Here is a 121,896-nt window from a genome sequence, read left to right on the forward strand (position 1 = left end):
TGATCAATAACTAGGTTTTAGTTTCCTTATTATCTTATCCAGATGTTGTAAATTGATAGATTTAGGTTTGTTGTGAATTAATGCGGCCCGTAGTCCTGTATTTAATTTAATAACTCTAGCTTCTTTATAAAATAGTAGGCAGTAGCTTAGTAGCTGTAGTAGGCAGCTTAATTGATGCAGCTTCATGACTGGTTTCAATTCTTTTTCAGTTGTAATTTTGAGCAATGGCACAACGAGACTCACAAGACAGAGACATCGGTATGGGGGATTCTAATGATGCTCAAACTCAAACTCAAGCAAGCTCAAAGAAAAAAAGAAAGACCATGGAAGAGAGGTCGGAAGTATGGGATCATTTCACCAAATTCACGGATGCGAAAGGGTGTTTAAGAGCTAGGTGCAACCATTCTGAAAATCCTAGTACAAATGGCACTAGTGCACTTTCAAAGCATCTTAAATCTTGTAAGAAACTCCCTCTTAGTGGTGAATCGAAACAAACACAATTGTCTTTGCATTCGGTAGGAGGAAACGAGTGCATTCTTAAAAAGTGGCATTTTGATCAAAAAACATCGAGACATAAGTTAGCCGCCATGATCATTATAGATGAACTTCCATTTAGATTTGTTGAGGGTGAGGGGTTTAAGGACTTTATGAACACCACTCAACCTCTTTTTAAGATGCCATCTCGTTTATAGTTGCACGAGATTGTTACCAAATCTATTTGGATAAAAAGAAAAAGTTGACCACATATTTTAAGTTGTCGGGTCAAAGAGTTTGTATTACCACAGATACTTGGACTTCAATTCAAAAGATTAATTATATGTGCATCACGGCTCACTGCATTGATCAAAATTGGATGTTGCACAAGAAAATAATTAACTTTTGGCCAATAGAGAGTCATAAAGGTGAGCTTTTAGTTAGGGATCTTGATATGTATTTTGACAGAATGGGGTTCGGTTCGGTTCTGGACCTAGTTGGAAGAAGTCTAGTGCGGTCATCTGGGCTTATCCTCGATGGACTAGCGGATAGCCAATTGGAGCACGGTGGACTGAATTAGTTTTATTTGTACAAACTTAATGGTAGGCCTGTAAATGGATCGGATATCCGGTCCGATCCGATCCGATCCGTGGTTAAATAAATGGATATGGATCCTTATTAAAAAAAAATCCGATCTGCTAATAATCCGGTTCGATAATAATCCACTTAACACCTCCTCAATCACATGATCTTTATTTAGGACATATTTATTGATTTTAATCCTTATTAATATAGTAGATAATAATTTGCTTCTCCAAAAGTATTAAACAACTTATTTATTATTTTTATATTTACTTGATACATTATATGTTGAAGGTTTTATATGAACAACCAACAAAGTTTTTCAGTTGTATTTTTATTAATAACATAAAACTGTAGACTTTACTTTACTTATTTATTAGTTTTTTTTGTGCTTGTTACGTTAAAATTCATTAATTAATATAGCTAGAGAATATCACTTTTTTCAGTGGAGGTTAAAACATTGTCCACGGTGGAAAAATATATTTCATAATTTTTAGTAGATCGGACCTCCGATTCCGATTATCCACGATCCGAATGGACCGGATATGGATTGACTTGTAAATATCTGAATCCTGATCTGATCTGATCTGAATCCGAAAAAATTAAATGGATTACGATATGGATTTAGTTAGATCCGATCCAAATTCGATCCATTTACAGGCCTACTTAATGGGCAAATAGTTGTATTGCAAGTCTCACACAAATCAAGAATCGGACCAAATCGGTTGAGTCACCTATTTAGGATTAATTGAAAATCGGGGATTAATCCGATTGAAAATTGGATGTATTTTAATATTAAAATATTATTTAATATTAGTTATTTATTAACAAATATATATTTATTATATCACAAGTTCTTTAATTGGATCATAAATAAAGTAGTATAATATTTTAATTTTAATAAATTATCCTATATACTTCGATTGAGTAAAACTTATAAAGATTAATCGGATTTCAAAAATCGAATCGGTCGGTCACATTGTTGGGATTAATCGGGGATTTTTAGAACACAAAATTTGTATGGTTAGTTTTTGTATTTTAAATATATATAGCAAATTTTTAATTAAAAAAAAGCTATTCTAAGAAACTTTTTGAATATGAAATTTTTGATTTCACATAATTATTTCATTCAGTTAATTATCAAATATTAATTTTAAATAATTTATATAATCAAAAATTTAATCCAGAACTCAAATGTTTTCCCAAATCTCTTGCTTCTAAAATTTTTGTCTATATATTAAACTTCAGAATGAACTTCTAATTTTTGTTAAGCCCGATCCAGCATTCTACCTACAGTTAAAACAAAGAACAAATTTTAAAGGGATGTATTTAATTGATATTTTAAAAAAAAATTCATTCATTATATCCGAGAATATTCAATTGGTATTGTTTAATTGATAATTCAAAGAACAAAAAATTTAAACAACAAAAAATGTATATAAAATAAAACTTAATAACTACAAAACCATAATCTATACTATAATATAATAAGCCAACATAGGTTTAATTTGTAGTCGTACAAAATTTTGGTTTGGTCATCTAAATACAAGTCGGTCACATGTAGACTTCTCTTACTCTTACAATATTAAAGAGTTTTATACCGTTCAAATTACAAACACTTGTGATGTAATACAAGATTAAAAAAACTCTACCATTATTCTTTTAAATATAATTTATATATTATTTATATACTATATTATAATTATAATAAACCGATATTGATATAATTCGCAGTCGTCCAAAAAATGTAATTAGTTGGTAAATATAATCTGGTTAAAATCTAATTCATTAATACTAAAATACTAATAAGATGATGTTAAAATTTAAATTATAATTAATAAATTACGAATTCTACACCCGCCCGTGCTTCGCACGGGTTAAAGGCTAGTATATATTAAAGATGCAAATCTTGTTTGTAGTTCACACCCATAATTTGCTTGTCCAAAAATTGATATAACAGATGACTGAAATGAAAATTAATATCAAAGCATTATAAAAATAAAAACAATGGAATTCATAAGTATTAAAAAAATTGTTTCACCATAGTCTAGGTAAACATGATAAATCAATGGAACTCCGCAGCCTCTGCAGCAAACACATGAGAATTTTTGGAAACATACGCACTCAAAACAACCTTGCCCATGGTGACCATCCTGAATGCTTCCCCGCCAATTAACTGGCCATTCACCCTGCTCAGTGCAGCGTTAAAAAAGCTTTGAGTTGTTTGTGCCAAAGGAGAGAATACGTATGTACCTGAAAAATTATCCACGGAAAGATACTCCTTATATTCTTTGTGTGGAGTTTGAGACAATACGTTCGCAAAAACCGCCAGTGAAACGACGCCGAATCCAGCAGTAACAGTGATACATACTTGATTTGATTTGGCAAAGTTAGCTACCCAATTGATTATATCAACTCCAGCCGGCACTTCGAGAGTAACAGGCTTGATAGCCATATTTTCTCGTTTGGGCTCTTGTTTGGGTCTATTTTTGGACCCACGAGGACGTCCACGAGGCTTGGATGGACCTTTCTTGGACGAGCCTTGAGACAAGTCTCGGAGAAGAGAGGAAGAATTTCCAGAGGTATTCATGGGAGAGGGTCTAGTTATAGGGAAGAAAGGTGGGTGGAGAAAGAGGTGTGCTAAAAGTGCTCGCAAAAAAGTCCTTTTATAATTGATGAGTACATAAAATGGTGGTATCCTGATGAATAGAGAGATATTACAATTCAATAAAAATTAAATAAGATTCTTTGGATATGAGTGTGATCTTATTTATTTCTCTTTTCTTTATTACGAAAATCTGTATCCTTGAATATATCAGTATTTAATAGATGGGTCCAGGTCCACAACATATGTATGCTGTGGAGCTGTTAAAAAACATACAGGTTTCTGGCCGTTGGATGCATATCCAGCGGCCAGGATTAAAACAAAGTTTTAATATGTCCAGCGCTAAAAAAGCTGTATGTGGGAAAAATTAGTTTTTCCCGTCCAGCGCTAAAAAACCCCTGGACATATTAAGATTTTGTTTTAATCCTGGCCGTAGGATATGCATCCAACGGCCAGGAAGCTGTATGTTTTTTAACAGCTCCACATCATATATATGTTGTGGACCTGGACCCTTGATAGATTTGGAATGTGAGAATTGATTGATGATGTTTTGTGTAAGTTAAAAAATTTAGGGTGTATTTGATTTAGATGGTAAAAGAATTTTTTTTTGAGGATATTTAATTGGAATTATTTGAAATTTATTATAATCTCATATTATTCAATTAGGATTTTAAATATGTTATAAAATCTGGTGGTATTCCTGAATTTTAAATTATGCTTAAAAATCCGATTATATTCAATTGAGATTGTTTATAATCTATTAAAATCGGATGGTATTTAAATGTTGATGGATATTGGATTTTGTGTGATTTCTTAGTGTATGTTAAGTTTTCTGAAATACTACCAAAATTCATGAGATTTTGAAGCATTCGATTGGGATTTTAATGGAATGTTTTTACTTTATGGATCGAATTTGATTTTCATTTTGTGTGGATTCTTGATAAAATGTCGCGGAGTTGATATAGTTTTTTTATGATTGAAGCACAATTCGAAATCTCAATGATTTTGATGAGGTTCCAAAAAACTTAAAATAGCCCGAACAATCCCACAAAATTCATCATTTTATCAAGTCCAAAAAAATCCATCACGATTTGAATATCATCATATTTTAATGGATTTTAAACAATCCTAACTGAATATTACCATATTTTGTATTATAATTTAAAATCTCAATTGAATATTCAAGATTCTGATATATTTTTTAAAATCTGAATCGAATACCTTCGCAATTCATAAATAAAAATAAAAAATACTTTAAAATCTCACTTAAATAGACCTTTAGTATCGAAGATTCTCTTTTTCTCAAGTATCGGTATATTTGTTATGATAGTTAAAAAAGTGAGGATTTTCTCCACAGTTGAAAATCAAGATGGGGCCTATTTTGTAGGTAAGCCCCGGCATATCATTGGGTTTTTTCGTAACCGCCTAACCTTCTGAAAATTTTTACAAAAATATTGTTGTCAACTTTCAATATTTTTAAAAAGACATTTTCTTTTATAAATAATTTATAAAAATGCAACTTGCAACTTCCGCAACCTCATTTGCACACACATTTTGCAACCGTTGCAAATAGTTGCAAATGAGAAATTCATTTGAAATTTATGCAACAGATACGACTTGCAACTTCTGTAACCTCGTTTGTAACACCATTTTGCAACAGTTGCGAATGAGAAATTTCATTGCAATTTATGCAACCTCATTTGTAACTGTTGTTGTAAAAGTTGGAAGCCGTATTTTTATAAATAATTGGTAAAAAGTTATAATTTATAAAAATTCAACTTGACAATTTTTTTATAAATAATTTATAGAAAGTTGATATTTTTATGAATATTCCCATTCCGTTTAGCATTCTACAGTCTACACCATCCGGTTCACATGGTGAATCGTCATTTTCAAAAACAAACGAAAAGCATATCAACACAATTTATTAACATTTTATTTATTTTAAATCATCTATTTGGTCTTAAAGCTTTTACGGGGATATTATATTATAATGATTTGGAGTTTATGCAATTATTTGTATTTTACTTTAGTTGTCTTAAAAATTATTTGTTTATTTTAGTTTAGATTGATGGGTTTATTTAATTATTTTTAAAATGTTAGATTCAGAATTAAGAAGTATTATGTGATGATTTGGGTTTCTTTTCAAGTAAAATATATTATAATTAAAAAGACTTATTATTTATATATTTTTAAAAAAAATAAAGAGGAGAGTAATTCAAAAATGACAAAAAATATGTGACTAAATCAAAATTTTACTCCCTCCGTCCCACAATACATGTCTCTTTTGAAAAAAATTCGCATATTAAGTACTCTCTCTGTTTTGTTTTACAGGTCATTTTAGAAAATGTTGTTTGTTCATAAATATAGATCGTTCTCATTTTTTAAGAATAATTAGGTTGTCTAATGATTTTTTTTACCCTTATTTAATATTATGAGTCAAGAGAAGAATGAGGGAGGAGAGATATTAAATGGGGGCAGAGATGGAAAAGAAAGGGATAATTAAAGCTTTTTTATGTAATAATGAACTTTTTTAATCTGTGTGAAAAAATCTTAAACAACCTATAAAACAAAACAGAGGCAGTAGTCATTAATTAGATATTATTTTCTCACTTGTACCCCTTACAAATGCATGAATGTAGACTTTTATTCAACCCTCATTAGTTGTTATAATACAACTTTCAAGAAGGGTAATTTTGGAATATTGCCCATATTAATGCATTGGAAACTAAAAGTGTACAAATATTATGAGATAAAAATTTCTTCCAAAAGAGACATGTGTGAGACGGGGGGAATAGTATTATATGCATGTTTGGCAGATACTCCCTCTGCTTGTGATTAGTTGAAGTTTAAGGTTAATGCACAGTTATTAAGAAATCAAGTTCTTGCTCCTCATATGCATTTATGATTATACTTAATTTCATTTTTCTCCTTGGTTGAATGGTGTAAAATGAAGAAAGAAAAAAAACCAAAGATGGTACTCCCTCCGTCCCATTTTAACTGCTTTTGATTTTTTTACACGTATTTTAAGATGTTAAAAAATCATATCTAAACATAGTTATTCTTTATAAAATTTATATCAAATTAAAGTTTGGAATCTAAACTTTTATTTGATATAAGAATTGAACTTTTTTATTGAGTGTAGCTATTGTTTTTTTACGCCTCAATATACGTGTTAAAAAGTAAAACATCAGTTAAAATGGGACAGAGGGAGTATTTTAAGTCAACACAATCATTTATATCACTTTATAACGTGAGAACGTCAATTATATGATCACAATATTCAAATTCTAAAATGACAACTACTCCTTCTATTTTGAAATATAAGTCGTTTGACTTTTTTGCACTTATTTATAAGTCCTTTGACCGCATGTTAAAAATCATTATTTTTGAAATTTTATTTTTTTGAATAAAAATATATGATTGATATTATTATTCCAAAAACGAAAATTTCAAAAATAATGATTTTAAGCATGCGGTCAAAAGACTTAAAATTACGTGCAAAAAAGTCAAACGACCTATATTTCAAAACAGAGGGAATATATATTTTTGATTTATTTTTTTTTACTGAAACAGTTTTTGATTTAGTTTTGTTACCTACAAATTACAATGTCAAAGTGTACACGTATTACTCTAGTTGTTTGGAAAATTAATTATTTGCTGTGTCCCTCTGGACGTTGCATTAATCAAAACAAAATTAATTATAACCTCGGATTGTGCCCATACCCTTCAATTCATAATGTTCCACCATTACTTCTTAATCAAGGTCTTCTTAGTACAGCAACATCAAAAGAGAAGATCGGAACCATCATTGATTAACATTAATGATTCAGCAAACGGAAGTAGAGGCAATTGAAATTGGCTTCATCGAGCATGTGTTGCGATTCAGAGTTTCTGGAAATTTCGGTGGCTCGTTAATTCCATGACATATATGCACACACACAAAAACGACAGGACAACATACAATTGATTGCAGTTCACTTTTGTTTCCACCCCACTAGATATTTTGATTTCTCTTTTCTTTATTCATTTTTCAATTTTATACATAATCTAGTTCAGAAATTATTAAAAACAAAAGTGATATGTAAATGCATTTTTGAAAATCAAGATTTAAATTTAATTTCACTTTTATAAATTTAAAATAATTTTGAAATAATTTATAAGTCAAGGTATTTAAAAAATAATAATTTTAATAATTATTATAAAAATAAATTATATTATATTAATATAAACATCATTAAATTTTTTTTCAAATTATGTAACATTTGAAAAATTAGATATACAAACAATCATATAATTTGTCATTTCGTTTCCGGATCGAAACCAAGCAAATAATATAATTCAGCATATTCATTTTCTTTATTTTATTTTTCTTTTCAGAATTTCATGCCGTTTACGTGGATGTGACTAAACGGCCTCTAAGAGTAATGCTACGTAATTTTCCCAAATAAGCTGAGAGAATTTTAATCAAGTATTTTATGTGCGAATCCTATTATTATTAACATGGGTGGAACCAATAATAATTTGGAACAAAAATTTGGGAACAATTTTCAAGACCTAATCAACAATCAAGCTTAAAAAAACAGAGAGAGAACGATCAACAAGACCCAATCAAAAGGATTTCAGAGAAACAACCTTTAAAAGAAATTTAACTGGTGTAATTTATTTATTCAAATAATTCCAATCATGGATCTGCATCATATGGTCATCAAGAAATTACAAACTTGAACAATAGTTTCAGAAATATACTATGTGTCTGGTATAAATGTAATTAAAATGCACCATGCTATGTGAAATGGCACTCACACTCTAGGCTTAATCATGGCCCTCAGAGGATTCTTCATCACAACAATGAACTCCAGCTTTTCACTGAAATCTATCTTGCTATTCTCCGGATATGCACTCCATTCGAATTCTTGAACAAGCCTTGCTATCATCAAATTTAGGTGAATTGTTGCCATGCTTGCTCCTGGACAGATTCTTCTCCCCACGCTGAACGGCATCATTTTCACCCCGGTCACGCCAGTGATATCCGCGTCCTCGCCACCAGTAAGAAATCGGTCCGGGTTGAATTTTTCGGGATCGGACCAGATTTTTGGATCATTCCCGATTGGTGGAGTGAAAAATTCCACAGTAGTTCCCAAGGGAATGTCGTAGCCTGCTAGCTTTGAGGGCTCAGTAACAGCATGACTAAAACAAAATATGTAGGAGGGTGTTTCCTTAGCAATTCCTTTGTCACGGCATTTAAATAGGGCATTTTTTCTATATCCTTTTCGTCGATTTTCTTGTTCTTGCCCACGGTCTTCACAATTTCATCGTACAGCTTTGATTGAACATTTGGATTGTCGATAAATCGAGCTATGGCCCACTCCAAAGCGGTGGCTGTAGTGTCGGTCCCGCCATTCAGAAATTCCGAGCAGAGCGTTACGATTTCAGTGTCAATTAGACCCACTTTTCAACCTTCAATTTCCAAGTCGAAAAGGGTGTCTAAATATGAAAAAGATATAAGTGAATCGTCATACGCTAATATTCGTCGTCTGACTAAAGGAATCACAGTTTCCAATTGTTCCTTTCGAACTTCAATTGTTTTTTTCTTTTGTTTCGAGAAAAATATTCCCAAAACGGGTAAAAAATCATCGACTCTCGGCTCAAGTGTATTTAACACTTTTTTCATCATATGATCAACCCGTTCGTTCGTTTCCTCATCCAAATCGTTACCAAAACACGTAGCCAAAAGTATGCAAAAAAATGCAAACCGCACATTTTTCAGCACCCAAACGACGCCATTATTCGCATCCGCTTCCGACTTCAAACGATTAATAAGCCTGTCCATCGCGATCTGTTCGCAAAAATCTACACGCAAGCGCACGTGATCACAAGTAATATATTAAGTTCGTTCCCACAGAGACTGGTGAATTAAGAATACGCACCTATGCAACAATGTATGATCAATTATCACTGCCAAGACAATTAACAAGGATTGGTTTCTTTTATACTAATAATTAAAATTACTAATCAGATTCAGAATAGGAAAACACATGGGATTCTAACTTCATTATCGAATTCATCTAGAATTGAAATTACTGATTATCATGTGACTGTTGATCCTAATCAGACAACACGAAAGTAATACATGCCAACTCTCGTTGCACACATATCGTACCAATCAAAATCCACAATTAAGATAGAAATCTCATGGACACCCACAAAGCTCAGACCCTATATCTCTATAGCGGTAGTGTAAGCAGAGAGGTTTAATAACAAGTCGTCTATCGTGATTACACAGGGTGATAAAAATAGTTCAAGTCTATCACAAATGATGTTTCATTCACATAATCCTATGTTTACATGGCATAGTTCTAAATTCAATCATCCACTCTCGCTTCAGAAAGAATTAACAAACAACTTAGAAGTTAGCTACGCTCCTAAGAAGAATAAGCACGGCTCATGCAAAGAAATCAACGTATGTCACAAAATCGAGTAATTAATATTCGTTACTAGACTACATCGATAAATCCATTAGAATCCCATGAAAGCGGTTAGTTCATAATCGAACTAATCGACATCATGGGTTCTAATGAAAGCATGATAAAGAAAAGACAAGAATTAAATAGAATAAAAATGCTTGAATTAATAATAATGATCACACGTTACAGATTTGATGTTCACGATCTTGCTCGAAACTGTCACTTCCTCGCAAAGAACGATCCAATACAAACTGATATTGTGCTTCGAATAGAAACTAAAACTATGATTACGATATTGTTCTCTACTACAAACTACTTGGAGGCTAGGGTTTTACACATGAGAATTTAAAATAAATTGACCAAGTCAACCGGGCCTCGACCGCTGCTAAAATCCGTCAGAAAAGCTGTAAAAATCGGCCCGGAACACTTCTGCTGGGCGCGGCCGCGCTAAACTAGCGCAGGCGCGCTAGTTGGCTTTAATGTAGCGCGGGCGCGCTAAGAACTAGCGCGGGGGCGCTACTTTCTGACTTTGGACTAGCGCGGGCGCGCTAAGAGTTAGCGCGGGGGCGCTACTTTCTGCCACTGGCAGCCTGTTTCTTCGTTTTCAGCTCGTTCTCGCGTGCATGCCCTTCCTCGCTCTAGTACCACTTCCGTAGGTGATCACGGTTGCATTTAGCATATGCAACAAGCCCTTTAAACCCCTAGATAGCTCTAGTGGACGAGTGTGTTCTCGTGAGGGTTTGTAGAAGATGTACCCACAAAATCCCAAGTCGTGAGGAATCCACAATTCTCTATTCTTGCAAATAATGCACCAAAAACAACCTAAAATGATAGAAAATCACTTCATCACCTCAACTCGTGACCTGCACAGAAAAACACTAAAAACACATCAAAAGACACTAAACACTTAAGTACAACCAACCAATTTAAGTGGAAATGAAGGCCTATAAGTGCGTATAAATACCACTTATCACACCCCCAAACTTAAACTGATGCTTGTCCTCAAGCGTCAACGACACTATACAATAATACAATGCAATGCATGAATGCAACTACGTGATGAATGAGTGAACTATGAAGTAATTGCCTTGCCAATCATAATACCTCAGATTGTGCTAATGTTCTCGAATTTCATCTCTCTCGCTACTAAGTCAATTACTCTTCTATTTACAAGTGTGGAGTGCCCGTGTGTGCAAGCATGCTCTTTTATTGAGACAAGACAAAAACTACTACTCCCACAGAATCCCAATCAAGAATCATAAAAGTTTAAAACTAACACCCCGTCACTCAAGTCCAACTAAAGCCAAGGTCCCAAAGAATGTCCACACCCTTCTATTTTATTCACTATATTTTTTTTTTCTTTTTGTCTCTTTTTATTGGTGATTAATTGCTCGGTCTAAGGTCAGAGCGCTTCGCAGTGTAAATGCGTTACGAACACCACAAGACTTCACACACCAATTATTCACTTTATTCTAGTGGTTTATTTAACTGTGCAATGGTTGAGATCCCTAAAGATTTATGCACTAGTACCCATGTAGCGAGCGTTGGGTCAACAATCCCAAACCACGAAGGGCTTTAGGTTGTTAGGCACAAAGTCCCCTCAGACTTAATTACTCGAGTACTAATGAGCTCAACCTAGTTAATTCTACCACTTATTTTTTTTTAGTGAATTTATTTACTACTATTTTTTCTTTTTTTTTTTCTTTTTCTTTTTTTTTTTAGAAAGGCATATCTACTCCTCAGTTCCCCCAAACTTAAGATTTACAGACTTAAGCTGAAGGATGCTCAATTCAATCCTAGAATTCATGGAATTTCGTCTAAATCCTATCTCAAGAACATATGTGAATTACAATTTCCAACACAAGCAATTTCCAAGTACTAACCTAGCATTGCAATTGAAACTACTAATCAAGAACTACGCACATAACTCATCATAGGCAATTAACTTGGCTTAACTTCATAATTCATGCAAATGCTCGTGATACTAACTACGACAATTACCACTAAACATGTAAAATAAAAAAAATGAGAAAAATAAAAAAAAAATGTGAGAAATAATCAAAGCAAAATAAAATAAACGTGAACTACATGAACTAACTAACACATGCAATAATAAACAAAATTACAATAACATGCTCTTCCTTAGATTACCACCCCCAAACTTAAAATTTTCAATGTCCCCATTGAAAGCGGTAAAAAGGCTAGAGCGAACACGTACCTAATCGGAGTCCTCCCCCTCCTCTGCCGGAGGTGAATCCGGTGGAGGATATTGCTTAGGTTTAAGAAATGGGGTATCCACTTTCTCAAACAAAATCTCGCCACCACAAATAAAATCAAGAGCATCAAATATTGTCTTTGTCCTGTAGAAAGTCTCCAAACAAACGTTAGTAAACTTAATTGTCACTTCAAGAAGTAACCATTGATCGACATTTATACTTTCAGAGAACTTTGTGATAAAACAACGAAAAAATTCACATCCATTAAAGGACCGAACTCCTTCGACTTTCACACAAGGTGGAGGCTCGGGTGGTGGTTTTTCAGAACTCTTCACTTTCACAGGAGTCATAAGAACTTCTTGGCCTTTCATGTCACTGAATAAAGAGATGAAATTGCTATCCTCTTTTTCCAAGAGTTGAAGTGTAAGAGCCTTTTGGACTGGATAACCCACCAGATTTTGTGTAAGATCATCTTGGACAATCATCATGTCAGCTTTAAAACATGTACTCTCAAGTATAGGGGTAGAGGTTGGATTGAAAGCCAAATTTTCAATATCAGAACATGGAGCAACCTTGATTGAGCTAATCCCCTTCAGGAAATGTAATTCAAGCACACCTGGTGTAGGAGAAACTACGATCAACTCGATATTGCTTTTTTCACGCACCTCATCATCGCCCACACGGTCCACAACAACAACTTCATCGATTTTGCCGTCAGCGACACGATCTTCCTCTTTATTAATAGGCACATCATCATCCCAGGTCGAAAAACTATCACAATCTCCATCATTTGCAAGAATGGTAGCATTTATGTCATCTTCAACTTGGGTGGCTATAAGTGGAGAAGAATCGGGTTGTTCGACAGTAAAAGAACTAGCTAACCGCTCAAGTCGAGCCTCCATCATCAGTTGTGTAGCCTTGAGTTCCTTAAGCGTCTTGTTTATGTTTACCAACATATCATATACCTCATTTGTTTGATCAGAAAGCACTTCTACAGTGGGTTGAGGAACCTGTAGATCTTGTACTTGAGGATATTGATACTGTTGAGATTGTGGTTGCTCATATTGAGGCTGATAATACTGTTGCTCAAACTGATCATATTGTTGCATTGGAGGTTCTTCATAACATTGTTGCTGAAATTTTTGTTCTTGAAATTGATGTTGACCATGATATGGGAAATCACCAAAATTGTTGTCCATGTAAGAGAAATCTGGTTGATCCATCCATTCTTGATCATAAGAATTAGAATACTGATTGTACTCATATCCTTCTTGATAATTATATCCATGTCCCGACTGAGTATTCTGAGAGTTGAAGTGGTTATAAGAGCATTCATAACTATAGTGACCCTGAACACCACAAACTTGACAGAAGCTGTATGTTGTAGGGGCAACTTGTGACATCTCATCGACACTCATCGGATACAAGGTCGGCTCTGTAGCTTTCGACGAATATGCCTCAACTATGGAAGATAGAAGTGCAAAGGTATCGACTTCTTCCATCGTAACCCTGTAACAGCACAAACACAGCCAAGAACGCAGTAAAAGCTACCTCACTTGGAACTGAAGTCCCAAGGAGGCAAAGGAAACATTATAAATAACTAAACAAAAACAATAGATACAACAACAACTAAGAAAAGTGAGAAAAGAATCCGAGTCAGTGAATTTTAATGCACACTGATGACAAGTACGTAAACTAATTAATTAACACCGAGTCCCCGGCAGCGGCGCCAAAAACTTGTTCGCAAAAATCTACACGCAAGCGCACGTGATCACAAGTAATATATTAAGTTCGTTCCCACAGAGACTGGTGAATTAAGAATACGCACCTATGCAACAATGTATGATCAATTATCACTGCCAAGACAATTAACAAGGATTGGTTTCTTTTATACTAATAATTAAAATTACTAATCAGATTCAGAATAGGAAAACACATGGGATTCTAACTTCATTATCGAATTCATCTAGAATTGAAATTACTGATTATCATGTGACTGTTGATCCTAATCAGACAACACGAAAGTAATACATGCCAACTCTCGTTGCACACATATCGTACCAATCAAAATCCACAATTAAGATAGAAATCTCATGGACACCCACAAAGCTCAGACCCTATATCTCTATAGCGGTAGTGTAAGCAGAGAGGTTTAATAACAAGTCGTCTATCGTGATTACACAGGGTGATAAAAATAGTTCAAGTCTATCACAAATTATGTTTCATTCACATAATCCTATGTTTACATGGCATAGTTCTAAATTCAATCATCCACTCTCGCTTCAGAAAGAATTAACAAACAACTTAGAAGTTAGCTACGCTCCTAAGAAGAATAAGCACGGCTCATGCAAAGAAATCAACGTATGTCACAAAATCGAGTAATTAATATTCGTTACTAGACTACATCGATAAATCCATTAGAATCCCATGAAAGCGGTTAGTTCATAATCGAACTAATCGACATCATGGGTTCTAATGAAAGCATGATAAAGAAAAGACAAGAATTAAATAGAATAAAAATGCTTGAATTAATAATAATGATCACACGTTACAGATTTGATGTTCACGATCTTGCTCGAAACTGTCACTTCCTCGCAAAGAACGATCCAATACAAACTGATATTGTGCTTCGAATAGAAACTAAAACTATGATTACGATATTGTTCTCTACTACAAACTACTTGGAGGCTAGGGTTTTACACATGAGAATTTAAAATAAATTGACCAAGTCAACCGGGCCTCGACCGCTGCTAAAATCCGTCAGAAAAGTTGTAAAAATCGGCCCGGAACACTTCTGCTGGGCGCGGCCGCGCTAAACTAGCGCAGGCGCGCTAGTTGGCTTTAATGTAGCGCGGGCGCGCTAAGAACTAGCGCGGGGGCGCTACTTTCTGACTTTGGACTAGCGCGGGCGCGCTAAGAGTTAGCGCGGGGGCGCTACTTTCTGCCACTGGCAGCCTGTTTCTTCGTTTTCAGCTCGTTCTCGCGTGCATGCCCTTCCTCGCTCTAGTACCACTTCCGTTGGTGATCACGGTTGCATTTAGCATATGCAACAAGCCCTTTAAACCCCTAGATAGCTCTAGTGGACGAGTGTGTTCTCGTGAGGGTTTGTAGAAGATGTACCCACAAAATCCCAAGTCGTGAGGAATCCACAATTCTCTATTCTTGCAAATAATGCACCAAAAACAACCTAAAATGATAGAAAATCACTTCATCACCTCAACTCGTGACCTGCACAGAAAAACACTAAAAACACATCAAAAGACACTAAACACTTAAGTACAACCAACCAATTTAAGTGGAAATGAAGGCCTATAAGTGCGTATAAATACCACTTATCACGATCATCCTCAAATTATGAAACTCCTTGATTCGTCTGGATGTAAAGGCTGTTGTTGACCATTATATATCTCTTGGAAGAAGAGATGTTCTACGAACCATCCATAGTTACTGGATTAAAAAACAAAAACAGAAGCGTTCCGCCCTGGTCAAGGTTTTCCAGGTACTATCTTTTTGTGACCCATAAATATGTGTTATTCATCAGGTTTTACAGTATTTGACATGCACTAATTATTCATGATTATGATTGATCATTTCTGATAGTTGTATCAATCAAGAACTCGAGTTTTAAGAAAGGCGGATCATGGCAAGAAAAGATCATTGACTCGAGAAGCTAGAGAAAATGTAATTAGGGGGAAGCGAGCAACTGTCCTTCAAGTTATATACTGTTGCACCAAGAATGTCATCCTTATCTTGTTTAATACATCATTTCAGTCATTCTTATTCAAGAGTACCTAAGGTTGGAAGTGTACATTCCTCTAAGTAGTCACTTAAGTTTTTAAATGAATTCCGGGTTTGAACTACAGGGATTGCAGCTGAAGAGAAGAAAAAAGAATGAAAGGATGCCCTAGAGGCTGATGCTGCACTTACTAAATTAGATGATGTAGCCCTTGGAAAGCCTAAAAGAGCCCAACTGCTGATGGAGGTTGTAGATAAGTGTACTTACAAAGCGACTATGGCTCTTAGAATTTCTGAAGCAATTGGACAGGGAAAATCACTCTTAGAACGACGTCATTTTGCTTTGCTGGCAAAACTCCGACTTACTTTAACTGACCACTTTCATCGCGTTCGGTTTTATGGCTGACGTGTCCGGGTCAAAACTGACCAGGCCAACGGTCAGTTATGTTTTTGTGTAAATTTAATCATTTTTTAAATAAATTATTAGACAAGACGACGGCGTTTTTGTCTGTAAAATTTGACTGGAAATGGCGGTCAAATTTACCCGTTTTTCTAATAGTGTCAATTTGATTGTTTTTTTATTTAAATAATATGAAATATCAAATGATAATATTTTAATTAACATATCCACTTTTTAATTTATAATGAACATAACTTTGGAGACTTTGGCCTAAATGAGCCAAGAACCCCCTAACAAAGTAACATGCTCATCAACAATTTCAACACTCTATCAATGAATGGAGCATAGTGAAGAAGGTGCTTTAAAGTATCAACACAAGAATTGGTCTCCATCCGAAATAGACAATTTATCAAAGAAAAAGGTGCATCAGATGATTTTAAGGAAGATAACACATGCTCTATCTGATAAAGAACAAATCATCTTAAAAAGGATTGCTTGCACAAAAGAAAGCAATAGTGCAAAGTTTGTAAAAAAGTTTGGACCTAGTGAACAAATTTGCGGATTTAGAAAAAGAGTGTATTGAAGAAAATGATTAACATTTTTATGCCTATCATGCAACTAGAACAAAATATGATGATACATGGCTCATTAATAATGGGTGAACAACACAAATGCCAAAAACTTAAACTCTATTTTATAATGTGGATTCTACAATAAATATATCAATCAATTAATATACCAAGGCATAGTTATGACAGAACCTTGTCGAATATAAAGAAAGAGTATCATTGTTATTTAATTTAAGAAAGGTAAACGGTCAAAGGAGATGAAAAAGAAAAAGACCCCATGTTCTAGTTCAAGAGTAAGGATATTTGGAATTGCAAAACCAAAACAAACATTAACTGGTGTTTGTGAAAAAATTTTTGAACCTAGTGAATGAGTGCACTTCAACAAGAATGGTGTTTAAAAACTACAATCATAACTCATAAGAAAATTGATTCAAGTGTCTCTTGATGAAGTATATACGTACCATAATGAAAACTAATGATTTGGAGATGCAAAAAAAGAAAAAGAAAGGGTTAGGTAAAAAATTTTATGTTTCTTTAAATGACAAACAAAGTAAGCAATTAGAAGATATAAGTATAACTATATGCAAGGGAAAGTTGTTCAAACTCTCACTCAGGGCCTGTTTTATGATTTAGTGAGCTTAGAGAGGAGTAGAGGTGGATCATATGACATAAAAAATTTAAAAGCTAAATAAATATTATCATAACTAATATAAAGTATTATGTAGTATTGAATTATTTGGGATATAATTATGAGCTAGCTAATAATAATTATGTTTAACTTTTTTTAAAACTTTTTAAATTTGTATAAAATTGATAATATATTTAGAAACATATGTGTTATCATTTTAACTAATATATATATACAATAATATTTAAATTTAAATTAATATATATGGGCTCCCAAAGTAGATCTTTTACTTTTAAGCAACTGATCATATAAAATTGGTTTTTTAATTTTTCCATGATTAGGCCCAATCTTAAAAACCCTACAAATTTTACTATATATATACTACTTATCCTAATTATTCAATTTGCCCCCACTAGTCATTTCAATTTTTGCCGCCTATCTCATCATTTTAATACTTGCCGCCTACCTCATCATTTTAAAACCCCCAAAAGATACTCACACATTGTGAGAAAAGTAGCTAACAATTAACTGAGTGTTAATTCTAGTAGCACCATTAGACTGAGAGGTACTTTCATCGTTCATTGTGAGAAAGGCAGTTGTCAGTGTTCAGTATACAGTGATGTCTCTCATTGGACTTCCTAATTTGTTTGGGGTGAAATCTCACCAAGAAAATCCTATGGTGAGTGCCATTCCTGTCCCTGCTGCTAGTTAAAGTATCTAGCCTTGCGGACATCGATTATGTCCTGTTCAGGAGACCAGAGTCTTACATCACGTGCAAAGATGATGAGCTCACTAGAGTGTTGGGGAGGAAAAGTGCAATTTATGAAATGGATTGTGAGGATGAGGATGGTTGAACAAATTTAATACAGAAAAAGGATGTGAGGAGCCCATCTCTGCGGATGTTTTTGAGATGATAATTAGTTCATTCGAGAAGAGATTATTCTGTGATCAAGGTAATCGTCTGGATGTAAAGGCTGATGTTGACCATTGCATATATCTTGGAAGCGTTCCGCCCTGGTCAAGGTTTTCCAGGTAATATCTTTTTGTGACCCATAAATATGTGTTATATTCATCAGGTTTTATAGTATTTGACATGCACTAATTATTCATGATTATGATTGATCATTTCTCATAGTTGTATCAATCAAGAACTCAAGTTTTAAGAAAGGCGGATCATGGCAAAAAAAGATCATTGACTCGAAAAGCTAGAGAAGATGTAATTAGGGAAAAGCGAGCAACTGTCCTTCAAGGTATATACTGTTGCATCAAGAATGTCATCCTTATCTTGTTTAATACAAGAGTACCTATGGTTGGAAGTGTACATTCCTCTAAGTAGTCACTTAAGTTTTTTAATGAATTCCAGGTTTGAACTACAAGCATTGCAGCTGAAGAGAAGAAAAAAGAATTAAAGGTTGCCCTAGAGGTTGGTGCTGCACTTACTAGATTAGATGATGTAGCCCTTGGAAAGCGTAAAAGAGCCCAACTGCTGATGAAGGTTGCAGATAAGTGTACTTACAAAGCAACTATGGCTCTTTGAATTTCTGAAGCAATTGGACAGGGAAAATCACTTGTAGATATTGCCAGAAATCTCCTCCGCTGACCAAGCTGTAGTTTAGTTGCTTTAATTTCTGCCCAGGACAGAGAGTTTCTCTTCTTGTTGCAGTATATATATGCAATAATTTGTTAAACAGATTAAATTAGATATTCAATTTCAATTCCACAGAGTTCAAATTATTATGATTAAATATCATATTTTGATACTTAGTACAACTGACTATGTTAGTATTATAATTTTTACAAAACCCTAATATATTTATGGATAATTTAATATAATTAATGATTATGATTTAATAGGAACAATAATATATAAATAGACTATGTATTTGAATAAATTCGTTTGTTTAATATTTAGTGATATTATGTTTATGGCTCAATGACCCTTTTAGCCCTCGAAGTATGGGTGGAAGTTCCGATGCGGCCTCGAAGTTTAAAAACGTACCTTTCGACCCTCAAAGTATCTTTGTCGTACCTTTTAGCCTTTTTTAAAAATACCGGTATAAATCGGGGGATAAACTTGACAATTCATATTCGGGGTAAAGTTTGTGCGTTCCTTTTAACCTCAAAGTATACATCTCGTTCCTTTTAACCCCTAAAAAATACATTAAAATACATTAGATGTTCCCTTTAACCCTCAATGTTTAATTCCCCTTTTAACCCTCACGTGTGAAATGTCAACTTTGTCCACCCTGTTATGTTATATACTAGTATACGCCATAAGGGCTAAAAGGCACGACAAAGACACTTTGAGGATTGAAAGGTACGTTTTTAAACTTCGAGGCCGCATCAGAACTTCCACCCAAACTTCAAGGACTAAAAAGTCGTTAAGCCTATGTTTATTCTTTTCTTACTGATCTATATATGTTAGGTGTCACTAAGTTAGTGAGTACTATAAACACATGATAAACGGTTATTTGTATTAATTACTAAGCAAGGATTACTAACAAATTAAACGACAACAAAAAACAAACTAAACAAGCATTTCACTAGATGGTGATTGTAGATGGATAATAAAAAATAGAAAAAATCTCAAATAGTTACAGTTAAATTGTTAAAATATCTTGTCTTTTTCAATAAGAAAAACAATTTTATTTTGAACGGAAATATAAATACTAAAAAGATTAAATTGCTTCAATTCAAATAATATTATCAAGGAATGAGGACAACGTTAGAGCTTGAATCTAATAACACTGAGGCCATCAAGGAATGGGATGAATGGGTGTGGTACCACGATCCCAACCACGCCAATGTCATCGAGCAGTTGAACCAGAGCAAGAGTGACCCTAACCTAACTTTGGTGGTGAGGGCGATTGTCAGAGCTGAAATAGGCTCTATGCATCGCATCAGGTTGGTGGTCATTCGAAGGCTGTTTAGCAAGGTGAAGGAGCTTTGGATGTTGGACATGGATTAGGCACCAATAAGGGCAACTTTGAAGCCCTTTTGGAAGATGAATATGAAGATTGGCTTTGGGAAGGGGAGGAGCGGGAGGAAAATGGTGGTGAGGAGGTGGTTGAAATTTCTGATGATGACACAAAGGATGCAAGCGAGCTGGTAGCGGGTGCTGGTGGTCCGAGTACCGGGCGTCGTTGAAGGGACAGCAGAATGGCTCCAGGTAGCTATTTCTTCGGGGTTGTTTGGGTTGTATGTTTTGAGGATCATTCACTCCAGTTCATACCTTCGAGTATGTCCTATATTTTTAATTATCTATCTATTAAGCTGTTTCTGGTAGGGACCTTTGGCTTGTAAAGGTCGCTGTAGATTGGATCGTTTATTAAAATAATTCCCTGCTTTCAAAAAGGTCATTCATAGTTTTCAATTTTTCATTGTAATAATAGTTCATATCAGGCTAGTTATCCTATGACTTATATATCTTTTATTGAAAAATTTTGACATTGAAATTTTATTTATGCATCATCATATCCGACCTTATTCAATATATATTGATGATGTCGCAAAGTCACATTTGATTACATAATTCGTCATTAAATATATAATTTAATTTCAAAATAATTAGAAAGAATTTAAATATCACTTATTCAAGTGGTTGGAGAAATGCTCGTGTATTTTGTGTCAAAGGGACAATTTCACTACACCAAAAAAAAAAAAAAATTGTCCAAAAATGATAGAAAATAATTTTCATCCTATAAAATATATTGTGGAAATCATGAAACTTACAAGAGTTTTAAAATCAGTTATCTAGAAAATCAAATCACCCCGAGGGTATTTCTCAAAGAGGTGTTGTGTTAGGCAATTAGCAATATTGTGTGAAAAGCGATCAAATAATAATTTCTAAACCTAGTGTACCCAATTTTTTTATTAAGTATTGTGTGAATCAAGTTGGACAAAGGTTCAAAAAATATTGTTGCAATGAGACAACTGTTGAAAAATTTACGATCTTAACAAGTTTTATTATAAAAACATATAAAATAACTATTAAAATCTTAATTTTTATAGATGACTAATATTAATAGATATTAATATCCGTGCGGTTAAATTATTGAAAAAAAATATTTATAACTTAATGCGGAACTAATCATGTAGATAACAAAAATTCTGCCCAATACATTCTAAATTGTAACATAAAATACCTATACTAATACTTCTGATATAAAAATATCTTCTTATTATAAAGGAATAATTCACACTTGTATATATGCATAATATAAATATGTTTTTAAAATAAATAGTACAAAAATAAAAAATTATAAGAAAACAAGGATTTTCATCTCTTAAACAAGAAAATAAATTATACAACGGCCTTGTTTAGGCCTATTTTAGATAGTACATTATCTTACAACTCTATTATATGAGTAACTGTTTTCACTCGTGTGTGTGAAAATACTATTATGTGTTAGATATCAGAAAGATAAAAATTATATTATAATTATAGGACAAAATTTATGATTTTGACTAGTTTTGTTAAAAACATACAAAATAAGTATGCTGTGAAATTTGGAGTAGGATTAGAGGTAGTAATGTAGGTGAATTATATTGGCGATTTATCAAGTACCCCCTTTCATTGGCTGGGATTATGAAAAACAACAAAAAATTGTATATAAAAAGAAAACTTAATAACGGCAACATGATAATATGTATTAAAGATGCAAATTCTATTCAGACATATAATTGGTTTATCCAAAAATTGACATAACAGATGACTGAAATGAAAGATTATATTAAAGCATTTTAACGAAAATAATGAAATACATAATTATTAAAAGGAAATAATGCAGAAAACTAAACAAGGAACAAGTAAAACATAGCCAATGTAGCATTATGAGTCTAATACATTGAATTGCTACTGTAAATTGTTTGACCTTAACATGATGCAATGGAACCCCGCCACCTCAACAATAAACACGTGAGGATTTTGGAAAACATATGCACTCAAAACAACCTTGCCCAAGGTGATCATCCTGAATGTTGTCCCGCCAAATAATTCGTCGTTCATCCTGTCCAATGTAAGGGTAAAAAAGCTTGGAGTTGCTTGTGCCAAAGGAGAGAATACATAAGTACCTGAAAAATTAATCACGGAAAGATGTTCTTTATATACTCTATCTGGAGCTTGAGACAATACGTTCCTAAGAACTGCCAGTAAAACCTCGCCGAATCCAGCAGTAACAGGAATACATACTTTATTTGATTTGGCAAAGTTAGCCACCCAATTAATTATATCAACTCCAGACGGCACTTCGAGAGTAACTGGCCTCATACCCATATTTTCCCCTTTGGAGTCTTCTTTGGGTCTATTTTTGGACCCACGAGGACGACCACGAGGCTTTGCTGTACCTGCAGCACTATTGCAACTATTATTTCCGATATTGAAGTGTGGATCTTTATGGTTTGGTAATGTTGGCGGAACGATATGTGGAGGGTGTACTTCATCTCCCTCGGACGAACCATGAGACAAGTCTTCGAGCCGAGTTAGAAGAGGCAAACCTGAAGCTGGATACAGCTGAGCACCGACTAGTAAGGTTGAGAGAGCACTTACTTGAGGGCTGTGACAGATTTTACGGTTCCTCATTAAGGGGTAGATGTGTGAACAAAAGAGCCAAGAAGTACATTAAGAGTTTTGCGAAGGAAACACGAGTTGAGGTCTTGCGAAGTGTCGAACTTGTAGGGGATGCTTTAAGAGGAGGTGGTCATTATGATTACCCTCCCTCTGCGAGTGCTTCCACTTCAGACAACTATTCATCGGACTAGGATTTTGGTGGAGATTTTTTCCTTTAGTAGACATTATGTTTAGGACGCAATGCATTTCTTTTGGATGTACTTTTTATTATTATTGAGTAGGAAAAAAAAATTGTATTGTTTTCAGACTAATTATGAATAAAATTGTTATCAATTTATATTTTGGCTTATATATTTTTTTTGCTTTACATTTCGCATTAGGATTGAGTTTTATGTAAATTATGTAGGAATCATGAATCACCAACGAAGAAATAACAATGAAAACGCCAACAACAACGATAATGGAGGTGCAAATGTGATGAATCAACTAGCAGAAACTTTAGCAACATTGGTTAGAAACCAACAAAATAGATCTAGAAGCCTAATAGCTGAGTTTAAGAGATTGAGTCCTCCAATTTTTGAGGGATCCACAAATCATTCAGAGGTGGATAAGTGGTTACAGCAGATGGAGAAGATTTTTGAGTTGTTAGGAAGTAATGATGAGCAGAAGGTTAGTTTGGCAAGTTACCAACTTCAGGGGAGTGCTTATGATTGGTGGCTTATGAAAAAGAGACGAGTGGATGGCAACGAGGAAGAGGCAGCCCAACCTTACACTTGGGAAACTTTCACTGAATCTTTTAAGGATAAATATTTTCCTAGGACAATTAGAGCTAAGTTGGAGAGAGATTTTATTAGATTAGAACAAGGAGAGAAACAAACCGTGTCGGAGTATGAAGCCAAATTTGCTCGTCTAGCTAAGTATGCGCAAGATCTAGTTGTGGACGAAGTTAGTAGGGCACGTAGGTTTGAGGAAGGACTGAGAAGTGAGATTAAGAGGCATGTGGTTGTGTTAAACAAGGCTTTAGTAGTGGAAAGAGGATTGACGGTAGAAGATGAAAAGAAAGATTATGAGCCTAAGAAGAGGGCCGAGCCTACCAGCGGATTTAATGAGAATGGACAAGTAAAGAAGTTCAATAACCGAGGGAATTTTAATCGACGCGATTCAGGAGCTAGGCTTTCTTGTTCGAGATGTGGAAGAAATCACTTAGACAAGGACTGTCGCTGGAACACAAGAGCTTGTTTTAGCTGTGGTGAGACTGGGCATAAGGTTGCAGAGTGTCCAAAACGGATACTTCAAGGGACAAGGACAATAAGAACAAGGGCACTCTAGCCGCGCTTGGACCAAACTATGGACGAGTGTTTAAACTTCCTACCGGGCCAAACACAGATTAAGGTACACAACTACTTCTATGATTATGTGTTTTTTTTATGTAAAAGTTATCAAAATTATTAATTAACTAATTGTTATATTTTTCTATTATTTTTGACACTTGAACATTCTTTGTATGTTTAAATTTGGGGACCAAATTTTTTTAAGGAGGGTAGAATGTGATAGCCTGTATTTTCTTTGTTAAAAAAAAACTTTTCAATGGTGTTTAAAACTTTGATAAAATATATTTCTATGTGATTATATTTTAATACGTGTGTTGTTACTTTATAAGATTTTATAATGTTATCTCTAAGCAAATATTTAGGCCAAAACTTCCGTTAGCAATTGGATAGATGTTAATTCAAAATAGTGATCACGTACCCATAATTGTAGGAACACGTTGAACCAAGTATGTACATAAATACACGTACTTGTTTCACTTATTTTCTTGTACAGCTCTTCTCTTCTACAAGGTACGTCTAGGTTTATGTCCTGCTTATGTGCTATGCTCTGTTCTACACTCTTTGCTGATATTTGATATTATATGTAGCACTTGTTGGCTACTGCATATTATATGTCTTCTATTGTTAAGTGTTTGTATAATATCTTGTTTAAAGTTCAATGCTTTTATCTTTTGTTAATAATTTTACTTTAGTATATAATTGAATCTGATTTTTATTAGATCCCAAAATTGTTTTGGAGTGATTACAATTATGTTTATAGTTAATTTCTGAAAAATATGCTTATATATATATATATATATATATATATATATGCATCAATTTTGGATATGAATATCTTTGATTTTATAATTTAATATGCATGTTAATCATTTGTGAATTATATTAGATTTACGTAATTAATTTGCATTATTTATTAAAACTAGCGTAAAAACCCGTGCAAGGCACGGGCCTTCGACTTAAATCATATTTTAAACAAATTATTTATTTTATTTATAATAATCTTGAATTTTAATTTAATTAGGTTTCTTATTTTCTTATTTTACTTTTTTAACTCATGTATTCTAATTAATTCATAATTCAAAATGCTCAATCGATTAAGAAGTTAAAATATTATTTGTAAAATAATATTTATTTTGAGAGCTATATTGCATTTTATTTCGAATATATATATACGCGAACACGCCTTTGTACTCTGGTGTGCACTCTTCAGACATGGCACAGCACTAACACTCGGCAGCCTCAACCTCTGATATTGGCGCAAGCACATCTGCTGCAGCTTCAGCTTCATTACGGATCAGTTCTGCTGAAATGTCAGATATTGTTCACTGTAGGCTTTCCACATATAGTTTCGTACATTTTTGTGGAAGGCTAGTAATGTTTTGCGCACATAGAGCAACTCTTGCAGGGTGATTATCTCTTGTAGGCATGATAACCAACATGTATCAGAACCAAAAAATACGATCTCAATCGAAAGAGTATCAAATCCTGTCAGATAGTAAGATATTGAAAGAAAGTTGTTGCATAGCTCTCTCTGTTTTGCTGCAATGTATCCATCAAACTTCACATGCTTTTCGCCTATGTTACCCGAACCTGGCTAAAAGTGTGTGGATACGTGTCCAAGTGTCGGAATCGTCAATATTTTGAAACTTTTACGTGTTTCTGGCCTAAAATAAGTGTCGAAGTGTCCATTTCTATGTTCACGTGTCAAGCGCCCGACATGGATACTCGAAGAAAAATGAAGAGTCCTGGTAACTTAACTATGTTTTTGGCCTATAATAGGTGTCGGAGTGTCCATACCCATGTATACGTGTCGAGTGTCCGACATGGGTCATCAGGAAAAAAATGAAGTCGAGGTAACATAACTTTGCGCGACACAGTCTAGCCCAACCACTCATAAAAAACCTGCACTTTTTTGCTGGGAAGGTCCTGATACAATGATAAAGAATGACTGTGCATTATCCCGTTCTTCCAACCACAAACAGATTAAACAAATGATATAAGATCATGAGGAACCAAACCAAACCAACCAAGTTTCACAAAATTAACCAGATGGATTAAACAAAACCAACCAGGCATACATGTATATGAATAATATTATGCATACAAAAAGAGTTAAGTTCACAGGTATCCCCGAGGTGAAGATACACATTACCGAATGATGATCAAGAAGCTATGTCTGTCACAGACTAATTGCAGTAAAATGAACGGTATGATTCTCTATACTGAAGATATAATTCTCTCTCACACAACTTGCAACCTAGAATCCATTAAACATGCCATTTTGGAAAATCAACGTATCTCCAGTCTGATCTACAATCGAACAAAGACACATAGTTTTTTTTTTGCAGAATATACTCAGAGGTCATCATGTAATGATTTTCACTTAGCAGTTTGAAATTCAGACTTGTCACATTTAAAGTTACAATAAGTACGAGTCAATGTCTAGCATGTAACTTGTGGATTAGAGTACATAGAGCAGAAAATTAAATTGGGAAACAGCTATAGTCTTTGTCAATCAAAAAAGTATTTTGATATGATATTGCAGTGTAAGAATAATAAAGCTAGAATCAATGTTGTTCAAGCAAAAATCCCGGAGCATGTTGCGGCAATCACTGCTACAGTTTCATAACAGAAATCGTTCATAATCTAAACTAAACATCTTCAAATGACAATTCCCTGAAAGTATAAAAGTTAAAAACCAACATAAGCAACTATCTGATGATAACAACTCAAAGAAATTTAAGAAAACAGAACACTATCCAAGTCCTTTGAGATTCAAACCTTCATCTCCAGTTCAATATATATGTACAGAGTATTGTTGTTCCAAGCACATACACAAAAAAGAAAAAAAAATCTAAGCAAATTAAAACCTAATAATCTATCAGCAATCAGAACAAACAGGATCAACTATGACTATAAACTCTCAAAATTATATTTAGATGAATGATCAAGCAGAACACAATCCGAGATTTGCAACTTCATCCCAATTTCAAATAACGAAGTATACATAATATGTTGATCCGAGCAAATCAAGCAAAAATATTAGCCAAAACTAATCAAAAGCATATCAAATCATCCGGAATCTAAGCTCCACATCGGGCTGGCAAAAAACATTATTGCATATCATTATCGGAGTATCCGACCAAAACACTGGACATGTGAATATGCGCAAACATGTGCCATGTTTAGTTTAAAATTTTAAGGTTACACCATGCAGTTAATTGAATTGTATATATAAAAATAGTTCCACTATAAATAAGATCATGCGGCTCAACCAAATCAACATACCAAAGAGGGAGACACCCTGAGGATCTTTAAAAGTGACATATGCAACTTGAGAACGCTCGGTGTCACTAATAAGTTAGAAAAGACTTAGAAATTTGAGATTTTTCACATAATTTAGTTCGTTCGAAAAATCAGTCACTGTAGCAAATAAATAACGTTCGTAAATCAACATATTCAATATCACCAAAAATGAAAAGAACTACTTGATGCCGTGCTTGGAAGCACTCAAGGAGGTATTGTTGACGGATACTATTTTACCTGACACACATCCTAAAAGAGAAATGAGCAAAAAAATATATACAGGACATGACAAAATTTAAAAATCAGCAGCCATACCTTCTTATTTATATAAATTATACAAGTGATGTATAGAGCTATTCCAAAATGGGAAAACACATGTCTCGAGTCCAGAGTGCTAAAATTAATAGGTGGCAAAGCCCACAAATTCTTTCGTGGAATCTGGTATCCTGCAAAATGAAATTACTAACCGTGTATACTTTGAAAAACGAAACTTAATTTGTTTTTAAAAAAAATGAGACTTGGCAATTGAAAAGCCAGTCGATCGACAACGGTGAATATTGTAAATAATTGCAAAATATAACCGTTCAGTTGATATCAAGACTTTTCTTGGACTTCCCGCATGTCTTACACAGATAGTTTAATCTTGATAAATTTATGGAAGGCCATCACAGGCTAACGTATTGTTCCTATGGAGAAATTCTGGCTCATGAGACTCTGATACTCTCACCCCTTTTAAGTAGTTTGATGTTAATGCTGTAATGAGTGGGCGATCTTATAAGAATAAAAAAAACACATTTAATTAAGCTGCTTTGGAACATACATAATAGTTAGTTTACAACATAAGGTGTCATGAACCCAGCAAAAACCTACACAAATTTCAGACTATATATTTGCACTTTTATTTTTAATGTGTCTGCATGTATCTATAGTGTCCCATACACAAAGCTTTAGAATAACAATGGTATTGAAGCTGTTTATAATATTTGGTCTCTGAAATCCCAAAAGCTTTGTAATTTACATGAATATCTTTCTCTTATGTTCTGCTATGTATGGGAACTTTGTAACTCTAGTTGGGATATGGAAAAATAATATATGCTTATCACTTTTTCCTGTTATCACAACACGGAAAAGAAGGAAGACGTAAGAAGCAGAAGGAACTTGCCTTAACGATTACGAGAACCCTTATAGATTCTAACTTTAAAATGTTCTTTTTTAACATCTGGCTCAAGCTCCCCATTGTTGCGACCACTAATATAGGAAGCTCCGCCTGTTTTCCACTAAAAAGGTCAACAACATGCTAAAAGTATAAGGAACGCATTAAAGGTATACGTCATCTTGCTTTTATGTCTAACAAGATCATCATCGTCCATATAAGCAAACATATCTACAGTCACAATTAGGGTTGTAAATGAACCGAGCTGTTCGTGAACAAACTCGGCTCGACTCGTTTAAAGCTCGACTCGGTTCGACTCGGTTCGTTATCGAGCTCGAGTTCAAACAAAAAAATTTGATCGTTAAAAAACTCGAGTCGAGTCGAGTTTTACTAGTGTTCGACTCGAGCTCGACTCGTAATCGACTCGAGCTCGATTCGGCTCGTTAAACTCGAACTCGACTCGTTAAACAAAATATATATGATTTTTTAATTTTTAATGTGTAAAAAATATGGATAATGAAATGTAATTTTTTTTCATTTTTGATATTTTCCTAATATCATTAAAATAACTAGATCCTAATATCCTTACGGTTAAATTGTCAATAATTTTTTTGAGAAAAAAATATAACATCAATTCAGGACCATACATATATAGAGTACTAGTTATTTCACTAGTTGATTATTAAAGTTTCACATCAAATATATTTTTTGCTTTGTGATATTTTTGTAAAATCATTATAATAAGAATATCCCAACATCTGGGTGGTTGAATCTTCAAGAAATATTTTAAAAACTTTTTTAATATTAATTATTTTTTTCAAAAAAAAAATCAAATTTTCGCGAATGGCTCGACTCGACTCGAACTCAACTCGAACTCGATTCGACTCGAATTGTTCGCGACCAGCTCGAGCTCGACTCGGTTTTTAACGAACTCGAGTTCGAACAACAAAAAATGATCATTTACCTTATCGATCAAGCTCGACTCGTTTAGCAAAAACTCGAACTCAGACTCGACTCGCAAAAACTCGACTCGACTCGGTTCGTTTACAGTCCTAGTCACAATGATATATTATCATGAAAAAGTATATTACAGTAATTTCGCCTAAAGTGTCCACTTTTATAAAAGTATTGACAGGAGACAAGTGATATCAAATGCTCTATGCAACTCCAGAAAGAAAAATCTATAGGAGGTGATATCAGCCTTTAAGGGATATGTTTCTAGAAATTTCATTCCTAGTTCTGTTTGATCACCTAATGGTGACAGTGATTACTCATCTGCTCATTCCAAAATAAAAAAATTATTACCTTCAACCAGCTCTTGTGCGTTCTTAAAGTTCCTCCGTAAAGAAGAGCCATAACTGTGCAAGGTTTCTCTTCAGTTCCAGGCTTCCCACTTTTTGCAGCAAGAGTACAAGCAACTTTTGTAACCTTACTTGACAGTATAGTTCATCAAAAGATAAGTATTTTGGTCCGAACAGTGGTTATATCTCATTAACATTAATATTCAAAAAAAACAAAAATATATATGTACCCGCATGCCAAGCTTCCTGGTGGGCACAATAATCATTGCTTGCACAGTTGACGGAGTGCCTAAAACTGAGAATATCAATCGTAGATAGGCCAAGGTCTTCCCTGAACCTGTCTAGTGACCCAAATAAAGCAAAACAAAACATTCATAAAAACTTCATCAACAATTCACCACGCTTCAAGAGAGCAGGAATAATAGCAGATCGGAAATTATTTTTCAATCTTTATCAATATTGTCAAGCTGGAAATAATCAATCTATCAGATTTTTTAAGGAAGATGCATAATATATTCCTCATGGTGCTACTGTATATATGTTGCTTCCCAGGCCTATATGAAGTTACATTTTATTGCCGGAAAAAAATTAGGGATACAAGTCCAGTGTGAAACAAATGAGATATAAAGCTATTTTATCTTGATATGTCTTAAGCTGCATCCTAATGACTGCATACTAATCAGAGCATGCTAAAGAAGTTTGAAGATAACAAATACTTAATATAGACAACAACAAAACTTATCATCAAATTTTATAACATAAATTCTGCGACTATCAAATCACATGAATTGAACAATATATTGGCAGAAAACTCTCTCCAAATTATTACAGTGTAAAACAAGGATCTCAGACAAAATAGTGACCTGAGAATGAAGCATACAATCACGGCCAAAAAACAAGATTGACAGAGCCTGCTCCTGGACATTTGTAGGTAGCACATATCCGAACTCTTCTGCCCTGCGGCAATTTATAAATTCATAACCTAGCATACCCACAAGTACAAATATGCGATAAGAAGAACTACATATGTAAATTTTTTTCAATCACGAACCAACTAAATACTACCTAATTAACATCTTCGACAATATAACATTAAACCTAAAGCAAATAATTTTTGTTTAAAAAAAAATTATCCCTAGCACCAGAAGCCTTTCACTCATCCAAATCACAATATATATTCAAAACCATAAATCACAATATCAAATTAGAATCTATCATTATTACTTACAAATTATAACTTAAACTACACCCACAACGAAAGCAAGCGAGAAACAAATTGCTCTACGAGAACAATCCAAAATATAAAGCGATATAAACGTACCGGCGCAGCACGTGTCCAGGCACGTGACCTTGTCGGAGCTTCCGGCTTGTTAATATGCTCAGTTAGAATATCAGCTGATATGAGAGACGCTCGTGTGGAAGAGCGATATTTGTAATTCGACTAAAACCTAGTTGGCCACAATATGCAGGGAGAAACTGTCGGATATCATGATGAAAAACGAAGAGGCGAGGGTATTGCTGAAATTGTTTGTAAACTAAGGATATATATGTAATTTCACAAGCAATTTTCTTGCTCTTTTTGCCCCTAGTCCCCTTTTAATATATAGAAGTAGACTATTATTATTTTTATGTCATACTTGTCAATTATTATAGTAATATTTTTTATTATAAGACTAATGTTTACTTGTATAAACAAAATTGTTTAGTAAATATTTGTGGAGATTTGTATATTATGAGATTGTTTAATATTGTGTGTTTATATTTGATTAGCTGCATATGTAGAAATCATTAGTTTTCTTGAAGTCAGTTTACTAGAGTCTTTGGGATATGGACAGATAGGGTAAATTGTGAATTATTTGTAACTGTTCATAAGTGATGGATGGGCTTGTTGAGTGGGTTTTATGTGGTTATCTGCACAGAGGTTATACTTATACGTGTTCACATCAGAATAAAGTTAACTGTGTATATATTATAAAATTAGTTTATGTATACTTGTACTGGCTTATAAAAATTAGTTTATATCTTCTTTTATTTATTTGTATAATTGTTAAGATTAGTTATATGATTAATGGCTTAATTTAATTACTCTCATTAATAAATTTTGTAATATATGAGGTTATTATATTTTCTAAAGACAAACTATTTTAGGGAGTCTCTTTCTTAAGTCATTTTTTTAGAGTTGCATATTTAATTATGTGCCAAGCTAAATTTATTTTGTATGATTATTTTATATATAAGGAATATGAGACCTTATTATTAATGTCATGTTTAATTTATCTTATAAATATGCAAATTGGGTGCAACATGTAATAATATTATTATATTATTTATCGATATTTTTGTAGTGTCTCTCTTGTTTTAAAATCATTGTCATGATATTTTATTTAATTATTTAAATTAGATATTTATCAAGTTTTGTTTTATTTGTTAGGAAATCATTTGATCATTGAATATTGTGCATCGGTGTTGCAAGTTAAGGTAAGTTAACTTTTCAGTCTTGCTATTGTATTTATTTGAAACTTTGTTTTGTTTAAATATTTGGTTCAATTTAAACATTTTAGATATAAGATTCTCTGACCTATGAAACCGTTAGTATCTTAGTTCTGGAACTAGCCTATGATACCTTACTAGTGGGTGCCTGTTATGATACCTTCGGGGTTGCACACTTTATAATACCTTAGTAAGGGGCGCATTGTTGACAAAGTTATGAACTTATGATACCGAGTCACCGGGTATTTGTGACCTTAGCGAGCTGTGGAATTATCTTATATAATGATTCTGGATTTATGAAACTTATGAAGTTATGTAAAATACTTGATCCATTAGCTTGTGTGATTGGTTATCTTGCTGGGCTCGTATAGCTCACTACTTACAAACTTTTAGGTGCTTAGCTTTTGGATCGGGAGAGAATTGGCTTAGTTTTCTCCGAAAATTTGCACGTGCATGTTTCTAGTATAGAGTTGTGTCACTTTATTCGAAATAATGTCAGACTATGATTTTTTTGATATTAATTGTAATGTCGCTGCATTTGGATTTTATTATGTTAAATGACATTTGAGATTTGAGATTTAGCATTTGAGTATTAATTATTTAACTAAAAAAGTTGGGTCGTTACAGTTGGTATCAGAGCAGGCTCTCGAAAGCTTGATTCGTCAAGTTGCTGGAGGTGGGGACACGAAGGCTGGTAGTATTATCCCGCAATGGACAGAGATCCGGAGGCGGGGACACGAAGCCAGCCGGTATTATCCCACAATGGCTAGAGAGGATCGATCCGGACCTATTTTATTGTTAAGCCCCAGCGAGAAGGAGATAATTTAATGCATCTACTAAAATGATCGAGTCACACAAACATAGAATAGAATAACATGCACTGTCTTTCGTACCCAAGATGAGACAAGCGATGTTGAAATTGACGATGATATATTATAGATCCGCATACAATCTTAATGGATTTTAAATGTACTAAGAAGTTAGAGTATGAAACATGGTTAATAGAATTATCATGGTACGCCTTTTTGTCCTAAACAAGGATAATATTTACTTAAATCTGCATTTTTTTTTATTTTTGACACAGTAAATTACGTAATGCCACGGTATAACATAATATTTTTTCCTAATTAATTAAATTATCAAAATTTTTAAGGGAGCTCGCGTAGCGCGGGCATAATTCCCTGGTCTTTTATAATATGTATAAGTTTGTTGGTATCAGAGAACAAGGGTTGCCAGTGAAAAATTATTCACGGCAAGATACTCCTTATATTGTCTAACTGGAGCTTGAGACAATACGTTGCTAAGAACCGCCAGTGAGACGTGGCCGAATCCAGCAGTAACAGTGATACATACTTGATTTGAGTTGGCAAAGTTAGTAACCCAAGTGATTATATCAACTCCAACCGGCACTTCGAGAGTAACAGGCTTCATACCCATAGTTTCTCTTTTGGACTCTTTGGGTTTATTTTTGGAGCCAGGAGGACGTCCACGAGGCTTGGATGGACCTCTCTCGGATGAACCTTGGGGAACAGACACGGAGGAAGAATTTCCAGAGTTATTCATGGTAAAGGGTCTCGGTACAGGGTGGAGAAAGAGGTGTGCTAAAAGTGCTCGCAAACAAGTCCTTTTATAATCGATGAGTACATAATATGGTGGTATCGTGATGAACAGAGATATTCATGCAACTCAATAAAAATTAAATAAGAATCTTTAGATTTGAGTGTGATCTTAGTTATTTCTCTTTTCTTTATTATGTACATCTATATCCTTGATAATATCAGTATTTAATAGATTTGGAATGTGAGATTGATTGAGGATGTTTTGTGTAAGTTAAAAATCTTAGGAGTATATTTGATTTAGATTTTAAATAACTTTTTACATTCATGAAATTCGAGAATATTTAATTGAAATTGTTTGAAATTCATTATGATCTTATAATATTCGATTAGGATTTTAAATATGTTATAAAATCCGGTGGTATTCCAGGATTTTAAATTCTCTCTTTTTCAAGTATCCAGTAAGATTCTCTCTTTTTCAAATATCAGTATATTTGTTATGATAATTAAAAAAGTGAGATTTTCTCTACATAGTTGAAAATCAAGACGGGGCCTATTTTATTGTTAAGCCCCAGCGAGAAGGAGATAATTTAATGCATCTACTAAAATGATCGAGTCAAACAAACATAGAATAGATTAACATGCATGTCTTTCGTACCCAAGATGAGACAAGCGATTTTGAAATTGACGATGATATATTATGGATCCGCATACAATCTTAATGGATTTTAAATGTACTAAGAAGTTAGAGTATGATACATGGTTAATAGAATTATCATGGTACGCCTTTTTGTCCTAAACAAGGATAATATTTACTTAAATCTGCATTTTTTTTATTTTTGACACAGTAAATTACGTAATGCTACGGTATAACATAATAATTTTTCCTAATTAATTAAATTATCAAATGTTTTAAGGGAGCTCGCGTAGCGCGGGCATAATTCCCTGGTCTTTTATAATATGTATAAGTTTGTTGGTATCAGAGAACAAGGGTAGCCAGTGAAAGGCTTTGTATATGTAGTCCAAAAATATATTAAAGATGCAAATCTTGTTCGGTACATATACTTTGTTTGTCCAAAAATTGATATAAAATATGACTGAAATGAAAAATAATATCAAAGCATTATAAAAAAACAATGGAATTCATAATCATTAGAAAAAATGTTTGACCATAGTCTAGGTCAACATGCTGAATCAATGGGATTCCGCAACCTCATCAACTGTAAACACATGAGGATTTTTGAAAACATATGCACTCAAAACAACCTTGCCCATGGTGACCATCCTGAATGTTGTCCCGCCAATCAGCTCGCCATTCCTCTGGCTCAGTGCAGCGTTGTAAAAGCTTGGAGTTGCCTGTGTCAAAAGAGAGAACAAGTGGGTACCTGAAAAATTATTCACGGCAAGATACTCCTTATCTTGTCTAACTGGAGCTTGAGACAATACGTTACCTAAGAACCGCCAGTGAGACGTGGCCGAATTCAGCAGTAACAGTGATACATACTTGATTTGAGTTGGCAAAGTTAGTAACCCAAGTGATTATATCAACTCCAGCCTGCACTTCGAGAGTAACTGGCTTCATACCCATAGTTTCTCTTTTGGACTCTTTCGGTTTATTTTTGGGGCCAGGAGGACGTCCACGAGGCTTGGATGGACCTCTCTCGGACGAACCTTGGGGAACAGACACGGAAGAAGAATTTCCAGAGTTATTCATGGTAAAGGGTCTCGGTATAGGGTGGAGAAAGAGGTGTGCTAAAAGTGCTCGCAAACAAGTCCTTTTATAATCGATGAGTACATAAAAGGTGGTATCGTGATGAACAGAGATATTCATGCAACTCAATAAAAATTAAATAAGAATATTTAGATTTGAGTGGGATCTTATTTATCTCTCTTTTCTTTATTATGTACATCTATATCCTGGAAAATATCAATATTTAATAGATTTGGAATGTGAGAATTGATTGAGGATGTTTTGTGTAAGTTAAAAATCTTAGGGGTATATTTGATTTAGATGTTAAAGAAATTTTTGGCTTAATGACCTTTTGGCCCACTTCAAGGTGGAAGTTTCGATGCGGCTTCGAAATTTAAAAATGTTCCTTTCGACCCTCAAAATTCTTTATCGTACCTTTTAGCCTTTATGGCGTATACCGGTATATAACGGGGTGGACAAAGTTGACATTTCACACGCGAGGGTTAAAAAGGGCATTAAATATTAAGGGTTAAAAGGAACATCTAATGTATTTTAATGTATTCAACCACGGGAAGCTGAAGCTGTAGGTCTAAAAGAGGCTTTGTCATGGACTAAAGAGCTTGGCCTCAAGAGCTGTGTGTTTGAGACGGACGCAAAGATGTTGGCAGATGCATGTAAAGGAGTTCAAGGACGAGCCTATTTCCATACAATTGTGTTAGATTGTCTTGAGTTATTTAAGCAATTTGATAATGTGCTAGTCGAGTTTGTTTCTAGGTCTGCGAATGAGGTAGCTCATAAGTTAGCCAGAGCCGCTCATTCTTTGTCAGGCATCGAGGAGTGGGTTGGTACTGCTCCAGATTTTGTTTCTCATGTTTTAATTAATCAAAACAAATCAGCCTTAAATGTCACTGGTGGCATTAAATGTGGTTGGTAAACTTACAACGGAAGGAACACCATCCGTCATAAGTTCGTAGACAAAAACGGCTCAGGCTATAGATTCGGACCAATTTTTATTATTTTTATTTAGGAAATCAATTTAAATAAGGTACTTACGACGAAACGTATATGCCGTCGTAGGTTTGGAATATAAAAATGACACTGTATTCGGAATCAGAACATTTAAATTTTTTTCTAATTTAGTGAAAAATAATAAAATAATGAACTTACGACGATTGTGTGTTCCGTCGAAATAATTTAAGTCCGTCGTAAGTTGAGGCGCGAAGGTGTTCCGTCGAAGTTATCTGTCATAAATACCCTGTTTTGTTGTAGTGATATTGCTGATTTATCTTAATGAACGCAAGTACGTTTTACTCAAAAAAAATATTTATTAACATTTATTTATTTTAAATCATCTATTTGGCCCTAAATTTTTTTCGGGGATATTTATTATAATAATTATTTTATGCAATTATTTATATTTTACTTTAGTTGTTTGAAAATTATTTCTTTATTTTAGTTTAGATTGATGGGTTGTAAAATGTTAGATTCAGAGTTAAGAAGAGTTTAGGTGATGATTTGTATTTCTTGTCAAGTAAAATATATTATAATTAAAAAGAGATATTATTTATATATTTTTTAGAATATAAAGAATAGAGTAATTTGAAGATGACAAAAAATGTGTAAATCAAAATTTTAGTATTATACACACATGCATGGCGGATAATATATTTTTTATTTAGTTTTGTTACCTACAAATTACAATGTCAAAGTTTACACGTATCAGTTTTTTGTGAAATTAATTATTTGCTGTGTCCCTCTGGACGTTACATTAATCAAAACAAATTTATTTATAACCTCGTATTGTGCCCATATCCTTCGATTCATAATGTTCCACTACTTCTTATGTCTTCATAGTAAAGCAACATCAAAAGACAAGATCGGGACCATGGTTGATTCATTTAATCATTCAGCAAATGGAAGCAGAGGCTATTAAAATTGGCTCCATCAGTCTCCATCAAGCATGTGTTGCGGTTTAGAGTTGCTGGAAATTTTGGCGGCTCGTTAATTTCATGACATATATGCACGCACACAAAAACGACAGGACCACATATACAATTGATTGCAGTTCAATTTTGTTCTTAACAAATTTTGTCATCTGGTTATAATCATGTTTTAGAACCAGAGGACTCCCATTTATGTTAAGAGTAATGCTAAGATTTTTTCTCAAATAACCCGACACAATTTTAATTACGTGATTTATAAGAATACAGGAGTTCTATTATTGTTAATGTGAGCGGAATATGATTTGAAAAAAAAATTGAGAATAATTTACGAGACCCTAGCATTTTTCTAATACTTTTCAATATTTCGCCATATTTCATTGAGAGAGACAAGAATTAAGCTTAAGAAAAAGAAGAGAGAACAATCAACAACACCCAATTTTAAGGATTTGAGAAAAATAACCTTAAAAACAAATGTAACTGGTGCAATTTATTTATTCAAATTCAAATAATTCCAATCATCATATGGTCATCAAGAAATCACAAACTTGAACAATAGTTTCAGAAATATATATCAACCATAAATGTAATTAAAATGCACCATGCTATGTGAAATGGCACTCACACTCTAGGCTTGATCATGGCTCTCAGAGGATTCTTCATCACAACAGTGAGCACTCCAACTTTTCACTAAAATCTACCTTGCTATTCTCCGAATATGCACTCCATTCAAATTCTTGAACAAGCCTTGCTATCATCATATTTAAGTGAATTATTGCCATGCTTGCTCCGGGACAGATTCTTCTCCCCACGTTGAACCGCATCATTTTCACCCCGGTTAGACCAGTGATATCCGCGTGGAGGACACCAGTAAGAAATCGGTCCGGGTTGAATTTTTCGGGATCGAACCCAGTGGCGGAGCCAGACAAAATATTCAAGGGGGCACTTTTAATTTTTCGATTATTCTCAAAATATGTTACTTAATTAGTTTTACAAATTCGAACATCAACTACTACAAATTGGAACAAACAGACCTGACTAAACATCCTACCCTTCAAATCTTATTTAAAAACCAACCTGCTACCACAACTCATTTAGACATACAAATCCTAGAGAAGCATGACCATGCTGAAATTACTGCTAGAACTGAAATAGACTGAAGCTGAGATGATTTCATGGAGAGATTTAGTAATTTATCCGGGACACAAATGACAAAACATACGAGTATTACTAATATGTGGGGCCCACAAAGGGAAACCTGTGGGGGCACGTGTCCCCCCAGGCCCCAGGGTGGCACCGCCCCTGATCGGACCAGATTTTTGGATCGTTGCCGATAGGTGGAGTGAAAAATTCAACAGTAGTTCTCAAGGGAATGTCGTAGCCTGCTAGCTTTGAGGGCTCAGTAACAGCATGACTTAAAACAAAATATGTAGGAGGGTGTTTCCTTAGTAATTCCTTTGTCACGGAATTTAGTTAGGGCATTTTTTCTATATCTTTTCATCGATTTCCCTGTGCTTTCCCACGGTGTTTACAATTTCGTCGTACATCTTTGATTGAACATTCGGATTCTCGATAAATCGAGCTATGGCCCACTCCAGAGTGGTAGCTGTAGTGTCGGTCCCGCCATTCAGAAATTCCGAGCAGAGCGTTACGATTTCAATGTCATTTAGACCCACTTTTCAACCTTCAATTTCCAAGTCGAAAAGGGTGTCTAAATATGAAAAAGATATAACAGAATCGTCACGCGCTAATCTTCGTCGTTTGACTAAAGGAATTAGAGTTTCCAATTGTTCCTTTCGAACTTCAATTGCTTTTTTCTTTTGTTTCGAGAAAAATATTCTCAAAACGGGTAAAAAATCATCGACTCTCGGCTCAAGTGTATTTAACACTTTTTTCATCATATGATCAACCCGTTCGTTCGTTTCCTCATCCAAATCGTTACCAAAACACATAGCCAAAAGTATGCAAAAAAATGCAAACCGAACATTTTTCAGCACCCAAACGACGCCATTATTCGCATCCGCTTCCGACTTCAAACGATTAATAAGCCTGTCCATCGCGATCATCCTCAAATTATGAAACTCCTTGATTCGTCTTGATGTAAAGGCTGCTGTTGACCATTGTATATCTCTTGTAAGAAGAGATGTTCTACAAGCCATCCATAGTTATTGGATTAAAAAATGAAAACAGAAGCGTTCCGCCCTGATCAAGGTTTTCCAGGTACTATCTTCTTGTGACCCATAAATATGAGTTATTCATCACGTTTCACAGTATTTGACATGCACTAATTATTCATGATTATGATTGATCATTTCTGATAGTTGTATCAATCAAGAACTCGAGTTTTAAGAAAGGCGGATCATGGCAAGAAAAGATCATTGACTCGAGAAGCTAGAGAATATGTAATTAGGGAGAAGCGAGCAATTGTCCTTCAAGGCATATACTGTTGCACCAAGAATGTCATCCTTATCTTGTTTAATACATCATTTCAGTCATTCTTATTCAAGAGTACCTACGGTTGGAAGTGTACATTCCTCCAAGTAGTCACTTAAGTTTTTAAATGAATTCCGGGTTTGAACTACAGGGATTGCAGCTGAAGAGAAGAAAAAATAATTAAAGGTTGCCCTAGAGGCTGATGCTGCACTTACTAAATTAGATGATTTAGTCCTTGGAAAGCGTAAAAAAGCCCAACTGCTGATGGAGGTTGCAGATAAGTGTACTTACAAAGCAACTATGGCTCTTTGAATTTCTAAAGCAATTGGGCAAGGAAAATCACTTGTAGATGTTGCCAAAAATCTTCTCCGCTGACCTAGCTAACTGCAGTTTAGTTGCTTTATTTCTGCCCAGGACAAACAGTTTCTCTCCCATTTATTTTGGGAAGATTGAAGCCTCTTTTTTGAATTCTTGCATATCCCTTGTTGCAATGTATGCAAGAATTTGTAATATTCACAATAATTTTTTAATCTACCTCATCTCTTGATTAATTATAAATTATTTCACTGTAATTATACGTAAATAAAATTTTTTAAGAAAATATAAGTAATTATATTTTAATATAATTTATAATTATGGTTTTGACAGGAACAAAAACATTTAAATGAATAATTTTAACATTCTCTCTTAAAGTGGACTATATGATTAAGTAAGTTTGTTTACTTATATTTAGTGATATAATAGTTACTATTTTCTTACTAGTTTATTTTTGTGACCGACACTTAAGTGACTGTTTTATAAAAAGACATTATACATCGTTTATACCAATATTAACAATTAAGTAATTAATATAATAATGATACTACGTCTTAATATTTCGATTTTTTACAAAATATTTGATAATAAATTAATGATATAACAATTTTTATTTGGAAATCATTCTTTTAATATATTAAAAGATAATCCATCAAACCATCGAAAATAAGGGAACGTACTAAACACCCAATATTATTTCAAAAATTATTTAACAAGAAATAAATATTATAATATATTTAATCTTTACTAGTCATGTATATTAGTGTATGATTGGTGAAATCATTGAGAATATCTCACTATAATACCAATAGTCTCAAGACATATAGAATAATCGGGAACATAGTGGAACTTTAATTTCAATTCAAAATAATGAGAACATTCTGGAACTTGCAAGAACTTTGTTTGTATATTAATCCAACGGCTGAGATGAGAATGAAAATTATAAATGCAACCTTTCTTCTTCAAATTGTTCGTTGTCTCAACCACAAATAATTGAATACCTTCATAAACCCAATCCTCATCTGAGGAACCATCCACAAATTCTTATTAGCTATATCATATACGATTTTCAATGATTCAAGCTTTTTCTATTTGTAAATTTTACTTTCACCAATTCTAGCACTAATTCTTATCATTTATGTGTGGATCAGGTGTGCACTTGTGGATTGTGGATTGTGATTTATGTTTTATCTTTCAATTAAAGATTAAAAATTATAGTAACAATTAAGCCCACAAGTATATGTTATAGTTTTAATTTTAATTCTCTTAATTTTTTTGGTTGTAAAAACTTGTTGGTAAAATTATAAACCAGATTTTATATTTTGTTATGTGTAACTAACATGATCTTTTTGCAAGTTAAGTGTTTGTTCTCGCACTCCTTAAACAATGAAGATTATGCTCCAAGTATGGTGATGCCGTTATCTCTAATCCTTGTAACTTGTGCATAAGTTAAATCCTTTCATGTTCTATTATTGGGATGGTAGGTGATTAAGGCAAATGAGGCATGGACTCCCTAATTGTTGGAGTCTGTAATGGTGGTTTGAGGAAAGGTTCATACAAGCTAGCGAAAATAATTGCGAGCTTCTTTATCTAATATGTGATCAATAGTTTCAACAGAGTAGCAGAAATTTTTATAAAAACATATTGTAAGAGTTTCAAACATTATAAATATGTATCTTATTTGATGTAAGAGTTTCAAGCTTATACACGCATTTTACCTACATAATTCTACTCATGATGAGAGAAAACTTACATATATTTATGGCCATGGCTTCTATGCTGTCAAGTGAATGTGGAGAGGGCATTCTTTAAGAAAAATCAAAACAAGTTAACAAGTAAAGCTCGGAAATATGAAATATAAAGGAAAATATAAGGTCAAGGAATTCAAAAGAAAATGAATGAGGATTATCACATTTGTATGTCCTATACTTAAATTATAGTGCAAAAATATTTGTAAATATAATTATAATAAATTTATATTGTCTATTTTAATTTATTCCAAAAATCACACTTTATCCTTCTAATTATAATTCATCATTATTAGAATGTCAATAATATATTTAGAATAACATAAAGAATTATGAAAAATTTAAATAAAATTCATACAAATTATAAAATGTAGACAGAAGCTTTCCATTTAAAGTTCAAACTTTAAAATCAAATTAGATTTGTGGTTAATACTTAAAATATATCTGAAAGAGGGTGTATATCCAAATGAATCCTTCAAATGTGTCCAATTCTTATTTCCCAATGTCTTTTTCTCACATTACTTGTACCAACCATATTGTTTATCTAATCGAAACAAGTTATTATTGACCAGAAATGGCTAAAATCCACCAAGTTATGACTGACCGCCGATTCCGATCAAAATTAACTAAATTTGACCGAACGCGCACTACAAAAAAATTGGGCAAAACCGATCGCATAAAACCAACCGACGCGAAAAAGGTGTCGGGTTAAAATAGACCAGCCGAAGTCGGTCGGTTTTGATAATAACAACGTCGTTTTGCTTTGCTGGCAAGACTCCGACTTATTTTAACCGACCACTTTCATCGCGGTCGGTTTTATAGCTGACGTGTCCGGGTCATAACCGACGAGGCCATCGGTCGGTTATGTTTTTGTGTAAATTTAATCATTTTTTAAATAAATTATCAGACAAGATGACGGCATTTTTGTCTGTAAAATTTGATCGGAAATGGCAGTCAAATTTACCCGTTTTTCTAGTAGTGTCAATTTAATTTTTTTTATTTTAAATAATATGAAATATCAAATGATAATATTTTAATTAACATATCCACTTTTAAATTTATAATGAACATAGTTTTGGAGACTTTGGCCTAAATGAGCCAAGAACCCCCTAACAAAGTAACATGCTCATCAACAATTTCAACAGTCTATCGATGAATGGAGCATAGTGAAGAAGGTGCTTTAAAGTATCAACACAAGAATTGGTCTCCATCCGAAATAGACAATTTATTAAAGAAAAAGGTGCATCAGATGATTTTAAAAAAAGATAACACATGCTCTATCTGAAAAAGAACAAATCATCTTAAAAAGGATTGCTTGCACAAAAGAAAGCATTAGTGCAAAGTTTGTAAAAAAGTTTGGACCTAGTGAACAAATTTGCGGATTTAGAAAAAGAGTGTATTGAAGAAAATGATTAACATTTTTATGCCTATCATGCAACTAGAACAAAATATGATGATACATGGCTCATTAATAATGGGTGAACAACACACATGACACATGACAAAAACTTAAAGTCTATTTTATAATGTGGATTCTACAATAAATATATCAATCAATTAATATACCAACGCATAGTTATGACAGAACCTTGTCGAATATAAAGAAAGTTGTCGAATATAAAGAAAGAGTATCATTGTTATTTACTTTAAGAAAGGTAAGGGTCAAAGGAGATGAAAAAGAAAAAGACCTCGTGTTCTAGTTCAAGAGTAAGGATATTTGGAATTGCAAAACCAAAACAAATTAACATTAACTGATGTTTGGGAAAAGTTTTTGAACCTAGTGAATGAGTGCACTTCGACAAGAATGGTGTTTAAAACTACAATCATAACTCATAAGAAAATTGATTGGAAGTGTCTCTTGATGAAGTATATACCATAATGAAAACTAATGATTTGGAGATGCAAAAAAAAAAACAAGAAGAAAAGGTTAGGTAAAATTTTTTTATGTTTCTTTAAATGCCAAACAAAGTAAGCAATTAGAAGATATAAGTATAATTATATGCAAGGGAAAGTTGTTCAAACTCTCACTCAGGGCTTGTTTTATAATTTAGTGAGCCCTTAGAGAGGAGTAGACGTGGATCATATGACATAAAAAATTTAAAAGCTAAATAAATATTATCATAACTAATATAAAGTATTATGTAGTATTGAATTTATTTGGGATATAATTATGAGCTAGCTAATTATAATTATGTTAAAGTTTTTTAAAAACTTTTTAAATTTGAATAAAATTGATAATATATTTAGAAACAGATGTGTTATCATTTTAACTAATATATATGTACAATAATATTTTAACTGATCATATAAAATTGGTTTTTAATTTATCTATGATTAGGCCCAGCCCAATCCTAAAAACCCTACAAATTTTACTATATATATATACTACTTATCCTAATTATTCAATTTGTCCCCGCCTAGTCATTTCAATTTTTGCCGCCTATCTCATCATTTTAATATCTGCCGCCTACCTCATCATTTTAAAACCCCCAAAAGATACTCACACATTGTGAGAAAAGCAGCTAACAATTAACGAGTGTTAATTCTAGTGGCACCATTAGACTGAGAGGTACTTTCATCGTTCATTGTGAGAAAGGCAGTTGTCAATCTTCAGTATACAGTGATGTCTCTCATTGGACTTCCTAATTTGTTTGGGGTGAAATCTCACCAAGAAAATCCTATGGTGAGTGCCATTCCTGTCCCTGCTGCAGTTAAAGTATCGAGCCATGCGGACATCGATTATGTCCCGTTCGGGAGACCAGAGTCTTACATCACGTGCAAAGATGATGAGCTCACTAGAGTGTTGCGGAGGGAAAGTGCAATTTATGAAATGGATTGTGAGGATGAAGAATGGTTGAACAAATTTAATACAAAAAAAGGAAGTGATGAGCCCATCTCTGCTGATGTTTTTGAGATGATTATTAGTTCATTCGAGAAGAGATTATTCTGTGATCAAGGTAATCGTCTGGATGTAAAGGCTGCTGTTGACCATTGCATATCTCTGGGAAGAAGAGATGTTCTACGAGCCATCCATAGTTACTGGATTAAAAAACGAAAACAGAAGCGTTCAGCCCTGGTCAAGGTTTTCCAGGTACTATCTTTTTCTGACCCATAATTATGTGTTATTCATCAGGTTTTACAGTATTTGACAAGCACTAATTATTCATGATTATGATTGATCATTTCTGATAGGTCTATCAATCAAGAACTCGAGTTTTAAGAAAGGCGGATCATGGCAAGAAAAGTTCATTGACTCGAAAAGCTAGAGAAGATGTAATTAGGGAGAAGCGAGCAACTGTCCTTCAAGGTATATACTCTTGCCTCAAGAATGTCATCCTTATCTTGTTAAATACACCATTTCAGTCATTCTTATTCAAGAGTACCTACGGTGGGAAGTGTACATTCCTCTAAGTAGTCACTTAAGATTTTAAATGAATTCCGGGTTTGAACTATAGGCATTGCAGCTGAAGAGAAGAAAAAAGAATTAAAGGTTGCCCTAGAGGCTGGTGCTGCACTTACTAGATTGGATGATGTAGCCCTTGGAAAGCGAAAAAGAGCCCAGCTGCTGATGGAGGTTGCAGATAAGTGTACTTACAAAGCAACTATGGCTCTTAGAATTTCTGAAGCAATTGGACAGGAAAAATCACTTGCAGATATTGCCAGAAATCTCCTCGGCTGACCTAGCTGTCCTCCGCTGACCTAGCTGTTGTTTAGTTGCTTTATTTCTGCCCCAGGACAGAGAGTTTCTCTTCTTGTTGCAGTATATATATGCAATAATTTGTTAATCTGATTATATTAGATATTCAATTTCAATTCCACAGAGTTCAAATTATTATGAATATATCATATTTTGATACTTAGTACAACTGACTATATGTTAGTATTATAACTTTTACAAAACCCTAATATTTATGGAGAATTTAATATAATTAATGAATTATGATTTAATAGGAACAATAATATATAAATGAACAACAACATATAATCAATAATTATGATCTTAAAAATAGACTATATGTTTAAATAAATTCGTTTGTTTAATATTTAGTGATATTATATTTATTCTTTTCTTACTGATCTATTTATTTTAGGTGTCACTGAGTTAATGAGTACTATAAACAAGTTAATATGATAAACGGTGTTCTACCCATAAATCAATGAATTTTTATTAAAGTTTGAGCCTATTTTAGATAATAGATTATCTTACAACCCTACTATATATATAAGTAACCATTGTCATTTTCACTCATGTGTGTGTAAACACTATTATGTGTTAGATATTAGGAAGATAAAAATTATATTATAATTATAAGACAAAGTTTATGATTTCGATTAGTTTTATTAAAAACATAAAAAATAAGTATATGAAACTTTAATTTCTTTATGCATGACTAATATTGATAAATATTGATATGGGTGTGTTTGGATTTCGTAAAAAATATCAATAAAGCTATTAATTGTACACATAACAAAAAATTCTATAAAGCACATTCTAAATTATAAATATAAGTCTCGTGTTTCAATTATACCATTATTACACATTCACAATACACGCTTGCATGTATGCATAACAGATTAAACAGTTCTCTATACTCTCTCGGTAGTTCTATTTGATATTTATTTTTTTTTTGGTAGGCAAAGATAATATAATATATATAAGGTAACTCACTTTTGAAAATGAGTTGCAAGAACATATAAACCCTACTATAGGGCTAAGCGAGACCTGAGACTATCACCAGCTACATGCAGTAAAAGCCAAACAAACTAATACTTAATACACTCTTAGAACTAGAACAACTACCTTGAGCCAACTGGGAAAAACAGGTACTACTATAGACCTTAAACCCTAGACCAAAAAACAGATTTTAGTCGAGATCAACGAAGTGAGGTTCGCAAGCCAACAGAGAGCGATGTGGACCAAGGCTTCCAACAAACGGCTCCTTCAAGCAGAGGGAGTAACACTGCTATAAATGAGAAATTTATAATCTGCATATAACTTAAGCAACCTCCAAAAACTTCAACCACGTTGTCCTCATTAGCTTGCATTAATACCTCCCTGGACGCCCAATAGACTTAAGCAGAAAGACTTATGATAGATTATGCCCAGATATGCTAAACTAAAGATCACTTATTACACTCGTCCTGTGTTATTGCAATGCATAAACATAAATGTTTACCATGCAAAGTGTAAATGTTAAAAGACACCACTACTGAGGATGCAAAGTCAAAACCAAGATGAGAGCATATAGTTTCCATCTTTACCCTCTTTGGACAATTGATCTGCAATATAATTTATGGACCTCTCCACAAACACCAACCTTACTTTCGTGATCCATTTACTTAGCAGGCCAAAGTCTGAAAGTTTACATGCATTGAAATGATGGACCAACTTGCTAGAATCTGAGAAGACCGCTAGCTTGTTATGTTTCACATCACTTTGTCTGTACGAGTTTAACAAAAAATGAAGAGCTTCTAATTCAGTATCAAAAACCGAAGCTTGAACTGCAGGGCCAGAAAAAATAAACTTAATATCACCATCTTTGCTGACCAAGAACCCTCCAATCCCCGCCAAGATACTTTCATTCTTTAGCTTCCAAGAAGCATCAATAAAACCTATGTAATCCATCATACAGAACCAGTGATCTAAGAGTCTCTTTATCCTTCTTTTCTGATGCACTCGCATAGCTTCGAAAGGGCTGATATGATTCGATAAAGAAACATACAAGTTTTATACTTTTGGAGTGCATATAAACAAATAGATCACATCAAGTCGGGTGAGTCCCACTCCTTTTTTTTCTTCTCAAAATCTCAAACTTTACTGCAACACTTGTGCAATGTTGCTCTACTGTAGGGTGTCTTTGGTGATGCCTTAATTTACTGCAACCAAAACCATGGGGGGTTTGCTGTAGTGAGCATCAGGGTTGCACTAGACACCTACAACCAGGGCGAAAAATGTAACATTGAAAAAAGGTGCTCCATTTCCATTATTTTCTCTGCAGCAACATTTTTTGGCTTGCTACAAGTTGTTGTTAACGTTTGTTTTGGTGAATCTATGACCTAGTGATTCTAATTTTAACTTCCACTTTTCACTCCCAATTTTTAGATAATTATAACTTGAATTATCTGATAAACATGGATTTAAGATTAAACATTAAATTTGAAATGATAATAAAAATTAAAATCTAAATTTGATACAGAGATATACCGAACGTCAAATATTAAAGTGTTAACATTATTCAAAATTAACACTATTCTTGTATATTTATGTAAATAAATTATATAAAATATTTGTAACATTTTAAAACTATTAAATAATTATTTATTGGAGATTATCAAATTTAAAAAATTATAATTCCATCACTATAATCAATGTGAAACAAACACGAGATTTACACATTTTTTATTTTAAGTTATATTCCATATACGGTCCCTCAAATAAATATACTATTGAAATTTATAGGATCGTACTAAATTTAAAATTTCAAGATAAACAACGGATGAAATTTAAAATTATTAACTAAAATAATATTAGAGAGATTATAATAATTTTCCCTCTATTAATTCGCATTGCACCAGTCAAAACACATAATTTATTAAGTTAATCGGAAAATGGAGTAAAGCCGATGATGTTCGTCATAAAAAATATGGATAATATCAATTATGAAAAATGCAAATGAGGAATGGACATGAATATTATATCTTTCGCTCAACACGCTGCTCATATTCGGTTAATATACACATATTCACACACATATGTATATAACAAACTTTTTTTATCTATATATTTATTTTTATAATTATAATATATAAAATATAACAATATAACAAATTCTAAATATTTGAAAATTATTAGAATATGAAATCTGAAGTGTAGAAAAACAATTATTATTAATCTCATAGAGTAATATATAGCTGAATCTAAATTTAGTGATTCTTTTTAATTGGTTAATTATATATGAGAAAATAACCAAAATATCATTATTTTAAGAAGTGAATACCCAAATTATCGATTACCGTACAAGTTGTCCTCATTAACTATTATCATACGCATGTTCCACTTGCGTATGTCTTTAAGATATTAGTACTAACTTTTTTCATCCTTGCTTTTAGAAAAAAACTTTTCTCATCATCTCTCCTTCCTTGACTTCTTTTTTAGCTAGTACAGATATTTAAACATACACATGCTCCTTGATTTGTGTACACATGTTTAATACACTTCTTATATAAATATTTTCAACAATTGATTTAAATATCAAGAAAGTAAAATGGGTTGTATTCATGGATATAAATAATGGTGCCCACAAGATGAAGAAAGAATAATGGCTAATATGTGAGGAAAGCTACAGTGTTGAAGATGTTATTAGTGGTGGTACACTGACACGCATTACTCTTATGCGTATAAAAACACGCATTATTATCATGCACATAATGACACTCATTATTACTATGTATGTGCATTACAGGTTGGAAATAGATTACAAATGTATGTACAAACACTAGAGACGCATCAGTAAAATGCGTGTAGGAGATACACATCCGGAACATGCGAGTACTTGAGGTTATTTTCGTTACATATTTCGAAATTAGTTATTTTGATCCATATTTTTGAAACAGCGTTAAATTGGACTTTCACCCATATTATATAGACCCAGCTATTATAATAAAAACCAAACACTTGTGCATAAATATTTATGAATGAGTTATATTTTTCCTTTTCAATAATCTATTTTCTCCACCTTAATGATAAATTTCAGCATCACAATACCGCGCTTATTGCCATCAACATTCAGTACCTCCATCGCAGCTGAGTCTCTTCTTCTCCCCTGCTTAAAATGGAAGCTGAAAGTGTTCTCCCCAAATGGGGTTCTGAGCCTTGCATTATGGGAATCGATGAAGCTGGTCGCGGCCCTGTTTTAGGTACTTCTTGTCTCTGTATCTATACATCTACACATTCATTTTGCATTCTTCTCTTTGTTAAAAGGCTGAGTTGTCTTAATTGCTTTCAGGGCCAATGGTGTATGGGTGCTTGTATTGTCCACTTTCTTATGAGAACACCTTGGCCTCACTTGATTTTGCAGGTTTCATTTTCTTGGTCTCAGTTTGAATTAATCAAATGTGTGTTATATGCTTGTAATGTCGATTTCGATATTTTTTTTGGGATTAGTTTTAAAAGGAAGTTGTTATTGTGGTATACATTTGGATTGGTCTAATTTGGGTCGAGGTCAGATGATGAGTTTTCCCCAAAATTTGGGAATATGTACTGAAATTATTTGGTGGTTATATCGGGTCGGTCGCTGGTGGTACTTGGATATCTTTGTTTATTTCACCCTTAAACAACTAATTGACTGATTGTATTTTCTTTGTCTGGTCCTGTGAAAGTTGGAGTAGGATTAGAGGTAGTGATGTAGGTGAATTATATTGGTGATTTATCAAGTACTCCCTTTCATTGGCTGGGATTATGAGAAACAACAGATCAAAACAACAAAAAACTGTATATAAAGAGAAAACTTAATAACGGCAACACGATAATATGTATTAAAGATGCAAATCCTGTTCAGACATATAATTGGCTTATCAAAAATTGAAATTCAGGCAACCGATGACTGAAATGAAAGATAATATTAAAGCATTTTAACTAAAATAATGAAATTCATAATTTTAAAAGGACATAATGCAGAAAACTAAACAAGGAACAAGTAAAACATAGCCAATGTAGCATTATGAGTCTAATACATTGAATTGCTACCGTAAAATGTTTCACCTTAACATGATGAATCAATGGAACCCCGCCACCTCAACAGTAAACACATGAGGATTTTGGAAAACATATGCACTCAAAACAACCTTGCCCAAGGCGACCATCCTGAATGCTGTCCCGCCAATTAACTCGCCGTTCATCCTGTCCAATGTAACATTAAAAAAGCTTGGAGTTGCTTGTGCCAAAGGAGAGAATACATAGGTACCTGAAAAATTAATCACGGCAAGATGTTCCTTATATACTCTATCTGGAGCTTGAGACAATACGTTCCTAAGAACCGCCACTGAAACCTTGCCGAATCCAGCAGTAACAGCAATACATACTTCATTTGATTTCGCAAAGTTAGCCACCCAATTGATTATATCAACTCCAGCCGGCACTTCGAGAGTAACTGGCCTCATACCCATATTTTCACCTTTGGAGTCTTCTTTTGGTCTATTTTTGGACCCACGAGGGCGACCACGAGGCTTTGCTGTACCTGCGGCACTATTGCAACTACTATTTCCGATATTGAAGTGTGGATCATTATGGTTTGGTAATGTTGGCGGAACGATATGTGGAGGGTGTACTTTCATCTCCCTCGGACGAACCATGAGACAAGTCTCGTGGAACTGACATAGAGGAAGAATTTTCAAAGTTATTCATCGTAGAGGATTCAGGTCTACTGAATAAGCTATAGGAAAGAAAGGTGGGTGGAAAAAGAGGTGGGCTAAAAATGCGTGTAATGAAGTCTTTTTTATAATTGATGAATACAGAAAATGGTGGTACCCTGGTAAATGGAAATATTCATATAATTCAATAAAATCAAATAAGATTCTTTAGATGTGAGTGTGATCCTTTCTTTGTTTTACTTTATTAGGTGCACATATGGACATATAGCTTTATTGTCAATAATACACATTGACTTATACTGTGACTAGCGCCAGTTTAAACAATTTGAATGCTGTGATTCGTTAAATATTAACAGGTCTGAATTTCCTATTGATTGTAAAGTTTAAAATAGCTTTATTCAGTACATATACAGAAATTAATTTGTAAGGATCTTATATTTTTGTAATCAATTTGTTAAAATTATATCCTTATTTGTATGTTTATTGAGGAAATAAATTCGTCTAAACTTCTATGTCTTGATTAATATAGAATATATCAGTATATAATAGATTTGGAATATGGGAATTGATTGATGATGCTTTCTATACAATTGAAAATTTTAGTACTCACAATTCTCGTCTTCCCTTTTAGTATATGTGTTATGGCTGATAAAAATGTGAGGCCATTCCCTACATAGTTGAAAATCTGCTCAGAAAGCGGATAACCAGAGAATTACGATTCCGACTGAGTTGAACAGTTGTGATGATCTCACCACTAATGTTATCTAAAAGCAATAAATTTTTACATTTCTTCTTTCTGACAAGACTCTGCAGTTTCTAGAAAACATTCATTATTATTTTAGCCTCGTCGACAAGACGGCATTGCTGGCTCAAGATGTGGTCTGGTGTGACAGCCATTGATCATTTAGGGTTTGTGTCTTGTATTCCGGATAAAACTCCATTGTTTCCTTGGGACATAATTAAACAATATGACTTTGTAAGAATAAAATTAATTGAAAATGATCGTAAACGTTCAGCTAGAACTAAAAAGGCGACTCCTGGTTGACAGATCCGTTGCATCATTTGTCGGTGTTGGGTTTTCTATTATATACTTAAAATTTCATCTCTCATTCAGGTTTGTGGTTTATCAGTCTCCTTGTTGTGATAATAGAAATAGGGTGTTCTGTATAGGTAGATGTACATGGCTTTAAATTTGTGACTTTCTCTTTACTGAATGTTACCTTCCTGTATTTATTAGAGACGAGCATTATATTGACATTAATATAGTCAATATTTAATGGCTCAAAACCTTTTACGATAACTGGGACATGGAATAGTATTTTACTTTTATATTGGATTTCTTGGTCAGAGCCTTATGCGGTTGTCATTATAATGTGGAAATGTCTATTTTCGTTAATCAGTGATCTTGTTTCAAACCTGTGAGCAAGTATGAGATGCACACTGTATATGTATTAATATATATATATATATATATATAATATATATATTATACTGTTTTTAGTCACTCTTGTATTGTTTTTTAAGCCCCAAAAATAGTAACTTACAAGACACTGAATATTGCATATACACAGTAGACACCTTTCTTATCTATACCGGTCTCTTTTGATTAAGATTCAAAGACTTTGAAAGAAGAGAAGAGGGAAGAGCTATTTGAAAATTTGAAGGCAGATGAAAGCATTGGGTGGGCAGTTGATGTAATCGATCCGTGGGAACTTTCAGCTAAAATGCTGAAGAAGTGAGTAGAGAATTTCCGCTATATCTATCGTTCTGTAACAGATTTCAAAAACAGTTTCTCATTACATTTCATGACAGAAATAAGATCAACCTCAATGAGATATCACATAATTCTGCAATTGGTCTCGTTAGGAGGGCACTAAATACTGGAGTCCTTCTTACAGAGGTATAAATCTACTACTTTTTCATTCCATGGCTTCCATAAAAAAGTTGAAAACATGACTACTCATGTTTGGAGTGTCCTTGCAACTGACATAACTAACAAAAGAGCTAATACCAAACGTCCATAATTGACTGATTTTGCCTATTTCATAGTTAAGCTCGAACATATCATTTAACATTCTACAACATCCAGTTCACATGATGGATCTTCATTTTCAAATCTAAAATGAAAGGCCAATCAACACAGTTTATTTTATTTATTTATATCAAGTCATCTATTTGGCCATACATGTTTTTGAGGGCAGTTATCTAAGTGAGAAATCTTGAAAAATGTTTCTATGCGGAATGAAAGAGTGGTAGGTATAAACAAAATATCCTGTTTGAAAGATTTAGAACTGCTGAAGGACTACCAAAGTAATATTTCCTGTTATTAAATTTTATATGCCATAGTATCTGTTATTCTGTTGTGTACTGAAATTTTAATAGCTGTTCCCCACACACACACATATATATATGACAAATATTTAACAGCAAAGCATTTGAATAATAACAGATCCGTAGTTCTATCATTTACAGCAAAGCATCAAATTAGTGATGGTAGAATCTATTACATTTTTCTGTTTTATTTTAATTTCTAATCTGGGTTAAAGATGTCTATGGGCTATTCGTTCTTCACAATATGCCAACATGATAAAGCAAAATTACCGAAGCGTTGAAGTGTTTCAGGTTTATGTGGATACTGTCGGAGATCCTGAGAAGTACCGGACCAAACTGAGTGATATATTTCCATCTATAAAATTTGTGGTTGCAAAAAAAGCCGATAGCCTCTATCCAGTTGTTAGTGGTGCAAGTATTGTTGCAAAGGTCTGGGTTCTCTAATATTTGAAAATTTGTAAGTCGTGTTTTAGTGTCTGATTATTGGTAATGCAACAATATTTCTGCTTATTAGGTCACGAGAGATCGAGCATTACGGAATTGGGTGTTTGATGAAAGCGCTGAAAACATGCAGAGGAACTTTGGATCTGGATACCCTGGTGGTACGACATTGCAACTTTTACAGTTATGATTATTTTGTCAAATTTGTAAATTTCTTCATGACTAATGTTTAAGAAATATCATGCATTTAGACCCTCAAACAAAAGTCTGGTTGGAGCATCATAAACATACTGTATTTGGGTTTCCAACATTAGTGCGCTTCAGCTGGGGTACATGCAATTCCTATTTTAAAGATGGAATCGAGGTGTTGTGGTAAGCTGTTTATGTAAACTATGTAAAAAAAAATTTATTTATATATAATCTTGTTTGGACCAGACATTCCAAATCTTTGCTATATTTTTAAAATTGTTGCTTGAATGCTTGTTGATGTACCATATCTACAAGACATGAACCTCCTAACTGTTGCATGAACTGGACAGCTTTAGATATATCTTCTGTAATTAGCAGTTGTAGAGTTATATATATATTTATTGGAATACCAATCTCATGATACTTTTGCAATTTATCTATCCTATTTTGTGGTTATTGGTGTTTTAGAGGTTTAGATAATTAGCCCCTTCATAATATTTGAAACTGATGAAACGACGTATTATCTGAGACTCTGACTCTCTGAGTTATCCCCAACTTAAAAGGTAAATGTAGACATGTCACATGAGTATTTGGATACTAATTTTAATCATATTTTTTACGTTCATAGGGAAGCAGATGCAACAGATGAAGACGATTCCTCTGTGAAGACTCGAAAGAAGCAACTGAAACTGAGCAGTGTTGGTTTTACTGGTATGAAGAGGAGCAGTGAAGAAATTGAATCAAGTGGTAAAGGGCGCTGCAAGTTTTTCCAAGCACGGAAACTTGAACAACTTTCTAAGTTTTGAGAATCAAGGTTAAACATATAACTTATTAATTCAAATACTCATTTTAAACATTTTTAGTTAGATATTTGTCCGGTTTGTTGTGATTTAGATACAGATATTGAGTTATGCTGATATTTATCTTACTGCAAATCAGAAATGAGTTTTATTATCATAGTTGGTGTAATTTATACCATATATCCATAAAATGTTCTCTTGAGTACACCAGGCACCTGCTTCCATCTGTATTGCTTAAGATATCACCATGCATGCACATGATTTACTGAATCTGTGATCCCCACATTCTTACTTGGTTGCGATGTTAGGATTCAGTTGGAGCATGGTACTTATATTATCACAAGACTGAGTTTTGTAAATTAATCTTTACTTTAAGAGCTAGTTTTTAGGAGCACGTCAATTGGTTGCTGTGTGTATTGTTTATCTAAGGCCGAATATGTGAGACCTAGTCTTTAGGAGCTAGTTGGGTGCCTTACACCTTTGGTGTGTTTAATGTCTATGTGCCTGTTACTTCTGTTTGTGTGGTCAATACTCAATAGGTGAAAAGTTTAACTATGTCTGAACTTTTGCTTGCTGCATTTTGAACTAAATGATAGAACTGGAAAAATTCTGAATGTAGAAGACCAAACGGAAAGGATGAGCAAGGTAAATAGACTGATGATTTCTGTCATTAGTAACTGTAAGCCAACACCAGCTAATGAAACATATTACTAAGACAAATGTTATGATTTGATGACAGCATACGTAACATCTAATTCATCTTCCCAAATTCTTGACTATCTTTTGAACTACTATTACATTGTGGAAGATGTAACTTTGTCTTTCTTCTCCTTGCAAAAGTTTACGAGCTCCCCCAACAACTTCGTCTATTTCTTTTTCGCCCTTTTCTCTAATCATCTCACGCATTTCCTTTGCTTTCCTCCTTACAGTCTCCCCACTTTTCTCTATTACAACGTTTCTTATCACTTTTGAAATCTCTTCTCTCTTAAACCTGACATCCTCATCTCTCTCAACCTCTTGTCCAACTCCTACCTCCTTCACAACTACCGTATTAAATGGCTGGTCAATATGCATAGGCATGGCTATGACCTGAACACCAAACATCATGCTCTCCATCATAGAACTCCATCCACAGTGACTAATGAACCCTCCAGTGCTCGAATGATGTAGGATTCTTGCATGTGGAGCCCATCCCTCCACAACAAGTCCTCTATCCCCAACCCGGTCCAGAAATCCTATAGGGAGTGCCTCTTCAATCTTAATGTTTTCTCCGAAAGGAAATCTGATAACCCATATGAAGTTGAGCCTGCTTAGCTCCAATCCATATGCAACCTCTTGGATTTTCCTCTTTAGGAAATACTCGCTGCCAAAGGAAACAAACACTACTGAAGACTTATCCTTTTTGTCCAGAAATTGGATTGTCTCTGTACAGTCATCACCTGTTTCTTGTAGGGATTCCTGAACAAGTGACCCAACAGGTATCGTCTTCTTTTGAGATAAATTAGATATATAATCCACGTATTTCCCTTCGATTTCTCTAGAAATCCTGAGCAGAATCACTCTGGATTTCTTGCTAGCTCCCCTTGCACGGTCTATATACTTTGCATCATCTGGGGAAGACTTGAGTCTGGCCTTCATCTTTTCAGTGAAGTACTTGTGGATGGAAATCGGAAATGGATAAGTCACTGATGAATCGCTGTACAACATTTGACGTCTAAGTGAAGAAAAAATTGCTGAGCTCAAAAGAAACTGAACTGCTGGGATATTATTAGACAAGGCAATATCAGCTGCCCAGGACTGATTATAATCATATATCAGCATATCCGGTTTAACAGATTCAAAGATCGTGAGGAAGTTAGCACTTGAGTCTGCGAATGCTGTCTTGAGGGAGCCCATGAGATGGGGCGGGAGGCCGTTGGTTGTATGATAGTGAGGAGGAAGATCAGGGGATGGGGGAAGATTGAGTTCCACCAACTGTATCGACTCTGACCATTTGCCAGTTACCTTATTCTTGACCGACTCGAGGTTGATCGGAGTAGAACAAAGAAATATATTAAAATTTCTCGTGGAGAGTTTCTTGGCGAGGTCTAGATAGGGAGATATGTGGCCATGGGCTAACCATGGTAGCATTAGAACACTAAGGTTAGAAGTATTTCTAGTAGCCATCAGAGATGATTAGTTCTCTGTGTTTCTCTTACACTAAATATAGAGGCATTGAGGTGATGCATGTGGAGAATATGTTGCTATACTATATTATTTTGTATTTTCTGTTCAGTTGGTAGTATTCAACTCTTCTACGTTCTTGATACTGAATATGTTAAAAACTAAATGCATTATGTGCAGGCAAAGGATAAAGAAGAGCTTGATGTGTACATGCAACACAGGACAACAAAGTAAGACAAATCAGTATTGTGACAGCAGTGTAAAATCTATGCATTATACTCGAATTTAATTTTATATGAAAAAATTGGTGGTTGACGGAGAGGGGATGCTTTGTAACCTGATTAAATATATTGTGGATCACGTAAATAGATAGAGATTGTTTACTCACAATGATAGGAACTGGGAGGGGAGGGAGGAGAGTGGGAAAAAAAAAGGTCGGATGAGTACTTTATTTTATGCCGTTCATACAAAACATGGATAGCATCAGAGTACTTAATTATATTTTGTAGCAATTTCAAGATGGTATCAGAGTACTTAATAATATTTTGTTGCAATTTCATAATTATATCAGAAAATATATAATACAATATATTTTTAATGGGGGTAATAACGTCCCTGGAACAGGGATAGTACTCCCAATCTAAAGAGATGAAGAGATCAGTTTGGAATTCGAGAATCGGAGGCAGTAACAGTACACGCCTTTGCTTCTGGGTGGCTTTTAGTTGGACGTTAGAAAACGAAGCATAGCAGCCGTAAAATTAGGCGGGTAAGTGTAGAAATGCAGAAGAAAAATAGAAAATTGATCCGTCTCAATCTGAAACATTGGGAAACGAATGTGTGTTAAGTGGTTGGAAGTAGGGCTGAGCAAAACCGAACCGGAACTGAAGAACCGAACCGAACTGTGAAAATTCGGTCCGGTGCGGTTCCATTTTTTCCAGAATTTCGGTCCATTTGGTTCTTCGGTCCGGTCCGAATTAAAGTTCGGTCCGGTTATTTCAGAACAATTTTGGTCCAGAACCGAAATAACCGAATTTTTATAATAATATATTAAATAAAATATATGTAATATGTTTATTTGTTAGATTAGACTCCCTGCTTCCTTCGTATACGCACTCCGCAGCCAACATAAACCCTAGTCCCAACTCCAAACACAGAATCAAGCGTCGCTATTTCCAGATTCGCAATCCAATCCAAGAATCAAATCCAATCCAAGGTTCACTTCAAGAATCGGAGATTCAATTTTCAGAATCGGAGATTCATCATTCAAGTTTAAGGAATCAAATCGAAAGTTCGTTGATAAATCTCATCTCAATCTCAACTTGTTACGCGCGCACTAGATTGCTAGGTTATCTTATGCTTTTAATATTTTTCTTAATTGAGCTAGGTTTTCTGTGAATTGCGATTTTGTGATCTATAACTAGGTTTTAGTTTCCTTATTATCTTATCCAGAGCTTGTAAATTGATAGATTTAGGTTTGCTGTGAATTTATGCGGCCCGTAGTCCTGTACTTAATTTAATAACTCTAGCTTCTTTATAAAATAGTAGGCAGTAGCTTAGTAGCTATAGTAGGCAGCTTAATTGATGCAGCTTAATGACTGGTTTCAATTCTTTTTCAGTTGTAATTTTGAGCAATGGCACAACGAGACTCACAAGACAAAGACATCGGTATGGGGGATTCTAATGATGCTCAAACTCAAACTTAAGCAAGCTCAAAGAAAAAAAAGAAAGACCATGAAAGAGAGGTCGGAAGTATGGGATCATTTCACCAAGTTCACGGATGCGAAAGGGTGTTTAAGAGCTAAGTGCAACTATTCTGAAAAGGTATATTATTCCGATCCTAGTACAAATGGCACTAGTGCACTTTCAAAGCATCTTAAATCTTGTAAGAAACTCCCTCTTAGTGGTGAATCGAAACAAACACAATCGTCTTTGCATTCGGTAGGAGGAAACGAGTGCATTTTTAAAAAGCGGCATTTTGATCAAAAAACATCTAGACATAAGTTAGCCGCCATGATCATTATAGATGAACTTCCATTTAGATTTGTTGAGGGTGAGGGGTTTAAGGACTTTATGAACACCACTCAACCTCTTTTTAAGATGCCATCTCGTTTATAGTTGCACGAGATTGTTACCAAATCTATTTGGATAAAAAGAAAAAGTTGACCACATATTTTAAGTTGTCGGGTCAAAGAGTTTGTATTACCACAGATACTTGGACTTCAATTCAAAAGATTAATTATATGTGCATCACGGCACATTACATTGATCAAAATTGGATGTTGCACAAGAAAATAATTAACTTTTGGCCAATAGAGAGTCATAAAGGTGAGCTTTTAGTTAGGGATCTTGATATGTATTTTGACAGAATGGGGTTCGGTTCGGTTCTGGACCGAACCGACCGAATGCTCAGTCCTAGTTGGAAGAAGTCTAGTGCGGTCATCTGGGCTTATCCTCGATGGACTAGCGGATAGCCAATTGGAGCACGGTGGACTGAATTAGTTTTATTTGTACAAACTTAATGGTAGGCCTGTAAATGGATCGATATCCGGTCCGATCCGATCCGTGGTTAAATAAATGGATATGGATCCTTATTAAAAAAATCCGATCTGCTAATAATCCGGTCCGATAATAATCCACTTAACACCTCCTCAATCACATGATCTTTATTTAAGACATATTTATTGATTTTAATCCTTATTAATATAGTAGATAATAATTTGCTTCTCCAAAAGTATTAAACTTATTTATTATTTTTATATTTACTTGATACATTATATGTTGAAGGTTTTATATGAACAACCAACAAAGTTTTTTAATTGTATTTTTATTAATAACATAAAACTGCAGACTTTACTTTACTTATTTATTAGTTTTTTTTGTGCTTGTTACAATTCATTAATTAATATAGCTAGAGAATATCACTTTTTTTAGTGGAGGTTAAAACATTGTCCACGGTGGAAAAATATATTTCATAATTTTTAGTGGATCGGACCTCCGATTCCGATTATCCACGATCCGAATGGACCGGATATCGATTGACTTGTAAAATATCCGAATCCTGATCTGATCCGATTTGAATCCGATAAAATTAAATGGATTAGGATATGGATTTAGTTAGATCCGATCCAAATCCGATCCATTTACAGGCCTACTTAATGGGCAAATAGCTGTATTGCAAGTCTCACACAAATCAAGAATCGGACCAAATCGGTTGAGTCACCTATTCAGGATTAATTGAAAATCGGGGATTAATCCGATTGAAAATTGGATGTATTTTAATATTAAAATATTATTTAATATTAGTTATTTATTAACAAATATATATTTATTATATCACGAGTTCTTTAATTGGATCATAAATAAAGTGGTATAATATTTTAATTTTAATAAATTATCCTATATACTTCGATTGAGTAAAACTTAATAAAGATTAATCGGATTTCAAAAATCGAATCGGTCGGTCACATTGTTGGGGATTAATCGGGGATTTTTAGAACACAAAATTTGTATGGTTAGTTTTTGTATTTTAAATATATATAGCAAATTTTTAATTAAAAAAAGCTATTCTAAGAAACTTTTTGAAAATGAAATTTTTGATTTCACATAATTATTTCATTCAGTTAATTATCAAATATTAATTTTAAATAATTTATATAATCAAAAATTTAATCCAGAACTCAAATGTTTTCCCAAATCTCTTGCTTCTAAAATTTTTGTCTATATATTAAACTTCAGAATGGACTTCTAATTTTTGTTAAGCCCGATCCAGCATTCTACCTATAGTTAAAACAAAGAACAAATTTTAAAGGGATGTATTTAATTGATATTTTAAAAAAAATTCATTCATTATATCCGAGAATATTCAATTGGTATTGTTTAATTGATAATTCAAAGAACAAAAAATTTAAACAACAAAAAATGTATATAAAATAAAACTTAATAACTACAAAACCATAATATATATTAAAGATGCAAATCTTGTTTGTAGTTCACACCCATAATTTGCTTGTCCAAAAATTGATATAACAGATGACTGAAATGATCAAAGCATTATAAAAATAAAAACAATGGAATTCATAAGTATTAAAAAAATTGTTTCACCATAGTCTAGGTAAACATGATAAATCAATGGAACTCCGCAGCCTCAGTAGCAAACACATGAGAATTTCTGAAAACATACGCACTCAAAACAACCTTGCCCATGGTGACCATCCTGAATGCTTCCCCGCCAATTAACTGGCCATTCACCCTGCTCAGTGCAGCGTTAAAAAAGCTTTGAGTTGTTTGTGCCAAAGGAGAGAATACGTATGTACCTGAAAAATTATCCACGGCAAGATACTCCTTATATTCTCTGTGTGGAGTTTGAGACAATACGTTCGCAAAAACCGCTAGTGAAACGACGCCGAATCCAGCAGTAACAGTGATACATACTTGATTTGATTTGGCAAAGTTAGCTACCCAATTGATTATATCAACTCCAGCCGGCACTTCGAGAGTAACAGGCTTGATAGCCATATTTTCTCGTTTGGGCTCTTGTTTGGGTCTATTTTTGGACCCACGAGGACGTCCACGAGGCTTGGATGGACCTTTCTTGGACGAGCCTTGAGACAAATCTCGGAGAAGAGAGGAAGAATTTCCAGAGGTATTCATGGGAGAGGGTCTAGGTATAAGGAAGAAAGGTGGGTGGAGAAAGAGGTGTGCTAAAAGTGCTCGCAAAAAAGTCCTTTTATAATTGATGAGTACATAAAATGGTGGTATCGTGATGAATAGAGAGATATTACAATTCAATAAAAATTAAATAAGATTTTTTGGATATGAGTGTGATCTTATTTATTTCTCTTTTCTTTATTACGAAAATCTGTATCCTTGAATATATCAGTATTTAATAGATGGGTCCAGGTCCACAACATATGTATGTTGTGGAGCTGTTAAAAAACATACTGATTTCTGGCCGTTGGATGCATATCCAGCGGCCAGGATTAAAACAAAATTTTAATATGTCCAGCGCTTTTTTAGCGCTGGACGAGGAAAATCCTGTCCAGCGTTAAAAAAGCGCTGTATGTGGGAAAAATTAGTTTTTCCCGTCCAGCGCTAAAAAACCCCTGGACATATTAAGATTTTGTTTTAATCCTGGCCACCGGATATGCATCCAACGGCTAGGAAGCTGTATGTTTTTTTACAGCTCCACATCATATATATGCTGTGGACCCTTGATAGATTTGGAATGTGAGAATTGATTGATGATGTTTTGTGTAAGTTAAAAAAATTAGGGTGTATTTGATTTAGGTGGTAAAAGAATTTTTTTTTCATTCATGAAATTCGAGGATATTCAATTGGAATTATTTGAAATTTATTATAATCTCATATTATTCAATTAGGATTTTAAAGATGTTATAAAATCTGGTGGTATTCCTGAATTTTAAATTATGCTTAAAAATCCGATGATATTCAATTGAGATTGTTTATAATCTATTAAAATCGGATGGTATTTAAATGTTGATGGATATTGGATTTTGTGTGATTTTTTAGTGTATGTTAAGTTTTCCGAAATACTACCAAAATTTATGAGATTTTGAAGCATTCGATTGGGATTTTAATGGAATGTTTTTACTTTATGGATCGAATTTGATTTTCATTTTGTGTGAATTCTTGATAAAATGTCGCGGAGTTGATATAGTTTTTTTTATGATTTAAGCACAATTCGAAATCTCAATGATTTTGATGAGGTTTCAAAAAACTTAAAATAGCCCGAATAATCCCACAAAATCCATCATTTTATCAAGTCCAAAAAAATCCATCACGATTTGAATATCATCATATTTTAATGGATTTTAAACAATCCTAACTGAATATTACCAGATTTTGTATTATAATTTAAAATCTCAATTGAATATTCAAGATTCTGATATATTTTTTAAAATCCGAATCGAATACCTTCGCAATTCATAAATAAAAATAAAAAATATTTTAAAATCTCACTTAAATAGACCTTTAGTATGGAAGATTCTCTTTTTCTCAAGTATCGGTATATTTGTTATGATAGTTAAAAAAGTGAGATTTTCTCCACAGTTGAAAATCAAGATGGGGCCTATTTTGTAGGTAAGCCCTGGCATATCATTGGGTTTTTTCGTAACCGCCTAAACTTCTGAAAATTTTTACAAAAATATTGTTGTCAACTTTCAATATTTTTAATAAGAGATTTTCTTTTATAAATAATTTATAAAAATGCAACTTGCAACTTCCGCAACCTCATTTGCACACGCATTTTGCAACCGTTGCAAATAGTTGCAAATGAGAAATTCATTTGCAATTTATGCAACAGATACGACTTGCAACTTCTGTAACCTCGTTTGCGACACCATTTTGCAACAGTTGCGAATGAGAAATTTCATTGCAATTTATGCAACCTCATTTGTAACTGTTGTTGTAAAAGTTGGAAGCCGTATTTTTATAAATAATTGGTAGAAGTTATAATTTATAAAAATTCAACTTGACAAATTTTTTGTAAATAATTTATAGAAAGTTGATATTTTTATGAATATTCCCATATCGTTTAACATTCCGTTTAGCATTCTACAATCTACACCATCCGGTTCACATGGTGAATCGTCATTTTCAAAAACAAACGAAAAGCATATCAACACAATTTATTAACATTTTGTTTATTTTAAATCATCTATTTGGTCTTAAAGCTTTTTCGGGGATATTATATTATAATGATTTGGATTTTATGCAATTATTTGTATTTTACTTTAGTTGTCTTAAAAATTATTTGTTTATTTTAGTTTAGATTGATGGGTTTATTTAATTATTTTTAAAATGTTAGATTCAGAATTAAGAAGTATTATGTGATGATTTGGGTTTCTTTTCAAGTAAAATATATTATAATTAAAAAGACTTATTATTTATATATTTTTAAAAAAAATAAAGAGGAGAGTAATTCAAAAATGACAAAAAATATGTGACTAAATCAAAATTTTACTCCCTCCGTCCCACAATACATGTCTCTTTTGAAAAAAATTCGCATATTAAGTACTCTCTCTGTTTTGTTTTACAGGTCATTTTAGAAAATGTTGTTTGTTCATAAATATAGATCGTTCTCATTTTTTAAGAATAATTAGGTTGTCTAATGATTTTTTTTACCCTTATTTAATATTATGAGTCAAGAGAAGAATGAGGGAGGAGAGATATTAAATGGGGGCAGAGATGGAAAAGAAAGGGATAATTAAAGCTTTTTTATGTAATAATGAACTTTTTTAATCTGTGTGAAAAAATCTTAAACAACCTATAAAACAAAACAGAGGCAGTAGTCATTAATTAGATATTATTTTCTCACTTGTACCCCTTACAAATGCATGAATGTAGACTTTTATTCAACCCTCATTAGTTGTTATAATACAACTTTCAAGAAGGGTAATTTTGGAATATTGCCCATATTAATGCATTGGAAACTAAAAGTGTACAAATATTATGAGATAAAAATTTCTTCCAAAAGAGACATGTGTGAGACGGGGGGAATAGTATTATATGCATGTTTGGCAGATACTCCCTCTGCTTGTGATTAGTTGAAGTTTAAGGTTAATGCACAGTTATTAAGAAATCAAGTTCTTGCTCCTCATATGCATTTATGATTATACTTAATTTCATTTTTCTCCTTGGTTGAATGGTGTAAAATGAAGAAAGAAAAAAAATCAAAGATGGTACTCCCTCCGTCCCATTTTAACTGCTTTTGATTTTTTTACACGTATTTTAAGATGTTAAAAAAATCATATCTAAACATAGTTATTCTTTATAAAATTTATATCAAATTAAAGTTTGGAATCTAAACTTTTATTTGATATAAGAATTGAACTTTTTTATTGAGTGTAGCTATTGTTTTTTTACGCCTCAATATACGTGTTAAAAAGTCAAACATCAGTTAAAATGGGACAGAGGGAGTATTTTAAGTCAACACAATCATTTATATCACTTTATAACGTGAGAACGTCAATTATATGATCACAATATTCAAATTCTAAAATGACAACTACTCCTTCTATTTTGAAATATAAGTCGTTTGACTTTTTTGCACTTATTTATAAGTCCTTTGACCGCATGTTAAAAATCATTATTTTTGAAATTTTATTTTTTTGAATAAAAATATATGATTGATATTATTATTCCAAAAACGAAAATTTCAAAAATAATGATTTTAAGCATGCGGTCAAAAGACTTAAAATTACGTGCAAAAAAGTCAAACGACCTATATTTCAAAACAGAGGGAATATATATTTTTGATTTATTTTTTTTTACTGAAACAGTTTTTGATTTAGTTTTGTTACCTACAAATTACAATGTCAAAGTGTACACGTATTACTCTAGTTGTTTGGAAAATTAATTATTTGCTGTGTCCCTCTGGACGTTGCATTAATCAAAACAAAATTAATTATAACCTCGGATTGTGCCCATACCCTTCAATTCATAATGTTCCACCATTACTTCTTAATCAAGGTCTTCTTAGTACAGCAACATCAAAAGAGAAGATCGGAACCATCATTGATTAACATTAATGATTCAGCAAACGGAAGTAGAGGCAATTGAAATTGGCTTCATCGAGCATGTGTTGCGATTCAGAGTTTCTGGAAATTTCGGTGGCTCGTTAATTCCATGACATATATGCACACACACAAATTAAAACGACAGGACAACATACAATTGATTGCAGTTCACTTTTGTTTCCACCCCACTAGATATTTTGATTTCTCTTTTCATTATTCATTTTTCATTTTTATACATAATCTATTTCAGAAATTATTATAAACATATGTATGCGCATTTTTGAAAATCAAAATTAAAATTTAATTTAACTTTTATAAATTAAAAATAATTTTGAAATAATATAGAAGTCAAGGTGTTTAAAAAATAATAATATTTTTAAATAATAAATTATAAGAATAAATAATATTATATTAATATAAACATCATTAAATTTTTTTCAAATTATGTAACATTTGAAAAATTAGATATTCAAACAACCATATAACTTGTCATTTCGTTTCCGAATCAAAATCAAGCAAATAATAAAATTCAGCATCATTCATTTCCTTTATTTTCGTTTTCCTTTCAGAATTTCATTCCGTTTATGTGGATCTAACTAAACAGTCCCTAAGAGTAGTGCTCCGAAATTTTCTCAAATGAGCTTGAGAGAATTTTAATCTAAATATTTTTATGTGTATACAGAAATCCTATTATTATTAACACTATTATTATTAACATGAGTGGAACCGATTTGAACCTATTATGATTTGGAACAAAAATTGGGGAATAATGGTCGAGACCCAATCAACAATCAAGCTTAAAAAAAACAGAGAGAGAACAATCAACAAGACCCAATCATAAAGATTTCAGAGAAACAACCTTTGAAATAAATGTAACTGGTGCAATTTATTTATTCAAATAATTCCAATCATGGATCTGCATCATATGGTCATCAAGAAATTACAAACTTGAACAATAGTTTCAGGAATATACTATGTGTCTGGTATAAATGTAATTAAAATGCACCATGCTATGTGAAATGGCACTCAGACTCTAGGCTTGATCATGGCCCTCAGAGGATTCTTCATCACAACAGTGAATTCCAACTTTTCACTGAAATCTACCTTGTTATTCTCCGGATATGCACTCCATTCGAATTCTTGAACAAGCCTTGCTATCATCAGATTTAGGTGAATTGTTGCCATGCTTGCTCCGGGACAGATTCTCCTCCCCACGCTGAACGGCATCATTTTCACCCCGGTCACACCAGTAATGTCCGCGTCCTCGCCACCAATAAGAAATCGGTCCGGGTTGAATTTTTCGGGATCGGACCAGATTTTTGGATCATTCCCGATTGGTGGAGTGAAAAATTCAACAGTAGTTCCCAAGGGAATGTCGTAGCCTGCTAGCTTTGAGGGCTCAGTAACAGCATGACTTAAAACAAAATATGTGGGAGGGTGTTTCCTTAGTAATTCCTTTGTCACGGCATTTAGATAGGGCATTTTTTCTATATCCTTTTCGTCAATTTTCTTGTTCTTGCCCACGGTCTTCACAATTTCGTCGTACAGCTTTGATTGAACATTTGGATTGTCAATAAATCGAGCTATGGCCCACTCCAGAGCGGTGGCTGTAGTGTCGGTCCCGCCATTCAGAAATTCTGAACAGAGCGTTACGATTTCAGTGTCATTTAGACCTGCTTTTCGACCTTCAATCTCTAAGTCAAAAAGCGTGTCTAAATAAGAAAAAGAAATCACTGAATCGTCACGCGTTGATCTTCGTCGTTTGACTAAAGGAATCAGAGTTTCCAATTGTTCCTTTCGTACCTCAATTGCTTTTTTCTTTTGTTTCGAGAAAAATATTCCCAAAACGGGTAAAAAATCATCCACTCTCGGTTCAAGTGTATTTAATACCTTTTTCATCATATGATCAACCCGTTCGTTTGTTTCCTCATCCAAATCGTTGCCGAAACACATAGCTAAAAGTATGCAAAAAAATGCAAATCGCACATTTTTCAGCACCCAGACGACGCCATTATTCGCATCCGCTTCCGACTTCAAACGATTAATAAGCCTGTCCATCGCGCTCATCCTCAAATTATGAAACTCCCTGATTCGACTCGAACTAAGCATATTCTGAACCAAATTCCGCCTCAATGATCTCCAAACCGGACCATACGACGAAGAATTAACCGTAAACTTGTTGCAACTAAATATAGTCCGGGTCGGATTCTCATCGGGTCGGGTTGCAAAAACCTGACCCTTCTCAATCAAAGCCTCGTAAGCCAAATCCGCACTTGTTATAATTATCATAGTCCTGGTCCCCATCTTTAAAGTAAAAATGGGACCATAGTCCGGAACCAAGTCTCTCACAAACTCGAAAAACTGCTTCCCTGAACGCGCCGCCTGGAAAAGATTGCCAACCAGCGGCCAACCCGGTGGTCCTGGTGGAAGATTCGGCTTCTTCGACACGAATTTACGTGCAAAAACCAACATGAGCCCTGGCAAAACAATTAGGGCCAAAGCTGTGAACATGGAGTTGTAGATATCCATTTTTGTTGATAAAAAAGATGCAAATAATTATAATATTTGTGTATGCGAGGTTGTTTACAGAGCAAGACGATGCAAAGTTGATGAGGTGATACAGGGTATTGGGGGGCTTATATATACAAACAAGAGTATAAATTAATAGATGGATATCATTAAAGAGTCTACCAAAACTTTCAACAACAAACGAGGCGGTAGTTTTATTAATTTATAGCTATTTATTTGCATAGCAATGGGATTCCATACAGCTGCACAATGTGTCCTTGTATAAACATAAAAACAACGTAGTACTACATGCAATCACTGAATGACCAACTGCTCAATTAATTAATGGTAGTATCCCTTTGTTAAGGTTATTTCGACAGAATTAAATTAGTGATGAAATTATAGTTATTAATTTAAATACACAATAACACACAATATATATTTTTTTTAAACCAACACACAAATATATTAGAAAATTAAACACGTTAAAAATTGATATTTTTAGGATAAATTCCAGTTAAAATGTATATAACGTGTGTCGGTTTCTTTTCTTTACTAGTTACTAGTAAATATATGAAATTATAATCCAACGAATATCTAAATTAGTAGGATATCTACAGTACATTTGATATGAGATATACATGGACCCCACTCGTACGTATGTATTCAGTGTTAGTTGAATCACATGGAAGATATGGACCATAGAGATACGACGAATGCAGCTGTTTGGCTTACCAGCGAACTAAATGAGTACCTCTGTTTTTCGTTGGAAGACATTACTACCAGTTTAAGGTATATCGTATATCTGCTTTTGGAATTTGAATCTAAAGTCTTTCATTGACTTTTACTTTTACCAAAACTCAGATAATTCATACTATTTGTTAAATTTAAGAAGTAATATAATATTAGAATATTAAAAAATTTCTCGACTAGTAATTCTCAGATAAATTACGAGTATATATCTATTCCATTCCTAACTTAAATACATCTAAATATTTCTATCTCCGTCCGGCAGGAAATATATATATTGGAGGGCGGATAATCGGCACGTATTTTAATTCTCTATTCAATTATAGTATCGTAAATTATTATTGATTTTTCTCTTTTAAACAAAAATTTAATATTTAAACTTTATACAGGAAAAAAAATTAAAATATATATATATAATTTTATATTCACTTTAAAATATGTTCTGAATATTGAAAAAAAGACGGTATACAATCTAATATGACAGAGGGAGTATATGGTAAACATGTTTCTGCGAATATTTATTATTCTAATTTATTTTAAAAGACTAGAGTATAAAATTTTATTTTTACGATCCTCAAAAGAATACATTAACAAAATAATAATATTTTAATTTATTTTAATAATTTATATACAATATATAAATATATAATCATCAATATAAAAACTAATTTAATATATATAGACGGTCATTTTTTAAACTAATTTAAAATTATTTAGTGAGTTTTGTCGGTGAACATTTTTCACTAATGTATATTCGCTCCGTGATACATCCCTTTTAACTTCTGACTAATCAAATTTACTATTCTTTAATTTAAATTTATATATATTATATAATTAAAAAAGGTTTTGAATAATATATTATCGAAAAGTAAATCTAGTATTTATATATATAACTTCCTATTTTCTAAAAATAATAAATAAATTTTATTAATAGTTCGTAAAAAGGTAGCCAATTTGACTTCACCAAAACGAAAGGCACGTATAAATTACTCCCTTTGTTTTTTTATATGACGCTTTGACTTTTGACACACATTTTTAAGTGCTTTGACCGGGTAGTTAAAAATATTATTTTTTAAAATTTTTTTTCTAAATAATAATATATAATCAAAAATTTTATTAAAAAATTCAAAAAATAATATTTTTAACTATCCGATCAAAGTACTTAAAAATGTGTGCCAAAAGTCAAAACCTTATATAAAAAAAAAATAGGAGGAGCATGATAGAATCGGCAACTACGGTATGTTGAACATTGAAAGTAAATCTTCTGCGTCTAATTCAAGACAAAGAGGATGTCGGATCCTTCCAAGTTCCAACTGTATAAGAAAGTTGGTCATAAATAAGAGACAAAAAGTTGGTACAAATTGGGTGGATGGGGTGGAGTTAAAAAGTAGTAGTAAGATGTATTAGTAGGTGCTTTAAATATAAATTAAGAGGTGCATTTAAAATGAACTTTATCTAATTTATTTATTGGATCTGAATAGGTAAGAGTAATCAGTTTGGCTTTAGAAACATATATCCATATTCATGAGAGATTTATAGTAAAAACTGGCCTGATATATAATTAAGATTTAGTATTTGACTATCATTTATAAAAAAATAGTATTATTCATATTTTAAATAAATATTTTAAAATGCTCAAACTATTAATATGGATTATAAACTATTTTTATAATTGTGATTATATTTTAAACTTTGTTGATTTTGGAAACCTTCGCTAATGATGGACTATAAGGATTTAATAATTTTTTAGACTTTTATATTAGGTTGTAGAAACCTTTTTTGAATGAAAAGTAAGAGAAAGTGGAAGATTCGATTTCTTCGACTTAGTTATAGAATTGTTTGGGATATAATGGCAAGACAATAAGAAAAACAGGAGTAATTTTTACATATATTTGTCTTAAAATTTAACTTCTTTTGGAAAGATTTAAAAAGAGAAAAAATAATTTATTTTTTCACTTATTTTAATAGTCGGACTTGGTGTATTAGCAAAATTCACCGAATTTCTATCAATTATGCGTAGAGTTGATCTTGTCAAACTTGTTGAAATTTTAAACTTGATGAATGAAAGAATTTTCCAATTTTAACATTGATGTGTTTATTGTTGATGAGCTACATTTTTGTAAAATGGTGAATAGTGGGGGACCTTGGAGAAGTTAAATGTCTGTGTGAGCTATTACAAAATTTCAGCATAATTGTTTTTGAATTATCAAAATGTTCATCTTTATTGAGATAGATTGATGTGTATTCTTAAAAATTTTAACTGTGGCTACGCAACACCAATTAACTCCGCATTAGTATGATATTGTCCGTTCTGTACCGTGATCAAGTCCGCATAGATTTGTTTTTGAGGTTCTTCCAAAAGATCTCATACTAATGCAATTCTTTGATTGCTCGTATTCAAGACAAATCTTCTTTTCTCTTTCCATTTTGGGTTGACACCTACTCTACAATCTCCCCTCAATCCAAAAACCACCAATGTTGTGGTCTTTATACTATCGCTTCTCATATGTGTTTCTCATCCCGCGGGGCACGCCGCCCAACCACTTTAGTCGGAAAGACTTTGGACACAAGTCGTCCAAGACCTCCAATCGTAGTTTTGGAAAGCCTCCCATATCACGCATCTACAACCTGCAACCGCATGATTAACTTTTTAACTATATGACTCTGATACCACTTGTTAGGATCACATCCATTATAAATTGACGTTAACCAAACACAATAATAAGCATAAAAGCAAAAAACACAAAAATTAATGTGGAAACCCCTCAAGGGAGGGTAAAACCACAAATCTAATAAATATGAATGTATTACAAGACTGAAGTCGCTCCTTCACTCAACATTATTGAATACAAATCCCTTAACTTGATCACAAAAGTGTTATCTTTTGTATTTCTCACACAACTCTCTAACTTTTGCAATATATAAAACTCCTATAAATAACTACATTTATAGGCATCACAAATATTCTAATACTAATTTACTTCAAATTCTATTTATGATAATAATTACCATCTTTTCCTATCTTGAATAGTATCCTTCCATGTTTAATATTTCTATCGAAATAGGACTACCTCAATTATCACAACTAAAATCCCTTCTCAAATTAGGATTTTTAACTTGTTAGGAATTTAGGAGGACCCCAAAAAATCCTCCCTCGATTTGAATTCCCTAAAACTCCAACTAAATTCAAAAATCTTATCTTTTTCTCAGTGTACATCTTCGTTGCTCCACCTTCTAAACAATAGACGTTCTTCTTGCTCATCACCCCTTGCAGAATCAAACCTTTTTCTTTATACACCTTGCAACTTCGCCCTCGTCCAACGAATCTGTACCCTTATTATGCCAACACGCTCAAAGATAACACATTTTTTGATGCATCTGGTACATATCTCACATTGAGAGTTTTCTTGATTGTACCATCATGGAGTTTAAGACAAATACTTCCAACTCCTTAAACCTTCATTTTCTCATCATTCCCCATAATAATATTACCAAGATCTTCACCCGTGTATCCTCAAACGTCACTCGATCCTTATATATATGCATAAAAGTAGTAGAGTCCATCACCCATTTTGATTTATTCATTACCGAATCAGGAATGATATCCTCACTCGCCATCAAAAACTCTCCATCCTCGATCACATATGTAGAGTGCACATCATAAACATTATTCTTTCTCTTCATCTCTTTAAAAGATTTCAAGTCTTCTTTAAAGTTTGGACATATCATTTGCATATGGCCCGTTTCACCATAATAATAGCACTAATTTGATGTTAATTTTTTTGTAGAATTTTGTTTTCAAATTTTTTATATAAATTTTGTTCTTGGAAACAAATACTTATATATATGTCTGTGGATTAAAATTTTTAGAAATGTATAGAGGATTCTAACCGAAGGCTTATTTTGCTTCATTGATCAGTCGGTAGGACTGACACGTTTAATAAGTTTTCGACAAGGCACACATAAAAATACAGACTTGACCATTGTAAGAATGATTTTAATATTTCGGAACAGGGCATGTGGGAGTACTTGAACATGCAATTATTTTCATGTTCTCTCGTCCAAAACATGTCATGAAAAGGTAGCTAAGCTCAATAAGGGTTTTATTTTTTCCGGATTATACTAGAGAACTTTTGGCGTGCTTTCTCCAAATGCAATGTTTGAGGGGCAATCACCAAAACAGATAGACCGAACACGACATTTTTCTATCTGCGTTTAAGTCTAATATAAATATCAAATATCATCGGTATTATAAAACTTTCTCATCATATATATCGATTAATTTTTGATAAATTCTTTTAAGGTGATCAACAGATTCGATTTATGAAATTTGATTAATTCTTCTAAGTTATTCTTAATCGAAATATATATTTAATAATTTATTATAATTAAAATACTATGTTATTTTAAATCTGAACACTTATAAATTTATGATATAGTTAATATATATTTGTTAATAAATAACTAATATAATAGTAATAATATTTTAATATTAAAAGACATCCACATGACATCTCTCTCAAAAATTAGGGTTTAAAGATGTCTCTCATCCTTTGTTTTTGTCTTTTTTTTTCAAGCTAGTCGAGGGTTTTCACTGGTTTTTCTTCGGTGTAAAGCCCGACCTCTTTATTTTCTTTAATTTTTGTTGATTTTTTCCCCAATAAAATCCAATTTTTTTGTATTCGTGTGTCTCTCCTTTTGAAACGGTTGTTTTGTCTATACTTTATTTAATTATGTTTGAATTTATTCGATGTTGGATTTGTTGAGAATGATTTCATTAGGATTTAGAAGCCCGCATAAAATTTGAGCGTAATCATGACATACGAGCTCATCTTTCACGACCAAAGATTGTTCATCCGTCAGGTTTACACTTTCGGGCATGACTATGGCTGGTATCCGGCATGTGGATAGTTGGGTGCCGCTCCTCCGATCTCAACTTATGTGATTAGGATTTCTGAACACCGGTCTAATAATGACTTTTATGTAATAAGATCAATTATGATGTTGCCACTTTTTGAGATATTAGTGCAATTTGGATCGCTTAAAATATTTTTATTTCATTTTTAACTTTAAAAATTTGTTAATCCAATGTGTTCAACAATTAGGAAACAAAACAATTACTAGTATTTGGCAAGGTATATTCCGCTTGAAAACGTAGGGTCTGGGTAGGGAAGATTTACGCAGACATATGCTACTCATAGAAGTATGGGAGAGCATGGACCGGTTCGGCTCGGTTTCGGGATAAAACCGGAAACGCAACCATATATACCCGGTTTTTAAAATCGAAAACCGCAACCGCCGGTTCGGATTCGGTTTCGATTTTAAAAGCCCGGTTCGATTTTAATCGGCTCGATTTCGGTTACAAAATCGAAAAACAAATTGAAGTGCGAAATTCAGAAACAATAATTTCATACAATAAACTGCAATCAGTGATAGAGGCATTAAGTACTGAGGGAGTGAGGGCAAATTTAATAGCAAAAGGCTCAACAATTAGTAGCAAAAGGCTCAGATTTCAGAACCAAATTGCAGCAAAAACCAAAATCTGTGTTTTTGTGTAGTTGTGCTCGAAGTCTTACAGCCTGCACCTCAAATGGGGAAGTGTCGAAGTGTGTATTAATAATACAAGCTCATTTCATCTAAATTACAAGCCCAGCTACTAAATGTCTAAATCTGTATGGCAGCTTAGGATTGATTTGCATAAATATTTTTCAAAAAATTTACAAATGTTTATATAATTTATTAATATAGATTATAAAAAAAAATATTTAATTATTTATTTTAATAATCGGTTGGGTTCGGTTTTTTCCGGTTCGGTTTTGCAATATAACCGGAACCGAACCAATTAAAATGGTTCGGTTTAATTTTTTCAATTTCGGTTTTTGACGGTTCAGTTTTGACCGGTTTGTCACGATTTCGGTTTCGGTTTGGTTTCAAATCGGTTTTTTGCTCACCCCTACATAGAAGTAAAGGAGGATGTTGATTTGATTACACATGTTTAATAAGTTTCTGACAAGAAGACACACATGAAAATACAGATTTAGCTAGTAATTGTGAGAATAATTATAATATTTCGGAACAGGACATGTGGGAGTACTTGAACATCCAAGTCTTTTCATGTTCTCTCGTTCAAGACATGTCATGAAAATGTAGCTAGCTAAGCTCAATAACTACTCTTTTCTGTAGTAGTGCTTTTTTCATGAATTATGCTAGACCCCTTTTGGCGTGCTTTCTCCAAATGCCATGTTTGATGAAATGCTTCTGTGGGTTCCCATGGTCGAGATGAGTCTCATTGGCGATGTGGATGATAAGAATTCGAAAATTTACTTCAAGACGCCGATGAGGATCGGAAAGTCTTTTGCGGCCACAGCTTTCATGGATGAGGAGGAAAAGCACAAGTATCTGCGCAAGAATCAGACAAACACTGGATATCAATCAACTTAATGAAATACAGTAGAAACTCTTTAAATTAATACTCGGTAAATTAATAAACTCTCTAAAATAATAAATTTGTCCGGTCCCGACTTGGGCCAATGTAAAAAATTGAAAAACTCGATAAAATAATAAGATAATAATTTTTCGGGAGATCCCTTTATAATTTTCGGTCCCAATAAAATCATAAATTAATAATTCACAGAAACTGAAAAAAATATATTATACTCTATTAAAATATATTACATTTACTATACAGTACTTCAAAAGTCATTATTGATTTCTTATACATTTGAACACAGTAGTTGCTAATTTAAGTTGTCATTATTGATTTCCAATAAATATGAACAGAGTAGTTAATGATTTACATTGAGTCTCAAGGTTCGCTGTAAGTTAATTCTAAGAGGTATAGACTAATTTGTCTTTTTGTTTGGTATGTACGGTGTAATCGGTTAAAAACTCTTTAAATTAATAATTATTAATTTATCGATAAATTAATAACTCTCTAAATTAATAAATTTCTCTGGTCCCGACATTATTAATTTATAGAGTTTTTACTGTACTAGCTTTATACTTTCTTATTTAAGGTAAAGATAATTTTATAATATACATGTTCGTGTGTAAGTTTTATATGTTACTGGATTGAACAAGGCTAATAAACTACTCTTGCTCAATTCAAGTGTTTGTCAATTTAATTTTACTGGCCTTTAACTCGTGCGAAGCATGGATGGTTATATAATTCGTAATTTATTTTTGTAATTTAAATTTTAATATCATTAGTATTTTAATATTAATGATTGAACTTTAATTAAATTATATTAACCAACGGATGACATTTTCTCACAGAAATTTAGTTTTTACAATTTATTATCTATTTGAAAATATTTTTTTGTTATTAATATGGGATGATTTATTATTCAATTAATTTTAAATTATATTTTTCATATTTCGTATATCTTCATATGTATGAAAAAAAAAGATATTTGCCGTGTAACATATTAGAGTTAGAAAAAATTATGTAGTTATTCGTGTTTGTATTGATATAGAACATGTTAGAATTCGAAAAAGTTATACGAAGGTTCTTATTTAAAAAAAATATTCAAAATTATATATTTATAATTTTATTTTAATGTCATTATAATTTTTTAATGAAATAATAAAGCAAGCTGCCGAAGCCTCGAAAGTTATATGCGTGTGGTAAGTCCAAGGCTCGAAAGTTATATGCGTATGGTGTTTTGGATCGGTTTAAAACTTGTATTTATTATGAGATAGATTTTTAGTGTTGTGGTCTATTTAAAACTTGTACTTATAAGAAATAAATTTTTAGTCTTATTGTTTAAGACTTGTACCTATTAAGAGATAGATTTCTAGTCTGATTCTTTTTCTTTTTAGCAAGATAATAATATAAGATAATAAGAATGACGTGTATCCTCTTGGTCACGGATTCGACTCCCGAAGGGAGCAGAATTTGTGATTATGCCTCCTGGATCAGAGCCTGTCGCGCTTGGGTGCGGTTTACCTTGGTTCACGTAGTTTGCAGGCTATTGCGTGAGCTCGTGGGTTTACCCAGTGCGCATCCAAAGGGTAGCGGCTGCGGGTTCCTACGTTATAAAAGAAAAAAAAAAAGAATGACTAAAAGAACATGACCAAATCAAAAAACATGAACAAAATTTAAGATTCAACAAATTTTTTCAAGCGCTGGAGATTAATATTACAAACTTTTAGCTAATCTGCAATTAAAATATTGACTTAAATGCATTGATGTGTATATGTTGTTTCGAGTATGTGCACTTTGTGTATTTTAGTTTTCATATCTAATATTTTGTGTACTTTCACTTGCGAGATTTTTGTAATTTGTATGCTTTAGGTTGTACTAAACCTCGTCAAACAGTGCCTGTTCGGCAACAACTTCCGGCTTTTTCCAATAAAAAATCATGTTCTATTTTTATTAACTCATTTATGTAAAAAGTTCAAAAGCATCTATAAAAAATTGAGTATTAATTTATTTCTAATCGACTTCTTTACTTTAAGGAAGAAACATTTTAATTAATCTTATCCAAACCGTCCCATAATTTTTAGTTAATTAGTTTTGATCCATCAATTATATGTTCCGGTTTGGTATCTCCTAGTCTGGGGAAAATTTTGATATGAATCTTAAAAATTTGACTTTTTCTAAAAATTATTCTCAAATCAAAATGTTGATATGAATGATATATATGTTTTATTTTAATAAAATCTTAATGTTAATTTATTGTTTCTGAAGAGACGAAAAAATATTTAGCATCATAAAATATGTAAGTTAGTTTTTAGTGTTTTAATCTTTAATAAAATTTATTTTTTAATTCATGTTTACTTATATAAATATGAATTTATTATCTATTTAAATTTTGAAATATAATAGGAATTTATAGAGATTTTATTAATTAAATTATTTGGAATTTAAAAATTAAGACGAGTATTTTTCTTGATAACGTAATTCTGTTGGCATAATAATTCTTACATTAAAAATTTCCGATCAATACGAAAGTATTTTCATAATAGTGTAATTATTATTATTATTAAATTAAAAAATTATATGATAGCCAAATTTTGATAATTTGATATTTATATTATATCATTCCACTCAAACATGATTTGGTTATTGATAGCGTATCATCACATCCCGACGAATTTGTAGCTTTTCATGTGCATGTCAAGAGTATATTCAATGGAACTCTTCAACAAGTTCTTATTCTTTAAGTAAATTAGAAAATAGTGCTTCAATATTAGGCGCCCCAAACTCTTTAAAAATTTAAGAGTATATCGTTTTTCCTCTATTTTAGAGAGAGCATCTAGTAGCTCCTAACTTCTTATTGATGAATATTATATGATTTTTCTCCCACTTCACGTCCAATTTTTCTCTCTCTTTTCACTTTTCTCTCTCATTTATATATGAATATAAAATATGAATAAAGAGCAGGTATAAAGAAGAGTATTGGAGTTTTCATATTTTTCAATGTCTAGACTCATTGAGAGCCACATATTATATTATATTTTAAAGAGTGATTTAAGAACGCATTGGCCGATGCTCTGGTCTACCGAAAGCTAATCAAATTGTTGCCAAACACCCATCTCTTCCCTCCGGCTTTTTATGTCTATTTTCATATCCTTCTTCATCTGTGCATTTGACGGAGTTAAGTGCCAACCAATGGAGGTACACTGTTTGCAAAAATCTTGAAAGTAAAGGTGCACAAAGTGCTAAATATAAAAATTAAGGTACACAAAATAAATAAAGTCGAAATAACAGGTACACAATATGCATTTACTTTGGCAATTAACCTCTGTGATGGTACATGCGACTTTCTCTAAAATTACAAGTGACCTATACTCCCACAAACATATAGAGCTTTTGTATATATGAAAAATAGGAATCATAACTCATGGTTTTAAGGAGATATCGCCAAGCTCTAAAGAAGATAGCTGTGCCCTGTCACAATGGAATATGGTGTTGAAATTAAAAGAAATATGGTGGAAGATTGGGCTTTTTCGACACGATTTTACGAGCAAAAACCAACGTGAGCCCTGGCAAAACAACCAGGGTTAAAGCTATGAACATCAAGCTGTAGATATCCATTTTTTGTTGATAAAACGGATGCAAATAATAAGAATATGTGTGTATGCGAGGTTTGTTTACAGTGCGAGACGATGCAAAGTTGATGAGGTGATACAGGGTATTGGGGGGGCTTATATATACAAACAAGAGTATAAATTAATAGATGGATATCATTAAAGAGTCTATCAAAACTTTCAACAACGAACGAGGCAGTAGTTTTATAAATTTATGAGTAGCTACTCCGTCCGTCCTTATGCGTTTTTTATGTTTACAGTTTGCACGTATTTTGAGACTTCTATAAAGTATTGTTTCATAATTTTTTTCATAATATTTTTTTCCTGAATAGAAATTTATATATCAAAATTTTATTCAGAGCAAATTTTTTTTAAAAATATATATATTATAAGATTATACTTTAAATGAGTGTTGAAAAGCGTGTCAAAAAGTAACTTAAAAAAATAGGGACCGAAGGAGTATTTATTTGCATATCAATGTCATTTCATACAGCTGCACATGCAATGTGTACAACGTAGGACTACATGCAATCACTGAATTACCAACTGCTCAATTAATTAATGGTATCCCTGAATATGGTTAAGGTTATTTCTACCGAATTAAATTGGTGCTGAAAATTTTGTCGTTATTAATTTAGATACACAATATATTAGAAAGGTAAACACGTTAAAAATTGATAATTGTAGAATAAATTCCAGTTAAAATGCATATAACCTGTGTCGGTTTCTTTTCTTTACTAGTAAATTATATGAAATTATAATCCAACGAATATCTAAATTACTTGATATCTACACGAAATATATAAATATATTTGATATGAGATATACATGTGGCCCCACCGTTTTGTATGATTTCGGTGTTAGGTTGCATCACAGGAAGATGGATGCCATAGAGATGCGACGAATGCAGATGTTTGACTTACCAGCTAACTAAACGAGTACCTCTGTTTTTTGTTGGAAGATATTAGAGCAAGTGCAATGGCGAGCCCGAGTGCTCTGCTATTCCTGTCTTTTTTCTTTGACACCTAATCAAAAGGTGATCTCTTAGAAAAACTGGGCAATACACTCCAATGCAGGTTCATAAAATTATCAGATCTGTAGTGTATAACTTGTATAAAATATGAATAAAAGAAAGAAAGTCAGTAAAAGCTGCTGCAGTTGGCCAGCCCAAGAACACGGGCCTGACCAACTTCTCTCCTCTTCTCCAGCGCTTGGAAATTAAACAGGTCCCTATCTCTCTCTTCCACATCAGCAGTTGGGCTCTGCATTGGACTTGCTCTTACTTCCTCCTCCGTCTCGGTATATATACACGTATCTTTTTGATTTTTCACTAGTTAAATTGACTATTTTTTACCAAAATTTTATATATTATATAATTCAAAAAATAAATTTTAAAAAAACATTAAAAAAGTTCTAACTTATTTTAATATGTAATTTTCTGTTTCTTAAAATAATAAATAAATATTTCTTAACAATTAGTCAAAATTAATATTTTTTAACCCCACTCGATATCCCAAATAGTCAGCCCCACCGAAAGCCTGCAAAAGGGGTGCAATAAATACCGCGAGTGTACAAGAGAAAGAGTAAAATCTAGGCTCTAGGGACAAGAATGCAAAAGTTTGATTACCAAACATAAAAATTACTCCAGTTCCCTCTCGTTTTTTTACAGTTTTTTTCACTCCTCGACATGTATTTTAAGGCGCATATAAAACATAGTTTTATAATTTATTTTTAAAAAATTTCTTTTCTGTATAAAAATATAGACGTCAAATTTTTATTCAGAAGAAAAAAAAAGTTCAAAATAATTTATCAAACTACGTTTTACAAGAGTATTAGAATATGTACCGAGTCGTCGTCCCAAATGTAAACAAATGAGGGCGGCGGAGGGAGCAGATGTACTCGGCAAGGTATATTCCGCTTCAAAGAGTACGGTCTACGGTGGGTAGGGAAGATCTACACGGACATCTGCTGCTAAGCAGAATTATTTCCGATGACATATTTTTTTTCATTTTTTCAATTGATAAAATATTAATAAATTTCAGTTAAATTTTGGTTAATTTGACCGACACAAAACTAAATGTGACAACTATATTTCGGAACAGGACGTGTGGGAGTACTTGAACATCCAAGTCTTTCCATGTTCTCTCGTTCAAGACGTGTCATGAAAATGTAGCTAGCTAAGCTCAATAACTATTCTTTTCTAGCAGTACTTTTTTCATGAATTATGCTAGACCGCTTTTGGCGTGCTTTCTCCAAATGCAATGTTTGACGAAATGACAGGCAATCACCAAAACAGATGACGGGCACCTATAAAACACGACATTTTTCGGCTCCTTCACATTACTGACCACCCGGAACAAAACTTTTACAAAACTAACCACCTATTTTTTCGTTTCACAAAACTAACCACCCTAAATAATACAGACCTCGGGCGAACATAGCAGCATGAGATAGCAGCATCCACGGGCGAACATGACAGAAAGGAAACATTATGTTCGCCCCTGCCACGGGCGAACATAGTGTGAATTAGGTGACGTGTCCTCCCCAACCAGAGGCGGACATGTGGACAAGGAACACAGCAAAAACCCCCAATTTCTCTTCTCTTCTTCACTTCTTCTCGGCAGTTTTGCAAACCAAGCTCGGAGCCGCTGTGCACAACATCTTCAAGGCGTATTAATCAGTTTTCAAGGTAAAAATCAATCTCAACTTTATTGAAAATTATGCATGCATGTGTATAAATGATATGAATTGTTTGATTATTTGTTGGTGATGAATTCAATTGCTTGTTGTTAATTGGTAGTAGATCTAAAGCATATGAGTTGTTTGAATATTTTTTGGTGATGATTGTTGTTGATTAGTAGTGGTAGTGGTAATTTTAGTTTAGATTTGTACTTGAATGTAGAAAATTGTTAGTTTGAAAATTAGGTTAGCTAGCTTTAAAATTAAAAATATTGGTTTAGAGAAATTGTTTTGTGTTAAGAGTAGATTAAATATAATCACCTTAATTTTAGTTATTTTTAATTAAATTAAATTAAATTAATTCGAAATTAAAAGTAAATTTAGAGAAAATATTTCGAATATAATAAATAATATAAAATAAATGAAATATTACAATATTAGCATATTTTTAGATTTGTAAAAAAAATGAAATCACAATATTTCGAATAAATTAAATTATATGACAATTAGTAGTTGGTGATGATTGTTGTTGATTAGTAGTGGTAGTGATAATTCTAGTTTAGATTAGTAGTGGTATTATTTACGTAAAGAGTAGATTAAATATAATCAATTTAATTTTAGCTTTTATTGAATTTAATGAAATTAAATTAAATCGAATTAGTTGGCCTTGGTTAGCTTTAAGCATGGGTTAGTTCGATAAGAAAGACTTTGAATAAAACTCAACGACTCCCTTAAATTTAGGAAATACGTTTTTTTTATTAGAATAAAAATTTAAATTATATAATGTTATATTATTCCAATAAATATAAAAAATCAGATTTGTTAAAATAGTTAGAGATAATTATTTCGAATTTAAAATTAATTAATAATGTAAAATAATAAATATAGTACAATCTTTGGGATTACAATTAATATTATAAATATAATCAACATAATTTGAGTTTTTATAAATTTAATTAAATTAAATTAATTCGAATAATATAATATAAAATAAAAAAATTGAAATGAAATTAAATTTAAATTAAATTTAATTAAATTTAATTAAATTTAAATAAATTAAATTAAATTAAATGAAAATATAATATAAAATAAAAAATTCAGATTTAGTTAAGTTAAATTAAATAATATAATTTAAAATAAATTTAATTAAATTAAATTTAAATGAAAATATAATATAAAAAAAAATAAGATTTGTAAAATTAGTTAGACATAAATACAATTAAAATTAAAATCACAATGTTATATTATTACAATTAAAATGAAAATTATTTCGAATATTGGATTTAATGAAACAATTTCAAATTTAATAACAAATATTTTGAATTTAATTTCGCAGATGAATGTCGGTCGTTCTGGTCCCGGACCTTTAGACGGGAGTTTGTTGACATTACAGTCTGTGCACAGGTCTCAGGTTGTGTGGGACAACGTAGAGGTAAACTCCTTCTTTAGTGCAATTTTTTTTACATTTGTATGAGTCTGTAGCCTATAGGGACTAATATTTTGTGCACTACAATTATTTCAGCCACCCCCTGATTTCAGATTGAGGACAAACTTTGGGGAGTATTGGAAGGCAGTTCGAGCCCACAGACCGCATCAGATGATCATGGATGCAATCAGGGATTTAGGATTTGATTGCATATTTAGGCTGGGACAGTTCAAGCACGACAGGGGTTTGATTACAGCCTTTATCGAGAGATGGCGTGGAGAGACGCACACCTTCCACCTGCCGTTGGGAGAGGCCACTATCACTCTTGAGGATGTTCATCACATTCTCGGGTTACCCACTGAGGGTGATCCACTGATCCTCCGTGGAGCGAGTAGCAGCGTGGAGGAAAGGCGCGTGCTAGTAGGCGAATTTCTTGGGCTGTTACCAGAAGCCAAGGACGATGTTAACCGAGGTGGTTTAAAGATCAAATGGCTTGTGGATAACTTCGGGTCTTGTGAGCGGTTGGAGCAGTTGGATCCAGAGGATATAGGTTATGGTGTACAGCTTACCTACCATATTCGGGCGCACCTACTATGCGTTATTGGATCATTGTTCCCCCACAGCAGCGGGAACCGCGTGCAGCTTGACCTTCTATGGTTAATGAGGGACATGGACCAGCTGCGTCGGTATAGCTGGGGTAGTGCTGTTCTTGGCTTCCTATACCAGAAGCTATGTTCTTCTAGCAGGGCTAACTGTACTGATTTCTGTGGCTACGCCACATTGGTACAGGTAATACTAAACCAACCACAACTTTCTTTCTCGTCTTTATTGTTGCATTATTTATTCATCATGTGCACTTGTACTAACCTTGCCGCTAATTTTTTCGAATTATAAAATTGGGAAAATTAGTGTAGATCTCATATTTTGAATGAATTAAAAATTAGACTTGATTAGTAATTTGTTTGATAATTTATAATGGGTTTTGTTAGTTGGTATTTGGTAGTAGCTTATGTTAGTGATAATTTTAGTTTAGATTAGTAGTTGGTGATGATTGTTGTTGATTAGTAGTGGTAGTGATAATTTTAGTTTAGATTAGTAGTTGGTGATGATTATTGTATTATTTACGTTAAGAGTAGATTAAATATAATCAATTTAATTTTAGCTTTTATTGAATTTAATGAAATTAAATTAAATCGAATTTAAAAGTAACTTGACACCATTAAATTAAATAGATTAGTAGTTGGTGATGATTGTTGTTGATTAGTAGTGGTAGTGCTAATTTTAGTTTAGATTACTAGTTTAAATTAAAAAAATCAGATTTGTAAAAATAGTTAGAGATAATTATTTCGAATTTAAAATTAAGTAATATTTATTTCTCGTCTTTATTGTTGTATTATTTATTCATCATGTGCACTTGTACTAACCTTGCCGCTAGGTGTGGATTTACGAGCGCTTTCCGTCACTAGCGCCTAGGCACAGGGGTCAACCCTTGTTCGAGTACCCGCTGGCGCTGAGGTATGTTGTCACTCCTTTTGTTGATTAACTTCAATTCATATTTGTTGCATGTATAACCTCTGAGCACTTATGCCAACTTCCACTGTAGGTGGAAGGCGCCACTTAGGCGTTGTCAGGTGCCGCATGCGCAGAGCCGCATGACACAATATGAGTTGGATGCGTTGACACCCCGACAGTTTCGATGGAGGCCATATGCTGATTTACCTGCAGAGCATCACCCGGAGGCCACTGTGTACTTGCGTTGGACGGCTCCCGCCCCCATGATGTACATGTCCTACGTCGAGTGGTGCTACACGGACAGGGTGACGAGGCAGTTTGGTTTTATGCAGGGTGTACCATATTCCTCTCCCTACCCTAATCATCAGGACCTGCACGACCACTACAACGAGCAGGTTGATTGGATGTACGCGAGGGAGCCATTTGTTGATCTTTGGGATACGCGCATGGAGCGTGCCCTCGCATCTCCTCCACTTATGCATGGCGAGGGTTGCACTGCCTCATACCTGCCATGGTTCCACAGGGTCACACGTCGAATCATCATTAACCCCTTACACTGGCCACAGCAGGAGGGTGCCTTCCAGGGAACACAGCTCTCGCCACAGGAACTGGTAAATATACATGCTTAAATATACATGCTTAAATATACATGTTATCCGCTTCTTTTGTACACTGTTCTGACTTAAATATACATGTTTGTAAACAGGAGGAGCAGTTATCCGCTATGCAGCGTGCCATTGACCCTTATGCTCCTGATTTGGGTCTGGCAAACCATATTTTACAGGATATGGTTACTCGTGTACAGCGTCGACCTGCGGAACAGGCCCCTGCCAGACCTAGGGCACGGGCTCCTGCAGGGCGTAGGGGACGACCACCAGTCACACCGGTAGTGCCCGAAGAGGGCACTTACTACACCCATGTGGGTAGCTCACACCTTGCAGGCACCTCACATTCTGCAGGTCATGATGGAGCAGGTACTTTTGAGGCTGGTGGTTGGTCTCCATTCATTCAGCCTTCTACATCTGAGGGGGTTCCATGGCCCCAAAGGAGCAGATTAGGGGATGATGAGGCACAGGACGATGAGGGTCCGTCACAGGATCACTTGTCAGAGTCATATGTATATCGTCCAACTCTACTCGCAAGGACTTGTCATATCAAACTTTAAATATGAGTACTCTACTCGCCCCTTCAAATTGCAGTTACTGTTCTTCTGTGCATGCATTACAACTTTGACTGAAAAAGATACAAGAGGTTCTGCAAGAAGACATGGTTCACATGTGTACAGCAATAAGCATGACATGATAGCTTGACAACACACTCCAACTCTACAGTAATATGCATGCTTTGTATAAAGTACCTGCAAAAGAAAGCTGAAGAAAATTTCAAGATACCCTAGACAAAAAAGCAGCAGAGACTTGTCATTTCGAAATTTTAAACTTGCAAGAAGAGCAGTGCAGGGAGTTGCCATAATACAAATTTTGAATTATGTCATAACTGCAACTACTTTTGAATATACATAATATTACAACAATAATTCAATGTGGAGCTGTCCTATAAATATGTTCTCCCCCATACATTCAACACATACACTTCACTCAATTTGAGTCAAATTGGAAATGAGTCACTCAATTGATACATTTGGACGAAACGAGTCACCAACGTGATATTTATCCCATAAATAAACTTAAAGGAAACAGAAGCATTACATAAACTTAAACGAAACAAAAGCATTACATAAACTAAATTTACATAAACTTAAAGAAAATTACATATTGTTTTCAAATGAGAACATGACATAAGTTCTCAATCCTTGGTGATGTCCACAATATAGTCGGAACCATATTCTTCGGTTTCATCATCATCGTCCTCAGCGTCAACATCTCCCCAAATTGCCCAATAATCAGCTTCATCACGTGCATCAAGTTTAGCCTGCAATGCATCGCATTCTTGCTCAATTCCAGCCATGTATCGATTGTAGCGATCATCAGAAAATGCAACACCCAATGGACGAAGTCTGTCTTCTAAAAGTTTATCAACTTCAGGATAACGTCTGCCCTCATCCTCAACCTCCTGCTCTGTCGGCACCCAATCTTTGCCGTTTCGAGCTCTCCTAGTAGAAAACTTACGTTGCAAATAGTACGCATGATCCCGCTTGATCTCCAACGTCTGTGGTGGTTTGCTTTTAGGAGGTAATGCAGGTCGTTGGTTGTTTAGGTTGCTGCGCATCCCTCCCAACAATAGCTCCGGTTGTTGTCTTCTCTGTTGTTGCCGTTGCAGGCGTTTTTCGTATCCGGGGGACATTGGCCTTTTACCCTTTTCCATGTTGGTGCAGTTGAAGTAATGAAAGAAATATTGTTTTCGATGTATTTTCGTAGTTGAAATGTTGAAATTGAGTTCAATTTATAAGGCAACTGGCCAAGGAATTAATGTTAGGCAAAAAATCTTAGTAATTGGAGCATGGAGAGCTGCAACATATAAAGAGAAACATACTGTGCATGAATAGTAGGCTAGCTAGTTGAATAATTGGTGCTTCACAAGTGTAATAATGCATAGGAGGTGACTATACGTATACTGTGCATGAGCAGGACGAGTTATAATTGCTCCTTTGATAAAAGGGGTTTCAAGCACTAGAGTACGAAACAGAAGCATTTACATAAACTTATTGCTTATGGTGTTAAAGCAATAAATAAACGGGATAAATAAACGGAATAAAAACTTCTCCTATTTATTTTTATTTAAATCAAATAAAACAATCAAAAAATTAAAAATAAATAGTTGATAAAATTTTAAAAATCTAAAAATATTAGCAAAAATAGTAGGACTCGGAATCTTTCATTTTGGATGTAATACCATTCATAAAAAATGTGTGAAACTCAATATATAATATTTTCAAAATTTCCACTAACGATAGAGTAATATTTTTGATACAAATTTTTCTAATGAGAACAGTCGTATCTTATAATGCAGAGGTTCACATGATCAACAGTAGGGCATAAATTAAAGGTTCTGCAAAAAGAAAAGCTGCAGGTCACTAGTAATGCATTATTTTCAAGGGGGATCAATGAATTACAACTTTGACTGAAAAAGATACAAGAGGTTCTGCAAAAAGACATGGTTCACATGTGTACAGCAATAAGCATGACATGATAGCTTGACAACACACTCCAACTCTACAGTAATATGCATGCTTTGTATAAAGTACCTGCAAAAGAAAGCTGAAGAAAATTTCAAGATACCCTAGACAAAAAAGCAGCAGAGACTTGTCATTTCGAAATTTTAAACATGCAAGAAGAGCAGTGCAGGGAGTTGCCATAATACAAATTTTGAATTATGTCATAACTGCAACTACTTTTGAATATACATAATATTACAACAATAATTCAATGTGGAGCTGTCCTATAAATATGTTCTCCCCCATACATTCAACACATACACTTCACTCATTTTATTGTTTGTCATTGCAACACTTCTTCTTTTAATCGCTTCAATCACCCCAAAATGGATAAGGGCAAGGCACCAATGACCCCCGGCTATGAAAAACGCCTAAAAAAACAAGAGAGAAGACAACCGGAGCTATTGTTGGGAGGAATGCGCAGCAACCAGAACAACCAACAACCGGTCGTGCAACAAAAGCGTCGCCCACCAATGGGACGGATGGCGACGAATCAGCATCCAGGGGGGGCTCCAATGAGCCTTAAAGAGGAGATCTTACAGGAGAAACGTCGCCAGGCCGAAGAGCACGCTCGAGAGCTGGCCCAGATGAAATTCAACAACTCTTGCCGCAAGTTTACTACTAGGAGAATCAGAAAGGGCAAAGATTGGGTGCCGACATATCAGGAGGTATTAGACGAGTCCGAACGTTATCCTGAAGTTCAACAACTTTATTTTGACAGACTTCGTCGGTTGGGTATCCCATTTTCTGATGCTCGCTACAATCGATACATGGCTGGAATTACGAAAGAATGTGATGCACTGCAGAAGAAACTTGATGCACGTGAAGAAGCTGAATTTTGGGAAGTATGGGGAGATGTGCCAAATTTTCTTTATGATTGCAATGAAAAGCATACCTCGGTGGCCGCTGATGCTGAAGATGATGATGAAGATTATGATTCCGACTATTATGTCGACATAACTCAGGATTGAGAATATTAAAGACCTCGAACTTATCAAATGTACTTTTATTTGCAGTTTTTATTTTTGCAAATCGGAATGATATGAGCAATATCTATTTATATTAACCTAAACAAAATTATTCATATTACCGAAAAAACCACATATTTTAGTGCTTATTTTTTATTATTGTTAATCCAAGAATTACATAAACTGAGGGATGTGTAATTTAAAGGAAACACAAGCATTACATAAAATTAAAAGAACACAAGCATTACATAAAATTAAAGGAAACACAAGCATTACATAAAGTGAAAATAAAATTACATTTGATTAAAATAATTAAAATATTTGAAATGACAAGTCTCTGCAGTTCTTGTATCTTCTTGAGTCAAACTTGTAATGCAGTAGAACAGTAGCTGCAATTTAAAGGGGTGAGTAGACAACTCATAATTAAAGTTTGATATGACAAGTCCTTGCAGTTTGATATGTTATTGAAGGATGCAGTTATTTCCCTTCAAAATAATGCATTTACAAGTGGCTAAAAATCTTTCCGGATCTGATTATAATTTTGGATTTTACAAGTCCTTTGGCTTTAAGTCTAATGCAGCCTTACTTTCTGCAGAACCTTTACTTTATGACATACTGTTCATCATGTGAACCTCTGCATTATGAGATACTACTGTTGATCATGTGAATATCAGCATTATGGGATACAACTGTTGATCATGTGAATATCAGCATTATTTCGTTGCAATGTTATGCTGTGCCTATAAATAGGTTCACATACAATATGCACAATGCACACACAACCATAGACCTCACAGAAGATATAGTTCATCATAAATCATGAGTTACACACCAGGTGATCTGTTTGTTGCCATGGGTAGAAAATGGTGGTGTGATGATGACTTTACCTACTCTTTAAACCCTAATTTACGATACTCCCCTCAGTCGATTACCACCATGTTGAATGAGTGGGAGTGGCGTGTGCGTAGGCATGAAGTGTGCATGGAACGTTGTGCACTAGCTGGGATTCCGATTCCTAAACGAAGGGCTCGTACTATGCCTCGAGAAACGCCGCAGCAGCTGGAGGCCGCCCTCTTCAGAGCGAGAGAAGAGGAGAATCGCATGAATCTGCGACTGCATCGTCAGAGTCTATACGATGATGCTCGGATGTTTCGGGAAGAAGGGGACCGGTTTAAGGAACAACAATACCTTGCATTGGTCACCACTCCGGATTATTATTCTGATAGTGTAATGTCGTCCGAGGACGATTAAGTGGTCTGTAGTTTCGTCGTGATTTGTTTTCTGCTTTTCAATTTAAGTTGTGTTATCGTTGTTTGTTTTAATATCTTCTATGAATAAAATTGTTGTGTTTGATCAAATGCATTCGGGACAAGATATTACAGGACGTTTTCGGATTAACAAAAACAAAACAATAATAATATTATTTATCTTTTATGAGCTTAAATATGACCTTAAGTATTAAAATACTACAATATACAATAATATTACATTTTTATATAAAATAATTTTGTAATATATAATATAATATTATAAAATATAATAATATAAATAATATATCACAATTTCCCTCGAATTGAACTGAAGTGAAGTGAAGATTGCAGAAGTCAAATTCCCCCTTCTATGTTCGCCCCTGTGGGGGGCGAACATATATGTTCTCAGTTTTGTTGTTCGCCCCTGGTGGGGGCCTGCAGCAAATTAACTTTGTGTGGTGTTCGCCCCTGGATGATTATGAATTAGGGTGGTTAGTTTTGTGAAGTGAAAAAAAAGGTGGTTAGTTTTGTAAAGTTTTTGTTGCGGGTGGTTAGTAATGTGAAGGAGCCACATTTTTCCATCCACATGAATCATCAAGCTGCCCGACCAACCTACCTTCATAATAAAATAATATACTATAAATTTTAGATCGTGTCTATATGAATTTATTTTCGAGCATCTGCCAAAAATTTCGTATTTTCAACTCTTAACAGTTGCTTGTGCTGCACGAATGAAGCTGTTAATTAGGTAACCTAAACTAAACGAGCAAACATACATAATAGTGTTCTACTAATCCTCTTCGGTAAGCAATCTTGCCATAGGTAGCTCAACTGCCATATACAATGTGACTACAGACATACAATGTGACTACAGACGCCGTTTGGATGAAATTAAAATAAGTGCTTCTTGTTTAAAAAATAAATAAAAGTTAGAAGCCAATAAGTGATTAAAGTGTTCAGGGAAAAAGTAGAAGTCATGAAATAAAAGTCAGGATTCTTAGTTGCTTATAAATATTTCTTTACTTTTTACACAAACGATACGAATAAGTGCTTTTAACTTATAACTCGGAGTTCCACCCAAACACCCCATACCCCTTCTTACCTATCTTACATTTTGTATAAATCTGCAATAAGCATTCCAACCCTATTCATTCAACCAACTCATCTCTTCTTTCTCTCGAAAACAATTCACTTCAGCACAATGTCCGCAGAAATCAAGCACGCAAACCACTCCGACTCAGTCGCAGCCGAACGCGTGGGAGCCGAGGTCGTGCACGGAGCCGAAGCCTGTTACAAACAATCCATAGAGCTCCTGGAGGAGCTAGGGTTTCCCAAAGGCGTGCTGCCTCTCAGAGACCTCGTCGAATGCGGCAGAGTGAGCGAAACAGGATTCGTGTGGATGAAACAGAAGGCGCCGTACGAGCATTTCTTCGCCGCGACCAACACTCGTGTCAGCTACTCAACCGAAGTGACTGCGTACGTGGAAAAGTCGAAGATGAAGAGGATGACTGGAGTGAAGAGCAAGCAGCTGCTTCTGTGGGTTCCCATAGTCGAGATGAGTCTTATTGGCGATGTCGATGATAAGAATTCGAAGATTTACTTTAAGACGCCGATGGGGATTGGAAAGTCTTTTGCGGCCACGGCCTTTATGGATGAAGAGGAAAAGCACAAGTATCTGCTGGATTCAGGCAAAAACTAGATATGATGAATTAACTTATAATGAAATGCTGCTATATACTTTCTTATAAGCTGAAGATAATTTTTACAATATACATGTTCGAGTGTGGTTTTTATATGTTACTACTAGTTTCAACAAGGCTAATAAACTACTCTTGCTCAATTCAGTTAGGTCTTTTATTCTCATTAAAAATTATAAAATCGTAAAGTTTGAGACTGAGATCACGATCAAACTAACTCACATTTGCTTTACGGTGTTATTGTCATTGTAAATTGTTAAAACTATATGAAATCATGTTACGATCGTTTATAAGTCCACCAATTATTATTTTAGTTCATTTTTTGATGAATTAAAATGTTGATTACATGTTTTTATATTAAACAAATATATATTTTCAACTCTCGGTAAAAATATTCAAAAATATACTCCATATGTCCCTCTCATCTCTTTACATTACTATAAATAGTAAGTTTTTCTCATCATTACACCCATTATCTTCCCCTACTATCTCATATTTAACTATAAAAACTACTATTACACCCATTACTTTCCCCCACTATCTCAAATCACCCATTACTTTCCTCCACGTACTATCTCAAATCTATTATTAAATATTGATACGTCTTACCATTTTACCCACTTTTCATCTATCTTTACTCATTTTTTATACATTGTCTTGGTCTCCGTGTCCCTCTCCAATATAAACAATGTAAACAATTGAGGAGGACGGAGGGAGTATATATGAAAAATTAAAGTGTTGTATAAAAAATATATATTTGTCAATTTTGGTAGAAGGGAAAAATAATAGAGGTCATGTGATAGACATGGAGACTTGAAACTTGTGTTTCCAAACGACCACCATTCTACTCCTAACTAACGTAAAATGTGTAATATCTGCAGTATAGATATATAATCATAATCAAATGTGCCGGTAAAGCCATTGTTGACTGATCAGATCAAGACAAGAACGACAGCACATGTGAAAAGCACAGGTATTGGCAAGAAAAAGCTTGCGCAATTGCGTTCGTAATAGTATATCGGGGCGATAATAGTGGAGAAACATATCCGATCATGTATGAGCTTGAAAAAAAATTTATTTAACTAGAATTTTTAGAAATTTTTATAGGTTCAATATCTCTACTCTCTCTTAAGAAATTCTGCGAGATTGTTAATCTATTTTATTAATAAAAAATTCATTTCCATACTCATCTACCACTTTTCCTTCTCTTCTATATATTAACAAAATATAGAATATAAAAAATATTGTTAGAGTCTATCTTTTTGAAAATTTACCAACTTTAAGTTGTCAGCTGACTTAAAATTAAAATGAAATCAAAATTTATTTTTAATCAAAAATTGGTGCGATGTATTTTTTGAACAACTTACCTATTACAGTTTTTTTTATTAAATTCAATTTATCACCCAAATAAAATCATAATTCATATATAATATGAAATTAACAAAACTGAGAAATCTATTATATATCTAAAAGAGCAATTGTGATCATTTTTTAAAATTTAATTTTTCCCCATAAATTTTGTAACTTTTTATATTATGGCTGATTTTCGAGCTATTAATCAAATCTCTTACCAATTAGACATCGATTTAACCGAATTTTATCAAATCGGATCGAAATTCGTCCGATTATCGATTAATCCGTTAATTCGGCCGATTTTTAGAATGTAATTATTATGATCAATAAAATTTTATATATATATATATATATATATATATATATATATATATATGTATATATGTATATATATATATATATATATATTAGAATGATATGATTATAAATATAATATATGACAAAGACTCTAATTCGGCAAGAATCTCATTTCTTATAACAGATTTTCAAAAAAATTAGGTGAGTGGTATATTAATTATATAATAAAACTTTTAATATTGTATATTTTTTGTATTTATATTGTAATAAATATCATAATAGTGAGGATATGTGTACATATATACATCAACATAGGAGTCGTTTGGGTAAATTTAAAAAAATGACTTATTTCTTAAAATAAAAAGTGAACTATTAGTGAGAAGTAAGTCCAGAGTTAGAAGTTTACTAAAATGTTTGAAAGAAAATGGAAGTCCTAATAAAAAGATGGAATTTTTGGCTTCTTATATATTCTGACTTTTTACACAAGTCAAGAAAAGTAGAAAATGACTTTCTTAAAGAAAGAAGCCGAAAGCGGGGCAGCCTAACATACACATGACATGACTTCAAATACAAACAAATATTATATTTAAATTACGTTTATAATACAAATAATCTTAATTTAGAAAAGATGAACCAAAAGATATGAGATATATTTAAAAATAATTTAAAACAACCCGTGCTTTGCGCGGGTTAAAAAGCTAGTTAAACTATAATTTATCACAATAAATATTAAATAACTGTAAATCATGGCTCACTATTTTAAACTCCCGTGTTCTAGAAACATGCCCTCATCCATAAATTTAATTATATTTTATTGTTATATTAATTAGTGGGCTATACATATTCTTCTGGCCAGGCTGACAGTCCATCAGGAGGCCCAACAACTCATATTACGCTTCACTATTCCCTGTTTGGCCGATTCTAAAACACCCCATTTTTTCAAGAAAATCAAAACATGTTAGGGTTAACTTCACTCCCAAATCCCCAAACCCCATTTCCAATTTCACTCAACCAATCACACCCCACCCCAAAATCCCCATTTCCCAGATTTCAATCCCCACCCTTCAAAACTCACCCTCAGAAAATGCAAAAAAAGTTCATTGTTCATGCAAACCAAGATAAAGACAGCGCCAAAAATGGGTTTGAAAATGGTGGGGTTGGAGATAAAGAGGATATAAAGAAAGAAAATGAGATGCCCAAGTTCAATTTCAGATGGGTTGATTTGGTTCTTGACCCGGATCCACAAAACATTGTAGCTGTTGCATTGACAGGTCTGTTGACATGGGCTAGTGTGCAAGTGTTGTGGCAGTTGTTTTTTATATCCTTGGCTATTTTGGTTGCTGCTCTTAAGTACTCTTTTATTGCTGCTGTTTTGCTTTTTATTCTCATTACTCTTCTTTAGCTGTTGTAAAGTTATTTATAGGTTTTTCGAGGTTATGTGCACATATAATTACAATTGGAAGAATATATCTTTATTGCAATTGCTACTTGTATATCATGAGTTTTGGAGGAATGCTACTTGGAATATATCGAGTTTGATGCTGTGGAATTATTAGTTGTTCTGGTCATTTTGGATAACATCCGTTTATTGAAACTTGTTGGAATTCTAATGCCTATGAATGATGAGTTCGGTTCATAATGTTTATAATTTAGAGCATGGAGATCAAATGGTTCAATTGAAACTGATGGTGAGTGATTGTATAGTTTCGAGTTAAAAATGGATGTCAATACTTTTTCTCGCTAGTTACAACCATGGGTCATCGTACCCCACTGGCACAGGCTATAAATTTTACAAATAATGCAAAGTCTAAGTATGAGTGTGTATCTACCAGTGTCATCTTTCTTGAGAATTTTGTATGTTAAATTTCTGGTATGTGTGTTCAATGTTCAGTGACGGAACAAAGGAAAGAATTCTGTGTCTGGATATGTAGTACAACATAGTGTGAACAAAAGTCATTTTGAGGACTATTTAAATTTTTCTTTAGTAAATATATGATTATATTTGGTGTGAAAACTTAGTGTATTTACTTATAGGTTCAATATGTGGGCATAGTAGGTTATATGTAATTAGCCGAATTGTATTGTTTCTTAGTTCATTAGGTTATTTTATTAGGTATTATATTCTCTATAAAATGATGTAATTCCCCCACATTATCCAAGGCGTAATTGTCGAGATAGTTTTAATATTGAATTGAGTCTCTCTTTCACGGGTTGCAACTTGTGATCCTTAGCTTTTCTACCTTTTGTGGTTAAGAAACTTTTTGGGGTGGTGGATTTGCCACGGTGAAATGTGAATCCACCCAAGTTTAAATTTTTATCGTTTTTATACGATATATTCATCTTTTTCTGAATCTATCGTGCATCACATTTGGTGAAAACATCCCATTGCTTCGTAGGCAAGGCAGTGACATACATATGCATTTGTAATTTTATTTAAAATGTATATATGTTGCAACAGAAATTTGAAGTCGCTTTCCCCACCTTGTACCCTTGTTTAAAATTTAAATCTTTAAATATCTTAATTTTACATAGATTTATAATTTATTAAATGTGTTTTAATTTTTTGGATATGATTGCACTAAGTAAAAGGTTTGAGCAGGAAGCATTTTTAGCTGATATGTCAATGGAAAATAAGGAAGAGGGCCCCTGCCCTTGTTTAAGTTGTAACATTGTGAAGTTCGCAAACAGAAACTAAACCAATGATTAGAATTGATCGGGGGTTGTAATAAAAGCCATGGGTTGCATACTAGTGTTGAATGCTAACTTAGGCTTGTCCCATCTATAATTGATCCCCTAATTGAACATCTCAGCTTTGAATATGCTTCCTGCTATGATCATAACCTTGACGCTGATCCTCTCTTTTCTCAGTCTACAAGTCCCACGAGAACACAATTTTCTGCTTTAAATCATGTATGAGTATTTAATCTGTTCCCTTATATTAATGAGAAATTACTATACTCTGTATATTCCTCGATAACTGATTCGATATTATTTTAAAAGCTGTTGTTGGGTATGTTTACACATTTCTGAGTTTGTTTATAATGAAATGATAAATTGTTACATGTTATTTATTTTGTAATAATGATATGATGGCTTTTAAAGAAGCTTTTAAACTTAATTACAGGAACTAAATATATAGTCAATTCACAATTGGCTTTATATATATGTGTTGCAGCAGAAATTTGAAGTCGTTTTCCCCACCTTGTACCCTTGTTTAACATTTAAATCTATAAATATTTTAATTTTACATAGATTTATAATTTGTTACATGTGTTCAATTTTTTTGGATATGATGGCACTAAGTAAAAGGTTTGAGCAGGAAGCGTTTTTAGCGGATATGTCAATGGAAAATAAGGAAGAGGGCCCCTGTCCTTGTTTAAGTTGTAACAATGTGACGTTCGCAACCTCTTCAACAGAAACTAAACCAATGATTAGAATTGGTCGGGGGTTGTAATAAAGCCATGGGTTGCATACTAGTGTTGAATGCTAACTTAGGCTTGTCCCCGCATCTACAATTGATCCTCTAATTGAACATCTCAGCTTTGAATATGCTTCCTGCTATGATCATAACCTTGACGCTGATCCTCTTTTTTCTCAGTCTACAAGTCCCACGAGAACACAATTTTCTGCTTTAAGTCATGTATGAGTATTTAATCTGTTCCCGTTATTTGATTTGTGACTACTTTTGTTATATTAATGAGAAATTACTATACACTATACTCTGTATATTCCTTGATAAGTAATTCAATATTATTTTAAAAGCTGTTGGGTTTGTATACACATTTGTGAGTGTGTTTATAATGAAATGATAAATTGTTACATGTTTTTTATTTCGTAATAACGATATGATGGCTTTTAAAGAAGCTTTTAGACTCGACTACAGCAACTAAATATATAGTCAATTCACAATTGGTTTAAAGACGGTTGTTTATTTTATAGTGTCAATTTTAATAGTTTGGAATTACAGCTGGTATGTGTATATGAAAGTAAACTCATTTGTGTTTATAACAATAAGCTTATCACTATGGCTGTTATCCTACTGATTGTGACCTGTGGATTTATATGGAAGACTGCACTTTTGTAGTTCTTTTATGGTTCCGCAATTATAAATTCACAAGGTGATGCCCTCTAAATGCATCGTTTTCCAATGCCTTCAGTTTCAACTGTTTTGGTAATTCATCTTAGTTACCCACCCTTAAATTTACTTTTATAATGTCTGTTTCTAACCATGATGTTATGGTCTCTAGTCCTATAAAGCATTATCAAATAGTGGTTTTGTTCATTTCTTAAATAGGGATAACTTTGAGCTTTACAGGATCATGATATGTATACCTAAAGACGCACTTCTGCTATGAGATTAATATTCTCGAAAGCATGTTTCATATTATACTATCCAATATTAGGAATCTATAATGAATGTAAAATATTGGAGATTGGAAGTGGTGCAAAGCTGTTAATCAACAATAGTAGGATGGGAACTGCTACTTGTTCTTATTGCTAATATGAGAAGAAAAAAAACCTACATAGAGATTCTGAATTCTTGGTTTATTACAAGAGGTTGATTGAGTTCACATTCTTATCAATTGGTTTATAGCGTTGAGGGTTACCCCTCTCTTTGAGGAATTATGGGGAAGATTGTGTTGGTGGTTGAGTTTTGGACGAAGAGGGAACAGTTCACATTTATAGCAGTTGCCTGTTGCCCTATAGCTTGCCTGACTTGCTCTCACCTCTTGGAGGTTTGAGATTCTGTACTAACTACGGGGGATTATGGGTTGGAGGTAGAGTTTTGGACGAAGAAGAGGTTGATCAAGTTCACGGTTATTAGCCATCTCCTCTTTTGAGGTTTGAGATTGAATACTTATATAAGATTGTTATATTGTGTTATAAATATGAAAACTGAAAAAGAATATGGATACCCAGAGGGTGAGAAATAATACTCCGAAGCATGGGTGGAGTTCCAAAGCCAACATGTGGACGGCTCCTCCTAATGGGAGTTATAAGCTGAATGTTGATGCTTCGGTTGCAACTGATGCCCTCATCTTTCTCGGTGAGACTGATAAATTTGAGTTCATGGAAGAACTGAAGAAGTGTTTTACAGGGAACAACTTCAAGGTTTAGTGGTATGGTTCTGACTTCTGAGTTCCGTTCAATGAAGCTATAGATGTGGGTTTTGCCATGTTAGTAAGGCTCAAGTTTGCTTGTAAGTAGAAACGTGACACTACTGCTTTGAATGAAGCATTTCAATTTTGGAAACTGGTGTACGGGGACTTCACTGCAACTCTTTATGCATAGTATAACGGAAAATATATTATGACTGTAAATTTGTCCAAAGCAAGATATGAATTCCAATATGAAAGCCAACTCATAGCAAAATGCATTAGCAAAGGAAAAAAAGAGTTGTATGTCACCAAAAAATGCTATAACCATAACCATTTTGAATATGCTTATAGTATGATATTCAAAAATTTAATGGTTAACGGGAATCAAAATCTCAAACAATATTTTGGTGTTTGGATTAGTAGATGTTTTATATAGAATGAGAATCTTAATTCCACTTGATGATAAATTATTCTTTACATAATTTTTGAATTACTTATTCTCATACCCCTCGTCTCCGGTTTTTAATCTTATTCTCACTCATCATAGAAACACCCTAAAATGTGTGGGTCACAAATACAACGAAAATGCGTTTTCAAATGAAATTTGCTCTTGTCACATACACAAGGAGAATGCATTCTTCAAATGAAATTTTCCTTATAGATGTGTAGGTCACACACAGAAGGAGAATGCGTTCTTCAAATGAAATTTTGCACATTCATTTTCCGGCTATCATGGCGAAAACAAATCTACCAAAGTTTATGACATCCCTTACGATTATGATTGTCTCTATGCTCTTTATGTGTCTACTTCAACGTAATCTACCAAATTTTATTATTGAATTTTATATTGATTCGTTGAGGTTGATATAAGTACATGGATCAATTTCATCAAAAGCAGTTTGAGCTATCGACCGCAATTGCAATCCTATATAAATCCTTATTACTGAATCAAAACTCTTGAAAATCGGACAGATCTAAAGTCCTGAACATTGAATCACACAAACTCTCACAAAGAGAGAATAAACAAACTCGAATAAATAGGGAACAAAGCTCATCCACAAAAATTTTTATCAAACAATATAATCTTGAAAGATAGAAATCCTTACTTGGTGAAGAGTATTATTGAAAAAAATAAGAACAAAGCAATGAAAATTATTGACTTGAAGCTTTCAACCAGTAAAAATTGATGGAAGCTCCTGACGGCGGCTAGGAAAAGAATAAGAGATTTGAAATTATTTTTTTTAGGGTTTTTATCAATATTATTAAATATTTTTTTAAATTGAATCAATTTTAATATTGATAAACTACTTTTTTATTATTTCCCAATCAACTAATATATATATATATATATATATATATATATATATATATATATTGCAAGTGCACGATATCTGTCGTAAACATATGCTACCAAGTACGTGTCAAATCCACTTGGGTCTTAAAACATTTTTTGTTTTAAAAGTTTGTCCAAGCGTAAATCGTGATTGTAAATTTATTTGAAGCAAAATATGAATTTTAGTATACAAACCAAGTTATATCATCATAAAAGTCATAACCATGACAAACATAGAAACTATAACATGACAACACATATGCAAATATAACGCTATATCATCATAAAAGCTATAACACCATGCTATATCATTATGGAAGGTATAACATAATGCTATATCATCGTAACAACTATAACATCGCTTTATATCATCATAGAAGGTTTAACATTACCCATCCCGAATATGCGTATTTCTCAACAAAAAAAAATCTTTTGAATATGCATATTCAAATTTAAGATGTGTATGTCACATACACATATGGAGAATGCTTTCTTCAAATGAAATTTTGAACATTCATTTTCCCGCCATCAAAGGAAAAACCAATGTAACCAAAGTTTTAGGACATCCTTGACGGCTATGATAACTAAGATGTATTCTTTTCCCTTTGTGAACAAGGGACAGCTTATTGTTTTTCTGATGCATAAATCATTGTCTCTATGCTCTGTGCCTACTTCAACTTGTATGCCAAGTTGCCAATAGATTCAGGTTACTGTATAATGGTTAATGCCTCATATCTCAGTCAACTGTTTCTTCTTGTCCTCCCTATGACTTTCAGTAACCTGGAAAATCGGCTGATCCTCATATCTCACTCAATTTTTCCACTTTTCATCCCTAGAACCTGAAAAAATTGGCCCATATGCAAGCATGAGCAGAAACCATCACAACATGATTGTACCCAAACTATCATAACATGATTGCATCCAAACTATTCATAAACTTTTTTTCTAGGTACCTAGCTAGAAAACTAAAACAACTTCCTGCCGGCTAAGTTACATAATCTCAAGATAAAACTGTATTAAAAGCAGTGATGATCATTGATCAACTCTCATCGGCAGTTTTTCCCATTAGCAAGGCCTTTGTGCAATCTCCTCTACTTTTTAGCCTTGGCTAACTTGCTTGCAGGAAAGTGCAATCTGGCCATAAGAGGCCGAGGCGCCCTTTGTTTATGGTCAAAACCTCTCACACAGACAAATCCTGCAAGTAAACATCCAAATTATCTCTGTCAGTAAAAAATGCATAAAACAATGCAAAAGATGCATCAACGACAAGTAAAATATTGATCAACTATGTTATGGTATTGACGGTTAGGTTTTTCTTAATTTTTTTCTTCTTCGTTTTTAATACAACTTGTTTTGCATACTGCCTTCTTTCTATCTGTTAAGGGAGATCTATTTATGATGTTACTTTCACACTTTACACAAAGAACATAAACCATAATATTGCGGCATTTAATTTGGCAACATTTGTAATAAACTAATAATATATGCTACTTTCTCTAAAATTTCAAGTGACCTATACTCACACAAACATATAGAGCTCTTTTTTTATATGAAAAATAGCAATCATAACATTCAGAGTTTTAAATACATATCGATAGCTATGCCCTATCACGATGGAAGATGGTCTTGGACTCAAAGGAAACAGGTAATTTTGTAAGTTGCTGATAGAAGCTTGTCCTAGGTGATAGCCAAGTTCCATCACTTGGGCTTCTACTATATGTCTGGAAGACTTGAACGGCCTAATGAAAAGGGGTTATGAACCTGCCATGTCTTGGGGAATTCGGATTAGGAATATTTCTTATGAAAAAGATATGTTGTCTGGAAGATTCTTAAACATATATGTTTCCTAATGTTTATTTTAAAGCGATGGCTAAGAAAGTTGAAGCCTTTAATCATGTAAAGACCACACAACAGCCTAAGTTTGTCATGGGTACATTCAAGAGTTTTTTTTCCCAAATAATCTCGAATGAAGGGAAAAGAAATCAAACATAAAAACTAAATGTCAAGCAACACACTGTACCTCTCCAGAAGCAATATTGAATATCCTCTGTAGGTAGTCCTGGCAACATCAAGATATATTTTAGTCATATGCAAGTTTGATAAAACAAACATCAAATTTTGGTTATAGAAATAATCACCTTTAAAAATTGATGTTACCGAGGTTCCAAAGTAAACTGTTCGTCTCGTCAAGTTCCATATCAGTGACCTCGGAACAGCAATTGGATTTAGACTGGATTCATGATCAGCAAACATCTGCACCATATTAGATTTGTCACAAATTATATTATTTAAAACCAGGACTTGTAATTGTGGGTGACTAAGCTTGATTTGTATCCATTTGAAGTGGGCACTGATTCTGTGCTTTAAAGCAGCATATTTCCCTTTATCAAGTGTTACTGCTCTAGAGATAAATATCACAATTATGGTTCTCTTTCATATGAAAGCTATTAAAGAACCATGAAACTTACCTCATTAACTTGAAAGTATGTCCCATTTAACGGAAAGCTCCCTCTCATTGCTGTTCTACATGGTATCTGTCACGTAGTATCAGAGTTAATAGCAAAGAGTATAAGACAATGGGTGTATATTATGCCGCAAGTGAAGGTGACTAGTTTTCCTAATTTCAGAAATCACATACCAGAAGTGTCCCCCTAACTATTTTCGAATTTGCTTCTCTTGTACTATTGCATGAAAAGCATGTGTCATCATTGCACAATTGACCTGATTCATGGGTTTCACATCTTCTTTCCGGAGGTTGAACTGAATCTGCTGTTTCACCTGTCAGTTGGGAGAATAATAAGAATGCAGTTTAACTCTATGAACCATAATGTCTAAGATAGAGGTTTAGGTTTACATATTTGATGGATGTCTTATTCTTACCTGGTGTCCATATAGCTAGAAGATACGGACTTGGATCATCAGGTTCACGTGGATCCAACTGATTATGTTACAATGTCAAGGTTAATTATCAAGAAAGTAGCAGATTTTGTAGGAAATATAAGAGTTGTGTCACTCCCTCTGTGTGGTATTTCTTATGTATTTACAGAAATTTATGACATCAACTTACCCCTTCCAAAAGAGGGTGTGAATCTGGAAGTTCATACCTGTAAAAGAAACATCTATCTACATAAGTACAGGACGACATTTCTAGTTTGTATAGATATGTTCACATGACTTAGTAGCAGTTTTTGTCTATTTAAAATTTTCTTCACAAGCATCAGATATATATATATATCATGGGACTAGCTAACATCGAGTTGATTTTTTACAACTAATACAAAGAAACAATGTCAATAGTTTCTAAACTTCAATTTTAATTTAACAAAAATTACTTTTTTTCAAAAAACATATTAAAATTACTCAAGTCTAACATGCGTACTAAATCGCTTGAACTTGTATGGATCTTTATTGCCATTTGAAAACCTAATTAGTAACAAAATTGTGCCTTAAGGGTCAAGTCAATCTCTTCACATGTAGACTATACCATATATAATGAAGTTTAGCAGAGAGAAAGAAACTTACACTTGGTGCTCTGTCCGAAGACGACTTACATTCTTCAATTTAGGTGTTGGGATTGAAGCAGCTTCTGGATTCAAAGCAACAAGAGCTCTCGACATATCACCATCTTGAAGTTCCATGTTATCTTGCATATAGTTCTGTAGATTTAAAGTAAATTCTTCAAGGTTGAGTTTGATTGTAGGTATCTCGTCTGGATCTTCACCAAATGCATCCTCAATATCACTTTCTACTAATTCTATCACTTCTTGCTCTGGCGTTGATGGTTCCTCGACAATAGGTTCATACTTTTTGGTTAGCAAACCGGCATCATTGCTTTGGTCTTGTACACCTTCAAGTAATTGGACAGGTTTGATTGCTGCTAGAGGATCCCTACCAGTGCTATCAGTTGTAACTGGAACATCAAAATTGACTAAACCTTTCTCTTCAGGCCCCGGGAGGGCAAGTCTTGCACTGTAGAAAACAAAGTAAACAAAGCATGTTCATTATAGAATAAAGAATAGGGAACTACTTTTAAACTATTTTACTTCTTATTTAAAAGTTACATATTGATATTCTATATTATGAGGTGAATCGTGAGTCGTGTTGTGGTGAAGTTGCATATTGACACTTTATATTATATTATATTATTGTGAAGTGAATTACCCTCTAGTGGTCATGGTTGGAACATTATGTTATATAAACTATTTCCAAATGAAGTATTTCTCAATTAGGAATAAAATCTTAATTTAATGTTATACAGGTTTAATCTTATATTACTGTATAGAGTATGTTACACTAACAAAATTTCATCAATCACCATCGTCAACGTGTTTTAAACTATGTAACCAAAACCATTAATTGCTTCCATTCTTTTAGAACTGAATCACATTGTTATGTCACAAATTCTAACATTGCAAATTGTAAAATGTTCTCAAAATGTATATTAATGTTTGTTACATCGGTAAGATGAGACGGTATGAAAATGTATATATCAATCATTTTTGAATCGGTAAGACGATAAGATGAGGGGGCTAGCCAAAAATGATAAAAGTCACTCAAAACATAATAAAAACAATTAATAACGGTTCATGTTACAAATTCATATCAAATTCAAACACATATACAAACCATCATAAATTTCACAAAAGATTGAAAAATAAATGAATTTGAATCGAATTTGAAATTTTATTTGCCCTCATACCATGATCATCTTTCAAAATTTCAATAAACAAGTAGTCTCGCCGCTATTGCAGTGCAGACGGTTTTGGTGTATTACTCAAACTCGCATCGAAGATTTTAAGGTATTTTCTCCTTCCTAACCCCTTATTTCACTCTCGTTCTCTTCTTTCTTTTTTCAACAGTGGCACAGGTGAAAAGGGTTTGCAAATTTCGGTTGATTAAATCAACCAAAACGTAATCACTTTCCTCCTTTTTCACCCAGTTCAACTTTCGTTCAAGAGTCGAGTTACCAAAGGGTTATAGTGAATCACTCGATTTGTCAACATTGACGACTCAAGCCAGGCGACTTGCCCATATCTCATATCGCCTAGTTAGGTCTCTACTCGATCTCAAACTTATGATTATTAATATTTTTCATCCTTTTAGATTGGAAATTATAAATGATTTTCCCAAGAGATTGCAAAATGTTAAGTTATATAAGGATAGGTTATATAGGGTTTATATAGTTACAGAGCGCCAAACAAGCATTGGGATCTTGATACTAGAATACATTTGACACAAATATAACATTTATTTACAAAGACCACTTGAAATATATAAGTTTTTACTTGTGTTCATAGGCCAAGGGTTTGGAGCATTAAGAAATGAGTGAATTTATGCTGCCACACACTTTTTGTAGTAAACATTTAAGTCAAATTTTCAGGACTAGAAAAGATTGTGTACCTTGCAAAAGCACTTGCGAAATGCCTACACTCGCCTCTCATTGGACAAGCATTACAGTTTGGCTTACTCTTTGTACAGAATACCTGAACCAAAGGAAAATTAATTTGATGCTAAAGCTGTCCTTATTTAAATTTATATTGCCAAGAGTCCGCATACTTTTGCATATTCCCGTTACAATAGACTGGATAATATACCTTTCCAAATGTAATCATCTGGTAGTGTAGCTCATACCTGTAGTTAGACAGATATCAGTCCATAAGTGTTTGCCAGAATGTAAACAGGTATCAGATGATCTTAAAGAAATCTAGATGTCTCTTATGTTGACGTGATAAATATATGCAACAGCTGCAAACTTACAAAGTTTGTTGATCCAGCTTGCAAAGTCTAGGCCATAAGTATTTTTGAATGGACTCCAGAATTGGGTACCTGAGAAGCACCAGATAAACATTATAATAAAACACAAATATCATAAATATATGATTAAGATTGGAAAAACAGTTTTTAGTACATACAATTCTAGTAGATGAAGTTGGAGTGACTCGGGTAATGGTTGCAAAGGAACCCATCCAAGTCTTACAGCTATCCGTCCAACATTTGTGTCAACCTAAACAAACAGTTGCAATGAGCATCCCCTTCCTGTATCAAATCTAGAAATGCTATTATGTTGGTATTAGACTTACTGGAAAAGCAAGTTGATGAAGTGTTAACAGGCGTACACACTCTACACTTTTCAGCCCCAATCCTCGAACGCTTAGTAGATAATCCCTACAAAGCATATTATAATTTTTCTAAGCAGAAATGCAAATGCGGACTCTAACAAGGACTCCAACAATGTAGCGTATAGTCATTCAGCAGATGTCAAAATGTAATCAACTACCTAATGAGCACAAAAGAAAAGCATGCGCCACAATACAAATAGTTTTTACATCCCGTTTGTTAAAGTAGAATATCTTACTTTGCTTTGTCCCCAGGAACATCTCGCAACCATTCCAGGTCAATACTTCCATGGTCGTTGACCAGACGATCAAGGAAATCCTGTATGATGGGACCATAATGGTTATTCAGTACCAGTGTATAGTACTATATTGTACATGATACATGTGTTTGTGTGTGTGTGTACACGCCAACTTACTCCAGACACTGAATTCTCAGTTATACCTTGATTCGCTCTGCCAACATGTTGTTCATTCCACGTTCCCTGATAGCATCAGATATCTCATTAACATTTGCACGCCTCATTGCTTCATAGTCCAGAGAATCCATTGTATCCTTGCTTCTTTCTCTTTTACCGTTAAGCTGAGCATCCTTTCTCAAGTAATCCCAGTCAATCTTAATCTTTGTTCCTGCCTCACCCTTTCCCTTCCTTGCACGTGAGACATTCGTTGATGTCCCACTTAATGGAATGACAGATGAATTGTTTTCCATATTTGTGTTAGATCCAAATGTATTATCTGATATCTTCTGTGTTTGCTGTCCATTTATTTCTATTGTGTTGTTTGCAGCTGGCGTTAATTCCGAATGCAAGTTCTTGAAGTTTCCGAGTTCATGCGTATTGGAGTGGGGACAGTCTTCTTGTTGTACAGAACTAATCTGTGTAGGTTGAATGCCTGAAAATCCGAATGAGCTCCGATTTGCTTGGACACTCGGCCCTCCAATCTGTAGCTCTGGTGATTTACCTTCTACCGTGTCTCTCGTATATCTTTCCAAAAGGTTTGCACCATCTGTCTTGGTGTTAATTGTATGTGTTGTTGGAAAACATGGAAGGGTTTCATCTCCTGGTAATCCAAACTTGCGACTATCATTTGCAATGGACTTGGGTGTCAGGTTCAACTGAATATCTCTGGAAGAGAAAGCTGGTCCGCGGAGAATGTGAGAATTTGTTTGGCAAGGATATATAGCAGGGCCATTAAGATAACCGTGTCTCCCCAATATCGGATCTTCCGATTGTTCATGCCGCTGTGTAGAGCACCCCGAGCTACTGTTTGAATGATTATTGATACCATTTTGCGATGTCACTTCGGTCTGCAACACTGTCTTTAAAGGACTGCTGTTGACGACGGAATTGTAGCCACATTCTTGAAATCCTGCCATTGAATGTGATCTTGGATTGGAAATAATCTCTTCTCGTGAGGCTTGAAAGTTGAAAGACTCATAGTAGTTTCGTGACAAGTTGATTTCCGCATCAGATTTCCTGTTAAAGTCACTTGCTACATTGGCCTTATATGACGGCAGATTATCAAAGTAGTCTGATGGTATATAGGAAGGAAGATTGAGAATGGGCTGTTTTTCAATTTCTTCGTGACATTTGATACTGCCACCAGACTCTAATACTTGGATATCTGGTTCTTCTGCAAAACCATCTGACTGAAGGGGAAATCTTGCTACTAGAGACATGAACGCAGAGCTGCATAGGGTCCAAAGAGAATTCTGGAATCATCATGTGTCTAAAGTTGCGTATATTTATGATAAAAATGACTAAATCTTTAATTACCTTGAAAGATGGTCAGAAACATTTTGAGTAAGGAACACTCCAATTACTGAGTCAACCACAGATCCTTTCCACCGTGAGAATCGTCTATCACCTGGAAGCAGAAAAATAAAAGATGTTACAGTTATGATTCATATACCTGGACCCAGGTGATGAAAATTCGGGACAAGTAGATGTGTCATGAAGTACTGAACTACTGCATGCAAGCCCTTATATACAGAGAAAGTTTACACGACAGCCACTAGGTATAACATCGTTCTCTACAAGATATACAGAACATTTGTGATCACATTGACTGAAATAGGTTTTTGTCTCCTGCTTATGCCTAGAAAGCTAAGTTTTAAAGTGAAATCCACAGGTGGATGCTACAGCAATAGTGTTAGAGGACAGCATGAGTTTGCTCCACTCAAGTATTATATGCAGTAATCTGATTACTACAAAGGATAAAGACAATAGATGCAACAGATCACCTTGAACGAGATGCATGCGAGCGATGAACGAGTCTGCTCGCCCACGGAACACTTCCCTTTCCCCTTCCCACCATTTTTCTTTATCCTTATCTGTTGCTTCTGCACTTTCACTTCCTTCGATTCCCATCAATAGTTTCCAAATTCTATCAGTTTCTGGATCAAGATCCACTTTAGGTCGTGGCTTGCGCTTTTTGATATCATATTGCTCGTATGGAACAATTGTACTGCTTCCGTTGTATGGAACAAGTGCATGTTGCTCCTGCTCAACCTCTTCATTTATCTTAATGTTGATAAGAAGAGATTCAAGTCGCAAGGTGATTTCTTCAATCAAATTTGACATTTTCGGCTTCCGCGGTTTGCCTGCATTAAGGAGCAGATAATATTAGAATCATAGGAAAGACAATATTAAGTATTTGTGGAAGGTACACAAAGTTTTCTTTAAAAATTCGTACTTCGTGCTTTCTGAGGTGTTGGCTTATAGGCTTTCTTCGCCTGATTATGCTCCTGTAAAAGCATTTTCTCTGCTCTACCTGACCCTTGCTTTAACGGGGATGGCTTCAATATCTGCTTACTTGTTGACATGTGGGGATTATAGCCTACAATTGCTTGCTGGGAGTCACTTGTAGATACATTATACTGATACACGTGTTCTGTCGTTCGTGCTCCGGGGGCATGTAGAGGTATTGAAGCCTGTTGCTTCTGGTAAATTTGTTGCCCTGTAACGGGTGTCCTCGGTGTCCCATTAACTAAACCATCAAGCTTCTTAAAACTCTTATCACTTTCAAAGCCAGAGTTCAGTGATCTACAATTTATTTCAGAACTACCACTGTTCACATACATTCTAACTTGGTCCCGTTCAACTTGTCCCGGCCTATATAGCGAAGAATTTGTTGGGGATTGCATGCTAGATATATTAACATGAAGTCCATTACTGGTGTTCAACCTCTTCTGGGTTCCCGAAGTAACTGTGCCAATATTGCTGGTGTTGCCATTTATGTTTTTCAAACCAGAATTTCCCAGGCTCAAAAATGGAGGAATCATCAGATTCTGATTGTGGGGATGCATCTCCTGAACAGTATAACAATGAGATCTCTTGCAACCTCTGTTTTCATTCCAGCTGGCCATGTCTGTCATAACAAGTTGGGTGGATGGCTGTCTGTAAACATCTGCCTGAAAGGCATCCTGGCTGATTTCCTCTCTCTGACTTTGTTCAGGTACCTGAATATATCCATTTTTCAAGCCACTTTGACCTGGAGCTGCATTTCTCATGTTCAAATTCCTTGCAAAATTATGGTCTTTTCTCTGCTCAGCTAGTGGTCTGAGTTGAGATGGCATTTGACCATTGGAGTGAAAAAGGCCAAAAGTGCTAGCAGTTTGCTGGTTTTTTTCAATTAATTCTTTCTGCTGCCTTGATTGCTCCATCTGAAAACTGGACGTTCTAGACATACTGTCAATCACAGTACAAGTTTCTTTGTCCTCCGCATCCACGTTCAAATTGAACGGCTTTTTATTTTCTTGATATCTTCCCACCTGATGACTGTCTAGCATCTTCTGACTTGCATCTCCGGTACTACTTTCTAAATCAAAATTCAGTGCTCTTCTGCATGATTTTGATATAGGCTCAAAAGCAGAAGACCTGACCTCGTTTACAACATCCTTCTGACTTTCTACGGTCTTGATATTCTTTTTGCGGACATACTTTCTCTTTCCGGAGGGAGTGCCATTAGAAACTTCAGTTTTTGGAGGAGCGGACTTTGGTACTTTTTTGGGTTTGCCTTCTCTTACGACCTTTGGCCTGTGCTTTCTCTTTTTTGGCGTTTTTTGGTCTGGTGTCTTGTTCAGGTCCAGCCCATGTTCCTCTATCTCGTTAAGAATATTTGCTTCCTTTAGTGGGGTTGAAATGGCTGCAGATGCTGCATCCACAATGACTTGTGAGAATTCATTAGTAGTGTTCTCATTTTCTCCGCTAGAAGACGACACTGCATGCCACTGCTTGTCTTTTTCTTGACTTGAGCATTCATCTATTGAGACGTTTAATCTCGTGGAAGGGGTTTGGTGATCCAACTGCTTTCGCTGATCAGGTGTTACAGGTGCAAAAGGGAAGGAACTGGCTACACTTAACTCTGCATTAGCAATCCCTGGTCTTGGTGGTGAGTTTTGATTATAGTTGGTCTGGTAAGCCTCATGATATCCATCTGCAAATAACAAAATTTTGATCAGTATTGACTCATAATAAATGTTTGCTTACAATAAAAGAAAAGGAAAGCGATTTATATTTTTGAAAAGACATAGTATTGACTGTATGTAGACAATGGAAAAGCCTGCAGTGATTCTACACAAAAAGATTACATAAAAACATCAACACAAGAGCTTCCATTGTAGTTCTCGTTGCTCTTGAAAGACAATATATAAAGTATTATATAAAAATATACAATCAATTAATTGATTGTACTATTTGAGTTCAATAAAAGATTCAAAAGGAAATGACGAGCTGCAAGGGGTTTAAACATAGTTGTATAGCATCAGCTGGTCTGCGTAGTTCTATAAACTTAAGTCACTTTGGCTGAATTCACTCACATGACTGGAGATCAAATCTACATCATCTACATTAGGTTTAAATGAAAATAGGTGTTCTTTTACTAGTAATACTTTTCAGTTTTACATAAAAATCTTGCCATTCGGTATCTATTTTACATGCAAGCAAGCAATAGAAGCTCAGGGATTATAAAACAGATTTAAAGTTCTCATATATAAAGAAATTGACAATTTTTAAGTACTTACTATTGTGCATCTGCAATAAAAGCCTTTGATTCGAACCCATGGGGTATTTCTGTTTTCCAAACATAGTAGCCTCGTGTTGCATACAGTTGCTTCGCACTTGTGTATTGCTTCCCATTTGTGTACTTAAAGTATTAAGCCTCTGATTAGAACCTGAGATGGAATGTTGTCTATCAAGCATCAAACTAGTAGCCTCGAGCTCTGTCCAATTGCTTGCTACTTGTGTAGATACATTAGAATCTGTACATCTCAAGGAATGTTGTCTATCGAGCATCAAATTGGTAGACTCAAGCTCTCTCCAGTTGCCTGCGACTTGTGTACGTGCATTGGATTCCACATGTCTGATTGAGATTTGACCATTGTTACGTTGCCCACTGGACAAAACATAATTTTCTTTGGTCCTGATTCCAATTACTTCTGCTGCTCTATTATTACAGCTTCCTGCACTGTCATTGCTGAAGTTCTGCACATAAGCATCAGCATTTCTGTTTAGATGTTGGTCTGCTGCTGTTACAACATCAAAAAGATCGAAATCTCTTCTGTTGATGCTCGTTACTGAGCTTGGATTCGGAGTCTGAATTGCAACATCATGATTCAAGATCTCACTGTACATTCCGAGCAAATCTTGCCAGGTTCCAATTCTCTGATTTCCTGGCATGTCAACTGGCACAGGAGCAGATCTAGGCAGAATCAGTTTCCCAGGCGGTGTCAACGAAAACCAAGAATCCCCATTTTGCACAATGTCATTCTTTTGTGCAATTGGGGATCCCCTCCCATAATTCATATTGCCGTCCACCCTATCCACAATCTCAACACAGTTTACTCAAATAATTTCCGCTACAAAATTACTCCGGCCAATAACCAAATTTCACAGCAACACGAAATCTCCACACCTCACCTTTTCATCCTCCAAACCTACCATGTCAAAACAACAATCAATACTCATTACCAAAACCACAACCTAATACCATAACATCTGAAAGAACACGGATATTAATAAACACACACGTGTGCGTAATTCTATCAATTTTCACAAATTAGTTACATATATTTCATGTGGGAAACAGCACATCACAGAATCTGTACAATCAATGTAAGCAAAATCCACATAATTGAAAAACCAAAAAATTCCCAAATCCACTCCAAACCCATCTAAATTTACTAATCAAAAACAAAAACCCAAATGATAATCTCAAAAATAAAGCCCATTCAATAAATAAAACCCCCACAATCAGAAACAAAATCAACAAAGAAGATCACAACTAGTACAACAACCTGGTAAATCTGAGTAAATTAAATCAACATAACAAACAAAACCCACATATAATCTGTAAAGAATATCTGCATGCGATTTTGTAACAAAATGCATATCACACATTAATTACACACACATCTCTCCTTATGGGTCATTCTCTTTCTTCTTCTGGAGCAAATTAAACCAAAACAATCAATTAAATCATTATCAAATTTATAAAAAATATTAATAAAATGTAAATTTCAGCTGAGCTCACCGATCCCTATTGATGCCGGAGAGTGATTGAGTCAATGACGGAGATAGCCGAGTCAGTGTTTTCGAAGAATGTGTAAATGTGTAGAGAGAGGAGAGAGAGAAACACAGAAAAGTAGATAGAACCTTGCTTTTTAATGTGTTATATGCTTATAATAATATATATATGCACAATTCGTTTTGTGTACATACATTTCTTTTACATGCTGCTTCCGAGTACCCGACAGGGTGGAAAGCAAACTAAACCAAACATACTCACTATATCCATCTCGTAAAACTCATAAATGTTGTTATAATTATGAACTTTACTATGTTCCTGTATTACATGGAACTGTTGACTATAATAATAACAGGATGAAACACTCGTTATTGGGCTTGTTTGTTTAACAGAAGCATTCTAGCTTCAGATTCTCTTGATAAAAAGGTAGAAACAGTTTTAAAAAACTGAGAATGTTAACTTCCTCTCTCAGCTTGCTTCTTTTCCAAACACTTTATTAATTTATTTATTTCTCACTTCTGCTTCACTCCTCTAATCTAAGCAAGAGGTCACTTTTTTTTAAACCTGCCCAAACGGCCTCATTAAATACTTTCTCTATTTCATGATAAAAATCATTTCGAACTTTTATATAGATATAATAATTTAGTAAACAAGTATTTTATATATCTAGGTACATTAACAACAACAAAAATGCATAAATTTTGATAACCGTTTGAAATTAGTAATTGATTGCAAATCTTTTTTGATATCTTTATGTTATGGCCTCATTCATATAAATTTATTTAATAATCTCCATCAGATATAATTAATTTTTAACTTTGATTTGTGTGCAGTAATTGAACAAACAATATTGTCACATACTAAAGCTGTATACATGACTAAAATAATTATTTGATATACATTCAAAAATATCTTCATAAAATATTAAAATGTTCGGTATAGTATTTTTTTATGAAAAATGAAGAATTTAATAAACAACTAAAACTCATCCGAGACAAACCCTCATGATGTCAATTACCACCTGATTAAGGAAAAAAACGAGCTAAACATATAGTCGTTTTGTTTTCATGCATGGCTTAAATGAAAAAAATTAACAAGTACCTCCGTCCTTTTTTACTTGTCACTTTGACTTTTTGCACGTAACTTAAGGTGAGTAAAAAACATAATTCCGCTCATTATTTTTTTAATTATTTTTTTGTAAATAAAAATATAAACTCTAAATTTTAATTCAGAAAAGAAAATTATAAGACTAGGTAGTATAAAAGAGGCTAACTGCAAATCTGGGTTCACACATAGGAAAGTGTAACCAACTGGCGGTGTAACTTGGGACTCGTGTACACTCATATTCGGATGATTATTTTGTTTTACGTAAACTTCTCAGTATCACACATATATATGATTTGAATATAAAAATACATACACATTTATTTATGACGGATAACAATTTACATATAAATTAAAATTATATAATTGTCTTTGTAGATAGACAAATAACTGTTTATAACGGATACATTTATAAATTTCAAATCCATGTAAAGTGTCTTTCAAACATGAAAACATATACACCCAATAACTTGAAATTAACAAATCAAGAAAGAGCCGTCTTTTTTCTCTCTTCTCTCTAGCCGTCTCCCTCTTTTCATTCTCGACGGGGCTTCCATCGGTTTTCCGGTGGAAAGCCCCAAATCTTTCCGTTTGATTGCTAGTTCTTATTGTTCTTGCTTCTTCCATTGATTTTCTTAATAAATCTCCTTCTTCAAGAGGGAAAGTTTCTTAGATCTATATCACCGGAACTTTTGATTTTCGTTCTTATTCGCTTCCAGAGGGCTTTTTGGATTTGTGGGTGGATCGATTATCTCTTACGTGTCGTGGTGCAGATCTAATTGCCTTAGTTTTTAGTTGGATTTTCTCTAGTTTATTTTGATTATAGTTTGATTTCTCTCCCTGGTGAGAGTGTGTGATTTTCTCTCCTCTTTTGTGAGAGTTGGTTTGGATTCATCGATAAAAGCTTTCGGGAATTGCATTTGTGGTTGATAGCTCAAACGGAGTTTTTGAAAAAGATGGTGAACACAGAGCAAGGATCTATACATGTACCATCGTCAATTTCAACATCGCTTATTTGTCTCATCTTGACTATGAAGACAGGCATGTTAATTTTTTCTATGTTTGTTCGATTCGATCATTCTTGTAGATGCCGTATGGCTATTATTCAATAAATTATTTTCTTTTCTTCAAAAAAAAATAATATATATACACCCAATAACTTATAACGTGGTTCACAAGCAAACCGTTTATAACCTATACTTTTATTAAATTCAAACACAAAAATATATATGCATTCAAATATCAAACATGAAAATGTTATATTCCCTCCGTCCCACCAGGTTCTTTACGTTGCTTTTTGAAACGCATTTTAAAACTCCTATAAAGTGTACTTATATTATATATATTTTTGAAAAAATTCCTGAAAAAAAGTTTGAAGTTTAAACTTTTATTCAGAAAACGAAAAAATTAAAAATACATTGTAAAATTATACTTTACGAGAGTCTCAAAATGCGTGCAAACAGTGTACGTAAACATCACGGAGAGAGCGTATGATTGCCATTCGAACACGAAAACAAAACATATAATAACGGATATATTTTATCAAGTTCAAACAAAAACAAATATAAATATAATTTAAATAATTTTTATATAATTTAAGTATGAAAACGTACATGTAATTGGCATTCAAGCTACGAATTTAAACACAAAAAATATATATATAATTTTAAAATTATATTTTTAATGTACATATATATTACAGTTAAAAATATTTTTTTAACATAATTGACATCTAATAATCGTTTTTTTAACGTTTTCCTTTTAAAAAATGTAAAAAAAAACTATACTCATACAGTCAGAAAATATAGACGATATTTTTTCTGAATTCATACTAAAATAATTGTATTTCTTACAAAATTAGATTACTTTTCATTAAATTCAAATACAAAAAAGCATTGATAATTTTATAAAATTTAAACAAAAATCGTATACATACAGTCGTATGCCTTTTATGAAATTCTAAAAACATATTTTAGTAAATAATATTACATCCTTTAACAAATTTGTTCATTATAAGTTTCACATATTTAGAATTTAAATTTCTTTTGACAATGAAACTATGATAAAAGTAATATTATTTTATTATATTAAATGAATTTATCATTGGCTTATGTGAAAAGTAAATATGTAATTTATAAGATTATATTTCATACATGTTTTTATTATATTAATCTTATTATTATTTTAATTAATTATAAATTTATGTTTAATATAACTAAGTAGGCATAGATTATTGATAAATATAAAATAAATAAACTTAGCTTACTTTATTTTATTTATGATACCAAGGCAAGATTTGTAATGCTTGTAATCATCTTCTGCCCACTTCGTGATAATTTTGAGATGAACAGGTAAGAGCATCTCCAACGCTAAAGATGAAACTGTTAGCTAAAATATCATTAGCTAAAAAAAATTTGAGCCTGTAAGGATTTTTGCTCCAGTGGTTATTAGCTAAAACCATTAGCTATATTCAAAATATTATTTTAAATGTTAATTATAAATATGCAATAAAGTAATTTATTTAATTTTTATTCTATATTATAGAAAACAAAATAATATATTTCATAAATAATGATTATTTATAATATTTAACATTTTTATATTACTATATTATAATTTTTTTAAAATTAGATTGACGATAAAATAACATTTTCACATAATATTACATAATAATATTATTTATATAAAAACATAAATAATACATCTATACTTGCAATAATAATAATAATAGTACCTTAAATATTTTAATTTAAATATTGTAAAAATGATTTAAGGTGGAATGTTATATGGTATAAATAAAAAAATAAAATTTAGAAGGGCAAGAATCAAAGTTAAAGTGAAAGAGTTTAGACTAATTATCTTTTGATAAAAAGGGTTTGAGAGAATCAAAAATAAAAAGTTAATTATTTTTTTATTTAATACAGGTGAAAATAAAAATATAATTAATAAACTATTATAATAATAAAAAATTGAAAAAATTAATTAACAAAAATTACTTATATTATGTAAAACATTTACTAATTTTCTTTGTTAAAAATTCACAATTGACATTATATAACTATATAAGTTATTATATTAGTTTTATTATATTATTTTTTTATTCCAAATATTTTTACACTTAACAATACATAAATTTAAGTTATATAAATATATAAAATAGAATTTATTTTTTTGCCAGCATATATATAATAGAATTATAATATTATAATACATATATAATATAATATAGACACCTAGGTTGAAGCACAGTGAAATCTTCTTTGAGTCAAATTTTAAAAGAAAATGACGTGTATAACATATAGATGACAGACACTCATTCAGCAAATGTAGCGTGCTGGTTTCTCGGCATCTAAAAATATTGCTAAAAGGTCTCTGCGTTGGAGTGGTGTTTTTTTTACATATTAAGTATATGAGCTGACACGTAGATTTTAAAGCTAACAGGTGACCTGCGTTGGAGATGCTCTAAATAACTGGTCGATAGATACATCAATAATTATTCAATTTACATGTGAAATTGGTTGGGAAAAACAATGTTCAGAAAACTCCATGTAATAAACAGTGAAACACGTGAACCGGCACAAAAAATTGTGCCACACAGTATGATTCGTTTAATTTTTGTTTAGTCAAGTCTTGTAAATTCTAATTTTTTGTTCATAAAAAAATATATTAAATATTTTGGTTGATAATATTAGAATATATAATAATTAAATGTTATTATTACTATCCAACTAGAATGTCGAGATTAATTGTTTAAGTTAGTAGCGCTCTATTTGAAATTATTTTAGTGTGCAATATCTTTTAATGATGTCTTCACGTAAGAAGAAGAAATCTTTCTACTTATATTGAATTACGTATTTTACACAGATATAATTTTCTTTATTTACATAATACTTATTTTGAGGACAAAATATAATTACATATAATCATATACTTGTTCATATTAGATTAAAACAAATGGGGAATAACAAAGCGGAGAAAATATGCTAACAATTTATCATGCTCACAATGACATATATATTCATAATGATATATATATATTTATAAGTACTGATTTAAAATTGAGAAAATATGCTCACACTAATATATATATATATATATATATATATATATATATATATATATATATATATAGTATATTTTGAAAGGTTTTTGGGTGGTTTCATTTTTTTGAATAAAATATCTCTATTTAATAGAGAGATATATAAATTTAATCAAAGTTTGATTAATATTTTGTTTTGTTTCACATGTATCCCAGTTTTTGTAAATGGGAACGGCCTCTGGCCCTCTAATTATCAAATCTTTCCTAGAGTCCTAGCTAAAAGGTGGTATGAGACTATGAGTATCCGATACTCTAAACTACCCAAGTCAGTGTATAAAAGAGCCCCTGCCTACCTAAGTCAGTGTATAAAAGAGCCCCTGCCTACCTTAGAAGTCTCAATACTACAAATTGTGATTCTTATAAAAGTCAATAACTGTAAGCCATATAAGATCTCCTGCTCAATTAATAATATTGAGATTAATTGTTTGACTCACTTCCCTGAATTCCACATGAAAACATATATTGTTGCAGTTGGCTTAAAATATTAGTATTTTCTTGCATGTATAAAAATAGGTCACAAAATGAAAAATTGAAAATAACTTCAGATTTTTAAACATCTTGTTAATAATGTTAATAACAGAACAATTAATATTTGTGATGTTGTTTCCCTTACTTTCTCATCATGTTCTAAAACTGCCTACTTCACTTATAAATTAAAAGATCTAAATATGAAAATAAAATTGTGTATATATACAAAAAAATGTGATTATAAATTTATATATAATATTTATATAAAATGTTAACCCATATATGTATAAACCTGAAAATTTTATTTTCTAATAAAAAATCATGACATAGTCTATCACTCATTCATATAAAAATAAATGAAAAATATGCTAACAAACTTTATGACCTAAATATATAATTTCTTTATACCTCTCATTTCTTTACCGTTTTTCCACACTCCATATGTATTTTAAGGCGCATATAAAACATAGTTTTATAACTTATTTTTAAATTTTTTTTTTATAAAAATTTAAAATATGTGTCGAGCCTCATCCAAACAAATAAGGGGACGGAGAGAGTATAACAAATCATTTTCACTTATTCGAGGTTTCATCCAAGACTACCCCGCATCCCAATGGCTACTCCTATGCCATTTGAGTGGGTATCTTATTTGGGGGCGCTTGCAAGTGTTACTATACTCTATTTTGGAGTGTTGCATAAACCGCCGACTTATAAGTCACTTTTTGGTTTTTTTATATTTTGCGACAAAATCACATGTTTTGTTTGTGTACTAGACGCAAACAACACGTGTGTATATTTATTTAAATATATTCTCCCAAGTTTTCCTATCCAATCATACATTGATGTTAGATATCAGTGTCAGTTAGTTGACCGAGTGTAACGTGAATACTCTCCTGTCCCTGTCACTTCTTTATATTTTGACACTTTTTCTCAGATATCTGTTCTTCAATTTCTTTCATCATTAAATTTATTAAAAACAGATACTTATTCCGTCCTACAGTTAGTTTTTTTTAGTTCCATCCAATTCTTTATATTACAAAACTTTCTTAAAATATTTAATGAGTCCACTACTTTCCCGCTTTTTTTTCCTAGTTCACAATACTTTTACTCCACTATCACTTTTTCCTATATTAAAAATCAATGAGTCTCACCACTTCGCCTACTTTTCTTTCTTTTTTCACTACTTTCTACATATTTCTTAACTTTCGTACTCAAACCCAACGTAAACAGTTGGGTGGGACGGAAGGTGTAAATTTTATAATAAAATAATTAACTACATTAATTATAAGCTACATTTTTATTATATTCCTTTTTTACATTAATATTCATCATTTTATACATTAATATTCATCAATTTTATTATTTTATTCACTTTTATCCTCTTTCTAACTATTTATATATATTTCTTATTTTCCGAACTCACACATATATAAGTCGGAGGGACACAATATTAGAGTAATGATTATGGATAAATAAAGTGATGGTCAAACTCACTTATTGTTAGATAAAAAGTTGAAAAAAAAAATATAATGCAAATGTTAAAATGAGCTTAAGATTGTGTTGTTAGTTTAAATTATTTAGCTGAAAATGCGGGTTGCGAGAGTATAGAAAAAACTATACTAATGTAGCATTCTAGTTTTTAAAGTAAGAAAGTCGAACAAAATTAATTTGGAATAATTTTAGTAACACAGAATAATAAGAAAACGCCTTTACAAGTATATTGAATGAGACGATGGATAGATGATTTATTTGAGCATATTTTAACGAATTATTTAAATTATATAAATGTCGTCAAAGTAGATACCGGCTCGTCGAAATGAGATGGAGTGAGTATACCGAAAGTAGCAATATTTAAATATTTTTACGTCACTTTGTACAGACTCAAGTACCGAGGTGTCTGTAACATTTTAGTATCTTATCTGTTCCTACAGTAGCAAGCTGTTTCCAAGTGCTGTGTTGACAACGGTTTCTAACTTATAAGTAAGTCAGTTTGACGTACTTTATTCTATTCCAGGTCCACATCACTTATTTGTGTCTTATTAGGACGCAAATAATTGATGTGACGAATTTAATTGGATTTCTCGTTTCAAGTTTCTCTTAGCAATCATTTGAGATTTGACACTAACAATAATACACCTGATATAGTGACACGTGTGTGGAGCAAAAGTTAATTTTTCAACCGTAGTGGGCTTGGGAATAAAGCATCACTCAGGAGTGCCTGTTTGGCGTTGCGGTTGCCAACCGCAACAGCAGCTTTTTGATAAAAAGCTGGTATAAACATGTTTGGTAAAATTTAAAACAGCTTTTTGCAACTGTGCTTTTTGTCCAAAAGCTGCTTTTACAGAAAGCTGGTGTACCCCTGCTTTTTACAAAAGCTACTGTTGCGCGCAGTTGTTACAGTCCTGAGCATCGAACCCTCACGGATACAATTTTTTTATATATAACTATACCCTAGCTGCAACACTTTAAACAAAACAACAAAACAAAACAATATTTATAAAACATTTTTTTATTATAACTTAGACTATTGGTAGGTGAAATTTTTGGGAATTAATTTAAAAGGAAAAACTCAAAATAAATTATTAAAATATATTTGGTTGTTGTTTATTTAAAGTTATATTTTTTTGTTTCATTAAATTTGTTGTAAAAAAATCTAATTATAATATTGTGGTAAAAATTAAATTCGTTGAGTAATATACATTAAACGAAGAAGAAAATTATATCTTTATATAAATAATAAGTTAAAAAGCATATTTTGGTAAATCATATGTATTTATATATAATTTTTAAATAAATATAAAAATTAGATTTTCTAAATCGAATAGAAATAAATGATATTGAAAAAATATTGTATAATAAATAAAAATATTTTAGTAAATGGTATGCGTTGAAAATAACTTATAAATAAAATTATATAAATATATTAGTACAAACTATATATATTAATAAAATATTTTTCTTGAAAAACCTCATAAATCATACAAAATAATCAGTTAATAGTCTTATATGATAACACCAAAACATGCATAGCACAGACGTATAAAACACTTATGATTATAATATGTATTATACTAAAAATCAATGACTTGTCTTTATAATTCAGCTTGTTTTCGAGGGAGGGCAAGAAACAGAGCCGAGCAGCTTTGACTTTGGTTAGTATCCTCTCA

The 121,896-nt window shown here is 33.2% G+C and overlaps 13 protein-coding genes and 2 pseudogenes across 16 annotated transcripts; 6 read left to right on the forward strand and 9 right to left on the reverse strand.

Annotated features, from left to right (window-relative positions):
• Positions 1-224: 224 nt before the first annotated feature.
• On the forward strand, positions 225-692 carry LOC108207570 (zinc finger BED domain-containing protein RICESLEEPER 4-like). The gene has a single exon (XM_017378006.1). It carries the CDS (start codon positions 225-227, stop codon positions 690-692), a length of 468 nt encoding a protein of 155 aa, XP_017233495.1.
• A 2,429-nt stretch (positions 693-3,121) lies between these two features.
• LOC108207571 (AT-hook motif nuclear-localized protein 17) lies at positions 3,122-3,646 on the reverse strand. The gene has a single exon (XM_017378007.1). It carries the CDS (start codon positions 3,644-3,646, stop codon positions 3,122-3,124), a length of 525 nt encoding a protein of 174 aa, XP_017233496.1.
• A 4,673-nt stretch (positions 3,647-8,319) lies between these two features.
• Positions 8,320-9,494, reverse strand: LOC108209106 (cytochrome P450 77A3-like; annotated as a pseudogene).
• A 13,037-nt stretch (positions 9,495-22,531) lies between these two features.
• Positions 22,532-23,257, reverse strand: LOC108207572 (AT-hook motif nuclear-localized protein 28-like). Its single transcript, XM_017378008.1, has one exon. It carries the CDS (start codon positions 23,255-23,257, stop codon positions 22,532-22,534), a length of 726 nt encoding a protein of 241 aa, XP_017233497.1.
• A 399-nt stretch (positions 23,258-23,656) lies between these two features.
• On the forward strand, positions 23,657-24,574 carry LOC108207573 (uncharacterized). The gene has a single exon (XM_017378009.1). It carries the CDS (start codon positions 23,657-23,659, stop codon positions 24,572-24,574), a length of 918 nt encoding a protein of 305 aa, XP_017233498.1.
• A 3,461-nt stretch (positions 24,575-28,035) lies between these two features.
• Positions 28,036-31,696, reverse strand: LOC108207574 (DEAD-box ATP-dependent RNA helicase 58, chloroplastic-like). The gene is made up of 6 exons (XM_064086336.1): positions 31,658-31,696; positions 31,200-31,318; positions 30,567-30,677; positions 30,341-30,463; positions 29,994-30,087; positions 28,036-28,203 (listed from the first exon to the last, which is right to left on the reverse strand). Exons 2-5 carry the CDS (start codon positions 31,212-31,214, stop codon positions 30,040-30,042), a joined length of 297 nt encoding a protein of 98 aa, XP_063942406.1. The 5' UTR covers positions 31,215-31,318; positions 31,658-31,696; the 3' UTR covers positions 28,036-28,203; positions 29,994-30,039.
• A 6,937-nt stretch (positions 31,697-38,633) lies between these two features.
• LOC108207575 (cytochrome P450 77A3-like) lies at positions 38,634-40,171 on the reverse strand (annotated as a pseudogene).
• A 10,037-nt stretch (positions 40,172-50,208) lies between these two features.
• Positions 50,209-59,840, forward strand: LOC108209105 (ribonuclease H2 subunit A-like). Of its 4 annotated transcripts, XR_010288918.1 has the most exons (10): positions 50,209-50,425; positions 50,515-50,586; positions 53,489-53,612; positions 53,690-53,777; positions 54,500-54,637; positions 54,723-54,810; positions 54,901-55,021; positions 55,467-55,652; positions 57,982-58,031; positions 59,418-59,840. XR_010288918.1 is itself a non-coding variant. In XM_064087524.1 (9 exons), exons 1-8 carry the CDS (start codon positions 50,341-50,343, stop codon positions 55,642-55,644), a joined length of 894 nt encoding a protein of 297 aa, XP_063943594.1. In that variant the 5' UTR covers positions 50,209-50,340; the 3' UTR covers positions 55,645-55,652; positions 59,418-59,832. The 4 variants fall into 4 exon arrangements, 3 of the variants coding, with proteins under 3 accessions (XP_063943594.1, XP_063943593.1, XP_063943592.1); XM_064087524.1 differs by lacking the exon at positions 57,982-58,031 and having other exon boundaries at positions 59,418-59,832; XM_064087523.1 differs by lacking the exon at positions 59,418-59,840 and having other exon boundaries at positions 57,982-58,161.
• Positions 56,341-57,869, reverse strand: LOC108207576 (UDP-glucosyltransferase 29). The gene has a single exon (XM_017378011.2). The coding sequence runs from the start codon at positions 57,802-57,804 to the stop codon at positions 56,395-56,397; it is 1,410 nt and encodes a 469-aa protein (XP_017233500.2). The 5' UTR covers positions 57,805-57,869; the 3' UTR covers positions 56,341-56,394.
• Positions 59,841-61,926: 2,086 nt separating the features above from the next.
• LOC108207579 (AT-hook motif nuclear-localized protein 28) lies at positions 61,927-62,451 on the reverse strand. The gene has a single exon (XM_017378013.1). The coding sequence runs from the start codon at positions 62,449-62,451 to the stop codon at positions 61,927-61,929; it is 525 nt and encodes a 174-aa protein (XP_017233502.1).
• A 4,747-nt stretch (positions 62,452-67,198) lies between these two features.
• Positions 67,199-68,961, reverse strand: LOC108206696 (cytochrome P450 77A3). Its single transcript, XM_017377078.2, has one exon. It carries the CDS (start codon positions 68,865-68,867, stop codon positions 67,365-67,367), a length of 1,503 nt encoding a protein of 500 aa, XP_017232567.2. The 5' UTR covers positions 68,868-68,961; the 3' UTR covers positions 67,199-67,364.
• A 13,004-nt stretch (positions 68,962-81,965) lies between these two features.
• LOC108208355 (protein MAIN-LIKE 1-like) lies at positions 81,966-86,635 on the forward strand. The gene is made up of 6 exons (XM_017378885.2): positions 81,966-82,320; positions 83,647-83,742; positions 83,833-84,525; positions 85,172-85,251; positions 85,340-85,859; positions 85,955-86,635. Exons 2-6 carry the CDS (start codon positions 83,647-83,649, stop codon positions 86,411-86,413), a joined length of 1,848 nt encoding a protein of 615 aa, XP_017234374.2. The 5' UTR covers positions 81,966-82,320; the 3' UTR covers positions 86,414-86,635.
• A 5,140-nt stretch (positions 86,636-91,775) lies between these two features.
• On the forward strand, positions 91,776-92,478 carry LOC108208427 (uncharacterized). The gene has a single exon (XM_017378958.2). The coding sequence runs from the start codon at positions 91,840-91,842 to the stop codon at positions 92,335-92,337; it is 498 nt and encodes a 165-aa protein (XP_017234447.1). The 5' UTR covers positions 91,776-91,839; the 3' UTR covers positions 92,338-92,478.
• Positions 92,479-94,854: 2,376 nt separating this feature from the next.
• On the forward strand, positions 94,855-95,553 carry LOC108206804 (hypothetical protein). Its single transcript, XM_064087525.1, has one exon. It carries the CDS (start codon positions 94,941-94,943, stop codon positions 95,385-95,387), a length of 447 nt encoding a protein of 148 aa, XP_063943595.1. The 5' UTR covers positions 94,855-94,940; the 3' UTR covers positions 95,388-95,553.
• Positions 95,554-101,285: 5,732 nt separating this feature from the next.
• Positions 101,286-113,204, reverse strand: LOC108208856 (transcriptional activator DEMETER). Its single transcript, XM_017379432.2, has 20 exons — positions 113,065-113,204; positions 111,557-112,468; positions 109,228-110,970; positions 108,776-109,135; positions 108,309-108,399; positions 106,976-108,221; positions 106,773-106,852; positions 106,498-106,582; positions 106,330-106,421; positions 106,175-106,243; positions 106,012-106,048; positions 105,818-105,900; positions 103,940-104,386; positions 103,485-103,521; positions 103,298-103,355; positions 103,056-103,195; positions 102,886-102,951; positions 102,556-102,670; positions 102,438-102,476; positions 101,286-101,612 (listed from the first exon to the last, which is right to left on the reverse strand). Exons 2-20 carry the CDS (start codon positions 112,335-112,337, stop codon positions 101,509-101,511), a joined length of 5,673 nt encoding a protein of 1,890 aa, XP_017234921.1. The 5' UTR covers positions 112,338-112,468; positions 113,065-113,204; the 3' UTR covers positions 101,286-101,508.
• Positions 113,205-121,896: the final 8,692 nt, after the last annotated feature.

Source organism: Daucus carota, chromosome 2 (assembly GCF_001625215.2).
Source record: "Daucus carota subsp. sativus chromosome 2, DH1 v3.0, whole genome shotgun sequence".
NCBI lineage: Eukaryota > Viridiplantae > Streptophyta > Magnoliopsida > Apiales > Apiaceae > Daucus > Daucus carota.

Bases quoted from the DNA above. Each gene is read 5' to 3' on its own strand.
- LOC108208427 (XM_017378958.2), top strand. From the start codon at position 91,840: ATGTCCGCAGAAATCAAGCACGCAAACCACTCCGACTCAGTCGCAGCC.
- LOC108207570 (XM_017378006.1), top strand. From the start codon at position 225: ATGGCACAACGAGACTCACAAGACAGAGACATCGGTATGGGGGATTCT.
- LOC108207572 (XM_017378008.1), bottom strand. From the start codon at position 23,257: ATGAGGAACCGTAAAATCTGTCACAGCCCTCAAGTAAGTGCTCTCTCA.
- LOC108207573 (XM_017378009.1), top strand. From the start codon at position 23,657: ATGAATCACCAACGAAGAAATAACAATGAAAACGCCAACAACAACGAT.
- LOC108209105 (XM_064087524.1), top strand. From the start codon at position 50,341: ATGGAAGCTGAAAGTGTTCTCCCCAAATGGGGTTCTGAGCCTTGCATT. The intron at 50,426-50,514 runs GTACTTCTTGTC...AATTGCTTTCAG, and splicing joins TGGTCGCGGCCCTGTTTTAG to GGCCAATGGTGTATGGGTGC. The intron at 53,613-53,689 runs GTGAGTAGAGAA...ATTTCATGACAG, and splicing joins TCAGCTAAAATGCTGAAGAA to AAATAAGATCAACCTCAATG.
- LOC108207576 (XM_017378011.2), bottom strand. From the start codon at position 57,804: ATGGCTACTAGAAATACTTCTAACCTTAGTGTTCTAATGCTACCATGG.
- LOC108207579 (XM_017378013.1), bottom strand. From the start codon at position 62,451: ATGAATACCTCTGGAAATTCTTCCTCTCTTCTCCGAGATTTGTCTCAA.
- LOC108208856 (XM_017379432.2), bottom strand. From the start codon at position 112,337: ATGAATTATGGGAGGGGATCCCCAATTGCACAAAAGAATGACATTGTG. The intron at 109,136-109,227 runs GTACGAATTTTT...TCCTTAATGCAG, and splicing joins AACACCTCAGAAAGCACGAA to GCAAACCGCGGAAGCCGAAA. The intron at 103,196-103,297 runs GTAAGAATAAGA...CCCAACTGACAG, and splicing joins TCTAGCTATATGGACACCAG to GTGAAACAGCAGATTCAGTT.
- LOC108206696 (XM_017377078.2), bottom strand. From the start codon at position 68,867: ATGGATATCTACAACTCCATGTTCACAGCTTTGGCCCTAATTGTTTTG.
- LOC108208355 (XM_017378885.2), top strand. From the start codon at position 83,647: ATGAATGTCGGTCGTTCTGGTCCCGGACCTTTAGACGGGAGTTTGTTG. The intron at 84,526-85,171 runs GTAATACTAAAC...CCTTGCCGCTAG, and splicing joins GCTACGCCACATTGGTACAG to GTGTGGATTTACGAGCGCTT. The intron at 85,252-85,339 runs GTATGTTGTCAC...CTTCCACTGTAG, and splicing joins GAGTACCCGCTGGCGCTGAG to GTGGAAGGCGCCACTTAGGC.
- LOC108207574 (XM_064086336.1), bottom strand. The intron at 30,464-30,566 runs GTACATATATAT...CTGTCAAGTAAG, and splicing joins CCAGGAAGCTTGGCATGCGG to GTTACAAAAGTTGCTTGTAC. The intron at 30,088-30,340 runs GTAATAATTTTT...CATTGTGACTAG, and splicing joins CGCACAAGAGCTGGTTGAAG to GACTGTAAACGAACCGAGTC.
- LOC108207571 (XM_017378007.1), bottom strand. From the start codon at position 3,646: ATGAATACCTCTGGAAATTCTTCCTCTCTTCTCCGAGACTTGTCTCAA.
- LOC108206804 (XM_064087525.1), top strand. From the start codon at position 94,941: ATGTTAGGGTTAACTTCACTCCCAAATCCCCAAACCCCATTTCCAATT.